The 144,179-nt window shown below is 34.2% G+C and overlaps 4 protein-coding genes, 1 long non-coding RNA gene and 1 pseudogene across 7 annotated transcripts; 2 read left to right on the forward strand and 4 right to left on the reverse strand.

The window, feature by feature from the left end:
- The first annotated feature begins 7,502 nt into the window (after positions 1-7,502).
- Positions 7,503-9,058, forward strand: LOC106664789 (facilitated trehalose transporter Tret1-like). Its single transcript, XM_014390782.1, has 2 exons — positions 7,503-7,603; positions 7,665-9,058. The coding sequence occupies exons 1-2, from the start codon at positions 7,552-7,554 to the stop codon at positions 9,056-9,058; spliced, it is 1,446 nt and encodes a 481-aa protein (XP_014246268.1). The 5' UTR covers positions 7,503-7,551.
- Positions 9,059-47,744: 38,686 nt separating this feature from the next.
- Positions 47,745-64,139, reverse strand: LOC106664810. Of its 2 annotated transcripts, none has more exons than XM_014390825.2 (5): positions 64,030-64,139; positions 63,801-63,939; positions 59,370-59,455; positions 53,917-54,073; positions 47,745-48,071 (listed from the first exon to the last, which is right to left on the reverse strand). In XM_014390825.2, the coding sequence occupies exons 1-5, from the start codon at positions 64,063-64,065 to the stop codon at positions 47,815-47,817; spliced, it is 675 nt and encodes a 224-aa protein (XP_014246311.1). In that variant the 5' UTR covers positions 64,066-64,139; the 3' UTR covers positions 47,745-47,814. The 2 variants fall into 2 exon arrangements, with proteins under 2 accessions (XP_014246311.1, XP_014246310.1); XM_014390824.2 differs by having other exon boundaries at positions 63,991-64,139.
- A 3,931-nt stretch (positions 64,140-68,070) lies between these two features.
- LOC106664947 (protoheme IX farnesyltransferase, mitochondrial) lies at positions 68,071-70,861 on the reverse strand. 2 transcript variants are annotated; one of them, XM_014391054.2, is made up of 8 exons: positions 70,661-70,861; positions 70,309-70,492; positions 70,060-70,255; positions 69,674-69,849; positions 69,064-69,243; positions 68,475-68,609; positions 68,287-68,404; positions 68,071-68,219 (listed from the first exon to the last, which is right to left on the reverse strand). In XM_014391054.2, exons 1-8 carry the CDS (start codon positions 70,739-70,741, stop codon positions 68,174-68,176), a joined length of 1,116 nt encoding a protein of 371 aa, XP_014246540.1. In that variant the 5' UTR covers positions 70,742-70,861; the 3' UTR covers positions 68,071-68,173. The 2 variants fall into 2 exon arrangements, with proteins under 2 accessions (XP_014246540.1, XP_014246541.1); XM_014391055.2 differs by lacking the exon at positions 70,661-70,861 and adding an exon at positions 70,553-70,642.
- A 117-nt stretch (positions 70,862-70,978) lies between these two features.
- On the reverse strand, positions 70,979-71,125 carry LOC112127541 (annotated as a pseudogene).
- Positions 71,126-72,827: 1,702 nt separating this feature from the next.
- Positions 72,828-75,940, reverse strand: LOC106664883. Its single transcript, XM_014390938.2, has 3 exons — positions 75,808-75,940; positions 73,800-74,014; positions 72,828-73,745 (listed from the first exon to the last, which is right to left on the reverse strand). The coding sequence occupies exons 2-3, from the start codon at positions 73,995-73,997 to the stop codon at positions 73,320-73,322; spliced, it is 624 nt and encodes a 207-aa protein (XP_014246424.1). The 5' UTR covers positions 73,998-74,014; positions 75,808-75,940; the 3' UTR covers positions 72,828-73,319.
- Positions 75,941-75,961: 21 nt separating this feature from the next.
- LOC112127540 lies at positions 75,962-77,849 on the forward strand. The gene is made up of 3 exons (XR_002910616.1): positions 75,962-76,050; positions 76,312-76,454; positions 77,378-77,849. It is a non-coding gene; the product is annotated as an uncharacterized LOC112127540 (long non-coding RNA).
- Positions 77,850-144,179: the final 66,330 nt, after the last annotated feature.

Genomic DNA, 144,179 nt, shown 5'->3' on the forward strand with positions numbered 1-144,179 from the left:
TTCATCTTTGAACACAGTAATTAAAAAAGCAATTACACCACTAAAACGGACATTAAACGAAGTTTTTTTTACGAGGGTTTGCAACAGCAGAGGTCATATAAACCCTCAGGGTGCCGGTGTTTTTGAAAAAAAGCCCATAATGCAGGGCCGCTGGATTCGAACCCTGGACCTTTACCTTACAGTGATGAGCGCCGTGTCAACGCCTAAACCGTTGCGGCCACCGACGCCCCCGATTGAAAGTTTACAAGTTTAGTATTAATCACATCTTATTGGAAATTTAACATAGTTTTCAATGGTATAACGGATTTTTTCGAAACCTTTTAGTTTTGTAGTTATCATTGTTTATTTGAAGCAAGGTCGTGAAATATTAAAAAATCAGAAAAAGTTGAATAGCTCCGAAACTGCTAAGATTCGGACAATAGTTAATTAGGACTTTTTGGTTCCATTTTGAATGTAAAATCTACTGGCAAACTTTGCAACACGAACACCCTGTATAAATGACCTTAAGAAATAGAACAGCACTAAGTGGAGCAACCTCTTCTATTCACAAACCGTAATAGAACAAACAATAAATATACACAGCACTAAATTAATAAAACCACAAGTAAAATAATCTGCCAGCCACTATGCCAAAACTAGAAACATTAATTAATCAAATCAATGGATTTAATAATGTAATTGACTACCTATACAAAAAAATAGTTGAAATTGAAAAGAACACGTCAACCATGATACAGCCTTCTTCTGAAAAGAGATCACAGTTCCAAATCTACAACAGAATGCAATTAAGCCAGGCAAAACTAAATGTGAATCAAATCAATGCTGAAAACACTAAGACTACTGCAAATATTTCTGGCAAACCCCGGGTGTTGGCAATCGTGGGTCAGAGCTCGGTCTAATCCTTGCAGCCACCGATACACCCAATGCATGCAGTTCCTAGATACAAACCTATTCACACCCTCAGTCTTAAATACATTTTCTACTATTACCATTCATTCAATGGTCATGGAGTACTCGATATTACTCCGTTACTTTCAACACCTATTGTATCACTAATCTGAGGGTCGATGGGTCCTCAATAATCCGCCATCTACCCTTGGACAATATACATTCACGCCAATAAATTCATTCAACCTCAGCATGCGCTAGGTACACAAAACTACCATTATGTTAAGAATAAAATATTAAGTACAGTATCATTGTTAGCACATATGTTCTTACAATAAAAAAATTTTGTTTGTAAAGCGTCGAAAGTGATCTAACCGATGACTATATGATAGAAAAAACAAATTGGTTAATTATAGAGCTCAAAATAAAATTATATTTCAAGCGTCCTCATTTTCTCTAATTAACTGTTATTATTCGTATCAAAGGGAACAAGAAAATATATCTTTAAAGGGAAATCAATTCCAGGTCAATACTCCAATTGCGTCGAAATTAATCAATTCTGTATTTAAAGAAAAAAAATCCACGTTAACAAGGAGGAAAGGAATAAAGTTTCTTATTAGGCCTGATGCGGAAGCTTTTGCTAAAGTAACTTGGCAACTGGGTTAATCCTGGCCTCTATACAGCTAATGAGGGTCCCCTCCATTCAAAGAGTACAACCGGACCTCTGACAGATGGGCCGTTTATACACCGAATAGTTCTGGTTTATCACAAGATTTTGGATATAGTTCTAGATCTATGTTACTAATTGAAGAATAGAAATTTCTTTTTTTTAACGTTTTATGAAATAAAAACTAACGTTTAAGATTAGAGCTTATTCTAAAAAAATGTGTTTTTTAGTTTAAGTAGTTTTTGAGCAAATCAGGGGGAAAACTGCTAAGTGGAAATCTCACCATGTTTGTAAGAAACGATTTTCAAAGGTTAAGTAGTTTTTGATAAAATGAGGGAGAGAACTAGTAAGTAGAAATTTGTTATATCTGAATGTCTGTATGAACCAATTTTCAAAAGGTTTTTGCAATTTTTCATAAAAATGTGATTGACTTGATGAATTTACAAATGGGTACAGATGTAGGTTATTTGAACAACCAAAATTTCATTTTTTCACTTTTTTCATTAAAGTAAAATGGAATTATTTTAATGTTTAAGATTAGAGCTTAGCACAAAAAATAACTTTTTTTCTAGGTTGAATAGTTTTTGGGCACATCAGGGGAAAACTAATAAGTAGAGATCTCTCATATCTAAACATATGTGTGAGCCCATTTTCAATCAGTTTTTGCAATTTTTCATAAGGATCAGATTGACTTCATGAATCTAAAAATACATACTTATATTTTTATGAAAGTAAAATGTAATTATTGTAATATTTAAGAGTGGGGTAAAAAAGTAATTATTGCAATATTTAAGATTAGAGCTTAGCATAAAAAAAATTTCTAAGTTAAGTAGAAATCATTTCTGTGTGAACCCATTTTCAAACAGTTTGTACAATTTTTCCTAAACATCTTATTGACTTGATGAATCTACAAATGGATACATATCTAGGTTACTATTTGAAGAAAGAAAATTTCATTTTTTAACTTTTTTATATAAATGAAAGGAAAAACCTAATTATTTTAATATTTAAGAGTAGGGTAAAAAAGTAATTTTTGGAATGTTTAAGATTAGAGCTTAGCATAAAAAAAAATTTCTACGTTAAGTAGTTTTTGAGCACATCAGGGGAAAAACTAGTAAGTAGAAATCTGTTGTATCTAAGCGTCTGTATGAACCGATTTTCAAATAGTTTTTGCAATTTTTGATAAAAATCTGTTTGCCTTGATGAATCTATAAATGGGTACATATCTACGTTACTATTTGAAGAAAGAAAATTTTATTTTTTAACTTTTAACTTTATATAAATGAAAGGAAAAACGTAATTATTGTAATATTTAAGAGTAGAGTAAAAAGTAATTATTGTAATGTTTAAGATTAAAGCATAGCATAAAAAAAATTTCCAGGTTACGTAGTTTTTGAGCACATCGGGGAAAAACTAATAAGTAGAAATTACGTCGGTGTGAACCCATTTTCAAACAGTTTGTACAATTTTTCATAAAAATCTTATTGACTTGATGAATCTTACTACTTTGAAGAAAGAAAATTACATTTTTTAACTTTTTTTCATAAATGAAAAGAAAAACGTAATTATTGTAATATTTAAGAGTAGGGTAAAAAAGTAATTATTGTAATTTTAAGATTAGAGCTTAGCATAAAACAAAAACTTTTTTTCTAGGTTAAGTAGGTTTGGAGCACATCAGAGGAAAAACTAGTAAGTAGAAATCTGTAATATCTAAGCGTCTGTATGAACCGATTTTCAAATAGTTTTTGTAATTTTTCATAAAGATCTGATTGACTTGATATATCTACAAAAGGATACATATCTAGGTTACTATTTATAGAAAGAAAATTTAATTATTTAACTTTTATATGAAAGTAAAATGTAATTATTTTGATGTTTAATATTAGAGTAAAAAAGCAATTATTGTAATGTTTAAGATTCGAGCTTAGCATAAAACCAAAACTTTTTTTCTAGGTTAAGTAGGTTTCGAGCACATCAGAGGAAAAACTAGTAAGTAGAGATCTGTTATATCTAAGCGTCTGTATGAACCGATTTTCAAATAGTTTTTGCAATTTTTGATAAAAATCTGTGTGCCTTGATGAATCTATAAATGGATACATATCTACGTTACTATTTGAAGAAAGAAAATTTCATTTTTTAACTTTTTTATATAAATGAAAGGAAAAACGTAATTATTGTAATATTTAAGAGTAGGGTAAAAAGTAATTATTGTAATGTTTAAGATTAAAGCATAGCATAAAAAAATTTCTAGGTTATGTAGTTTTTGAGCACATCCGGGGAAAAACTAATAAAAAGAAATTACGTCTGGGTGAACCCATTTTCAAACAGTTTTTGCAATTGTTCATAAAAATCTGATTGAGTTGATGAATCTACAAATGGATACACATCTAGGTTACTATTTGAAGAAAGAAAATTTCATTTTTTAACTTTTTTATATAATTGAAAGAAAAACCTAATTATTGTAATATTTAAGAACAGGGTAAAAAAGTAATTATAGTAATGTTTAAGATTAGAGCTTAGCATTAAAAAAAATTTCTAGGTTAAGTAGAAATCACTTCCGTGTGAACCCATTTTCAAACAGTTTGTACAATTTTTCATAAAAATCTTATTGACTTGATGAATCTACAAATCTACATATCTAGGTTACTGTTTGAAGAAAGAAAATTTAATTTTTTAACTTTTTTATACAAATGAAAGGAAAAACGTAATTATTTTAATATTTAAGAGTAGAGTTTATGATTTTAAAAAAGTTTAATTTTGTTCTAGTTGAGTAGTTTTAGACAAAGCCAAGAGAATATTGGTAAATTGACATCCTTTATATTTATATATGTGAAACTACATGTATCCAAATAAAATCTGGACATTATCGTATTTGAAACCTATGGAACATACAGTAATATGTTTTATAAACATGTACAAACACCAATTTTTAAAATCCGCGCATAATATTTACATTTTGTAGAATACAATCGAACTCCAATCTCTTAAAGTGATTTTCGTCAGTGTCATCTTAACTTTTACCATGTGAAGTTAAAAATTTACTGAGATCAAATTTGTCTTTGAGCCAAGGTAATTTAGGTGGAGCTAAATAGATTCCAAGGGGCGCATTAATTTATATGGGAATTGCCTATGATGTCAGTCTGGCCTTTGTTGTGGCCGGTCGGTAAGATGAGCCTGTCTCAAGTCACAAAGGGTCCCGTACCCGTTTCCGTTCGGACAGGAAATCCCAGCGTTGATTAATTCCGATGTAGTCAACCGATTATCAATTAGGACGGATCGAGTCTGTTCCAACGGGTTAAATATGCAAATACAGCCGAGAAACTTAGGTGGGGGTGGACGTTTTCACTTGTCTTTTGGCAATAATTTTAAAAAGTCGTCCTTTGGCCCAACGGCTCTTTGATATTCCTGGCATGGCGGTAATTTTCATATCTCGCCGGAAGCGAAAGATTCGGCAACGCTTCCAGGAGAGACTTTTACAGCAGGGCCACGAGGGAAGATGATTTATGCAAAAATGTTGGATCTCAACTTAAAAGCAAGAAAGGCCCTGACTTGAATCCGAAATCGGCACGGCGGGCTTTTCCAGAAATCGCTCACACATCTGGGAAAGTTTTAAAACGATCCGACGATTACCTCGACTCTCTGGCGTTTCTTTTGTGAAAAAATTTCCGCCCTTTATTGTCTGAATTACTCTACAAAATGTTGTGTATATTTGGGAAAAAATGACGAAAGATATTTTTCTCGACAGACTCTATATTTTGTTAAACTTAAATCTCACTCGCGTTGGATTTTTTTTTTAACATAACCTTATCAAGTTGATATAGTTCTTCTCTATTTATTTTCCTTACGGTATCATTGGTGACTGTCTAACTATCCGAAGCTTTTTAAGCACCTTCCTTGATGCCAATTCACTAATTTCCCTAGGCGTTAATTTCGCTTGTCCGAAATGCCGGTAATGTTTTAGGGCTAATGCTTTGCAGTCACACAATATTCATGGCAAAGTCTGCAGAATTCTGACTAAATTTTCCCCTTTTCATGGTGATAATAAACTGGACAGCCACACTAGAGACTTAATATTTTCTATTGTGTTGCGTGTCTGTGTCTTAGGTAAAATTTAAGTCGATTAGAAATGATATTTCCACATTTGCTGGTTTAATTGAAATGGATTATTATAATCTGGACTGTATTGTTGACATAAAAAGTCACTGAGGTCCAACCCCTAAACCAAATAATTTGTAACCCGTTTTAGAATTGTGTCTCAAGCCGTCCATTCTCGGCTCATTTCGATGAAAAGCTGAAAAATCAATGTTAAAAGACGTCCGACTCGATTTACCGCCGATGCAATCTTCGAACACTCGCCACCGCTGAAAGGGAAGTCAATTTATGCTGGCGTTGCTCAAACCATAAATAGCGTTAATACCATTGAATAGTGTGTCACCGGGTACGCCGACGGCAATCCCAATGTCAGATAAGGGCATTTCCCAGTTAATGTTCTCAGAGATGACACTGTAGCAAATAGCACAATAAATATTTCAATTCGATTCCTTGTCTGATTTGAAAATGCACTCAAATGCACACGTCCTAGCCGGAAGGGGATTCTGCCCAGTTTCAAATGGCAGATGAATATATTCGACTGAAATAACAATAACTTTTAAAGAAGGGAAGGCCTGGGAGTTATAAACATTGTATAAATTCATTTTTTTCACATCCCACATGTATTTGTAAAATTTAAACAATGTTTATAAATCTCATGCCCTGAAGATGATCTCAATTAAGATCGAAACGTTGGCACGATAAAGAAAATGTTTTTTTTAAACCTACGTCACACCAGACCGCATCTCACGATTTCTGAATAATTATTGTTTACTAATTAAAGTGTGTTTGTAAAAAGATTTCCGAATATTCACTACACAGTAATTTAAACTATGATTCATTGAAATTTTGTAAGAATGTACTGTGATAAAACTTTACCGAAAATCTTAGCTTTTTTTGGGATAAATATACAGAAAACAATTGCTAAAGGTAACATATAAAGCTACAGCGGATTCTTTCGTTTTCAATGGTGAGAATTTAGAGGTGGTGAATGAATACAAATATTTGGACGTTATATTTTCCCCCATCATTCATTCTGTAAGCAGGGCAAATATTCGTAGTTGGTTTGAAATATTTCGAAAAAAAGGTAAACAAAGATGCCGAACAACGATTTCCGAAATTCTTAGCGACCGTTACAATCTCTGAATCATTGCAATCACAATATTACAATGCCAAAGCATATATACGATTTTTTAAACCTTGAAATAAGATTTTTTTTAACAAGGTTTGGGAAAAGAATAATAATCATGACATTTCACGAGTAAAACTTTAAACAAGTACAGCTTTGTTAATTTTCAATCAACCTTTCTTTTAATTTTCTTAAAAACAAATCTTGTTTCATAAACATAAAATTGGATATCGCCAACAATGAGAAGAAATTCGCATCGGCTATCAATCAGAGAACTTTTTTGTTGAAATGCAGATAACACAAGGCCCTGAAGATGATCTCAATAAAGATCAAAACAATTAATTAAGGTTTTTAATTGAGATGAAAAAAAGTTAATGGCACGAGCGGGATTCGAACCCACGATCTTCGGCTAGATACGCCGCTGCTCTACCACTTGAGCTATCGTGACCTCGATCTTCTCGGACATCAACTTCCTATCTCAACCCCACCTTATGAATTTTTCCCCCTTTTTGCAATTTTTCAAATGTCGTGTAATCGGGTTGGATTCTCGACGACAAATGAAATGGCCACGGAGAGCTTTAGTGAAGTGTACTTGAATATAATTGTAAAATTATTACAAAATTAAAATTGGCTAATAGATGAATGATAGATTATATGTGTTTGTTTATAAAACTAAATTGAGTAGCGCAATTAAATGGCCATATGTGAATACAACTAAAAATATTTAAACTAAAGTGCTTTTTACAAACATCAGTTATTGGTTTCTTGTTGGCATATTATGGACAAAGTGCTGACGGGGCCAATCGGTTCCAAATTGGCCTTGATTATAGGTACGTTCTGATAATTTTATGAAATAAAAAGTTGTTATATTTGTTTATATCTTCTTTTCAGTGATTAACAACGGATTCATCTCTGGTATGGCTGTGTCTTGGACGGGGGCATCTTTCGCAAAAGTGAGGAGCGAAGCGGTGATGACGATGACGATGACTCAGGCTGCGATAGCTGTGGCCATTTTCTACTTCGGCCAGGCCGTTGCAACGATGCCGTACGGTTACGGCGAGAAGGCGTTTGGGAAAAGGAGAATGCTCCAGTTCGGCATTACTTTCATCGTTGCCGGGTGGCTCATAATTTACTTCTCTGAGAACAGGTACGGTTCATACGTAGGTCGATTTATGCTCGGGGTATGGCTAAGCACGAGCATAATGAGCACGACGCCGTACCTGGCGGAAGTGGCCGTCCCAGCGAGGCGAGGTTTGGTCGTCTCGTTCGTCACGATTCAATTCATGGCCGGTGCCATACTTGAATCCGTAATGGCAATTTACCTGAGCTACTTCCGGCTCGCTCTGTTGAACATGAGCGTTGGAACCTTCCACTTCATCTCTCTTCAGCTTGTCCCTGAATCGCCATATTTTTTGATAAGAAAGGGCAGGATCGATGATGCGCGAAGAAGATTTTACTGGTTCCGAGGAACGAATAGCGACGAGTTCCAAAAGACCGTGGTGACTGTGAAGGAACAGATGTCATTAAATTCTAGGTACATCGATATCTTTAAATACCCTTTGTCGCGCAGCGCTTTCTCCTTCGCGTTGACTCTCATTATGTTTCAGAGGGTCTCAGGAGTACTTCCGGTTTACGCCTACGCAGCTTACATCTTTCCCGACGCTATTACCAAATCGGAGTATATGCGCATTCTCTTCTACTGCATTTCGCTGATTTGCGTGTTGATCTCGGGTAACACTGTGGACCGAATCGGGAGGAGGAAACTCCTGATCATATCTGCGGCCGGGTCTTGCATTTTCTGCATGACCACGACCGTCTGGTTTGTCCTAAGCGAGCTGACTTCGGCCGATCTTGGCAAAGCCAACTGGGTCCCTTTGGTCAGCATAACAGGTGAAATAGCGTCCAACGCCCTCGGAACGCTTTACATACCTTCCATTCTCGTCAGTGAAATGTTTCCTGTCAACATAAAAGCCAAGGCGATGATACTACTCCAACTGAGCCAGCTTTTCCTGATAATCCTCAACATCAAATTATACATGGCATTCAAGGTAAATCACATATGCTTCGTGATTTACACCGTTTACACGTCCATGCTCACCTTTAGCTGTTTTTACTACATCAAGATGTACGATACCAAAGGGAAAACCCTTGAAGAAATACACGCCCACTTTGAAGCCAAAGGCCGAAGAAGAACGACGATCAGTATCGTTGAACCAATTAAAAACACTTTCGCATTTGTAAAGAAAAAAGAAAAACGTAAATCGACTATTGAAATTACAACATAAACATATGATTTATAAGATCAATGTGTTATTATTTTAGTTCGAAACATTAACGTTTTTTCCTTTTGTGGGAACCTAAATGATCTATTGTGGAATTGACTCTTCTTTACGTCCAAACATCGAAAAGTGCACTACTCTTAAGGCAGCTTAGCACATTCCGGGGTTTCTTTTCGCTTATTTCTTTAGGCGTACGGTTGTACCAAAGAGGTTGTACGGTTTCCTGGCCAAAGCTTCCAGTCACAAAGGGCCTGATCCAATGTTTCTGCCTTTTCGTGACAGAGTTGGCATGCTTCAGTCTCAGTTATCCCATTACTGATGTAATTAAATCGGCAATGAGGTTGAGTTGTTAAGGAATTTCTTTGATTGTTTTACACCTGGTGAATTTATCTAGTGTGTAATCATTTTTTTCTGTATAAATTAGTTCAGTTCCTCTTTTAGCATGCGTTGGGGTGTACCAATCTGCCAGGCACCTCCTTCTTTACTACTTAGTAATTCTGTTCCTTTAATCCCCTACTGAAAAAGAGTTAGGCTCGTATTTTCCAGGTAGAGATGTTGAGGAACTTTGTTTTGCACCTGGTCAATTCACCTAGTGAGTGATCATTTTTTTTGTATAAATTAGTTCATTCCTCTTTTAGCTTACTTTGAGGTGTACTGCCAGGCACCTAATTCTTTGCTACTTTGTTATCCTATTCTTTTCATCCCTTATTGAAAAAGAGTTAGGCTCGTATTTTCAAGGTGGAGATGTTGAGAACCTTTGTTTTCCACGTGGCGAATTTATCTAGTATGTCATCATTTTTTTGGATAACTTAGGTCAGTTCCTCTTTTAGCATGGGTTGGGGTGTACCAATCTGCCAGCCACCTCCATCTTTGCTACTCTGTAATTCTGTTCCTTTAATCCCCTATGGAAAAATTTTGTTTTGCACCTGATCAATTCATCCAGTATGTTTGCAATTTTCCTCAATCCATTTTTTTCTAGTTTTTCGGTTAGTTCGTTTCCTCCAATCCCCTACTGAGAAAGAAAGTAGTCTTTTGTTTTCCTGATGATATGTTGAGGAATTTATTTGATTTTTGTTTTAACATTAGATCTTTAAAAATGATAAAAAGTCAATACTTCGTATTATTTCTGTTTATTTCTGCAATTTCATGAATTACACAATTACAAAAGTAAATGTCCTGTTAATAACTTGATTACGGTTTAATCTGAATTTCCAGACACTCCTGATTTTATAATTTTAAAAAAGGCAAACACCACTGGGTTTCTCATTATTTCTTTAAAACGATCTCTAGCGAGAAGAAACGGACCAGAGATATACGTCAACTAAATTACTATATAAGTCAAATCAAATATTTTTATTATAGAAAGTGTACTAACGTTTGATCGAACTGTACGTTTTTATAGAATATATAATAAATTCTTATTAGAATTTATGAATTCAAGTTTTTACATGTTAATTATTTTAAACAATAAATTGCGTTTAAATAAAAGGTGATGTACGTTCAAGGAAGCTTTTATTAAAAGATTCTATCCCAGTATTCACCGGAGTCCTCGTTTTTCAAGGGGCGGGGCATCACCCTCTGGTTATATGTGCAGTCTTTGATCATCCGAATAAGAAAAGGTAGAATGACTATTCGGGCACAAATAACTTAGAAGGCCGAGGGGGTGGAAAATGTAGTAATATATTTCCGAACACAATATCCACCCTTATGTGAAACTGACAATAGCCCTATTTGTAAATCCTGCAATTTCCTCTGCCCATAAGGCACGGCGAAGGGGTGGAATGTTATCTTTTACTCTTGATAAAAATGTCGAGACCTCAATCTTAAAGTCGGTTTATTAAATTACTGCGGTTCTCCGTGCCGGCTCGTTTTTTTTCCCTTTGGAGATAAAACGTAAAAAATACAACATGATATGAAATTTCATTTAGGCTAACTTTTATTCCGGAAGGAGGAAAACACAACGTTTTGAGCGTTTTCACCGATACCTCTGGAAACAAATTGGATACACGTGTTTCGTAACATAACAGTAATACAATTTGATTACACGCCCACTCACGCCGAATTGAGAGTGACTTTTTTCAAAAGACACATTGCTACATTTTTCTACTCAATCTCTATGAAATTCTCAGAATGAAGGTTACATATCAGACTGCACAGTGCCATTTTTCATTATAAAAGACTATTGTAAAATACAATACTCATAACCAACTTAAAACGATTATGGGGCACGGTGATCGATTGGCGACCAAGACGTATGTGCCACGCTTGCGGTTAGGGGTTCAAATCCCGCCATAGCTCAAGACTTTTTAATGGATTATTATATATTCTTCATTTGTTTATCTACAACCAGATTGGATTTCAATTTATGATTGTTGCATTACGGGCGTTATACAGAAAGCTACCTATTGGCAGCCGTTCTTGATTAATAAAATGATATTAATCATTTAAGAGGTTTCTTATCCACATTCCGTTCAATCGTTTAAGTAGTCATTAGGGGGAATGGAGTATGTGGGTTATTGTTTACGCAAAAAGGGGCAGAAACAATTAGTCTTAAAATAGTGGATTGAAAACTTAGTAATCTTTCAATACTGGAATATTTGGCCGATACATAAGCTCGGCATCCGTATATCCAAATATGTTTTAGTAGATATATGTATGTCGAAAATTTCGATTTTAATGGTAATTTGATTGTCGGTTGAGTAGGTAATGAAACAACTTAAATCGTTGGTTCAGTGTCTGTTTTTGAATTGTCTGTGTGGATTCCAAGTAAGTCTTCTATCAAACGTAAGTCCTAAATAGTTAACTTTGTCGGATTGAACAACAGGTTCATTGTATAAGTATATACTAGGAGAAGTGGCAACGGCAGAGTGTAAAGGTGATATGTTGTGTCTGAGGGGTTTATTTCTAAAGATTGTTCCATTTTTTTCAATTGTTGATATATTGTTTTGTAACATAAGTGAAGCTTGTGTAGAAGGGGGATGACTTGTTAATACGGCGGTGTCATCTGCGTATAGCGGCGGTAAATGCAATCTCATTTGTGGGCATATCAGAAGTAAAAATTGTCTACAACAGCGGAGAGAGTATTGACCTTTACTATTCTACCCACAGGACACCTTTCTTCAGGGCCAAGGCAAAGTCCGACCATCAACCCTGGTGCCTGGGGTAACCAATGATGGAGGCAAAATTCCCTATTACCTTCCCTATCCTTCCTTACCCCTTTCCGTTTTCAACCCTTCCCCCTTGTGCTTTGGCAGAGGCTTCCTGGGTTACTACCCGCACCCCTCAGGCAACGGGTCAGTTGGGGGTTCGTATGAACTCCCGGGTGGGCGTTCAGTCCCATCTTAAAAATTATACTGAAACACGGGAGTAGAGGATCCAGGCGGCTCTAATAATTGAGCGTTGCACCACCTCGCTAGCCAAGGAATTTAAGTCCACGTATGTAAAATCTTTCTGCGTTCTTCTTGAGAGCACTGGGCGTCTGAAAACTCCCCTCGAGGATAAGTCCGGACGTTAAAGATCCTCATGGATCTCAACACCCATGAGTAAAGATGGTAACATCTGACCATTACTATTTTACTTTTTTTTTCTCCCAGGGGAGACATAGCCCAGTTAATATGGAACTAATGACAATGGGTGGTACTGTCTGGCCGGGGCAGGGGGTGCAGCATGAAAACGTGAGACTCGTGTCCTCGGTCACTTCCCTTTCTCAATCGAGGTCCTTCGGCATACTTCCTTGAGTTCCTTGAGACCTCTCCCAACCCTTGGGTGCAAGGGGGGGGGGTTATCCAGGCGCAAAAGAGGTTCAGCCTTGAGGGCTTGGCAGCCTCTCTAAAGCACAAGCTTAATTCGTGTCGGCCTCCCGGTCGGCAGTGGACGGCGGGTGCTTTATCAGAGGCACACGATGGTTAGGGTACCAAATCCTATCTGCATAGACGGGAAGAGTGCATAACCATCTGTACAACGAGATAGCAGAAAATGTTCCAAGTCCAACCTTGCTACATAAAAACGGACTCGTAGTGGCTTAGTGGCGATGATCCTGACGGGAACTTAGAGAAGAGGCTGTTCTTCTATCTGTGATCTCCGCCTAAGCACTTGCGTATGACCTTTCTTACAACTCCGGCCTCACGGGATACGAAGGATCGGACCATCGAAGCGAATAGCGGTGAAGACGCTCAGACTATGCTGACGGAGTCCCTCGAATGCGTAAGAAGTGGCGGATGGGAACGGATAGTGGTCGGTGGTGCCTACATGAAGGCAGTTCCTCTAGGGGGTGGTAAGCAATTCCACTTTAACGAAAGCCGCGGCCGGTGCGAATCTGAAGTTCTTACGCTGGACAGCCTCAATACTCTGGGAGCTAGAGTCGCCTTCTCTGTCTAGGGAGTGCGTGGGAGACCAGGCTGATGCATTTCAGTCACCTTGGGTATCCCTTTTCGCGCGGCACACGGTTGAGTGCACGATGTCACCCCCTCCGGAGGGGCAAGCGGCAGAAGAATCCACAGACTAATCAAATAGACATTCTGACATGTCTGTTTGATTAGTCTGTGGATTTGCGGGCTTCTACACCGAACCTCACGGAAGAAGAAAATTTTCCGTGCGCAGAGGTGAGTCGCTCCTAAATTGAGAATCTAAACGTATGATAAGGCCTATGTGCGAGGTGCGCACGCTAAATAATCTCAATGTTAAAAGACATTGCGACCCCAGGGGAAAACATACATGACCTTTACTATTATATTTATAAAAGTATTTTAAAATAGTGTGACCCCTCGTCGGCAACAATTAACTGATAGTTAAACGTTAAGCTACCCTTACAGGAATAACGTACTGAAATTGTTTTACTTTAAAGGGCTATCGTCTTTTTTCGGTCTAAAAAGCATCTTTTATATTGTTTTATATCATAAATTTCTGTAAAATTAATGACAAAATGGTACCGAAATATGGCAGATTTTTAGCAGCTTTTTTTAACAAATAAATTGCATCGAAAAATTACTGAAATACGACAAAATTTTAAAGTGAGGTACTTAATCAGAAAGTGCAGACTGTTCTAAAAAATGTCAAAAAGTACCAAAATTAAAACCCAGGTTGAATAAGTTAAGTTAAACGAACACAAAAATAGTATAAAAAAATCAGTGGTTCGAATCTTGACCTAGCCTATGGCTTTTTAATTGAGAATAATATTTAAAAAAGTATTGTAAAGTGGCTTCACCCTCGCCCGCAATAATTTACCGGTAGAATTGATTCTAGGCGTTAGCCTGCAAATTAGTGACCGGAATTTGTGCAATTAAAGAGGGTAGCAACCGTTTTCAGGCAAAAAGTGTATTTTTTAAATATAGTTTTATATTAAACTACAAACGTTTTTGCGCAGAAGAAACTATGAGATTCCGGGTTTTGAATGTGCTTCAAATGATTTTTTGATAGTTGCCTATCAACTTTGTTACTGTATCCTGCCTTGATGAACATACAAATCGACATCCTTTACGCTGATTGACGACTCTCGATTTTTATATAGCCTACCGTCCCAACTACATCATCGTCTAAGAACTTCCTTCTACAAGAGGAATCGGTTTTTACAGCGTAAATTAGGCGGCAACGGAAAAAAATCGTGCTCGATCATACAATCGCTTCGCCAGAAAAGTTGTGCTTTGTCACCTTTCAATACACTTTTGTCCGAACCCCTTCGTTATACCGTTCTTTTTTGCCATTTAGAGAATAGTAACAATCAATCAACTGTAGGGAGAAATTGTTTTAAAACATAAACGTTATTGTATATAAAAAAAGGGGTCAAATTTGGTCACAACTTTAGTCCGAAAATTATTGATTTACTATTAGTTTCCCGCCCAAGCTAAAAGTTCGTAAAATACTTAAAGAAATGTAGCAAGAAATAATGGTTGTCATAGATAAAATAGATTTTGAGAAAACAGAACATTTTATGCACCTTTTTGAACAAATAAATAACTTAACAATTTATATATTGCAATTAATTGAGGTTTATAGTTTGGAAAAAAGTCAATGACACGAGCGGGATTCGATTTTTGCCATTTTTCAAATGTCGTGTAATCGGATTGGATTCTCGACGTCAAATGAAATGGCCACGGAGAGCTTTAGTGAAGTATACTTCATTTTAAATCATTAAATTCACTAATTTCGTGGTCCGCTTGACCAATTAATATATTACAATTAATTAAGGTTTATAGTTGAGATAAAAAAGTCAATGGCACGAGCGAAAAGGAAAAATAGCAAAAAGGAGGGAAAATTCAAAAGGTGGGGTTGAGATGGGAAGTTGGTGTCCGAGTGGATCGAGGTCACGATAGCTCAAATGGTAGAGCAGCGGCGTATCTAGCCGAAGATCGTGGGTTCGAATCCCGCTCTTGCCATTGACTTTTTTTATCTCAACTATAAACCTTAATTAATTGTAATATATTAACGGGTCAAGCGGACTACTAGTGAATTTAAAATTTATTGAAAATCTGTAGAATTTTAAAATTAGATGCTTAATCAGAAATTACACTCTTCCGAAAAAGAAAGAAATGGCAAAAAAAAAAAAATTCATCTTGAACAAGTTCAGTAGTATAGGACAAAAAAGCTTTTTGACCTAAAATCGACGCTACTACTGTAACAAAGGTATAAGTTTAGGTTCGTACTTACCACGCTTGCGGTTCTGGGTTCGAATCCGACAAAGCGCCGTGGCTTTTTCTTTAAGAAAAATATACAAAACAGTGGTCGTCAAGTCTTCCTGAATGAGAGGAATTACATACTAATTAAAAATTCTCTTAAAAACTAATTTAATTTGTAATCAATGCAATTGTGCCATTGTTAAAATATTGATGAATTCATTCTATTTGCCTATAAATTCTATTTTTCTAGAATTTCATTCTATAAGCTAGAATAACCTATATAAATTTTAGGCAAACACTACGCAGGTGTCTTGCTATAGAGAATGGTTGCTCAGTGTGTCCACTTGGTCGAGAAATGTCAAGCCTTGGCCTCTACAGAGAGCGAGACAGCATTGAGCACCTGCGATTGAGACAGCCCTTGGGTTGTTTAACCCCCGATCCAATTTTTAAGGAAAAGTGATTTGTTTCCTTATCTACAAATATTGTAAATAATTTACAGGGTGTCCTTTCTAAATCATCGGATTTTAAATTGGTCAAAAAATGACAAATTTATAGAAAAAGTATGAAAACACCCATTTCGATTGTTGTTAATTCCAATAATTTGCTTCTTCACTAAGTAAACATTAATTGCCTTTATTGTTTGTCAAACTCGCATTATGACAGCAAATCTTAATTCCTAGGAGTGAATAAATTTTCAATAGTACCTATTCGTTACATCCAGTATTATATTCAAAATGAACCGAAGAGATTTTTCCGATCAACGGCGAGTTGATATGTACGACTGCTTTATTGAAGTGGTAGTATTGCCTGTCGTGCAGTCAAGTTGTACTCCCAAAAATTTCCTGTTCGACCCAGAGTAAACCACAAAACGTTTATTCGTGTTACTCGCAATATGAGGATGTACGGTACAGTTGCTGTTCCATCACTAAGAAACTGGCAGCGTAATTTTGACGAGGGGCTCAAGTCACGGGAACTTAATTGGTTAGAGCAGCGGCGTATTGAGCCGAAGGTCGTGGGTTTGAATCCCGCTTGTGAACTAACCATTTCATCTCAACCAAGATTTTACTGTATGTTCACGAAAATCCGAATTCCTCTCCGAAAGTTGGAAGGGTTTTAGGTTTTTCAAAAAACAAAATTAGAGATGTACTCCAGGCTTACAATTTTAAGCCGTATCGCTCACATCCGGTCCAGAAACTTGGGGACTTTGATTATAACAGGCTCCTTGCACAAATGTCGATTTGGGAAGCTGAAGAAAGCGTTGTTCCATATTGGACTACTGAATCCAAGGTCACCTATAATGGCATACTACACCGAACGGGGTTAGAGAAAAATCCGAGAATTTCATACTCTTCATCACGTAGTTTACAATATCAGTTTTGTGTGGACTTCTCGGTAATAAATTAATTGGGCCTTATTTTTACAAAAATAATTTAAATGGTGCTAAGTTCCTCAACTTTTTCGAGGGAGGTGAACTATTAGATGACGTTCTTCTGCAACAACGACAAGAAATGATTTTCCAGCTTGATGGATGCCCCGAACACAATTCTTTACAGGTGAGTGTCTACGCCAAGTATAACCCAAAAACCACAGATGAAGAACTGGGGCAAATGATAGAAAATCTTGTCAATCCATCTCCCCTGACTCTATCGCTCTGAGCATCGGTGAAGAGTGGTTAGAACGAGCAAACCTTAGCATAATTAAAGGGGCAATTTTTTGTCAAGTTATGAGTATAAGTCAAGAGTATCATTCTGCTTTTTTTATGACGGATACAAATCAATAATGAAAAGGAGGCAATCCTAATATTCAAGGCAAACGAACATAAAAATGATTAATAAACAACAAACCGAATGACTGTTTTTGTTTTTTCAAACTTTTTGCCATAACTTTGTCATTTTTCGACCAATTTAAAATCTATTTGCACCATTGTTTTCAGCGTAAAATTCCTTTTAAATGATGTGTCATGACATATTGGTAGTCTTTGAAATTTTGAACTTTTTTTCTACACAATAAACATGTTTTTTTAATCGTGTCATTGGTTAAAAAAAAATCAGCCGCCGGGCCATCTCAAAAAGACACCCTGTGTAGAATTATTGTGTTGTTATAGAGTGAGTATATATTTATATGTATATTTGTTTGTTTTTATATAAAGTTTTTATTTGTGTGAATGAGTACTTGAATGGAAATTTCATAGTAATAAAGAATAAGTTTATTTATCTTTGTCCTATTGAATACACATTCAAAAATATATGTTTTTTATCTAGTTGTATTATCAATTATTTTATTGGTACAAAGTGAATTAGTGCAGAATTTTCTCACTCGTAAAATTGAGTGATTTTTAATACAATTTGACTTATCCCATTTTATCCATCCAAAGGATTACTTGAATGCATAATTGGGGATACGATAATTATCAAGTACTTTAAATGTTGTTAAAAACTATTTAGGTTAAATACTAGAAATTCCAGTTACAATTAAATTAATTAAAATCCTATTTACTATTACAAGTGCATTGATCCTCGACTGTTAGAATAACATAACGTTCATTTTTCAAGAAAGAATTGACAATGTTAGGTGTTTACTCTTTATGGATTATGAAATTGACGGAAGAAAAATACTAAAATAACAATAAAAAAATAGATTCTCTGTGAAAGGATAACACGCTTACGATTCGACGATGACCATAAAATAAAAAGCTCATGAACGTTATGATGTCATATAAGTTTTATTATGGTTGGAATGGTTTCTTTTCATTATATTCTTTTACAACTTTAGCCTCGGTGTTTATAGCCGTTTTAGATATATTTGATGTTGAGAAAATCACCTGTCGTTTTGAACGTAAATAAAATTTACTCGTGTATGGGGTTTTTGAATTTAAATTTCATTTCGTCGAGTACCCTTAATGAACCGCTCTTGGCCCAAGTCCGGCACTCGGTCCTCGTACCGGCTTTATTGTTTACGGGTATTAGCGATATGCAGCCCAGACCAATGCGGCGGAATCAAACACAAAGGGCATAATTCATTTCCCAGGGATGATTCATGACACGGGCCGCATAACATTGCCGCAGCTCTCTGCCCCACTCGCGCTCAACTTGCTCCGCTTCGCATGAATTCGAGGGGAATATTTTGCGCTTCAGGTCTGCAACGGAAACAATCCGAAACCATGGGACTACATTTACTTTATTTTTTGTCAGAACTACGTTTAACTTGGTCGATGAAGAGAAACTGAACTGAATTTAAAAAATGCTCCTTATAGTTTCAGAGGAGATCCGAACACCGCGTTGTGTGCTCTGCGAGAATGCATGTGGATGTAAAGTAAAACTGATGATGAATGATTATTTTAGAAGTATTTGATGATGTGGAATGTAGTTAAATAGGTCTTTTTGTTTTCCTTTCTACGATACGAAAGGAAATTTTAAATGAAACTTACTTTTTAACCAACTAGTTTTGGATTTACTTGGATAGCACGATACGAAAGGAAATTTTAAATGAAACTTACTTTTTAACCATCTAGTTTTGGATTTACTTGGATAGCACGATACGAAAAGAAATTTTAAATGAAACTTACTTTTTTTACTAACTAGTTTTAAATTTACTTGGATAGCAAATTTCCATTTAACCCACATACTAGATTAAAAAGACAAATCTCAACAAAATATATAGACAACGCAGACTCCTACTTGGACCGAAATGTAATGTACTAAACATGCAAAAAACTAACGAACTCTTAGACGGATTAGAACTTACGGATAGGCCAAATTCTATAAAATCCAGTCTTTTTAATCTAAAGTCTACGGATAATAATAAACAAATAAATTTAAAAAATAAATATTTGAACATTATAAACTATCCAAGAAAGTTGAATTCTACGCCCACCACTCCTGGAATTGAAGATAAAAATTTGTTCAGCAATGCAATTTTTAAGCTTATTTTTTAATATTATAAAGCGAACCAAAAATATTAATAAAACGTCAAAGAAAGAAGTATTATAGAATCGTTAATTTTTACAAATGACTAATAACAGCAGTTGATAATGTAAATAAAATAATGAAACTTATAACTAATGTACCTACCGAAAAATATTTTGGTAAATGGTTTTACCAATAATATTATTACAGAGATATTTAGTCAGAGATAGGTTAGTAAGTTACATTATGATGCTTAAAAGAAGTTTTTTTTAAACGTTTAATTTTTTTCGTCTCAACAGGGGCTATCGACAGTTAGGTCATTTCAGCCCGAAACGCAGGTAAATTATAATATAGCCTAATACTTCTTAAATTGGATAAATCAGTCGCACAAATAAATGCATTCAGGCATTCACTCTTTCGGATTAGTCGGTGATTAGATCAGTTTCCTCCATCGACATACACACAGTATTAATAATCTTACCTAAATTAGGATTGATGAGGTACTTTTATAAATATTCCGCCATGGACCATAAGCATACACACACACACACACTGCCTGAAACGCGATGGTGACGCTATATTTCACCATCACCCCTCAATACTCACACTAATAAATACATGCATTCAAACAAAACACGTTATGATAAAACACCTAGAATATAACTAGAATATAATTATATACACTAAAATACCCCCACGCCCTCTAAAAAAAAACAGACGGCGAAAGCCGGTACGTGCCACCCTCCGGATCGGACCATCGCGATCAGGCCCCCTGGCGCTAAACACGCAGTTAAAATTATGATAAAAGAAAGATGGCAGCGTCAGTGGGCGGGGTCGTCGGAGAGGCTCTTGTGAGTCAAGAGCACGACCGGTAGATGGCCCTCAGAGAATCTGAGCAGGAGACGAGGGATTTTATATAGTTTTAGGGCTTTTTATATAGTATGTCTTATGTGTTGTGCGTCTATATGTTTTGTCTGAGTGCATGTATTTATTAGCGTGAATGGCGAGGGGTGAGGGTGAAATATAACGTCATCATCACCCCTCGAACGATGAGAGCGTAAGAGTGTGTGTTCGGGGTCGATGGCGGAATATTTATAAAAGTACTCCATCGACCCCAATCTAGATTAGTTTGAATATAGGGTCAGTGGAGGAATATCAAGTACTCCACCGACCAAACGGAATGTGTGTACTGTATGGATGTATTTATGTGTATGAATGTAGTGTTTGAAAGGGTAAATAGAATATAGACATAGTTGGGGGCTGAAATGACCTAGATGTCGGAAGCCCCAATAAAAAAAAAATACAAAATAAAAAACAGGGGACGCAGAAATCGAAAGCTGTGCTTGAGAACCATTTTTAAATCCGGCGGTGTGCCTACACGCTCACTGTATGGAGCCAAGGCATCTCACGTCTCTATTATGTGTGACACATCGAACAACCTTTCTACGCTTTCTGTGTTTATAGAATCCTTCATCGCAGAATGGATCCAAACAAAACAAAAAGAGAAATGGATAAACTCTAGCGGTGGTAGACATAGTAAACTTATGATGAAACAACCCTCACCAAGACTGGCAAAAGCATGCAATTGTGGAGGGCCAAACTCAGAGGAGTGGTAGGACTGCTAACCGGTCACTGGCATCTGAGAAAACATCTACACAACATGGGTATATACAACGATGAACCAACCCATTTACAGACTATTTAATGAGGAGTAGGAAACAGCCACTCATATCATCTTCGAATGCGGAGCAACAGCCCAATAGAGATTTAACCTAACGTACGGAAAAAACGTAGGGAATCAAATTGCAGCAGTGACAGTCAATGACCTTATAATTCTAAGGAAAAGGATTGAGACTATTGCACTGAACTAAAGAGCTAGGAAGGTACAATAAGCCAGAAGGCTGCAGTGCCTCGGGAACGCAAACCCCGCTTCCTAGTATCCTTTTGTACCATTCTGTGCATAAATGCGATGAACAATATAAAAATGTCTGTAACATAATTCAGTTTTAATTTTAAACAATATTACATTAGTATTGTTAGAATAATGAGTATTATAGTCATGAAAAAGCAATTTATACAAGACAAAAAACGAACAATCGTATTTTTTTGTTTATTTCTGAATATATGTATTTTATCGTTATATTAATTACAACACACCCATTTTAATGTGAACCAAATTATACGAGATAAGAAAAAATTTAATTTTAATTAAAAAAAAATTAATTATGCAGTTAGTTCATTTAGCATGTCAACATCTCGAAATGTCGTAGTCCGACAGTACAATAAGTATTTAACACAATACAACGGTTTCATGAATGATGTACTTATTTACTTTGTTAACTGTATTCCATTTCCTAATGACAAAAACTACCCAAAAAAATAACATAAGTACCAATAAAAGTATATTAACTGTGAATGTATTGCATTGTTTTAATGATAAGCACCTTTCGTCCTTCGAGTTAAGAAAAATTTACCTTGGAAAAATTATACGGCATTAAATCACTGGATACCGTAATGCAGGATTGGTATGCTACCACGCGTGGATTATCGGCCATAATCTGAGCTTCAAATGTCACCGGGGGTCGTCATCCTTGAAATCTCCGTGTTTACCATGAAGCCAATTTCAGTCCAGAGGCGGATGTCTAAGCAAATGTGATCCAAAAGCCAACGTAAGGCCGAACATTGAAAAGAAATAACAAGTGCTAACTATAACATTTACAAAATTTGATTGCAGTAGAACTAAAATGTTTTTGTTTTCATTCTGATCATAGACCAGATAGGTTTTATTTTCTTCACTTTGATAAAAATAATATCAATCGAAACAATGCTGGTAAAGACAAAAGACAAGTCGTTAGCGTTTCGTACAGGTTAATGGAGAAATAAGATGTTTTTCTTGCCTCACCCTACTTATATACAGTGACTTACAGATTTGTTCACATCGGTAAACAATTTTCTATTATCTCTAGTTTGCAAATGCCACATTTTTTAACCCCAGGCAACAGCAACAGGATTGAGTTCGTTGAACTGTTAGTAAATAAACATTCACCCTAATATTCTTTATTTATGTTTACATCTTTGAACTGAGCCAGTTTATTACGAGTCTTCGTGTGAACAGTTGTGTGACTCGTTCAAAAAATCGTTCAATAATTCGTCTCAAATTTGTTATCAGGTATCATCAATTTTGTTATGTTTCTTAAATATAGAAAATATTTCCTTTCCTTAATAGTTATGGTCTACACTCTACTCCATTTAATTATAGTATGAAGCTATTTTCAACATTTTTAAAAGATCAAATAATAAAATCTCTACAAGAAGGACTTCTTTATCATGAAATTTCAAAAAAATATAAATGCTCTATTGGGTGTAATAATAAAACTTAAAAGATATTCCGAAATTTCCGATAGTTGTTTTAAAAAGAACAGAAGTGGTTTTAAAAAAAATTTCCGAGGCCAAAAGGCGTTGTATCATACACTCCATTCGATCAGTAGAGGTTGACAACATTGTCCAAATCCAATGTAGGCTGCGTAATAATGATAATATGGATGTCAGTGCTGAAACAATGTTTACGTGAGGCCGGAAAGAGCGTCGAGAAAAGTGAAGAAATCATTGCTGATCAAACAGTGGCTTGCTGATAGTGGTTTTAATGTCATGGCCCCCACAGTCACCTGACCTTAATCCAATTGAGCACTTGTGGGGAACACTAAAAAGATCTTTAGCCAATTGTGCTGGGGACGCTTCAAACTTTGATCAACTTTGGGAAACACAAGTTGAATGGGATCTAATTGATCCAAAACAGTGCAGAAATTTCGTGAGAAGTATGCCCAGAAGAATTGATGCAGTTTTGAAAGTCAAAGAAGGACATAGAAAATATTAAAGGACTTTCAATGACACAAACATATTATCGCTTACACACGATAATTTCTTTTACATTATTTTAATAATCATGATAAAGGTTCAATTTAATTTTTTGGGTGTTTTTTTGTGTTAAGATAAATAAAATTATTTAAAAAACTACGTTTATTTGATTTCCTACAATTGTTTTGTAAAGTAAATAATGATATAACCGAATTTGGATTTAGCTCTGAACGAATCTGTGAGTCACTGTATCTAACGCCATTGAACTAAGGTCTTGCACTATATATAAGTCATAATACTATTTATCTTTGGCGTAAAATAAAAATTATGAATAGTAAAACGAGCATAACAAAATCATACTGTGAGAGTAAGACCAGGATATCTAAGTAATTTATGCAAATGATCAATTAACGATCAATAAAGAAAAATTCCTTCGTATTGAAGTTTGTGATTTCTTATAAATTTTAAGACGATTATATTTGTATGAATAGAAAGCAAGCAATGTTTCAGAATATATCGTAAATGGAGCGTCCAGGAAGTGGTGGAACGGTGTGAGGCTAGCGCTGTAATTGCAGCTTTGTAGTTACAAGTAATCAAGATAGGGCCGTCTAGTCCATAAACAGGCCTAAGTTGTACAGATAGGGCGCTCTCAGATTTAAGTGCAGCCCAGTAAATCACATAATGTGTTGGCCATAATTATCTCACCTTTCCTAGTATTGACCTGTTGGCCGGTTAAGCAGCGGAAGGGAGAGTTATAAATGCCTCGATAAATTTCGGCCCGCAATCCGCTCGAGGAGTCCGCCGGCGAGAAGAAAAAAAATTCCTAGGCCTTCCACTTTTCCCCAAAAGTCCGGCCAGAGGCTATTTATGTGGATTAATTTCCTGTTGGCTGTCGGATGAGAAAAAGGCTCGATCTCAGCCTGGCCCCTCCTGGTAATATAAACCAAAATGTACAATACCCTGCTCTCATTGTGATTATAGCAATAGATAACCTATTTTTTAAGGGGCAACAATTTCATTTTCTTGGAGGTTTAACAACCTTGAAAACAATAAAAATAACACATTTCAACTCATTCTCTTTCAACCCTTTAAGAAGCCACACATTAAACCGTATTTTAATAAAAATCAATCATAAAATAAATCTACACACCTAACGATACAGGTAAAAAACGAAATTTTTTGTTTCGCTTAAACATTTCAAACTTGCAAGTTTTGTTCTGTATTTTTATTTATTTTTAAGCTGGTGTGCCACAAGGAAATATCCTAGGCCCAATAAAACGTCATCTACACTGCTGGCACAAATCCAAACACACACTCACAACCTACTCTGATGACACCGCAATCTAATCAACACACCCCAATCCTATCCTAGCAAAAGAAGCACTCCAACAACACCTGAACTTCATTATTGTTATTATGCCGACTGGCGGATCAGGGTAAACGAACAAAAAAGCCGTTTATGCTCAAACGTTAAACTTATCCACCAGTGCACATTTACAACAACTACCACCATCGAACCAAATCCGCTACCTTGGGCTTTACTTAGATAGTAGACTTACATGGAACCCACATACAAGATTAAAACGGTAAGAACTTAACAAAAGATATGGACTACTCAGACACCTACTTGGACCAATGAACACTAAGCGTACATAACAAACTAACCTCTTACAAAACACTCATCAGACCTATTTGGACCTATAAAGCTGTGGGGCTCGGCCAAATCATCCAATATCCAACGAATTCAATCTTTTCAATCTAATGTTATCCTCAATCTTTCTTCTATGTCACCAACCAAACGATTCATTAAGATCTTAAAATCTCTTTCGTGAAAGATCTTATCCGAACAAGCATCTTCACTTTCCACTCTAAACTATCTCTCCACCCTAACCCACTAGCCCTAATTCTTTCCTCAAAGTTTCACCCTTACAATGCTGCGCGCTGTTTAAAACGACGATGGCCTCGCGACCTTCTATCTAACCCACCCAATTAAATAAAAGAGTTCCAGCACTAGTCGGTTCTCTCCCCATTGCCTCCTGGTCTGACAGGTCTGTCAGATTTGTTTATAACTAAACTATTTGCTCAATGTATATTATTATATTTAGTACAGATAGCAATAAATAAAATACTTAAAAATTTATTTTTAGTGAACAGTATCTTTGATTTGTAGATAGAAGTAATTCACGGGGCTAAGAGTAGATTAAAACCCGCTCCAACGCTAAGTCTTGCAGGCATTTTCCTGTTTTTGATTTGCTAGATATGGCACTACCTTCGATTAGGTAATAAGAAATATATATATTTATAATGCAGGGTGGGCGACCAAGACCTGAGGGGTTAAATGCCTGTGTAGACTCGTACCCCATCTCTAAAAGGTCCGGGACTTGGTCTGCTCACGTGTCTTGCATAAACCTCTTGGACCTGATCACAAACCCCAAGATTTCGGGCCATTTAATCTCGAGGAGTGATTTGGTGATGTCCTCTCCTTCAAAGATTTCAAATCTAGACCTTGCAAACCTATCACACTCCGCGAGGTAGTGCCTTGTCGTTTCTTCTTTTATTTCGCAAAAACGGCAAAAAGGAACTGGTAGGATACCCATTACGAAGAGGTGTCTTCTCAGTGGGCAGTGGTCCGTCAGAATACCTATCAGCCTCCTAATTCCCTTCCTTGAGATAGAGAATAGCCATTTCGATTCTGCTGGTTTGGTCGCCTAAACAAACTCTTTCGATTGCCTGTGTCCGGGGGATAAATTCCACTTCCAAAGGAATTGTTTCATGCCGCAGTTATTAATACTCTCTTTCGCTGAGCTCATAGAGTGAGGTAATACCGGTTGTAGTCCGACAAACGCAGTATTAGAACCTTCTTTGGCGAGGCCATCCGCCTTTTCCAGCTGCCCTCGCTAATTAATCTGTAGCAGCTGATTAGTGCTCTGACCTTAACCTCAATGTGAAGAGGTGTGGTATTGGTGTATATATATATATATATATATATATATCTTGTTGGGCTATCTTGTTACAAAAAGCACACCCCTCACACGATTTCCTTCGGGCGTAGCTCAGATATGGTCGATCCTATAAAAAAAATTTCTTTCAGTAAAAATGGCATAAAATAAATTCTAAATTATTCAGAAATCGTGAGATGCGGTCTGGTGTGATGTAGGTTTTCAGAAAAACACTTTCTTTATCGTGCCAACGTTTCGATCTTTATTGAGATCATCTTCAACAATCACTACCCTAAACACATAATCAACAAAATATTCAACAACTACAACTCAACACTAACACCATCCACTAGTACTAATAATACTACATCAAATCTATCAAATACAAACAAACCAACATACATTTCCATGCCATTCATTCACGGCCTATCACATAAATTAAACACATTTCTCTCGTCCGATGACTTCAAAATAGTTTTCAAAAATTATAAAACAATTCAAACACTTTTTTCCAAAATTAAAGATCCCACACCAATAACAAATAAATCTGACATAATCTACAAAATCAATTGTTTAAATTGTCCGGCAACTTACATCGGTCTTACATCCCAATATATGGATAAGAGAGTAAAGCAACATATCTATGATTGCAAAAACCCAAGCAAAATCCTACAGTACATGTTACCCACCGTTTTGAGCACAGACACAATTTCGACTTCAGCAATCCAAAAATATTACACACAGAACAAAACAAACAAAAACGTAACTTTTTAGAAATGTGTGGTGATTAGTGACCGTTGTCGATGATTATTCAGAAATCGTGAGATGCGGTCTGGTGTGATGTAGGCATTGTATAAATTCACTTTTTTCCACATCCTACATGTATTTGTTAAATTTAAACAATGTTTGTAAATCCCAGGCCCTGAAGATAATCTCATATATCATCACATCATACAAAACATATAATATAACATTCATCACATCCCACACATCCAACATTTTTACATAGTCTAATTTTTGAACAATTTAGCTTTCCTTTTCCTATTTATCCCCGTCTATATAATCCTGAAAGGATATTCTGGCCGAACCATTACCAACGTTTTTTTCTCATCGTCGGCTCTTTTCACCTCAAAGAAGCCGACTCCTTACAAAAATGTCTTTCTATACCGACATCCTTCCCCACCCCTTCAAAATCCAACGTATATAAACATAAAACAGCAATATCGCACTGACACTCTCAAACCGACACTCAAAAATGGCCCAATTACGCAGAAAACAAACACTTTAAGTGAGTAGAAATTCTTTGATTGAATATAAAAAAATATATATATTTATTTGCATTGTATAAATTCACTTTTTTCCACATCCTACATGTTTTTTTGTTAAATTTAAAAAAGTTTGTAAATCCCAGGCCCTGAATATGATCTCAATAAAGATCGAAACGTTGGCACGATAAAGAAAACGATTTCTGAATAATCACCGACAAACGGTCACTAATCATCAGACATAAGTTCTAAAATCGAATTGTACAATAAAAATATGGGATTCTTAATTAAAATAACAAAGTTAGTGTCATTTCCCAGCTAGTTGAGAAAGTTACGTTAAACCTGTTACCACCACGCGATTCCTAGCCAAAATTAACTTGGGGTTTGTATAAGATAATTTTTGCTAAGTTTAACCAGTTCCGAATTAAATGAGTGAACTATACAAGTTGATATACCGTATATTAACTCTTCGTGCTCGACGGAAGTCTTTTTAAAAACAATTTTATTTAACTAGAACTGAATTTCAATAGAGGGACGTGATATTAAGTATAAAAAGAATAAACAACTTGGACGTCTCGATGCAACTAATCTTTTATAATTTACTGGTGCTACAAGAGGGGGAGAAAATGCGACTTAAAAATGCTTACACATGTTTTAGGAATAAATGTTAACTGGCACGTGTACAGAGATAAATTTGATGTAACGCCTCCTTCCTCAAGTAATTACATTTGTCTATATTACATTTTCACAGCATCTGGATTACATTTTTTTTTATTGTTTACTATAAATGTTTGTATTGTTTTCAAGAAAAAAAATTTTTTGTACGAGGGTTCGCAACAGCATAGGTCATATAAACCCTCAGGGTGCCGGTGTTTTCGAAAAAAAGCCCATTTGTAAGTATGTTGGGTTCGAATGCAGGGCCGCTGGATTCGAACCCGGGACCTTTATCTTACAGTGATGAGCGCCGTGCCAGCGCCTAAACCGTTGCGGCCACCGACGCCCCCTTTATCAAGAAAATTATTATACACGTTATTGTTAATATTGGAATTAAAGCATACAAGAATAATGTCCACCAACTTGGGTTAGAATAAATTGTTGTGGTTGTGGGAATTATATTTCTTGTCTTTTAGATTGTTTTTTAAGTGTAATTCTGAATTTGCTTAGGATGAAGTGTGAGGTTGATGTTTTGTATCCGAACACTCTTCCCATGTGAAGTTGATTCGTAGATGAGTGGTTTACCTCTGAAGACATGGCTCCAAAGCAGGTTTGAAAAGGAATACTCGTCTTATAGTCCTCGCTTCCACGGAATCCTCATTCAAGAATTGTATCGTCTCTGATTTTACAAAAATGGCCAAAAATTGGTGTGAATTGCCAATTCAGTGTACGTGCATGTTGGGCTTGTTCTCGTTTTATTTTCATGATCCTCCTGATCTAATTGTATTAATGATAAAAATATAATTGTTATATTGGGAATTGTTAGTTGTAAAGAATCTGTGTTTGAAGAAAACTTCTTTTAGTTCCAGCACTGTTCAACAGCAAAGAGTGCTGGAATTAAAAGAAGTTTTCTTCAAACACAGATTTTCAATTATGAAGTTCCATAGCTTGGACTGTACTACTTTAGACAAAATATTGTTAGTTGTGTACTTTGCTCAGATAAATCTCCAAAACCAAAGAAAGGCACTTAATGACATTTCATTGTTCTGTGAGATGAATAACACGTGGTTATCTCTACCAGGAGTTGAGTTACTACTAACCGGTCACTGGCATCTGAGAAAATATCTACACAACATGGGTATATACAGCGATGATCCCATTTGCAGATTTTGTAATGAGGAGGAGGAAACAGCCACTCATATCATCTTCGAATGCGAAGCAACAGCTGAATGGAGGTTTAACCTAACGGAAAAAACCTAGGAAATCAAATTGCAGCAGCGACAGTCAATGACCTGATACTTCTAGGAAGAAGGATTGAGTCTATTAACTGAACCAAGGAAATAGGAAGGTACAATAAGCAAGAAGGCTGCAGTGCCTGGGGAGTGCAAACCCCGCTTCCTAGTATTCTTTTCTACCATGCCATACCATACCATCTACCAGGATTTGGTTGAGTTGTCCGGCCCCTACTATTAATCATAAAGTTTTTGAAAATAGGATTTCAAGTAAGTTAGTTAAATAATCATTATAAGTTTATATATGGAACTATATGGAAATAAAAAGTTGCTCTTAATTAAATAGAGCCTTGAGTGAGGAGTCAAATACAGCCGAAAGTTCAGACAAGTTGGGTTTTTACCTTCAGGACTTCATCCCTGATCTCCTAGCTTTATTATTTGTCTTTGAAGGCCGATACCATGCTCAAGGAAATTAATATATTTTAAAAATAAAATAGTCAAATGGCAAGGTGCGTGTGTTTTAGGTGAGAGCTTATGTAGTATGGAGTACTATCAGGAAAAGGTGATTGTGAAGGTGAAGCTAAAATTTGGCAAAGTATGGGTGATAGAAAAGATTGCATCTGAAATTGAGAGGATATAATACATAATTCCAGTATTTACATGAAAATTGTTGATAAAATTCTAATGTTTTGACGGTATTAAGTATACAGAGCGTAGGTGTTTGGATTTCATATGTATACTATACTTTCTAAGTGACAGTTTGTTTGATAATTTTTTATTAGTTAGTTTAAACAATTAACAAATCTAATTAGTCGAAGGTTTTTCACTTCCTGAAGGTCATTATGAAGTATGTAGTAAATTTTAACGTGAACGGTGCTAAACCTTTTTATTGACGTTCTGAGAGCGACAAGCGTTTTTAAAAACGTGGAAAAGGGAAAGGGCATTCAAACGACACTTAAATCGGATAACATCAAGGCCGTTAACGATAAAAAGTAAACAATTTCTCATTTTCCCTCCCCGGACCTTGAATTAAATCTACTTTTCCAAGTCGGGTTTTTTACTTGATATCTTAGCGTGACTCGGTAATCGATTTGCCTTCAGTCCCGGCTAATTTACATAGACAAGGCCGGCTCTATATAAAAAAACTACTGCTTAACGCCTCCGAGGATTGATTTACGCCCGCGAGGAAATGAGGGCCGCCGGTGTCTGGTTAGAAAGCTCCATCAACACCCGAAAGTGTTTAAGCGGGTTTGGTAATTTCGGCCCGCCTGCCTGGCCTGTCTATCCTGAAATAACGCTAATCTCTATATTACCGACATTATTTACTTTCAGCCCTGGATAACAATGAATTTTCAAAACTTCTTTAAACTGGACCTTTTTTTATCTGTTTTAGAACAAAACATATAAGTTTATAATAAATAATTCACAAATAATCGCAAATTGCACAATGTTTGTATCATTTGATCTCGTTATGAATGAGTGACATGCAAAAAAGCTACTCCCTCGGGACTAAACTAGGTAAATCAAAAACTTAACTTTTTCAACATTTTGATATTTAATGTGTGGTGATTAGTGACCGTTAATCGATAATTATTCAGAAATCGTGAGATGCGGTCTGGTGTAATGTAGGTTTAAGAAAAACATTTTCTTTATCGTGCCAAAGTTTCGATCTTTATTGAGATCATCCTGCAACTTACATCGGTCATACATCCCAATATCTGGACAAGAAAGTAAAGCAACATATCTATGATTGCAAAAAACCCAAACAAAATCCTACAGCACTCACTACCCACCATCTTGAACACCAAAACAATTTCGACTTCAAAAATCCAAAAATATTACGCACAGAACAAAACAACCATAAACGTAATTTCTTAGAAATGGTTTATATCAACAGAGATAAACACAGCATCAATTACAGAACAGATACATGTAAACTAAGTCGCAGCTACGCCAATATCATTAATCAAATTCAATATAGATAGCATACATATATCATTACATTACATTCCACACATCAAATATTTTTCATAATCTAATTGTCCAAAAATTTAGCTTTCCTTTTCCTATTTATCCCTTTCTATATAATCCTGAAAGGATAATCTGGCCGAACCATTACCAACACATTTTTTCCTTTCGTCGGCTCTTTTCACCTTAAAGAAGCCGACGCCTTATACAAAAATGTCTTTTTTCTATACCGACTTCCTTCCCACCCCTTCAAATTCCAACGTATATAAATATAAAACAGCAAAATCTCACTGGCACTCTCAACACGACACGCAAAAATGGCACAATTGCACAGAAGACAAACACTTTGAGTGAGTAGAAATACTTTGATTGAATATATAAAAAATATATTTTGCATTATATAAATTCACTTTTCCAAATTCTAAATGTATTTGTTAAATGTACACAATATTTGTAAATCCCAGGCCCTGAAGATGATCTCAATAAAGATCGAAACGTTGGCAAGATAAAGAAAATGTTTTTCTGAAACATACATCACCCCAGACCGCATCTCACGATTTCTGAATAATTTTGATATTTAATTTTACACGTTCGGTGCAAATTCAATTTTTGATTAACGACTATTTAGAGATCGTGAGATGCAGTCTGGTTTGTTGTAGGTTTAGAAAAACATTTTCTTTATCGTGCTCACGTTTCTATCTTTATTGAGATTATCTTCAGGGCCTGGGATTTATAAACATTATTTCAATTATGAAAATGCATTTATGTGAAAATGAATTCATGCTATGATGTACACAATACAGAAATTTTAGGTTTATTCGAAGTATTTATACTCACTAAAAGTGTGCATTTTCAGTGTAGATGTGTCACGGTTGTGTGTCGTTTTAAAAGCGTTAGTGAGACATTAATTTTTCTTTTGTCTATATATGATTGATTTTGAAGGATTGAGGAAGGAAGTAGGGATAGAAATTCATTTTTCTATGAGGAGACGGCATTTTTGAGGTGAAAGGGACCGACAATGAAAAAAGGACTAGTTAGTCTTTCAGAATTATTATAGACAGGATTATTAGGAAAAGGAATGATAAATTATTCGAGATTTGGACTATGTAGAAATTGTTTGATGTGTGGAGTAAATGATTGTTTTATATGCTGTATTATATATTTTGTGTGTTATTGATATCGAATTTGATTTGTGATATTCCCGTAGCTGCGGCTGAGTCTACCTGCCTGTTCAATAATTGATGCTGTGTTTATCTCTGTTAATGTAAACCATTTATAAAAAGTTACGTTTATGTTTGTTTTGTTCTGGATTTAACATTTTTGGATTGTTGAAATCGAAATTGTGTTGGTGTTCAAAATGGTGGGTAGCCAGTGCTGGGGGATTTTTTTTTCTTTTCAATCGAAGATATATTGTTTTACCCTCTTATCCAGATATCGGGATGTAATTCCGATGCATGTTGCCAGACAATTACGCAATTGATTTTGTAAATTACATCAGACTTATTTGTTACAGTTATCTTTAATTTTGGAAGAAAGAGTGTGAATAGTTTTATAGTTTTTGAAGGCAATTTTACCTACATCACACCAGATGGCACCTCACGATCTCTAAATAGTCATTAATTAATTGTCACTAAATACTACACACTTTTGCATTCACTTTTGTTGTTTGCTCGCATATTATAAAACTCAATGTAGTTGCCCTATGCCCTACGTCAAACGTTTTCACCTTCCGTCCATGCCTGGAACTTTTAAATTTTATGCAGTTATAAACTAGATTTGGATTAAAAAAAATGATTTATTTTTAGTTTATACATATAAAAATAAATATTAAAAATTGGTGCGTATATGGTGTTTTCTCCCGGACACAACACTGACTCCATGGCCAGCACAGCACTCGGAAGACAGCCAATATGAGGGTTCCCAGAATGGGATAGTATAAATGAGGCTTCAACAATATGACAATTTGGAAAATAAAAATTATAAAGGACATAATAGTTTTAATTATGATAAAAGACGCACAAATAAAACAATATATTTTCGTGAAATGAGCAAAAATAATTCATACCCCGATTACAGGGCCGAGGTACACACAACAAAGATAAGCCCCCAAGAAGATTTAATATGTTGATGGACTATGGTGATACGGAATAAAACAGACTATTAAGGATTACGAATCCAAAATACTACCTGAGAAGACTCAACTCAACCATATTATTTTAATAAAATAAAATATCGTCCTTTTAAATTTCATAATTCGCCAAAAAACGAGCAAGCTTCATTCCTTCATCATCGGAGAAAAGAAAAGATGAAAACTTGAAGAATTTAAAACAATTGGTAAAAATTATTGATAAAATTAGTTTAAAATACAAAAAATTTAAAAATATAAAGCATCGTGAAAATAAAGATATTGCACTGTCAAAAGGATTTATTAATCCTAACAAAGAGGTTGGTTTAATTCCAATTTTAATAAATAACAAAATTAAAGTAAATGCGTTAATAGATTCCGGGGCAACAAAATCATCAATTTCAGAAAGTTTTTATAATAAACTCAAGAAAGCAGGCATAATTAATTTAAAAAATGAATTTAATACAAATTTGAGATTAATTGCAGTGAACGGCGAGAATGTAGAACCAAAGAAGGGAATAACTTTAAAAATAAAAATTAATGAACTCTGCTGGAAATTTCAATTTTTAATAATAAAAAAATCTCGGTATTCAAGTCATATTAAGCTATGATTTCCAAAAACACAGTGATTTGATTCTATATCCAAGGCACAATAAATATTTCTTTGGTTTTAAAAAGAATTGCTTTTCTCTTTATGTACCACTTTAAATATTGATTGTTTAAATATTTCAGAGCAAAATTTAAAAGAACATTTAAAATCAAAATTTCCCGATGTATTAACTGAACAAATTGGAAAAGCAAATGCATTACAGGTTAAACTAGAATTAATATATTCAAGTCCCGTACGTTGCCGTTCATATTACTTGAACCCGGCTCAACAGAATAGTGCCCAAGAAATAATCAAAGATCTAATGGAACAAAAAATCATTTTTGAGAAGGTTTCAAACTATTGTAGCCCATGTTTTTTAGTAAAAAAGAAAGAAGAGGGAAAAATACTGCCTGGTTATAGACTACAGTTAATTAGATAAAAGGCTAAAATATTTTGAATATCCCATACCTTTGATTAAATAGATTATGGATAGATTAGCCGGTCGTAAATATTATGCAGCCTTGGACTTAACCAAATCATTTCATCAGTTGCAACTATCACCTGAACCAGAAATCTCACTGCATTTACTGATGGTAAAAAATATACCAATTTAATTGAATACCCTTCGGGTTAAAAATAGGTTCACAGGCAATTAGCTTGTTGTTGTTGTTTTTTTTTTTTTTTTTTTTTTTTTTTTTTTTTTTTTTTTTTTTTTTCCGGGGGCTTCCAACAATAAAGTCATTTCAGCCCCCTCTCACTGCACTGTTGTGGCCGATGGGGTATTCAATATTCCGCCATCGGCCCTACAGTCTAAAAGATCACCCACTTACAACAAACAAATAAATAAATTACTTACAAATAAATACACGACACAATAGAACACAACACAGATACACTTATTTACACAGATATTCACGTTTTATACACTATTTACAAGTGAGGAAACACCCCCGTTTCTCTTAAAAAGCGGAATAGAGGATCCAACATTTGACTTTCTCGCCCGAGTACCGTTTTTATGTCAGCATTCATGCCTACTCGCTCCCTGTAGGGGGCCAAGGCACAGCACTCCTCGACAAGATGAGACACACTGAGCAACCTTTCTCTACAAGCGGGACACCTGCGCGGGTTTTAACCCAGAAGCAGATGTCCGTGTGTCAGACGGGTATGGCCAATCCTCAACCGAGTTAACACGATCCTTTCATTTCGTTTCAGATTCTCATGAGGCCATCGTTCAGTCGTGCCCTTAACTCGCAGGAGCTTATCGGACGACCCGGCCCACTGACGCTGCCAACGCTTTCCTACAGCGTTCTTTACTGCTCGCACAGCGTCACCGGGCCGGATCGCGGTAGCTTGGTCTGGAGGGCTAGACGTCCCAGCTTTCGCTTCCTCGTCTGCACGTTCGTTGCCCTTCAGCCCGACGTGTCCGGGTACCCAGACAACTACTACCATATTTCCCAGGCGCTCAGCATATCTTTCTACCAGGAGCACGACAAGAGGGTCCGTGGCGAATCTGTCCTGGATTGCCGATACTGCACTCACGGAGTCCATACAGACAAGGAAGGCAGAACCCTCATCGTCTCGAATCACCCCGCGTGCTTGCCAGATCGCATAGAGTTCCGCCGTGTACACGGTGCAGTGCCGCGGGAGTGCCCATTTAGTGGACGAACCCCCGTTATACCGGCGCACGCCACACCTTCGCCGGTCTTGGATCCGTCCGTAAAGACTAGGCGAAAACTAGCTCAATTAGCTTGTTAATGATAGAATTATTCCACAACCGTGTGGTTTTACATCGACGACTTGTTAATCTTTTCAAAAGACTGGAAAAGTCATATCGAACACCTGGAAATGGTACTTACTAGAATGAGACAGAGTGGTCTCACGGTAAACCCAGAAAAATTACAAGTCACAGCAACTAAACTTCATGGGACATATCATTTCATTAAATAGAATTCGTATAAATCCGGAAAGCGTGGAAGCTCTTTGTATTCTGAAAAGACCAAAGAATCTTAAACAATTAGCCTCATTTCTAAGCGCGGTTGGGCAATATGGTTGGGATGGATCGAGAGTTGTTTCGGTACGTTTGGAATCGGGATTGGATATGTTCAACAAAAGAAATATTGAGGTCGTTGTAGAAAGGCAGGTTAGTGCCGTAATAATGAGATTTTTGATAAAGAATTATTTGATAGAGGATTTTTGATGCGAAGGATTTGATGACTTCATGGAATCCTACAGTTCTAATTCAAACGTCCAAAGATTTTTTAGATTGTAAGTTGAGTTTTGACGGGCAAAACGGATGTCGGTTCGAAATTAGTCCAAGACGTTATTAAGATATGGTTAACGTTTGTGCAGGGAATTCACGTCTGTCTGCTGTCTATTTACAACCCTAAGTGTACGACTTGCGCGGATGTTTATGTCTATAGTTAATAAACAGTAGGACTGTTTCCCCAATGTAAATGCAGACTGGGGACATATTTCCTCTTCATTCTTGTCCTTCACATTTTGAAACGGACTTCAATAACCTCAAGGTGTTCTTGGATGATATCATCCCCTTATCTGGTAATGATTGGGATGTATAGTAAATTCAGCAGTATTCCAAGAATGGTCCCGTGTGGGACGCCGTCTTGTATTGGGCTGATATAAGAATATTCGATGGTGTACCACACTCTGAAGCAGTGGTCAGTAAAATAGGATTTTAGAATAAGGTTTTAAAAAAAGGCCTGGGGATGTAGCAAAGGGGATTAAAATATTTTACCCCATGTCAATAATATATGCAAGAGAACTCTTACATATCTCTTATTCTCTCTCTCTCTCTCTCTCTCTCTCTCTCCCTCTCTTTCTCTCTCTCTCTCTCGTTTCTCTCTTTCTCTCACTCTTTCTCTCTCACTCTCTCTCTCTCTCTCTCGTTCTCCCGCTAGAAAAACAAATTGTGTCATAATTACCAGCTGTTTAATTATTTGCATTGAAAACTGGAGTGCTACGTGCATTTCTAACCGATCATCCAGCCGATAATTAGAAATTCGAGTAGAGTCCCGATTTGGAATAAAAAGGGCTTGTTTTGGAAGGAAACCCCCTTACCGTTTTACAAAGAAATGCTTTTACAAATCAGAGAAAACCTTCTCGCCTGGTTCGAGAATTTTCTCACAACATAGTAGGGATCTTTCTATGGAATACTCGCTCAAGATTTATGAAAATTTAAAATTTCAAATAGTTAATATATATTATTGGGGGTCCTTTTAAGGAATGATTATATTCCGTATTTTAAGGTAAGATTAACCCCCTTGAGGCCGGTGATATGCCTCAAAATCAAAGGAATCTTATTTGGAAATAAATTAGAAACAAAATTGCAGAGGGACACCTCTATATTGTTTCTTTAAAAATAAAAAATGTATTTCCTTAAGAATTAAGATACGTTATATATAAAAAAATAAAACAAACAAAGCATGAACTTTTGCTTACAAGCTAACAATATAAGAATAATTAGATATTATGGGAATAATAATATTGGCTTGAAGGGCAAAATTAAAACAATCAACCTTGATAACCAAAATGAAAAAATACCAAAAAACAAAACCATAAATAAAAATTGGCCACGCAACAGAAATAATTTATATTAATAAAAATCAAAGTGGTTACAAATCTGATTTGACTGGCTTTCAGTTGGATTTTTTCTTTGGATTTTTTTTTTTTTCCAACGCCTACGCTAGACTAAGAACTATAGACTAACTACTAGAACTATCCGTCCTCGCTTTCCTGCCTCTACCATGGAGGAGAGAGCCAGGATATAGTTTGTTGTTATTATACATATTTAACGGTTATTTTAGAAGAAAAAAATAGCTAGATTTACTAAAACAAGTAAAACAAGAAACGTACATGAGTTGGCTTAACGTTCAATTGCCATTTGGGTTCGCAGATGAGGGGTCAAACCACTTTACAATACTTTTTCATATTATTCGAAATTAAAAAAAAGCCGAGGGCAATGCTAGGATTCGAACCCAAAACAGTTCGCATGGAAAATACTAGTCAGACGCCAAAACTACCACCTCGGTCCCGTAGATTTAATATTAATGTTATTTTGTTTTTTTGATAAATATAATTTTGACGTAATGACCAAATGACGTAGCAAAGTCGTTTAAAATATTTTTGTACCAACTTTTCATCAATTGATATATTTATGTTGGTTTTTTTTTCAATAATTAATAAGAAAATAATGGCTTTTGCCTGCCAAATTTATTTTAAAAAAATGCCGTTTTATGTTTTTGTTTTTCTAAAAGTATAGTCAATAGTACTGTGGTATAACTAAGCTAGATTTTTAGTAGAAACAATCCGAAATTTTAAAAATTGTAAAAGTTTGATTGTTGTTTGTTTGAGGCTTGCGTTTTGTTTTGAAAGGTCGTTCTAATCTAAAGGAAATGTACTTTGCACGTTACAGCATGGCCACAATTTGAATTACGAAGAATAATAAAACGAGTTCGCTCCTAAAGAGCTAAAGTTCAAAACTTTATCTTATCCATTCCTTAAATTATTTCTTATTGAATTAGTGAGGAATAATTCTCCGAGGGAACTAACGTTTTAAACAATTTTAAAAATTCAAGGAGCGAAAGCATTGTTCATTGAATTTATGTTATGTTTACTATTATTTTCTCCCGGCCAGTATCGTTCAGACAATTTCAACCTTGCGTTTATTATTGAATTCTAAACTGCTTCTTTGTTTGTATAGTTTGTAAATAAGAAAGTGAATACAGTAGCAGTATTGATAAATATATTAAAATCTTTAATCGTATTATCTTTGTTGCAAGAATCATTTAGAAAATAATCTTTTGATAAACAATTTCACTTCTTTCCGTTGCTGAGCCTTTCTCATTATATAATAGGGTCTACTGGTATTTTATTGAAATTGAAATTTTTTCAGCTGTAGGTTATACGTTTATATACAAGTTTTGTGCTGATGAGCACACTTGGTACAGTGTCGAAACGAAAAAAAAATAAACCAGCTGAAAAGAGTAATAAAATGGTAATATACGTTACTAATCAATATCATTTTATATTTAATATATTAACGTTGTTATGTGAATTTTTTGTAAAGCTCTACTTTATCTGTAGTGGAAAAGCTAGAAGTGTTGTAGGAAAATTTAACTTCCTATATTTTTTAACTTTGTACGAATTAACACTGTAATTTGGTCATTAAGCCTAAAGGAATCGGAAAGAAATTAACGTTATTTCGAATCGTTGAAATTGTACAATTTGCTGTTATGGTGAAGAGGGGGTTGAGAATCCTCGAGAAACTTTTATGAATCGCAATCAAGTGGTGTATTCAGTAAATGTGCAGTGCGGATTTCTCGGGAAACTTTTTATTGGCTCCCGTTCTTTGTCGAATGTATGAATAGGAGGAAAGTGCCCTCAAATTATCATGGTCGATGCTTGCATAAATGGTAGAAAGCATTCTGGCAAGTCTGCTCCGCCCCGTGTTGCCCTGAACAGTTGAGTAATGAAACGCGTCAATCCAAATTTAAAAGATCCCTGAATGAATTAAAGAATAAATTTCGTTTCAAATGATCCGACTCGGAGTAAAGTTTGTCAGAGAACTTAGAGAATTGAAAATAAGAATCACAAGTGCGTGAGATTCAATCGACCCAGAATTCATCGGTTCGGTTATTACAACTGCTTTTTGCTGAAAGGGCGACCTACCACATAATTATTCAATAGAAACTTATTTAGAGACTTCTTTGATTAGCTTTTTATCTACACAGGTTAGTTTTAACATTTATACTTGTTTAACTAAAAAACCTAAAATATATTCAATTAATTCTGTTAACGTTGTTGTCACTAAAAAAACTTTAATTTGAACTTTTAATTTATAAACTACTCTTGTAGCAAAATTCCGAAGTATTTCTTTTCCCTCAAGATCACAAACCTCCAATTTTCTACTACAGACACATCAGCCTTCTTTCTGTCATATCCAAAATCGATCCATTCCTTCCCACTAATTGGCTTCCTCCACCTTTTCATTGTTCAGCATGGTGTAAGAGTTGTTAAACCGTTTAGATACATAACTTTAGATTAAAAAAAGGGAAAAGCTTGGGTGCACTCCTGAATTTGGCCAAGGCTTTGGGTAGGGTCTAGCAGTTTAGGCATCATTTATAAACGCTTCCTACCTACTTTTTATCACTATATACTGAAATCCTATTAAACAGACCGCTGCTTCAGAGTGAATGCTCTGATAACAGACCAACACAATCCGGTGTCCAACAAAGGAGCATTCCTAGAAATGATGAACGATGGAGTGAGTGCGGTGTTCAATCCTTTTTTAAAAACGATAGTTCCTACTCACAGTAAGTTGTTTTCCAACCATCCGGATTTCGAGCCTTTAGCTCATCATCAGGTTGAAGGACTTATACAACCACGTCTCTCGACATGAATTGCAGAAGTGAACCCGCCGATACCCCCGCCAACGCGACGTTCCGATGAGAAGCTGGTTTTTTAATGGCGCTGAATTTGAACGTGCGAAAAGCGGGAATTATAACAAGTAAATATTATAATGGTAAATATCGTAAGAAATTAATTATAAATTAGTGATTAAAGATAACAGATTTAAAAAAATATTAGAATAATACCTTAATATTATTAAATTATTATAAAAATAATAACAATTGAAATAATTAATTTAATTACTTGGACGTTTAATATTATTTATATACATATTTAAAATGGGAGGTAGATCAAAATCTGTTATATGATTAATGCATTTATCACCATGTTCAATTTTGCATTTTTTAATTTCAAATTTCTCAAACCAATCTAGTTCTTTCCATTTGTTGAAACTATGTAACACTATTGTATTTAAATTTGAATTGAAATTATGTTTTGTTGCTTTTAGGTCTTTAAATTCCGAAAATTTTCTCAATTTAGGCAAGTGTTCTTTTACTCTCGTTTTTATTTCTCTACCGCTTTGACCTATATATTTAATATTACAATCATTACAATTAAGTTGGTAAACCCCGCTTTTTGTCAAGTTGTCTACCTTGTCTCTCGGTTTTGAGAGGATGTTTTTAAGTGACTCCGTACTTCTATAAGCTATTCTAAAACCTTCCTGTTTAAAAATTTTACTAACTTTTTGCGATAATTCGCCAATGTATGGCAAACAACGGAAACCTAATGATTCAATTATGGTGGGGTGGCTGAGTCCTATTGTTGATTCTTTTAAAGTTAATTTTTTATTATTTTAAGTAGCAACCTATCAATAAATATTTCACGATACCCGTTGTTTTTTGCTAAGGTTTTAATAGTTTCTAATTCTTTTTTATAGTTATCAGGTGTTAATGGAAATTTTAACATACGGTCTATGAGCCAAATGAAACCAGCAGCCTTTTGGGACCATGGGTGGGACGAATCCGCTGGTATCATAGTGTCTGTAGTTGTGGGTTTTCTATATACATTTCTATTAGGTTGTTTATTATGAACACTTTTAAGTCTAAAAAGTTCAAACAACCGTCTTTGTTAATTTCCAATGTAAAATTTATATTACGGGGTAGAGAATTAATTAATTGGAAGAATTCTTTCAGATCCTCTAATGTTCCCGACCATATGCATAAAATATCGTCTACATAGCGTTTCCAAAAATGAACAGATTTAATTAATTTGTTCTATGATTTGAAACGAAGGAGCATTCCTGGTATACTGATTATTTTCCTACACATTCAATCATTACGATATACGCGTATGATACCATCCAAGAAGGCCTCTTTACTATTTATAGTACAATTAATTAAGGTTTTTGGTTGAGAGAAAAAAGTCAATGGCACGAGCGGGATTCGAACCAACGATCTTCGGCTAGATACGCCGCTGCTCTACCACTTGAGCTATCGTGACCTCGATCCACTCGGACACTACCTCCCATCACAACCCCACCTTTTGAATTTTCCCTCCTTGAGATGAGAAGTTAGTGTCCGAGTGGATCGAGGTCACGATAGCTCAAGTGTTAGAGCAGCGGCGTATCTAGCCGACGGTCGTTGGTTCGAATCCCGCTCGTGCCATTGACTTTTTTCTCTCAACTAAAAACCTTAATTAATTGTAATATATTAATTGGCCAAGCGGACCACGAAATTAATGAATTTAACTATTTATAGTTTTGTTTTATTTACATATATGTTCACTTTCTTAAAAGTAATTGTTGTTTTTAATATTCTTTTTGATTATTGTGAATGTTTTTATATTATTTCAATTATTTGTTGTTTTTATGTAAGTTCTTAGTTGAGATGAAAAAGTTAGTGTCACGAGCTGGTTACACTAACTTTTTCATGTCAACTATGACCTTAGATAATGAGAATGATTAATAGGTCAATTATTACCGCTTAACATGCATGAGTTGATGATATTGCTATGTATACAGGATGGTCGATCAAAAACCCAAAAAAATGAGGTTACAGTACATCCTAAGTAGAGTAAAATGCAACCAATCGAACATTTCTAGCTCAATCTGGTCGGAAGTTATGTATTTTTACGTGTTTGTTCGGAATCGTACTGTTCACTCCTCTTCTGTACGCGTTAAATTTACACATTTATTCCACGTTTTTTTAACATTCCAGGTTGATTTTACAGTGGCAGGGTGTCGTTTTGGGAACTTCGAGTACACCATAACAAAGCTTATTAAATAAAGAAGTTTCTATGCTGTTTCTCACCCGTACACATATGTTTGTTGAAAAACGTTACGTTGGAAATTTATCAGAAGTTTCTCCTTTTTTAAAACTCTTAATTTTGAGTTGAATTAATAAACATACATTGGCGTTGGATAAGATTAAAAATAACTCCTTCTTGTAGGAAATTTAATACAGAATTCAAAAATGTGGTTAAAAATTGAAATGGTTGCTCTAGATCTTGAAAAAAAGAAAAATTTATGGTAATGTCAGGATGTTTGAAAAAACCTCGTAAAAATTATAACGACCGAGATAGAACAGTTCGGTTGGTTGCATTTCATTCTAATTAAAACTGCTGTAAAGTTACTTAAAGTAATGTAACCCAATTTTTTGAGGCTTATGCTGGACCAGCCTGTATCAACGTAAATTTTTTCCTACCCTAATAATTTTACATTACTGTTTTCTTTTTTTAGTATTTTTACATTCACAAAATTTATGCCATTTCCTGTATTTTTGATATTACTTAAACCTATCGTTTAATGTTTTACGTCTTGTTTGTGTTGATTTAACCTTTTATATAAAATTTGTATTGTTTTTCCTCAGATGGTTTTTCACAGATGAATTTTTTTTTATTTCATTTATTTGTATCTACGACTGTACATGTACTATATACAACCAGCAGATTGGGTAATTGGTGTTTGTGGCATTACGGGCGTTATAGAGAAAGCTACCCATTGGCAGCCGCTCTGGATTAATGAAATGATATTAATCATTTAAGAGGCCTCTTATCCACATTCTTTTCAGACGTTTACGTGGTAATTTTGGGGAATGGAGTAATCGTATTCGTGTTTTGGTGTGATTTTGTAATTTACTATGAAAACGTCTGTAATATGTGTAGAGATTAGTGACCGTTAATCGATAGTAATTCAGATATCGTGAGATGCGGTCGGGTGTGATTTGGCCCTGAAGATGATCTTAATAAAAGATCGAAACGTTGGCACGATAAAGAAAATGTTTTTCTGAAACCTACATCACACACGACCGCATCTCACGATATCTGAATTACGTCTGTATTATGTTTTGATGGATGAAAAAACTGTTGGGATTTGAACATCTCTGTGAAGTGTGTTATTGTTTACGTGAAAAGAGGCAGAAACAATTAATCTTACAATTTTGGATTGAAAATTTTGTAATCTTTGAATATTGGAATACTTGGCCGATCCATATCCATATAATTGGCACCCGTACATCCAAATAGGTTTGAGTAGGTATGTGTATGTCGAAAGTTTTGATTTTAATGGTAATTTTGATTGTCGGTTGAGAAGGTAATAAAGAATTTTAAATCGTTTGTTCAGTGTCTGTTTTTTTAATCGTTTGTGTGGATTCCAAGTTAGTCTTCTATCAAATGTAAACCTTAAATAGTTAACTTTGTCAGATTGAGGAACAGGTTCATTGTAAGTATATGCTAGAACAAGTCTCACGATGGAGAGTAAAAGTGATATGTTGTGACTTTGAGGGATTAAACTTTATTTTCCAATGATCCTCCATTTTTCAATTGTTGATATGTGGTTTGTAACATGAGTGAAGCTTGTGTAGAAGAGAGATGGCAATGTCATCTGCGTATGTGGCGCGGTAAGTGATTTCTCATTTGTGGGCATATTAGAAGTAAAAATTGTGTACAACAGCGGAGCGAGTATTGACCCTTGTGGCATACCTGCAAGCACTTCTTCCATCCCAGAAGTCTCCGTACCCTGGTTTACTGCGAAAAATCTCTCTTTAAGGTATGACTGTATAATCAAATAATAGGCCTGGGGTAAAAATAATTCTAATTTGTGTAATAATTCCTCATGCCATACTTTGTCGGAGGCCTGAGAAACATCTAGAAACACTCAAGTCGCGGACAGTTTCTGCTCGAGACACGAAGTAATGAAATCTGTCACTCTGTGAAGTTGAGTGGTGGAATGATGGTTTCGAAAGCCAAATTGATAGTCTGGTAAGATGTTGTTCGAAGTAGCAATAGAGATAATTCTTTTGTAAATTAATTTTTTGAATAATTTAGAAGGAACGGGTAATAAACTAATAGGACGATAAGATGATGGGTAGCTTAAATTTTTATGGGGCTTTGTGATCATTTTAATATAAAAAAGTGTCCATTGTATGCGTTAAATAAAGATGAATTTTAAATTATAAAAATAATTTGCTGGTTTTTATTTTTCTTATAGGATCTTTTATGAAAGGTATTAGGAGGTAAATATTTATTATAAGATTTGATCTGTATATATTTATTTTATGCAAATATATTCCTTTTAATATTAGAAAAACATGTTGTTAGAATCAGACCTGTTTATTTAACCAACCTATTAGAAAGGTAAAAAAAAAGCATTTTTATAAGTATATATAGACATGTCGCATGTCATGAACATATGAACCTATCTCGTCTACGATCGTCCTTGCACCAGATAAAAATACCGAGACTGTCGCGTTTCTTAAACAGCGCTTGCACGACTGCACTTGAGCAAGCGTCTAATCATTCCATCCGAATAATTTCTTCCAATACCACTTTTCTCCTTTTCTTAGTCGCAATTTCTTCTTCAATTTGGAATATTGCACTAGAGGTACATTTTCCTCCTAGAGATTTTAGTTTTGCTTCGTTGCAATTAAAACATGATTTAAGAGTGTTGTGTGAAGCCGACAATGTTTTATTTTATTTACTTTAAATAAAATATACATTTTACGAAAAACATTAATTAATTTTTTGCCTAATTCATTGTCTTTACAAAACTTTTCAAATATCATTTACCATTTAAATTTTCGGCAAAGTAAAATAATTTAGCGAAACTCGTTTGAAATGAAATATTAAACAATCATGATCTCACTGTTCTGAATATGAATAAATAAAAGCCTCGAATTGTTTAAATTAACTGTTTTAATTAAGAGTTTTGTAAGGAATGAGAAGTTTAAAATGATGATAAATATTATTGTGGAATAATTTCAGAAGGCGCTCATACCGCAAGAGCTGGCGGTGTTGCGGGTTTTTAATCTATCCACAGCGCCGTTAATTTGTTCCTTCTAGGTACAGTGTAGATTCCAATTTCCACATTTCTTCCTAGTGAACTTTGTACAAACTATTTTATAAGTTTAATCAAAGTTGTCACCTGTCATCTAGGTACGGAATAGTTAAGTTAAATTATGTAGTATTTTCTTGTGATTTAACGTAAACCAATGAACTAAAATGGAAAATTAAATGAGTAAATCTTGTTTTATTTCTCTCAAGTTTATAAATGAAAAATATTAATTTGCAAAACTCAATTTCAAATAATGTAAGTTTATTATTTACATCTATTAGGTTTCTTGGTCCGATTGACCAAATAAATTATTTTCAATTAATTAATTTTTAATTAAGCTTTAGGTTTAGATAAAAAAGTCAGTGTCATGAGCGGGATTCGAACCTACGACCTTGACGTGCTCAACCACTTGAACTATCGTGACTTCAATCCACTCAGAACCATTTATTTTAACCATAAATTAATTGAAAAGAATTTATTTGATCATTTCATAGCATTTCATTTGTCGCCGAGAAACAAATAGATGACACGACATTTGAAAAATGGCAGAAAGGAGGGAAAATTCAAAAGGTGGCGTTGACATGGGAAGTTAGTGTCCGAGTGGATCGAGGTCACGATAGCTCATGTGCTATAGCAGCGGCGTATTTATCTGAAGGTCGTGGGTTCGAATCCCGCTCGTGACACTGACTTTTTATCTCAACCAAAACCTTAATTAAAAATTTATTATGTACCTGATTCCGATCTCTTCTGTAGGATTGTATTGAATTATAACGTCTCTATATTATCACTAACACCTTTAAACCGACACATATTTCATTTTATAATGTACTTTTTTATTACATATTTTTTTATTTTTTATTTATTAGTAGTTCAATTTTTTTAATTTATTTATTTATTTTTAACTGGAATGACTTGTAGGGCTCTAATAAAAAACAGTATTTTACAAAAAAGTGTAATTATTTTAATTATTTTACAAATAATCAAAACTAAAAAGTAAAACACTTCTTGTGTTTAGATAAATAAAAAAAATTTCTTCTTACTTAAAAAAATATAAATAAGTTCGTATACTCTTAGTAATGTAAATACAAGATAATATTGAATACATATTTAAATTCTTTTTTAAACAAATTATAATCTGTCGTAAAAAAATAAATATGGTTTGTTAGCTCACCGCGAAAAAAATTGAAGAAAACACAGGACTTTTTTCTTTCAGAAACTGCAAATCGCTGTCCTCGTCAAAGAATTCCACAATCTGGACCAAAATTGCCTTTCTGTAGAAAAAAATCGAATCTCCGATATCTACTCTTCAAGCTCCAGCGTGCAAATCCCCCTTTTTTCGTTTGAGACGGCGCATTGTTTATATTATTGTTCCTTAGCATTTTTATTCACACAATTTCTCCTATTTTAGACCATTTATTTTTCATTTATTCTTCAATAGTTTCGAACTAGCTAGTTAAGCTTTAATTTTCAACCTGTTTGTTAATATGTCTGTTTTAAGTCATCATGGTCTTAGAAAACTTTAAAAGTTAACATGATTAAGCAAATATTACTGTAATAACTTTTCTCACTTTTCAAACTTTATTATTATAGAAAAGAATGGAATTAAGATGAATAACGAATGAAAGTAATCTAACATAAAATAATTAACATAAAACATGATTTCAGGTACAATTCAATAAATGCCCTATGGACGATATATATACATTTTCAATTATGTTATATCTTTAACATACATTTCATAGCTTGTCATTTGTAAAAGAAAATCAGTAAAAAGAAGAAAAATAATAAAATTATCAAATGATTTTCAAAGTATATAAATAAATAAAAATGCAAATAAAATGTATACAATATATCAAAGGAAAATGGCGCAAACATTACAACATAAACAATAATTTTATTTTATTTTTGGATTTTAATTGGAAATTCAGTAAATCGGTGCGATTAGCTGACCGTAACCGGCCGGCTGAGGGTAACTAGGCGCTCTGTAACCAGGGTACCTCGTGTACCTTCGAAACTCGTTGAGGTACGGTACCAGGTCTCTACTAATTCCGCTGTTCTCGTTAGGCTTCTTTTCCTGCCCTTGAATAACAGGTTTCTTCTTTCCGGGAAGCCCGTCCAACCCGAGCTCTTTTAGGCTCTGGAAAAGAGCAATCACGCAGGCCAAACAGTAAAAGAGGAAAACTGAAAATAACAATTTTTTATATAAATCAATACAATAATTGTTTATATTACGTTTAAATTTACAATAGTATTTTTTCATCTAGACTTTTTTTGTTAAATTGTTAGAATGCTTGTTGAATTTCAATATTTTGAATCTTTTCCTTAAATACCTGGAGACCATCAATCTACAGACTTTTATTTTTTCAAATCAATAAATAAAATAAGACAATGCCCTGTATAAATATTTTCACGTGGGGTTATTTTCGCTTAACACGTCCGTTGATAAAGCTCTGCCAAAAGGGCGTTAATCGATTTTTTCCGTTTTCCGCACGTTAAACTAACAACTCGACCGCAATACTGAAACAACAGCTGGATCTTAAATGGAAAAGGAGAGCCTTTCGTGGAAACCCTCCCAATTTGACCTCCCACTGTAGAAAATAAAAATAGTAAAAAAAAGTGAATTACAAACCCTTCCGTTTCTTTTGGTGGTAGGATATAATAAACAGAGTAATCTCTCAAATTGCAGATTTTGCTATGAAAGAAAAAATAGAAAATGTGGCAAGACTAAGGATGTTTCTGATGATTTTTTTCCGGCGAAAAAGTGTCTAGTTAAACATGGCCAATCTAAAAGATTCTTAACTGCGTTATATCTGTGAAAAATGCATATTGTTTAACACTTCCAACCCCTTGATTTACTTTTTCTCCTTTCAAAGAGATCAATAGTTTATTACGGCAAACAAAAACCTTACAATTATTTAAACATATTACTTTAACGAAAACAAAATACTCATTGAATCTGAAAACTCATCCAACCTATATTTTTTTTATGAAAGACAAAAACAAATACTTTTCATCATATTGTTTCAGAGAAAACAAAATTATAATTTAACATGGTAAATCGAAAACCATTTTATATTATTTGTATATTTTTCTGCGTACGGACTGTTATAAAAAGAAATAAAAGACTTCCTAAATCCCAAAACTTTTTAACCGTTCTTCTAGTTGAAAGAAAAAATAATAAAATTAGGAACATTTCTGAGAAAAATAAAGTTCGACACGACAATTACAGAACATTATCATTTATTTTACTGCGACTAAAAATAGACATTTCAAATTCAATAACTTTTCAATTCTTGTCTGTGAAAGAGAAAAGAGAAACTCACTGCAATTCCAACAATTCAATATTTTCTTCGACAAAAAAATAAAAACCATGATGAATCAAAAGCTTCCCAATCATTTGCTTTTGTAAGGGAGAAAAATAAAAATTACGAAAAACAGAATTTCTACTTAATTGGATATTTTTGTGAAAAACCTACAGTTCAGTTCACACCGGTTTTAATTTAAAAAATTACTCTCACGCCGCGGTCGTGGGTTCGATTCCCACCGTTGCCCCTGGCCCTTTTTTCCCAATAACCCCCCGAATTTGAACACACATATACGAAATTGTCACATGGCTAATATGCATAGTTCATAACGCCAAAAAAAAAAAAAAANAAAAAAAAAAAAAAAAAAAAAAAAAAAAAAAAAAAAAAAAAAAAAAAAAAAAAAATTTAAAAAATTTTGGTGATACTAGATCAAAATTGTTTTTCAACAAAATAATTTGGATAAGTTTTAGGCTAAAATTTTAAAACCCTTAGATACGAATTTTTGTAAAAAGCAAAAATAATTTAACTGGATTCGCGTTCAATATTTTTCTTGGGTGTGTCTGGTGTTCAATTCAAAATTGCATAACTCAACTGACATTATTTGTTGAGACGGCATCTAGTCACTTTTTGTCTCCATTATCTCTCACAGATTGGCTGGATTACTCAAATGCGTTTTGACATTACGCCATCTTCAGTGAGGAACTGACCGAGTAGGACCGTGTAGAAAGTTTGTTGACATAAGCTGAAACTCACTAGTTTTCGTGGTCCGCTTGACCAATTAATATCTTTCAATTAATTAAAGTTTTTAGTTGAGATAAAAAGTTGAAAAATGGCAAAAAGGAAGGAAAATTCAAAAGGTGCGATTGAAATGGGAAGTTAGTGTCCTAGTGGATCGAGGTCACGATAGCTCAAGTGGTAGAGTATCTAGCCGAGTTGAAAGATAAGCTGAAACTTTTCAACGGTTGAAATGCCGTGGGCATTGAATAAAATCCAGAGGAGTTATGAATTTTTAAGTGAAACATCGGACATCGGAGAAAAACTTGCCCCCAACTAATTCAATACACAAATGACTATTTTTTGTATCTGTAAATTTTGTATTAGGTAGTGTAGAACGAATTTGAGTTATATTGAAACAAATATTTGAGCCAACTTTACTAAAAGTGTCTTTGGGTTTTTGCAACTTTTTATATATCTAATCTCATTTAATACAATCCTGCATATTATGTTCTAACTGTAATGTTCATAAAAGATAAGCATAGTTCAATTATGCTAAAAGACGAGAAATTACACTTTTTAATGGTTGAAAAATGCTGGATTTAGATCAAATTCAGAGGAGTTGAGTTTTTAAAGGGAAAACCGGGCATTGAAGAACAAAAAGTGCCCTGGGCTGATCCAGACCAAAAATGTTTTAGTGTAATAAAAATTCGTTTTTAAATACGTTAAAGGGTGATTAAAATTAATCCGTAATGCGAAAAAGTGACATACTTTGCTAAAAGCATCTTTTCGTATTTAATTCGTTTATATATCTAATCTCATTTAATACAATCTTGCACATTATTTGCATATCCTACGTGAAAGCGACTGATATATAATAACGACGAAATTCAAGCATTACAAAGGCAGAAAACTACATTTGAAAAAATTATATTTTTCCAGTTCTTGGCTTCCAGACAATTGGCAAGAATGCTCCGATATGCGTTTTAATATTTTTCGACATGGTATCACCAAAAAAAAAGTTTCATTAAAACCGGTGATCCGACGTCCATAACCTCCTCTTCTCAGTTATTTCAATTTTGCGTGAAATGAAATAACACATTTGGAAAATTCAAGTTCCCAGGTTTTATCAGAGAAGAGAGTATAAATCATAGCAATGCAAAAATCGGTTAATCCTTCCTAGTAGAAGATGGTAAATAAATTCAACATTCACGTATTTTTTGTTATGTAACATGGCAAAAATAATTCTTAATTATAACATTCCAAGGAAAAACTTATAGTACAATATGATTATTACAAAACCACCAAGTTGTTCAATTTTTCTTATGACAAAAAGAAATAGCAGGTATGTAAAATTCAATAAGGTTTCATTTTTCCGTCATATCTAAATTGTTGTAAAACAAAACACCCTCAACTATTTAAATTATTCTTATTTCATACAGAAAAAAACATAGCGAATCTAATAGCATTTCTTCTTTTTTTTAGTTTAATTTTAGTTTAGTTTAAACGACATGTCCAAAAAGCTTGGACCAACCATCATGAATTAGTTGAAGAAATCAGGAAAAAACTAAAAATATTGCGACATGATTTCCGTTGGTACGCCACAATTTGTCAAGGCACATCTGATGAAGTGGGAAATGAGATGGCACATCTCACAGCAAAAAGGCAGCAAAGGATGAGGAAAACCTATATGTTTCGCGTAAGTTCCTTTACCTAAGTCAAAAAGCGTACTGAGGAGAAGAACATAAAAAAAGTGGGAAAAAGGATGAATACCACTGGAGCAAAAATAACAAAACGCTATTTTCCGACTAAATTTTTTGCCTTCAACTAGATATAAAGCATTCCTTCACATCCACAATGGCCATGACGAACCATGGTAAAAATAGTTCATATCTTGGAAGATTTATGATAATAAGTAATCCAGCATGCCCAGGTGGATAGAGGAAGGAAAACTAATTTCGGTATGCGAGAAGCAGTTCTTGAAATTATGAACTCAATAAATGTAGAAAAACTATAAAGAAATAAATAATTCTATATATTTGGACAAATCTATTGTTGCTTATATTAAATCGATAAGCAATAGTTAATCTATATATACTGTATAATATATGTCTAAATTGTTATCTGCACAAATTGTTATTTGTTTATATTATTAATAGTACACGACGTTTCCCAACCTATACGCCCAGCGGACTTAAAACTACAAATTTCAAACTGAGTAAAAAAAGAATGGGAAACCCGCTGGGCTCGAAGAAATAGAATTAACCCTGCCAAACTGTGGCAGGTTAAGAAAGAAGTCGGTCCCTGGTCTATGGAGAACGGTTCGAAAAGGGAAAAGGCCATACTGACAAGACTACGCATAGGTCATACGAGAATAACGCACGGGCACCTTCTGGCCGGAAAGCGACCGCGGAGGTGCCCGTTATGTAAGGATAGAATAACGGTCGAGCACCTCTTCAAGTGCAGAAGGCTTGATGTATATAGACAATATTTTGGCACATCATCGGACCTGTGCGTAGTCTTGAGGGACGGCAGCGGGCACATATCGCTGTTCCGGTACCTCAGGGCTATAGGGATTTTTAAATGTATATAGTTTTATGTGTTTGTGTTGTGTCTGTGTTTGACTTTATGTTAATTTATTGGAATGAATGTAATTTATTAGCATGAAAGGAAGGGGTAATTTAACCCCGCCCCGAGGAATATCGAGTACTCTGGGGAAATGAATGTGACCAGACATCTATGTTTGTGGTGATGTATATATATATACATATATATATTGTATGTTTTGTTTTTATTCTGTATTTGACAACCTGAGGTACAAACGAGAGACTAGCATTCTAGAATATCAACGTAGTATATATCTATAGTTATTCAGATATCGTGAGATGCGGTCGGGTGTGATGTGGGTTTCAGAAAAACATTTTCTTTATCGTGCCAACGTTTCGATCTTTTATTGAGATCATCTTCAGGGCTCAAAGTGTTTGTCTTCTGTGTAATTGTGCCATCCTTGCGTGACGTGTTACCACTAATCTCTACACACGTAGTATATATCTGAAATCAGAGAGTCAGTAACCAGATCGAGACGCTCAAATGGCTGCAGTTTAAAAGAAAATATGCGCGAAAGAAACGAAAAAGATGAAAAACACGCAGAGGGCCGGCCCATAAACTTTCCACTTATAATAATAATATTAATAGTGTGTTATTCGTTTAATTTATTAACTCATATTGATAAGTAAAATGAAGCATGTACAATCAAACTGAATTCTGTTACGTTAAGAACTTATGTAATTCTAAAGATAAAGGGAACAGGCGGAAATAAATTTATTTTTTAAAAAAGTCCAACAGCTCATTATATTTTTTGCGTAAAAATTATAGTAAGTCAATAATGATTGTTACAAGATAGTGTTGCTAACTAGGCAAGTTAGTGCATTAAGAAAACATAATTTCGCATTGAAGCAATTATCAAAAAGAATATTTTTAGATGGCACAATTGTATTTAGACGTCACGAACCGTTGGTGAAATAGTACATAATTGCAAGCCACGGACTCCCAGGTCGTTTTTACAAGTTTCGGAACCATTCATTATGCAATTAGTTGGATCTGCTTTATTATTCAATTAGGCTGTGAATTGATAACCCCCCCCCAGAGAATCCTACCTAGTTGTAAACCTGATAAACATGTCGTAAAACGGCTGTTTTATAGCTTTCGATTACACAATGAGCCGTCGTTAAGTTGTCGAAAATTACATGTTTTATTACATTTCTCTTGAATGACACGAAACCGATTCGAAACAAAATTCAATCGAGTTGCCAATCCAATCAACAGATAGCACAGCACAGCCTACTCTAATCTAAGAAACAATAAATTTGAAATTTTTACAGATTATGAAAATTTAAAAAAATGAATTAAAATTATATAGTTATATTTAATAATATTAGTTTGATTTCTTTTCCTGTACTGGCATGCATCAGGAAAAGAAATTATATTTTTTTCTTAAGTTAACATACTAGTGGTAAAAGAGCCAGCCAGGGTAGTGCTGATCAGCAGGCCCAGGTCTTGAGAATTTTCCTTAATCAGCATCATCATCGTGATGAAGAGGAAAGTAATAAACAGTTGGTGTATGGCCTCCAAGACTACAAACGGTAATAGCCAATACTTATGGCACTGAAAAAAAAAACAGTAATAAAACAATTAATTTATATTTTTCTTTGTTTATTTTATTTTATTTAGTTTTTACACATATTTCATTAAATTAGCTTTGTTAAGTATGTAGTTTCTGGGTTTTTGTAAACTAATTGTGCTAGTTTTTTTCCAGTAATTTATTTCTTTGTTTTGGCCTTTTAGAAAATTAATGGATCGAAGGTTTTTGTATTCATCAGTCGTTTAAGTTACAAGGAGAGGCTTCGGACATGGGATCTATGATGTTAATGCAACTTTTTTTGGTGCTAGGTCCTAAGCGTTCTTGCTTCACTGCGATCCGTGAAAAATTAAGTTTTTTTTTTAAATATGGGTTTCAGTCTTTGTTGTGCATGTATTTTAAGGTTTATAAAAGTGGATTTAGTTTGATAACGTACGACATTCTACGTATAAAATTGCACAACTCACTAAATTCCACAAATCCCTTTTACTACACCCAAGCTTTAAGCTTAAACCTTTTCCCCAGTAATCCTCCCAGGAGGTTAAAGCGGCTGCGGCCTCGCGGCCTGTTGGGCAGTGGAGTCACTTCTGAAAGGGTCACTCTGGGTCGGGTGAATCTTTGCACCCTAGTGCCAGTTCACTTGATACCACAAAATAACTGACTTTTTTACGGGGTTGGCCACAACCCTTGAGTTCCGGGGTTTTGGAAAAAACCTGGATAAAAAGTAAGTACGTTTAGTCAAATTCATGGCTGCTGAGGTTTGAACCCAGGACCCTTGCTGTGATGAGATAAACCTTTCTGTACTTCATTTAAAAGGAGGCTATGGATGTGGGATCATTGATTTTAATTAATTTTTTTTTAATGAAAATAGGTTGAACAATATTAAACCTGCCTGTTCGTTCTTGCCAATGAAACCAGGAAATTTTTAAGAAATTAAAATATATTTTTTTATTGAGTTTATTTTATTTATTTTTTTTACATTGGCAGATTTTTGTATTGTTGTTCATATCAATAATTTTACTTGTAGTATAAAAATAAAACTAATGTAAAAATATTAAAAAATTATAAGAAAATAAAATAATATGTAAGATTGTATTCAATTGATATTTATATAAAATGTTAAAAAACTAAAAAACTATTTCGTATAGTAAGTCAAAAAAATTGTTATTGAATAAAACAATTCCGATTCATTTTAGCCACCATTTAAAACGCCCAAATTTTGCTAACAATAAAACTGTGCAAAAGCACGAAAGAATCAATCTGAGGTTGGGCAAATTCGCGTTAAAATAAATAAATATTTTATGTCTAAGCGACGTAACAGAGCAGGTTATTTTTTTTGTTTTTTAGCAAAAAAGTTAATAGTAGTTTTTTTCATCCACAAAACCCCTGAATCCAATGTTTTAGGAAAATAAATTTTCTCAGATTTTTCGCCTTTCAAATGTCTCCATTTTTTTTAAAACTTATAAAAACGATAATCATTCTACGAGTACTCTACAGACCTACTAGGAAACTTTAATTTGGTTAGTTTACACACTTTAAACTTAATGACGTAAATTTTGCCTCCTTAATTGAATTAGAACTGGAGGTATAAAATAAATTTTTTAAAGAGTTGCCTCATTCAAATTTTTCTCACTTATAATGACTTTTATAATATAAACAGAAAGTAGAAAAGTTCGACTTTCTATCGGTTATAATACTGTTGAATTTGGATCAACTTCAGAGAAGTTACATTTTTAAATGCACATCGGAGAAAAATGAGAAAAGCTCAGACGAACCAAGCCAAAAATGACTAATTTTGGATTGTTATGAAAATTAGTAGTTAAAGGTTTTAAAGGATGCTCAAAAACAAATCCGATTTTTTCAAAAAGTATTTTTTAACCTACTTTACTGGAAGTGTCTTTTGTTTTTTAAAATCTTCACATATCTTATTTCATTTAATACAATGTGGCTTATTATTGTCTTATTAGGTTTTCTTAGATTAAAAAATTCGACTGATAGATAACCTTGAAATACTTGCAGACAAAAAAAAATCCATTAGAAAAATATATTTTTTAATTCCTTAAATATTTCCTTGCTCCATTGGCAAGAAAACGATCAGGCATATCCAATATTTTTCAACTTATTTTTATTTTAAAATTTTTAGTTAAAATCAATGATCCAAGCCAGTATTCTCCTCTTGTTAATGAATTACAGAATGAATTATCTCATCACAGCAAGGGTCCTGAGTTCAAACCTCAGCAGCCATGAATTTGACCAAACGAACTTAATTTTATTAGCATTTTTCCAAATCCCGGAACTCAGGGCTAGTGGCAAACCCCGTTTAAAAAAATACCATTATTTTGACATATCAAGTGAACCCCTATTCATTTGATTTATTTAATATTTAATTATTTATACAGTTTGTTTGTTCATTGCTTTACTTTTGTTATACAATAACTCACACAAAGTCAAAAGTGACTATACATTTATAGAATAATTGAGATATTTAACTAAATGAGGAACCGACCCGTAGACCCCGCGGTTGTCGGTTCAATTCCCATCCTCGCCCTAGCCCTTTTTTCACGCTACCCTTCCTTCAACTATACAGGGTGTTCGGCTCGTGTTACAAACTTTGCCAGTAGATACTTCATTCAAAATGGAACATTTTAAACATTGGTGTAATAAGCGTGTTAGTGGCCAGAACTTTGAAGAATAATTTTTTTTTTTCCAATGTTGAAAAACCTACTATGAAGATTCTAAACTAATTTCCAAACCTAGAGACCAGCGAATTTCAGAAAACGTACTCCATTTAATATCCTTTTTAGTGGTGTAATTGCTTTTTTCAAAGATGAAGAAATTGATGAAGAGAAGGAAAAAACCGTGGTTGACAGATTGATAAGGTGGAAAGTTTAAAAAAAATTAAGGAAATTTTAAATGAATTTATTAACTTTTTTAATTTATGTTCGAAACCGAAATAGTGCAAGTGTTTACTTATTTACCAACATGACTGCAACTTTGATTAAAGGATTATTGTATTATTATTCCCCGGAATAAAGTTTTAAGAATCAAAACGATTTTAGTTCATTCATTTAAAACCTCATCAATTTCTTCATCTTTGAAAAAAAGTAATTAAAAAAGATATTACACCACTAAAACCGATATTAAATCGAGTACGTTTTCTGACACTTGCTGGTCTCTAGGTGTGGAAATAGTAGTTTAGAATCACCATAGAGTAGAAATGATGAATGATGGAGTGAGTGCGGTGTTCAATCCTTTTAAAAAGACAGTTATTACTCACAGTAAGTTGTTTTCCAATGGTCCTGATTTCGAGCTTTTAGCTCATCATCAGGTTAAAGGAGTTTACAACCACGTCTCTCGACATGAATTGCAAAAGTACTTTAAAAACATTTATTTCAACGTTCTGGCCACTAAAACGCTTATTATACCAATGTTTACAAGTTAAGTATTGATGACATCTTACTAGAAATTTAACAAAGTTTTTAATGGCATCAACGGAGTTATCATTTTTATTTGAAGCAAGGTCGTGAAATCTTAAAAGAAAAAAGAAAGAGGGGAATAATTCCGAACTGTTGAGTTTCGGTTCATAGTTAATTAGGACTTTTTTGTTCCATTTTGAATGTAGAATCTACTGGCAAAGTTTGTAACACGAGTAGCCGAACACCCAGTATATAATGACACAATCAACGGAATCTTACTCTGGCTAATACGCAAGTTAATTTAAGATAAATTTAAAAATGTGTGGTGATTAGTGACCGTTAATCGATATTTATTTAGAAATCGTGAGATGCAGTCTGGTGTGATGTAGATTTCAGAAAAACATTTTCTTTATCGTGCCAACGTTTCGATCTTTATTGAGATCATCTTCAGGGCCTGGGATTTACAAACATTGTTTACATATAACAATTACATTTTGGATGTGGAAAAGTGAATTTATACAATGTAAAATATATTTTTTATATATTCAATCAAAGTATTTCTTACATTCTAGTGAGTAGAAATACTTTCATTCAATATATAAAAAATATATTTTACATTGTATAAATTCACTTTTCCACATCCAAAATGTAATTGTTATATGTAAACAATGTTTGTAAATCCCTGGCCCTGAAGATGATCTCAATAAAAGATCGAAACGTTGGCACGATAAAGAAAATATTTTTCTGAAACCTACTTCAAACCCGACCGCATCTCACGATTTCTAAATAAATATCGATTAACGGTCACTAATCACCACACATTTTTATGATTTTTCATATTCTAAACGATATCGTCTATAAAAAGTGAGAGAATACAAAATTGGACTCCACATTATTATTGAATTGGTACTTGGTTTATTTGATACATAAAATCCTAGTTTTGTATATTTTTTCTTCGGCACTTCAAATTTTGCTTCCAAACTACTGCCATGTATTCATGCGGAAAGTCAAAAGATTTCCTCCAAAATGAAAATTTCCACTTCCAAAAAAATAAATTAAAAAAAACAAGGGGAAAGTAATGTAGTGAATTATTTTGTTTTTTAATATTTACATTTATTGGTCCATTGCTTTATTCCTGTATTTTTTGTCTGTTTATTTATACACTTAGAAATGGAACGGATTTCGAGTGCTGCCAGCCAGATCGATCTTGATTCCTATCACAAATCAATTCCAATGTCAGTCAGGAATGGACGATATTGTTTGCGCATTAAAACAGTTGTGATTTGTATAGTGTAAGACCCATGAACATAAAATAATAATAATAATAATTTACTGTTTTTATTATCATGATAAACGACTTGACTTTATGATTATTCTAAAGTAGAGAACAATTGTACACCGTTGTGTATTTATTAAAAGGTTTTACCTGTTAGAATTAGCATTTAAACGAAAATTGTAAATGTTTGTCATTTTGAGAACAAAAAAATATCACCCTTGCTCCATATCATGACAAATCCGTGATTTACTGACAATGGATGCCGTTCGGCTTTAAACACCGTTGAAAAGCTGGCTCGCCGATTGAATATTAATCGGAGAAAGTGAAACCGTCAGGTATGAATGGAAATTGGTTTTGAACCGGGTTCCGTTTAGGAATAATTAATCAAAGGCGGAGTGCACGTATATCGAGGCATAATGGGGCCACGTGTATAATGCAAGGGAATGTGCAGCCGGCAGAGTACAGCCAATTGAATTATATAAACAAGACAATCCTATAAAAATAAACCATTTGAGGAAAATTGCATATTAATACTCTTTGAAACTGGATAAGGACGAGCAAGTGATTATTTTGAATACACAAATTTCATTTAAAACATAAAAAACATAAACTTATCAATTCTATCCTTACATAATAAGCTCCATGCAGCTCTCCGAAGGTGCTGAGCAACTGCAAAACTAATATAAATAGTGTGATGTAGCTGTATAGCCTGGGATCTGAAAATCAATAAATAAATTACAATATATATTTTTGGTTAAATGTTAACAATTGGCAACACAGTATTTATATACATATATAATGAGAGACTTCAGAATATGATGAATTTTTCCAACTCAATTCCTGGAAAATAAATTCTGTCTCCATAAAAAAACAATTTTAACAAAAATAGGTATTGTTTTACAATTTAATTTACTCTGATTGGAAGACAAATGACAAAAAAACATACCCACCTACATACAATTATGAAATCAATCTTCCAAAATCCCACATTTGTCTGTACTTTTTTGATGTTTATTTGTTAGATGTATTGATTTTTTTATTGTATTTTTTCTTATTGAAAAACCAAGTCAAACCCCTTCGAAAATGGGCGAATTGATCTTTGCCTCCTCACACTTACCTCTTTCTATTTTTGAACCTATATCGCTCCTTCTGAGAAATTCTATAGTTTTCAATTACTCAACATCCCAATCTCAGGTTCGAACCTACATTTTATTTTCTCTCTACGAAACAATTTTTGAGATTTCCTCCCATGGTCGGCGAGGTGACATACCTATAGTTTGACCTATCATCTTGGTCTACTTACCCTCGCTGGGTTGGTATGTTAAACGCGTTTAGTTCTGGGTCTAAAGATCTCTGAAGATGGCGAATTGCCGAAACTCGTCTGGCAGAACAACCCAACTGTTAGAAATAAACGATTGACATTAATGATAATTAATATTTTGCGTCTATTTATTAGTAGTCGATACAATACTGTTGGAAACAAAGGATATTTTTTGCCACTGAGACATTCGACAGAGTTTGGCACCCCGTTCTTCCATATACCTACATGGACCTACCTACCATATACCTACCCTAACCATCCCTAAGCAACCCAAGGACACCTAGACCTCAAACCTGTCCCCCAGTGCATATAAACATCCCCTATCCAACGAAATCTACTTACAGCAGACTTACTTGAAGTCATACCACTAATCTAGAAAGACAAGAAAGTAACGATGATACGGACAACTACTTGGCCTAAATCTGCAGTAACAAACTACTAATATACAAAACACTAACAAACAAACTGTCGGGTCTTACCCCAAAAGTTTCGAAATCCAAAGAATCCAATCCTTTCAATGCAAAGTCTCCCTTGCCAAAACCCTCTAAGACTCCCCGAAAAATCTTCCACGCCGCCTAAGAAGACTTCTTGACCTCCTAACATAACCTTAATCCAACCATCCAAAATAATGAAAGTTTCAGCAATGGACAACTCCCTTCCTCCATCACCATGGTCAGACAGGTTCCTGTCAGATTTTCATTTATATTTTTTATCACACTGCCAATTTGTACAGAAACAATCATGCAGTAATAATAACAATAGTCTCTTGGAGACGGCGCAAAATAGCTGCAAGGCCCAGTCATGTTGCGGGTTTTAAATCTACATACTCTCAGCGCCGTGAATCTTACAGTCTAGGTCAGTGGTCGAGAAACCGCGGCTCTTTCACTAAATGTTTAGTGAAGACACGGAGTGAAAAGTATGACAGGTGAAAGAAATGGGATTGTTGCTATTTTTAAAGAAAAAATTAATCACGAGATACTTACTTAACATTGTATTATTCATCAGGAATATGTGAGCAGACATTTCCTGAAGAAATTTGCTCAGCAGGTTCAAAGACATTAGAAACAAAAAAGTGACGCTAGCCTTTGTTTAAAAAAAACCTCTGAATGCCACGGTAACAGAAATTAATTTTTTGCCCTTTAAAATTGATATTCGCAGCTTTGAAATGCAGTTGCTGAATTTTAAAAATAAAAAATTTTGGAGCTCAAAATTCGAGCGTCTTTAAACCGATTTACAGCTATTGGAGAAAAATAAATGTGAATTAAGTTTACAGCACAAACGGTTTGCTTTGAAAGATCTGGCGAGAGATTTTTAACACCTGGATGATGATGATGATCAACTGAATCAAGTAGCGTTTGCTTTTTTCCTTATTTGGGTTTACATATTTATGCGAACAATCATTTCCAAGCATGAACTTTATCAAGAGTACATTAAGAAATCGGCTTATCGATGAGAACTTGGAATCGTGCCTAAAATTAAAAACAACATACAAACCTGTCTTTCCCCTACTTTCCAGGGAAATGGGAGGCTATTGTTCACATTAGTGGAGTATTTGTAGTTTTTTTAAGGATACCTTTTATATTATTTAACTTGTTATATTTTTAAATAAATATTATCTTTATATAAGAATGATACCAAGTTTTATTTAATGTACCGTTAGTTAAACTAAGACATATTCTGCAAAGGCAAGCTCGAGAGTGTACTTTTAATTCTAATTATTTCCATAAAAATGTCTGCTAAAACAAAGGTTAAGTTTCAAAAATGGCTCTTTGAATAAACTTCAATTTTGTATTTTTGATTATATTTGGCTCTTTTGGATGACGAGTTTGCCGAACACTGGTCTAGGTGAAATAAGGATTTTTTTTTAAATCTTTACTTTTATTCCCTATTAATTAAAATTTTATGTATTATTAATTGCCATCCATAACCATTAATTTTTACACTATAAAAACAAAAAATTTATTTTCCAATGATATTTGAGAATTTTTTTATTAAACTAAATTTTAGAAACGTATTTCCGACTTGACTTTCAATTAAACAATGTACCAATGTTAATGTTATACTTACATATTTTATCAGTTTTTCCTAGTCATCATTTTTGATCAATTTTAACAGTGATAAAACCTTTGATGATGTTCATAGTAAAACCAAAATTCAGAAATTAAAATAACATAACTTTCGATCTTTAGATATTCACACTTAATTTGAAATCTTAAACTGAAAAAAATAGATACAACATGGTTAAGGGCTAGGACTCATGGAGGACTTAAGAGAATGGATTGCTGGATAAATTGGTAAAACAGTCCTGTTTCTAGGGGGAAAATTTGTTGATATTTATGTTACGTTATAGAAAAATATTCAAAATACATAAGAATAAGCATGTAAACGAGTGGCAAAAGAGATATCAAGAATCAAAGAAAGAACAATTTTACAAACAACTGAAAACTAATTATCTCCAAAATAACTGTACTTCTTGTACTACTTGTAATTTAAAAGAACGATTGCCAATGTAATGAAAAATTAATGAAAAATCCTCTAAACCAAAAAAATACTCTAAATTATTCAAAATTGATTGATTGGGGCTCGGCAGCAGGCACAGATCGTTGAGCTAATATCTCATGGACACAAATATTTTTAACTGTATATTATACACCTTTATACCTTTACGTACGTGATACATGCCATTTGTTGGAACGAATGTATTTATTAGCGTGAATGTGGTAACATCTCCAATTAAAACTCGTAAAAATATCGAGTACTCTATGGTTTGAATGAATTATGGTGTGTGAATGTAATTTATTTGCGTGAATAGAAAGGTTCACCCCCACCGGGAATATGGAGACAATTGCGTTTTATCTCATTTCTGTTTTTACGTGAATTTATGTTTGTTATTTCATCCACACGTGCGGTTACTGTCCTAATTAGGCTGATCATTAATTAACTGGCTGGACAAACAAACAAAAACAAGTAGGATTAAAAAGAGAAAGACAGGAAAAAAGCAAAGAAAGTGATGGCTGGAAATGATCGATGTAATTTGCCGGCCCTAAAACTAAAAAAAATTGGGAAAAACGATCTGTAGTCTAAGATCCAACCATGCAATATATAATGAATACTTGAACATTAACAATGTTGATTTAAGTACTTGTGACAAATGTTCTGCTCCTCAATGGAACATGTATATGCTGTCCAATTTATGGTCAGAAAAGGTGTCTATTTCATTCTTTGATGGAGTGTCTTTCAATTACATAACAATGTTAAGGGAACAAACAACCTTCTATCTATTATTATTAACTTTTTTGAAACCCACAAAGCTCGAAATTAAGAGTTAACTAATAAGTTAACCAGCTAAGTTAAACCAGAGCCCAGGTTCGTGAATATAGTTAGCTCCAAATACAAATCTTTTTTCCATATTTTGATCAAATTAACAAATGGTGTATGACGGCAATGAATAGCACTCGTTCTGACGATAGCTTGTGATTATCTTAACAAAAAAAACCTGATTGTGACTACAAAGCTAACCAAAAAAATCAAATTTTAATATATTTCAAAATTCTACACTAACTTTAAATTGTGCAGTGGCTAATGAAAATCACAAACTATTTTGTTGAAATGGCTTAGTTTATTCCACTGTTTAACCTACCCAAAAAGGGCCTGGCTGACTGACTTCCATCCAACTCAAAACTTACAAAAAGAATTTAGAGGTGCAATAAGAAAAGAAATAAAACCGTTATTTTTACTACCTTCATTTAGTAATTTTGCTTGGTCCGATATGAAAAGCAGGTTTTGATCTTCCATGTAAGGTTTAAGAAACTTCCTCGTCTCTTGGATAGGCATGTTGGCCCAAATTACGGCCAGAATGACAAAAACGATGTATTTGAACTGTAAAACATCATTGTAAGCACACATCAAATAATTTTACGGAAAACTGACCATTGAAAAAAGCCCGACGATGAGCGATCCGAGCCGTACCGAAAGGCAGAAACAGAAGGTGTACATAATGGCCATTGTCGATTGTGCGTCACATAACAATGTCAATGTCGGAGTGTTTGGCGTTCCTCATAAATCGAAACCGACCGGTCACGAACGCCAAAAGCTAATGCGACGATTCGTAATGCCCCTATTACAAGGCTTTGCAATCTATCGGTTTATCTCCTCTGGCCGAGGTCGCGATTCGTTCTGAGCCCTTTCCAACTGTTGTTTTACCCTTTGTAAAACGCAAGAGGTAAGTTTTCAGTTCTGCAGTTGATTACTACTAAACTACTCCTTAGACTTACCAAGTTGCAGGGTTGTCAAACGAAATCGAGAAAGGATTTTTTTTATTGCTTCCAAATTGCCAAATTTTTATTGCCTTCCACACCAAATAGTGAAATAAAGAATGCAAAAAGGGCTGTGGGGTTCCAAAAAGCACAAATCCAAAATAAAATATTACATAAAAGTTTTGAAAAAATAGAGATTTTAATGCATACATGTATACTGATGGACAAAATTAATGCACCACCCTTACATTTTAATGCATTTAGGTTTACTCATATTTTCCAAACCAAAAATAGGTTTCGTTGTAAAAATAAAATATTTAAAAAGAAAATTTTTATTATCTAATTATTAAAAAACAATTATTAAGTTAAGAACAAAAAATATAATATTCAAAAATAAATAAATATGTAAAAAAAACTTTTTGTCCCCTCCAATACCGAGTAAAATCCTGAGGAATTCTTTCCAATTCATCAAGAACTGTTTCCAACTCTTCTTGGTGTTAGGACTTGGGTTTTGCCATCGTAGTCGCTTAAATTGGGACACCAAAAGTCTCTGATTGGGTTTAAGACGGGACATCGAGCTAGCCAGATCAAACATTCAGTTCCAACCTCATTCAGGTCATCCGCAATACATGCATTATCCTGCATTAGCAAGAATCTCTCACCGATGTGGGGGGCAAATGACACTATGTCTTCTTCGATCATGCCTTGTAAGCACCTCAGTGAAGTTGAAATCTTCGTCGCACAACAATTCGGTGTGGCTGCTAATGCACCCCGAGAACATCAATGACCTACCATTAAATGGCACCTGAGGAACCATACAGCATGAGGCGTATCTTTCTCCTGACGTCTCCATATGAAATTACACCATCTGAAGATTTGAAGCCAACTCTCACCTCATCTGTAAAGAGAACTCGTCCCCAATCTTCCGATAACCAATTGACATGTTCCTGTGCCTTGCAATTTTCTGAGATGTGTTAAAAAGAGCTCCATGAGCCGGATGCCGGGCTCCGTGGTTATTTTCATTGAGCCTTCTTCTTACAGTCCCGGAGAAAATCGAAACACTTCGGACTTGCCTTATCAGATTTCTAACCTCATTTCCCGTAACCGTACGCTGCGGTTTCTTAGAGCCTGATGACAGATGAATCTATAGTCTCTTTCGTAGATCTAGGTCGACTCTGTCATGGCCTTCTAGCGTGAAACCCTGTTTCTCTTAAGCGCCGAAGAACTCTTCCTATTGTACATTGATTTACTCTCAGCCTCCTGGCGACTTCGCACTGGCTGTATCCTTCCTCTAACAATGTTATGACTCTTACACTGTCATACTTACTCAAATGCCTGACTGGAGCCATTGAAAAAAGGTTTAAGAATAAGAATAATACCAAATGAAAGGAAGGAAGGAAAATGATTAACTGAATGCGATCTGTAGGCGTAGCAGAATGGAAGAGCACAATGCTACTTTTTATATAAATAGGATTAAACAGTACAAAAGTAAACAAAGCATTATTTCCTATTTATTTTGACGTCAATAGCTCCTTATTACCTGTAACTAATGTGCAAAAATAATTTCATTTGAAACTAAATAAAATGAGTGGTGCGTTAAATTTGCCCATCAGTGTATTCTTATCAACAAATTTGAAGACAAAAATATGCTTGCCGGCGAAAACCAAAAAAGTCTTAATTTTCGGAACAATCAACTGTAACCCCGACTTCCTTCCCGTGCAGGAAGTCTCATTTGAGGCCCAAGTTATTTTTCGGACGCACCGTTTTCTATTGGCTATTATTTTTCCTTTTCCCCCATCATTATCTTTCTCCACTTTGAAGCACTGTTATTAAGGTTTTTATTATCAGATCTTCAGTATAAAGGTAAACCCAGTTTCAAACGTGATCTTTCTCTAGTATAGCTTCATTGACACTGATCAAAATGGATGTGAAATTTTTGCTCTTTAAAGGTAAGATTTGATTATTTTAGCATTAAATATTATTACTGAATTGATGTATAGACTGACTATTAAATGCTAAAATATTTTGTGTTTTTAAGGGTTTTGTAGAGAAAAAAACTCCGAAAGTTGATCAATTTGGTATTCTCTTTATTTAATTTATGAGTAATTATATTTATTAAATGTATTAGATTATTATTACGACAAATAATGGTAAATGTAAAAATTTATTTATATTTTTCAGGTTTTTCTAAGTTTTTTAATTTCTTTTGTTATTTAGAGCATTGTGCATTTTTCTAGACCTAGTAGAAATCGACAGATTGTTAAACAATGTTCAAGTTGTTGAGGAAATTTCAAGAAAAAACGTCAGCAGAAGCTCGATTTTGATGAGGGAGCATAATTTTCGTACTGTTTTTGTTTCAATTTTATTTTATTATATATATACATTTTTTTTATTACCGTTTTTCTCTTCCAAAAAAGAGTTTTTTAAATGAGGAGTATTCCAAAAGACGCGTATACACAAAAGCTTAGTTTATTTCACATTTTCTTTTTTCCTTTACACTTCTGGCAATTTTTTTTTCTTCTTTTACGCCCATCATTAAGAAAGTAAAATAATATCGTTTATACAGGTTACTCTATTTAATATGGTCAATCATGGATACTAAGCAAATATGAATTAATATATAGTTTCCATTTTTATCTGTTATTTTATGACTAAAACATCAATGATAATTACCTGTCAATCTCCCCTCCCCTACTATCTCATTGCGTTTTTTTTCTTCTTTTTTTTTAAAGAAGCTTATTTACATGGAAAAAACACAATGCGAGTGTCTCCTGAAATACTCCTAATTTTAAAAAACTCTTTTTAGGAAGAGAAAAAAGATTTTTTAAAAATATTTGTTTTAAACTTTTGTTAATATTACAACAGAAATACAAAGTAAAATAAATCCTGTCATATGGGAGGGCCTGACTTCAGATTTCCTATTGGGTGTTGAAAACAAGTGGTCATACCACTTGACAATACGTTTTTTTATAATTATGTATTACCAATTAAGATTTCATGGATATGCCTGGGGAATTCGAACCCAGAATTGCAAGTGTGGCAAATACGAGTCGAATGCCCAAACCATTCAGCCACTGTAGTCCAGCCAATGTAAATTATAAATGGAAAAAAGAAGGAGGGAAAATTCAAAAGGTGGGGTTGAGATGGGAAGTTAGAGTCTGAGTGGATCGAGGTTACGATAGCTCAAGTGGTAGAGCAGCGGCGTATCTAGCCGAAGATTGTGGGTTCGAATCCCGCTCGTGACACTGACTTTTTTATATCAACTAAAAACCTTAATTAATTGAAAATTATAAATAGAGAATATTCTCAACAAAAGGATTATTATAAATAAAAATAAACATACTCTAAATAATTTATTTAGAACTACCAATGCCTTTCAAACAAGGCAGAAATCATAGATAACATTTTTTGCTTTTTCTTTTAACAATTAATTTACAACAGTGTGTCAATTGTAACAACGATTTTACAGTTTGAACAAATCAGTGGTTAAAATAAGCCTGCCCAACTGCCTTCAAGAAAATACAATTAAAATTAACATAAATTAAAACCAGTTAGTTTATTTTTCATGCCCAAGGAAAATCATCCAAAAGGAAATTAAGCATCACAGCTAGTTTTCTCTCATTTTTACATATTTACAATCCGTTTATGTACAGTATGATTAAGTTTTATTATATACATAATTTCGAGCTAATGCATCTTTTTAATATTCTGTTTGGCCAAATGTGTGACTGTCTGCTATATTTATATATATATATATTTTTTTTAAATTGACTAGACAAATAAGTACAGAGCAGTAAAGCCACACAAATCCTGCTTTTTCCTATTTTTCAACTATCATACAATTAAATTTAAAAGGATCATAAACTGGGAGGGTTTTCTATGCCAGGTGGATCCTCAGTCTTCCTGAAATAAATAAGAAAAGATTAAAAAACTCAACAGGATTTTCTTTTAATTTAAATTTGAATTTTACCTGTTAGTCGACTTTTTATTTATAAGCATTAGAAGCATCAATGCTGGCAGGTGGATAAGGGAAAACCTGAACAATTTGCGAGAATTGGAACTGTCCGACTCTTTGTAGAACTTCCAAGCTAAAAAATTATTTATTTCAAGTTTGGGGAGGGAAAACTAGCAAGATTTTCTTTTCTTTGATAAAATCACCTAGATATAAGAAGTATGAGTTGAGAGGCAATGACTCGAGGACAAACCAGTCATTTGTCAAGCCGACTGATGGAGCGAGGCATGACAGTCCTAAAATCACACCTGTGTACCGCAGAGTTGTCCTCCGGCATAGACCTGATCAAATTAATTAATTGAAATATTAAAGAAATAATTATGAATAAATAAAATCTTTGTTTTAAATTGGGAAATTGCAAAGGAAGTGTAAACCCAGCAAAGTTAATTTTTTTTATTTGCAACGGGGTTCACAACAGTAGAGGTTATATCAATCCCAAGGAACTGGTATTTTTGGAGTAAAACCCCCTCCTCATCATTACCCTGGAAAACGGATGGTTCAAATTCAGGAGGTTTGAATCCTGAACTCTATGACTGTTGTGATCACCGATGCCCTACATGCCTCAAAAATTATCTTTTTAAATTTATTTTGATATAATATAATATTAAATCTTGACACGATAATTTTTTCTATGTGTACAATTTTAAATTTTTATAATAAAAGTACCAAAGAAAGAAAAGTTACAAAAAAATAAAAACAATTTATCCCTAACTTATTTAAAAACCATATCTTTACCTGGATTTGTTACGGCCATCATTCTATACCCAGCTCTGGAGTAATCTGGTCTTAAATTCCATGAAAGCGCGTTAAAATGGGGAAACTGCCAGGCGTAGAGGATACCTGCAAGGATCCAAGCACCTCCTTCCAGACTGCCAGTGCATGCCGACCAGCCCATCAATGGTGGTAGCGCACCAACTACATTTATAAGTTAGAATAAGACAAAATTAATACTAGGTTGCAAAATAAGTCCGTAATGTTTTTCAATAATTAAATTATATCCCTCTTGAACTTTCCAGCTATTTTTATATATTCACTATAGTCTACACACTCTAAAAATGGATTAATTAAAGTGATTTTATTAATCAGTTTCGTTCAAGGTACATTGATTCTTCAAGATAATTTAAAATTGAGGAAAAAATATGGTATTTTGTGTGGGAGGATGGATTTACAAAATTACATGGAAAACGCAACAAATATTAGAACAAAATGGTTCGCATATTGTTGATTAAATTACTGTACTGTTGATTAAATTAAGTACTGACATTTTCATTGGATTTGCCATCAAAAATACTACAGGCTTATTTTACAACTAGATAATTTATAAAATATATGTATAAATAATTACCAACTGAGCCGACCCATGTGTTCAAAATGCTCACCCTCTTGAGTGGTGTGTATATACCTGAGTATAGAACAACATTAGCAAATCCTAAGGCAGCTGTTAGAGGGCTGGCACCAAAATATAAAAGAAGACCCCCAGTTGTGGTACAAACAGATGCAAAAACAGCAGCATGTAAAGGTCTAAAAATAATTTATTTTTAAATTTCTTTTAGCATATTAAAAAACACTATTTCACTCAAAACAAACATAACACCACAACAATATCACACTTCATGCCCTGAAATGTCTCAAATAAAGATCAAAACATTGTAAAAAATAAAAAGGTTTCTAAAATACTTCATTTCTGACCGCTCCTCACTACTTCAACATATTAATAAATAATTTACTTACGTTATGACACCTTTGACTAAGAGGCGATTTCTCGTGCGTGCCATCTGCGCATCAAAGGGCACTTCATGAAACTGATTTAAAGCATTGGCTGCACAGGAGAGCAGCCCGGTCCCAAAAGAGCATACGACAATGGTCAATGGGTCAAACACCCCTGGTGCCATCGCATAACCACCCATGCTAGTCATGATGACCAAAGCTGAAATGACAGTAAATCAACCCTGGTCGATACCATCTTGGATATTAACTCACAAGTCAGTCGTATCTTCGACAGCATCAAATACTGCTGTGGCAACGAGGTCACAGAAGCATTGACCGTTTCCATTTTTGGAGAGGAAACAAAACTCGTCGGACTGCATATCGCTGGTACAGCCTCGCTTGACAGATTGGGCTTGCTGCGAGCTGCCTTGAGACAAGGCACTGTCAAACATACACTCTATACAAAATAAAAGTTTTTTTAGAGATAAAACCATTTAAAAATTGATTGCAGGGTGACCTTGAACTATTCTTCAACATCTATATAAACTTCACAGATTGAAAGCTTTCGTGATTTATTATTATTTGGACAACATAAAACCGTTACAACTGAATAATATTTTTTTACCCTTTTTAGGATTTCTGCAGGTGAAAAAAAACTCGTACATCTTAAAGTTAGCTTAAAGCGATGTGGCGCAAGCATTATCATTCTTATTTTTCGGCTGTTTTCTTATATTTTTCCTTCTAATAATCACATTTTCACTGTGGTCACCGCATTTTATTTTACTGGCCGACTACGACTAGGACAACCTTGTGGTCTTACCCTTCTCATGGTTACAATTTTCACAGGTTGGCCAACTGTACTTTTCTAACTGAATTTGAATTTTAAAATTGAGTCTAGAATTTTATTAAAGCTTTAACGCTTTTTTAATTTATTTTTTTTTCAACCGGGATATCGCGTAAGCAGCCCCGACTACCAAAAATTACGCGCCCGAGATATCCGCAGAGGTCAGCCAAGCCGAAGTGCAATAGGAAAGCCTTGCCTTGGGGGAACCGCCATAATGACACGGTAACCGCAACGCCAGGTAAGTAACACGTTAATTTATTACTGCAATATTAATTAAAAATAATAAAATTCTTAATAATAAGATATTTGGTATTTTTCATGGTAAATTTTTTGAATAAGGTACGCAATTTTGTATTCCTATTTTCCTTCTTTTTTTTCTTTATCTATTTATCCAAAAGAAAGCCTCAAGGGTCCCACAGGGTTCTCACCTTGCTCCATCCTTGTTCATATTGTTCATACATTAATGATTTAAAAATTATCCATGACAATTGGAAATATTTTGTTAGTTGCAGATAATGTGAAATTATGTAAGTAAATATGTAATGAACATGACACTAATACACTTAAGAATGTCATCAATCACTGATTTACTGTTTTATGTCAGCTCAAATCTGCACATGCACGTTCACACACGCAGTACAGAGTTGAGCCTATCGCTTCTCCCATTCCACCGATTTGTTATATAATATAAGAAATAAAATACCGGCGGCCTCACCTACCTTGGGTATTGGCTGTTCGGGGTCAGACCTCGGTTTCATCCGGCCACTGAGGTTGGGCTAATCAGTTTCCCTTTGACCCTCTCATTCAACATTAAATACATTCTTACTTATTTACATACTATTCACTCAGGACTCACTGTTGTACTTGATATTCTTCCATCACCCCTTACACTTAACTAACCTAATTGTGGGGTCAATACAGTTCTCAATATTCCGCCATTGACCCTCTCACATTCTCACCAATAAATGCATATACTCGCAAAACTTACTAGGGCACACAAAACTACTGCAACTACAATAGAACAACCCTTTTTCTTCCAAGAATCGGAACAAGCGACCATATACTCACTGCCCTACAGCACAATCTCATATCGAATGGCATTCCTACATGCTATTTGGAGCCAAGGAATGCCATCCTTTGATTAGGTGAGACACATCGAGCAACCTTTATTTATTTGCTGGACACATGTACTGGCTTTAACCCAAAATAAATGTCCGTGTACCAACCTCACAGGGCCTATTCTTAATCATTTGAGGATGATTCCACTTCGAGTCAGATCCTCTGAGGTTATTAATCAATTGGTTACATGGTCAAATAGTATTTTCCATTATATTAAAATGTCCTACAATTCAAGATAACTATACTTTAAACAACTTTTTTTAAATGTACATCAGAGATCATGCTATTCTATTACAAGAGTTGTGGTTTTATATTCAGAAATTCAACCAATTTTACAAATCCTATTTGCATCCAATAGCTAGGTCCCAAGAGATATAGTAGTAGAGGAGATCAGAGAAGTTAATGCCCTTGGAAAGAAAGGTACTGCTTCACCACTGTTGTGATAGGTCCACCCCTTTGTGGTATAGAAGTCCACACTATCAATGAACATATTAGGATGTTTGTGTGCTTTACAGAAATCATTTTTGGAGCCCTGCTTTGTTTTTACATTAGTTCATCTTATTTACCACAGTCCTAAGTTTTATTATAGTTTGTGTCCTATATATTGTATTTTTTCTTATTCAGGGTTGTAAAAATTATGTAAATTTATGACTGTTGAGCAGTATTGCTCTCCTTTCAGGGTTATATCAGCAATGGTGCGTAATTTCCTTTCGGATTGTTTTCCTTGAGCAAGAAAAAAGTAATCAACTTGCTGGTTTGAATTTATTTTCATTTTAATAATATTTTCTTAAACATTGTTGATAACGGTTTACAAAAATAAAATTTTTTTTTTAAATTTACAAAAAAAGTTGATCCATTTCACTTAATTACCTGTATAAATTAATTGTTAAAATGAAAAAACAATTGTTCCACATAAAAAAGAAAATTAATTTTGTTGTGCCTTATTTGAATGGCATTGGTAAATGTTCCTAAATAAATTATTTAAAATATCTTTATTTTAGAAGAATTTACAGAATTTTATTATTACTTTTTATTGAGAACAATCGGTTTTTATTATTTACATTTCAATATTAATGTAACATCGATTCATAATATATACATACCAATATTAAACCTTTCCTCTTCTCTTAAAAAATTAAAAGAAAATATAGAAATAGTATTATAATGTCAACAAATTTTAAGAAAAAATTTGTTAGTAATTAATTTTTTATAAAATCACTCGAATGAACACCAGAATCATTATTGTAACCTTAATTTTTTAAAGAGAAGAGCAAGATTTTAGCAGTCATTAAAATGGTTTTAAATTATTTAAACTTAATATTTACTTTTCTTCAGACACATTATTTTCAGCTACTTCAGTCCGCACGGTTATAAATTCAGCCAGGACCGGGTAGTTGTCAGAATGGTCCACGTTTTCATTAGAATGGACAGGATCATCAAAATCTCCCATTTCGAGCTTGAATATTACATTGTCTATGTGGTTTTTGGCTATGGCAACAGCACGATGGGATTTGTCCGCTCTTCGCATCCTGCTCGCAATGTTCTTCCCATAGATAGAGTAGTCGTCTTTGCCCTTAATGAACTTCCGGCCATTTGAAATCCACAACTTGTTCATTTCCTGCTTTTGTTCAAAGTCTGGTTTCTTAAGGAAAGCATTCAGGTTCTTGCCTTCTTGGCACGACATATGCACACCTGATGTTTTCAAAGGAGAAATATTGCCACTGTCGCTCATTTCGTCTACCTTTTCCTAGGCAGAAAAATACATCGTAATCAACACACAGATTATTACAGTACGACCTACCTGTACAATTTCTTCTACGGCCACCTGCACTTCCTCTTTTATGTGTTGCAAATCAATGAGCGGGTGCTTCGCCTTGAGGTGCCTTTTCAGGTTGCTCATCGAGCCAGAGGTCATGGAGAGTAGAGCATTGCAATAATTGCACTTGCCCTTTTCGCCTACTTTTGTGAAATGGTTCCAGATGCTGCTTCTTATTTTCATAATTCAATGTCTGCAAACTAAGAGATTGATCTGGTTAAAATGTACATGATTTTTTTTTAAATTTGCAATACCTTAACCACAAAAGACTTGAACAATACCTTTTAGATTCTGTGGTGATTTTTTTTTCTATTAACTTATAATTTAATTCTAAATATAATAATATTTAATGCAGTGGGATTTGGACCCCATATACATTTGAATTGTTTAATTATTCTGGCAAAACTTATGATGTTTAACATCAAGATGCACCCTAAATCAAATGCTTTTATTAGGAGTGCCTCATGGGTCTGTTTTGGGGCCATTTTTCTCTGTAAAACAGTAACTTCCCAACAAATGGAGGAAATAACGCTGACAACATGGCCCACCTTAGCCACGCTACAACTTGTATGGCCAGTAAGTGGCATATAACTGACAGACATATAGGCTGAATGAAAGGGGAGGAAAAACATAAAAGATATATATGTATATGGAAAATATAAGAGGACCTAAAATTAACCCCCTAATTATAGACCTCCATAATTATTAAAAACCAATTTCAGATCTTATGGAGTTGAAATTGACTTATGAATGACTACTCTGGTGTGAAACAAAAAATGTAAGGCTGAAAATTTTGGCAAAGCTTGGTTATTAAGACTGGCAGATTGATGCAAATGCATTTGAAAAACCAAGATGTACTAAAACAGTACATTTTTGGCATGATGTCTTCTGTTGCACTCAGCAATGCTGTCAAACAACTATGTCAACAACTATTTGCTTTTTCCTTCAAGATCAAACCTTGAGCCAGAGGTTTGTTGTGAGTGAAAACGTGGTCGACACTTGTAACATTGAAAAGAGAGAACTTTGGTATATTGATAGGACAGACTAGATACTCCACCTGGACTATAAACTAGAAATAAAACAGTTATTGCTTTTCTGGAACCACTTTTAAGAAATTGAGATACTTTGGATAATCATGCAGTACATTACGAAGAAACCAGTAGCTAAAAACGGAATTGTGACTAGTCCTTTCTTGTAACCTCTGTTAACTGCTTGACCAATTTAAACCAGAAGTAATTTTTAATTTTGTCTTTGCCTATCATTTTCAACATTTTTAACTGTTCGTTACAGTCCTAAGCAATGTTTGGATTGAGTTGGTTTTCAAGTAAATTTGAGATCAACTTAAAAAACTTAAATATGTCAATTTGTAGACATATTTGAGATAGTTTTGCCCTGATGACTTAAAAATAGGTCGAAAACTTGGCAGTGACAACTGAATGTGCTTTCTTCTTTATATACCTTGATTCAGAATGTTCGTACCCAATATATATTGTCAGGTTGTTTTTATAAGTTTAACTATTTAATAAAATTAAAATCAGAGTTAGTTAGTTTGGGTCTTTAGGGTAGTGGATGTTTCGAGTCATTGTTGAGACTGTTGGATAACCCAGGCCTATATTATTTCAATATGCTTTCATTTGATTAATTGAATTATTATTTTGTTTTAAATAAAGTTGTTCTATCTATCTATGACATATAGTATACAATCCCTTCCAGTATATATTATCACATGCATAGAATAGAAACCAAGAAAATCTCCAAAATAAGCATATTTTAATTTATGTAATTCGTATAAATAATTATAGTTATAGTCAAAAATGCAAATAAATATTTAGGGTTGTTTTCATGATAAGGTTTAGCAAGAGTAGGCGACATCACAGTCAGACCAATGTGAGTGGTGCACGAATAACGAAAGGTCGAGGATTGGAGAGCGTTCATGACCGAACGAGCGAGTTTCATCACTGAACGATGCGCAACAGCGTATCAACGGACTCACCTGCGAAAAGATGGAAGTCCCGAAGAGATGCCGGCCAGTTGTTAAAAAAGAAAGGACCAAAAGGGAATCGGATCCGATCCGTTTTTCACATCGGATAAACAAAGGGCAAAAGTGCTGCACTGAGACTGAACTGAATCAACTGAACTGGCGTCCTCGGTGACCGGTTAGAACTGAGACGAACGGAAACAGCGAGAACTGACGGACCAGTGATCCGCCATGAACGTGGAGCATTTAATACAACCGGTAATACAAAACTTTCTAACCTAAAACACCAATTTAAAAAACTTCTTACAGGCATATAAACATTATAAATACAAATAAATATATCCTCCAGCCTAAAACTTAGTAACGTAAACGTAAACTTATGTATCAAAAGCAATTTTATTCAAAAATATGTAAAAAAAAAAGCATGAATTTTACATCCCAAATAAGTCTGCAAGTAATTTTTTTAAAAATATTACTTAGAAATAATACAAAAATATATATAAAAATCTTAAATTACAGATGCAAGATGATCATATTTATGATGATGGGTAGGAAATAAATTGTCTTTTCCACAATATGCCTATTCCATCATATTATTATGGAGTACCACAAAATTAGGATGGACGTTATCAAAAAATTAAAATGGCCATAGTTTTTAAAATGTAAGACAGGTAATATTAAATTCTAAATTTAAAACAATGTGCGATGTTTAGTGATTATCGTGTTGAGAGTGTTGGTAGGATAATGTTTTTTGTCAACACGAGACACAACTATGACACATCTACATAGAAAACTCACAGTTTGAGTGAGAACAAATACTTTGATTAAACCTAAAATTTCTACTTTTTGAAAATCATTTTATAAATTCATTTTCACATTTCACAAGTATTTGTGTAATGTAATCAATGTTTTTAATCCCAGACCCTGAAGATAATCTAAATGAAGGTAGAAACGTTGAAACGATAAAGGAAATGTTTTTCTAAACCCACATCACAACAGACCGCATATCACGATCTATAAATAATCATTTAAAACAATATAAGCCTTTTTATAAAAATATAGATGCTGATGATGGGTTTAAATTCCCGAAATATAAATAATTAATGTATTTCCCTTAAAATAATAACATGTTGTTGTTTTCTAACATAAAACTATCTCAAATAAGTTAATTTTGGATCTGGAAATTCTTGGGAAAAGAGAGTCTTATAAACTGCTCAAAAATGAATAATTTATTTTTGTTACCAACTAACAAATGTTTTTATTGAAAATATGACCTGTACAATGTTCTTGGTTTGCTGCTCTCCTTGGGTTTGATATCTCGTTTTTCAACTTTGAACACTTGTAAAATAAGACAACTTTGGTGAAAAACCCTAAAATTTTGAAGGAAAAGTCATTGCACGAGCAGCAATTGAGGATTAAAAAAAAAAAAAAAAACGAGTTTTGTAATATATATCTGTATATCGTTAATTATATTGGTGATGCAGAAGAAATGGTAAAGAATTTATAGTTTATATGCCTAATAAGCCCCAATATAACGACAGAAACTGTTGATATTTGAATTGTAGCGGTGGATGGTGCTGTTTAGGTTGGTGCTGCAGCCAAACGTTTCGAGCCTGAAGAAGGCCACTTGGCGCATCCCCCACCAGTAGAAGGAAATGGAGTCAGTCAACCTGTAACCGAAAACGTCAGTCTCACTCCAGCCTCTGCCGTGTAGCCTCCGTGCCGTTTTCCGTTGCGTGTCGCCCTTTCACCTCCCCTGTGCAGGAACAGTGTTATGGTACCGATGACTCTAAGCTGACCTGTGTTTGTGCGTTTTTTTTTCGTTTTTGTTTTTATTGTATTTTATGGCTGTGAAATGGCAGTAGTGGAATCGAGCCGAGGGGGACGGGGGAGCATGCCTCTGATGCTGGGGGCGGACCAGACCATCATCGCAGCAGGTGGAGCGACCTCCCTCTACCATCCGCCTGCAGCTTCGCAGGATCTTCAGCCGGACAGGCCCATTGGATACGGTGCCTTCGGCGTCGTCTGGTGAGTCACATTTTTCAAATTATATTCAAATTCCCTGCTTATCAAATACGACAACAACAACAACAACAAAAACGCTTCCCCGCGTTGTCATAGAAACAACCCTCAAAGCTCACCCCCTCCCCTTTATCGCCACCCTATTTCAACCGACATCGGAAATTAATTCGCGACGTTCTGATAACACGAGTCAACGGCGTGTGCCTCATTCCCAGGGATGTCAATACTGACATCACACTATTACTACGATAGCAAAATAACGTCTTCATCACTATAAAACTGTAATTTCACATTCAAAATCATTTCACAAAATTCATATTTAGGCTTTTTCTTTCACCTCTAATAATACACTTCTACAGAACTTCCTTGTGCATCACAAAAACAGTTCCAATTTTATGTACGATGACTTATTTATTTTGAACAATCTTCGGAGCAAGTTTAATCCAGGCTATATTTAAATATAATAAACAAATAGTGTAAACAATATCTAAAGGTAGTTCTCATTTATACTAATCTTCATCGTCTTCCTGCTTATAGCTGCATTATGAACGTTCTAACGACGGTTTATGAAAAAAAAGTTGGGTCTTCAATTTTCAATTTGACTCGGAATAGTTCATTAGTTAGTAAACGCTAATTTGTTGAGGCTTACTATTGCTTACTTACGCCTTTACATTGATTATTGACCTTGCTTTTAATTAGTAATTAATGTCTATTTGTAATATGAACAATTATGTAAAAATACAATGCAAGGAACAGTACTAATCAAGTAAAAAAAAAATAAAAAATTACTAGCATAATTTTAGTATTATTATCTATTTAAATTTCCTTTATTCGACATCCTATTTTTATATTAATTCATTGCGATCATAACTTTACATAAAAGGATAAATTAATTGAAAGAAATAATTTGGTCAATGGACCACTAAATACTAAAATGGATTTTATATTAATTATCAATATTTAATTTCAAACAGTTTTCTAACTAGTATTAACATTTTTGTACTGTTTTAAGGTTAAAATATGTTTATTATCTATCTCATCATCATCATTGATTATTGACCTTGCTTAATTATCTTTTGTTGATATGTTTAATTAAAATTTAAACTGTAATTTTGCAAAACGACGGTAAATGGGACAATTTAATCAAGTAAAAAGAGCGTCAATTTTTTTTTCTTTCTAAAGAATAATATCAAACTGATTTATATTTAACAAACTTTTTATTCATCATTCAAATTAGTAATATTCAAGCATAAATCTATAATTATCGGTTAAAATAGGCTTAATTGCGTCATCATCATTGATTAATTACTTTGATTTTTGTTAGAGATTAATCATCAATTATAACTAGAACAATAATCATATAATTATCTAAAATGAGCATTTTAATGAAATAAAAATGAGAAAAAATGTTTTTTTTTCTGTCTACTAGAAAGAATAATTGCAAGTTGACTTTTATTTATTTCTGTTCACTATTCAAGCTAGTTCAAACATAATTATACAAATGTTTTTGCCTTTTACGAACTATTAAAGGCAATATTGCTTAATTACGTCAACATCGTTGATTATTGGTTTTTCTCTTAGTAGGGTATTAACGATCAATTATAAATTGAACAATGTCATACTATTACGTAAAACGACAATAAAAGAAACAATATTTGTACTTGTAAGCGAAAGGAACATAACATTTAATTTTTGTTCTCTCTCACTCACTCTCACTCACTCTCTCTCTTTCTCTCTCTCTCTCTCTCTCACTCTCACTCTCACTCTCACTCTCTCTCTCTCTCTCTCTCACACACACACACACACACACACACACACACACATACACACACACACACACACACACACCCTCCCCCACCCCTAGGTCTAATTAGTTGCGAGTCTGATATACCCTAGTTAAATTTGATAGGATATTTGATTTTATGGCAAGTACTTAGTTAAATTTAATAGGATGCTGATTTTATGGAAAGTACTTAGTTAAATTTGATAGGATATTTTATTTTATGGAAAGTCATTACTCAACATTTGTCAGTATTTAAAAAAATATTAGTTGATCTCCATTGAATAGGTTTTACTAATGCATGTTGAAATTGTATGCAGGCGGAAACAGAATTAATTTTTAAGAATATTTTAACATCATCTGCGGTAATTAGGGTCAAAACGAATGGAAGAGAACCAAAAATATCGTTTATAAAAATTTTAATAAGAAAAGGCTTCAAGTGCGTTCTTTGAGCAATTACAGAAGTTCCTACAAAACTATGTGAAAGTACCGATTTTAATTTTACTTTAAGCATTCGACCTTCTAAATAGGATGCAAACCAACGTAATAAGTTATAATGTGTCCCTAATTGTTTTAATTTCTGTAGTAGTAATACAGTTGTGAGCTGTATTAATTCAAGTAATCTGACAATTAAAACAGGCATAAAATGACAATTAGGTCAAGTTTCTTACAATTACATAATATTGAACCACTTTTCTTTTTTTTTAATTTTCACACTTAGATATATCGGTACTTTTCTTTACGATAATTTACCATTAAAACAAAAGTAAAAGTATGACATGGATAACATCTGACCACCGGAAGTGGAAAAGAAAAAATAGAGACAAAAATAAATGAAATAAAAATTAACGGAATACCCATAAAAAATCAAAGAGCAATTAAAAATGAAGAAATAATATACAAATCATGAAATAGTCAAATTTTGAAATTCTCTATTAAGAAGGTTAGGGGCGACAGTGGCCGCAACTGTTAAGACTTTCATCACTGTACGGTAAAGGTCTCAGGTTCGAATCCATCGGTCCTGCATTCGAACCCGATATACAAATTAGCTCCCCCCCCCCAAAAAAAAACCACCCTGAGGTTGATCTGACTTCTGCTGTGGGATCGTTTAGCAAGACTAGGGTGTTTAAAAAAGTGAGGTAAATTCTTTCAAATGCATTAAAAAATAAAATGAGGAGTGAAAAAAATTGGAAGACTGAAAAGAGTCTAAATACCAATCGAATGAGAAATTCTAGACATTGCTGAATAAATTAATTGGGTTGTTGGCACTTTCAAATAATTAATTAAAGAATATTTTCATAAATAAAAATAGCCCAAATAGAATTGATGGATTTCGCACAAGACTGAAAACTTGAACACTCCTTTAAATAAACAATAGAAATTAATGGAAATACATAAAAATAATTTAGGCACTTAAACAATATTCTATATAATGGTAATGTCTCATAATATAGCGTAATATGGCGATATTATTTTTAGCAATATAATATGTTATGCAATAACATTGATTGATTATTATTTTAGCGCAGTATACCAACAGTATAGCTCATTTATGTCTGTATCATTGACCTTGAATACGGTACAAATCAATTTTAACTTCCATAGTTAGAATTTTATTATTATTAATTATTTTTATTATTATTAATTAGTTACAATTAGCACGAGCAGGCCGAATTAAGACGCCAAGTATAAATTTAGCCGAAATGAATGTAACCCTATTATTTTGTTAATCTATAAAAAGACAAGAATCGTTGGGTTATGTCCAATTGCTTTTTTGCCAGTTTGAATGGTTGTGCGGCGATTATTATTCGACATTTACGGCTTGAAGTTATACTAGGCTGTTATTGTTTATTATTATTGCTATATCAACATTAAAAACTACAGAATTTTTCAATTACATCTTCATAATTGGTCACCTTGTAATTGTGATTAACGATCAATTAAAACTAAAACAGTATATTTTAAACAATGGTGTTAAAAAAAATAAAAATTATATTTCTAGTCTAATTTATGGTATAATTTGTGACGGGGAAACAATTTTTTTATTACTTAATTATGAGCAACTCCATCATTGGTCTAGCTAAAAAATAATTACGTGATAGTAGACTGTAACTGGAGTGGAATGCCGCAAAAGGGTTTCTGACTTACTCTATCGAGAAGATACGATTTTTTAAAAATATTTTCGGAAAAAAACGGACTTATATAAAAACGGATTTTCTCTATTATCTATGTATTTTTCATCGAAATTGAGGTCGTTTGTAAAATCTACGTCAAATTGTCGGAAGTGTTATCTACTGCACTCTTTCAGCCGTTTCACTGGCCCAAACCTCCAAAATTTAAAATATCGGAAGAATCTTTGAAAAATTTCAAGAATTCATAGGCTGTGATAATTGTCGAATTTTTAGCTTTCGAGTGGTCTACTTAGGGAGTAAATCCGATCTTCGATATGTATGGTAGATCAACACCCCCCTCCCCCCAAAAAAAGCATCTTGGAAAAACCAAAGTTTAAGCTAAGGGAAAGACTTAATTCATTTAATTCATACTGGTGACAGAAATATTTGTTACGAGAAAAACTGAATACTAAAAATTACTTATGAAAACAGCTCATGTGATAGTATAATGCTTATATTATAAAATATGTATCATCGATATTTTTAGTAGAACATTTTCATAATTCAAGGAATTATATCTATGGTTGGAGAAATTTTCGCTTATCCCAACTGAAATGACATAAATGCAATTACGTTTATCATTGTGATGATCACTCGCTTTATGTAAAAGGTAAATCTTGATCAGTAATTGCAATTAGTGATCTTCTTTTGTATCCCATATTTATTTTAATTGCAATTTTAATCGTATACTGTGGCATAATAAAAACAGTATGGATTCTGGCTGTTTTTTAAAAAATAAATAGGTATTGCTATCGATTTTTCTGACTTATTCAGTTTCAGCTATTTTATATTGTGATTTGCTCTTCATTTTAACAATAAAGATGGGTCAAAATCGGTCGACGTAGTTTGTCAAAATGAAATTTTTAATATTCACTTTAAGAAGAAATTTATAATCATTTAAATCCTTTTTCTTGCTCAGTTTTCCGAAGACTTTAACACAGAAATTGAAAACCAACAAACATTTAAACCGCTGAATTGAATGATTTTTCTATTTAAATTTACAATAAATTTGTTCTTTTTGCTAAACCAGCAAGTTTGATAAGTTCAGCCCATGTAAATAATAAAAAATGGTCTGGATTGGACAATTTCAATCGAATCTGGCCTATTTTTTTTACATTCTAAATCCTCATCCACCAATGACGAATCGTTACAATATTGGCCATGTCTTTCAAGTTTCCGTTCTGTTTTATAAATAATATTTTTAACGTTTTACCAAATTTATCAGTGATAGACAAGATTAGCACTGACAAACTGTACAAAATGCCTTAGGCTTTGTTTTTGTTTTTTTAAATTTTTTTCTTCTCGCTTTTAAATTGGGAAAAATTCCATTTTTTCAACTTGTTTTACGTGATCAAGGACGGTCTCACAAATAAGGATGTGAGATTTATATACAAAACAAGATATCATTCCTCGATAGTTCTGTTCAAGAAATTGTATTATGTTAAATCTATGGGATACGATTAAATTCTGAATTGTGATGATTGATTTTTGTAGTAATTTTCTGATTTCTCATTTGTGGTGGGTCGATTTTAATATTTTTTAAATTTTAAATTCAACACTTCTTTGGATAAAGAAAAAGTGAGAACTGATCAAAGCGCCTTCGAAAGATAAAATATCCCCCTTGTGAAATATATCAGTACAGATATAAATCATGCTGATTTGTTCGAATCAAGTTTCTGCGTCATTTTTGTTTTGTCAGACGTGACTCAATAGGTTTGTCGTATCAGATTTCTCAGTCATATCTATTTCTTTTATGTGAAACAAAACTTCGCCAGATATGACTTAACAGAATTTTTCACTCCAGATTTGATAAAAAGAACTTCTGTCTGATATTTCTCCCCTTTGATATTTCAAGACAGATGATATCATACTAATCTGTGAAACAAGTTAACATTTATTTTATTTTTATTTTCCTAGATATATTAATTTGCTAAAATTTATTTCGAATTGAAAAGAATTGACATAATAAGCCGTCGTAAATGATATATGTAGTATAGTCGTCTGGACAATATATTACATTTGGTTTAAATTTTGGCATTTTGGTCATATTTTGGTCATTTTATTTTATTATAGGATTAACGATGACATCCACGTTGTTTGAAATTCAAACTATACAGCTGGAAATCTTGTCCTTTGGCCATCCTTATTTTTCTGGAATTTAACGTACACATTTAAATTTAAAATTCAACGATAACCATTAAAGTCAGTAATTTTTAGACAAAGTGATCTATTACACATGTGTAAAACACCCAACAACAAGTAAATATTTTTTATGGTCAAATTCACCTATATTTTAAATATGCAGTAGATTTCAGGCCAAAGCGTTGTTTCTGTCACTGAAACAACTTTTTGGGTGTTTTGTTTGCACAATTCATATTTTGCCTCTTCTTTTTTGTCTTTTTTGTGTTAGGTTAGGTTTTAGGTTGGGGTCATTTAGATTTTTTTATGCAAGGATTTAATTGAAAACTAGTGAGTTTTTAGACAAGTATTTTGTTCTGTCCACACGATTCAGTGTCACTAGTGGGTTATTGGTGCTTTGCTTTCACAATTCACCCCCATTTGTCCTTCCTGTTTTTTTTCCGATGAACATTGTAGGTGGTGTTTTCAAAACGAGTTGGTCATACATTTTTCTCGTTTTTTATGCCATGATTTAATTAAAAATCTATTAAATCGGTATCACACAGGCGAAACCTTTGTTATTCCACTTGGCCCAAGGGCCATTACATCTTTTTGGTTGGTTTCTGTCGGAATTTTTTCATTTAATAAATATTTTGTATTTGTGGTGATACATTTTTTTATTTACTTTGATGCTAGAACCAAAACAGATGTAAAAACCAACGAGGACAGTTTCTGGCAAAACCTTTTTTTATGCATGATCCATGGTCACTGTAACATATTTTCCGGTGCTTTTTTGGAAAGGAATATTTCGGGTATTTATTATTTGTTTCCTTTTTATGCTAGCATATAATTAAAAACCAATAAAAACATTAATACTCAAGCGAAACCTTTGTTATTCCATATGGCTCAAGATCATTAGAACTTCTTTTTGTACATTTTGTTTCCACAATGCCTCATTTTTTGTACTTTCGTTTTTCCTATAGAATATGTGAGCTGGTTTGTTGTTTACTTGCTTTTTATGCTGGAATATGATTAAAAACTAAGAAAGATTTCTTACATCAATCCCTAAACTTCCCCTTGGTAATTAGAACATATTGTGGTGATTTTTTTAATAGTATACTACTACTATACTATACAATATGTTAGGTGAAGTTAATTGTTTTCTTGCTTTTGATGATAGAATGTCATTAAAGGCCAACAAAGTAATTTTCAGGCAAAACCTTTGTTTTCATACAAGACCCTCGGCCAGTAGAGCATATTTTTGGGTGATTATTTTACACTTAAACAAAAATTATGCTAGAATATAATTAAAAACCATCAAAGACAGTAATTGTCAGGCTTCACCTTAATTCTTCATACAAGACCCATGATCACTACAACAACTTGTTAAATGATTTTCGCAATTTTTTAAAACATTTTAGGTGGAATTTATTTTGATTCTTTCGCTCTCTCTTTCTCCCTCCTCTCTCTTTCTCGAACACACTCTCTCTCTATATATCTTTCTTTCACACTCACTCCTCTCATGTTATTTATTTTATTTATCATACAAACCTAGCCTCAAGTCTCCTTTGGAATTCGCCTATGCAGGTTTGTCTTTTTTTTTCGATCAACAAGGCGTTTGTTATCACCTGATTTTTTCCTTCTCAGCACGTTGTACTTTGTTTAGACAAAGCTATGACCATAAAGTCTTGTTTATTTCAACCGCTATAAACCGCTGAGGCCTGACAAAACTTATTTCGCCCCGTGGCCGTTCTTCATGAGAAACAAATACTAGAACTCTATGGAAAACAATTTTAATTCAGTATTTCTAGTAATCAGGTGAATTTGTGACCACGTGGATTCATTTCACCATCCTGTTCTTGCTGTAGGCCGTATTGAAAAATCTTTCGAAAATTCCTTGTCGTTATATCAAATAAGAGAAAAGAAATTTTTCGGGGTATTTCTCTAGACGAGCGAACCACTTGATTGGTCAAAGATTATAATGATTATAGAAGATTACTGTAATCCTTTCATTCAATCCCTTGAAGCAAATTTTACAACATCGAAGAATCTCCATAGTCCAATTTAATCGTCCACTCTTGAATATCTTAGTGAACAATCAGCATAGATATTAAATCAGACTTTTATTTATCGATGAAAAATATGTGTTTATTTAGGAATGGAAAAAGCATTGTTGCCACAAAAATAAAGAACGAAAGCGAGTTAGAATAAATTGTTCTGTATTTGGTAAAAAATTATTGGAGAATCAAAAGTAATTAAGTATGTTAGATAAGAAAATAAGCGAACAAAAAACAGGTATTTGAAGTAGTAGGATAAATATTAAAAAAATTAATAGAAACAGGTAATTACAAGAAGGTAAAGACCAAGAAAACAACTTGGTACAAAGCTAAAAAATTAAACAATGCAATGTAATTAAAGTTGTATGATAAAAATAAAAGTTAAATCAAGGTGTAAATGCAAATAACTTGTGGTGTTAAGGAGAAAAAATGTAAAGAGATAAAAAATAGAAATATTTAAAGAGATGCAAAATAGAAATATTTGAAGAGATACAAAATAGAAACATATCTTATACCCGTTACAAAAACAAGCAAATTACGATCCTGAAGAAAAGTATGGTTATAAAAATAGAAAATTAAATTTGCTAGGAAAAACAATTTAAATTAAAAACAGCTCGTACAGGTTTGAAAGTTTGGATGTAATATACTTGCCCTAACCTTAAGGGAATTTTTTGAGGGAAATTCCTCTCTCCCTGTGTGCAAATAATGAGCTGGGAATATGGAATAAAAAGACAAATTTTTATCGTAAGATCCTGTTGTTCAAATTTTGCCTGAAGGTTATTAGGGTGGTTGTTTCATTTTTCGGCTGTTGTGTTTAATGGCAGAATTTCCTTTTGATGGCGGCCGTTTTCGTGTTGGCCCAGCTGCGGGATCCGACATTTCACATCTCCACACCCTCTATGACTGTAGGGCATTAACGGCAGCCTATTCGGGACTATATCGGAGGAAATTATCCCGGTTAATCGACGCTTGGAAATACCTCTAGGCATTCTAATTCTACTTTAAGCCCCATCTTTTCCGCTTTTCCATTTAGAAAAGGAAAAAGAGATCAATCGAGGCAAAATTGGTTCTATTCGACTCGAAAGCCGTCCCACTTTACATTGGTCCTCCAGGAACGGAACTGTTTTGTGTCGGACCTTAACTTGACAATCCCCTGTCTGCGAAAGGACATCCTGTCAAGTTGTGTAGAAAAGGTTCTTCATTCTTCACGGTAATGATTTCTAAACAAACTTATGGTTAAAAACACTTACGGGACGTCGGTGGCCACATCGGTTTAGGCTTTTACACGGCTCTCATCACTATAAGGTAAAGGTCCCGGGTTCGAATCCAGCGGCCCTGCATTCGAACCCGACATACTTACAAATGGGCTTTTTTTCAAAAACACCGGCACCCCGAGGGTTGATATAACCTCTGCAGTTGCGAACCCTCGGGTCGGGGGAAAACAAAAAAAACAACAACAAAAAAACGCACACGTAACAAATGTGAAAGCCCCAAAACATTGATCTTGTCGATTTGAAATAGAAAAGCAGATAAATCGGAGCCAAATTGCTCTCGATTCTATATTCTATCATCCCTTCTGTTGAGAATAATATTACTAAAATTTCTAAAATTTATTCCTCCTTTTTTATAATTTTTTTTTACAAAAATGTAAATTGTTTTAAATGTAAATTATTGTTTATTCTTTGATATTATAATAAAGGATCGAGGTTCCCTTTTTTATAAAATAATAATATTTGGGATAGTTCCCAGCGTTTTCTATTTTAAACTCTGTACACGATCCTGCTTTCCTTTCTCACTTTCATTTGCATTGCCATCTATTCCACAACTTCTCAAGATCACCTAGTGTATAAATATTTTAGAAAACTAAACCGTTATTAGTACTACTTATTAATACTAGATTACATATTGGCAAGAACGAACGGACCTGTTTTGTATCGGACGAATTACCATAACTTGACGGAGTATGGCCAGTCTACCGAAGGACATCCTGTGTTTTGTTGAAGAAAAAGTTCTTCTTACTCCCTCAAGGTGTGAATGGTTTGCAACGGAAACGTCTTGTTTAGTTAAAGCAGATAAAAAATATGATAGTAGACCAAAATATATTGATCTAGTCAATATTGTTTATCTATTTACTAATGCTGCACTTTTCGTAATATTCTAATCTGCCAGGAGCTCTTTTAATCCCATATTACATAATCCACACTTTTCTAAACCTTTCATGTGGTTAAATTCCGGTGGACGATCCCGGACGGCGGTTTCCATATTCGTTAAGCATTTATGGGTTCATCACGAAACCATGCGTTAGGCCAAAGTACGCTAATGGAACGTTATCCTTGAAGACTGGATACAATGTGGACGATACATTCTTGAATAATTAATTACTAACGTACCAAGGATTACAGAAAAAGTAACAAAAAATACTGTTTGAATTTGAACGAAACGAATACAAACACATATTAACTGTGATTTAATCCTGAAATATTTCTGCAAGGGAACAATATTATTGATATGCAGAGTGTATCAGCTTTTATAGTCCATTCATTTAATTCAGAAACTCTGAATCCGCATGGTGGTAAGAATGACATAACTTTTTCGTCTAGCTGATTAATGACACTAACTTTGTTATTTTAAATGTTATCCCATATTTTTATTGTACATTTCGATTCTAGAGCTTATTTTATGCGACTTTTACTGAATTGAAAATTTTGATAGGATCGACCATTTCTGTGTTAGTCTCTTAAAAATTATCCAGTTAGCTTTTTTAAATCCAGGTCGTATTTGTATGTTTTGTATACAATTGTATGCATCTTAAACCAAAAATATTACTGAACTATTATTTTGCATAAAATAAAATGGTAAAATGCATGAAAAATGGCAAAAAGGAGGGAAAATTCAAAAGGTTGGGTGCAGATGGGAAGTTACTGTCCGAGTGGATCGAGGTCACGATAGCTCAAGTGGTAGAGCAGCGGCGTATCTAGCCGAAGATCGTGGGTTCGAATCGTGCCATTGACTTTTTTATCTCAACCAAAAACCTTAGTTAATTGTAATATATTAATTGGTCAAGCGGACCACGAAATTAGTGAATTTTGCATAAAGTTTAAATACGTTTCTACAAAATTGCATGCATACGAAATTAAATTAAATTTTAGAGGGCTGATAGAAATGCACATTAAATGTATAATTATCGAAACATTTAATTTTCAAATATATTAAAAATTGTCCAGTTCAGCTTAAAATCCAGGTCAATATTAAACATTTTGAATATAATTTTCTGCCCCTGAAACGAGAATATTGCTCAACCAATATTATTTACAAAATGTAAATATGTTTCAACAAAATTTTTACGGGGGGTTCTTTTACATTCTGTACCATCAATTTCAGTGCAAATTTTTTTTAAAACAATGGCTCAAAAGATATACGTTGTCATATAAAATTACAAATTTGTATCCTGACAACAAATTTTAAAAAAAATTTAAAACTAGAATAAAAAATATTAAATATTTATTTTTTTAAGTTTTTTTCGATAGTTTTATCTGTTCAAGAAAAGTTCACCCGGGCCATCTAAATAGGACATCCAGTAGTTACAAAAATAAATTTAGTTTATTTTCTTTAGGAAGCTTTCATAAATACGGGTACAAACTATAATTTATACGTCGAAACATTTTATTTTTAAATCTGTTAAAAATTGTCCATTTCATTATGAAATCCAAGTCAGTAAAATATATTTTGCATACCATTTTCTTCCCTTTAACCAGAAATATTGCTGGACAAATATTATTGGAATATTACTTTGTAAATAAAGTCTAAATACGTTTATCCAAAATTTGATATAGTATGCAGAAATTAATTTAATTTAAAGGACGAAGAGTGATCACATTTAGTACCCCAATATTTCAGATACCCGAAGATTTGTTTTTCTTTTAAAAATCAAAAAAGATTATTACAAATTATGTGAAATATGTATCACCTATATTTTAAATTCTTCCACTTCTTAATTTAAAAAAAATACTTATTTGATGCACACAAAAATTGTATTTGCTGATGGATGTTTAATTAATTATTAAAGAAAGAGTTGACAGAAAGAGAATTGTCAAATGAACCTGCGTGTAATTTCAGTATCCATACTTAATTATTTTAATTAATTGTTCAGTTAACGTGTAATTTATTTCTCATTAAAATGTCGGAATTGCTTACGTTTGTAAGTTCGCTTTGTCCACTTGTTCTGGTATATTGTTCATCCCTATCTCGTATTTTTCTGTACATCCTGAGAATTGGAATGGTATCAAAAGAAGGGAAAAATGACTTAATAAATACCATTCATCCTTTTTAATGCTGCCATTGAAACATTCTGTATAAATCATGTTATTTATAATGGTTATGCTATCATATCCAGAAAACAATTTATTATTATTTTCCCTTCGTAATTTTCAATCTAATCGATCGGATGACCTCAAAACGGAAACTTCATTCCGCTGATTAAGTCAATATTTTAAAATTTTCTTTGATAATCAGTTTATGTGACGAATAAGATATTGGAAATAATGGGAAACAAGGATGGTTTTAATGTTTCTTATAAACAACTTAGTAATTGTATGTAAGTAGAAGTAATTGAATTGGAGGACCTCAAAACATAGAACTCGCTGACTAAGTCTGTATTTGGAATTTGTTCTCAACGTCTACGTTTTTAACAATGTTCCTGAGCATTTTAAGTGCAACACGCATGCACAGAAACGCGCGCGCACACACACGTTTCTGTTGTGTAGTTAAAATGCACAGCAAGTTGAAGAGAGATTGCCTGTCCTCTTGGGCCGAGGGCATAATTTAATTTCCATGTCCTTTCCCCTGTGGCATGTGGGTGCCAGGACCTCACCGGATATCCCGTAGGGTCCCAGGTCTACCAACTTGAACACGGTTTACTCGCCGGTAACAAGTAATGTCCTTACCTCCATATCGTTCAACCTGAAGATAATCCGTTATCAAGGCTTTAAAATTTACAAAAAACGTTCAAATTATTGACACTGGTGTTCACAAATATAATTAATTAAAAAGTGATTAAATTACTAATTTTTTTAAGACAGGAGTTTGCTTGAAGACCGGTCTTTTTATTTCAGGCGTAAGCTGTGTTAAGTATTTATATTTGTTTAATCTTTTAATCTAGTTTTTTAATGTCAATGATCCATTTAAAAAAACGAGCAATTACATGTTTTATTGCAGTTTACTTTATAGCCTGTTTCATCAAATCATTAATGTTAGATCGAGGTTACCGATGTTAAATGTACCGAGTTTCAACCAATTTTTATTGTTAGTTGTCAGTTAAAGGAGATTTTTATGAGGTGCTCTCAGATATCGCCTGTCCTATTTGACATTTTTTTAATAAAAAAACATAGGTTTGTAAAATTCTGCGTCAAAACTATCATATTTGTTACATTGGTTTAGAAGGTGCTGCGACATTTACAAATATGGGGGAATAGAGAACATCAAAAACGAATTATGTCCATAGTTTTTTTGTCCTTTTTTTTAAGTTGAAATGTCACAGGTCCAGCTGTTTTATAAAAGAAAAGCTACATATTTTCACAGATCAGCCATTTTCCTTTTAGGACTAGAAGTATTAAGAAGAGCAGTTTGAAACCCCAGTCGATCTTAGAACTGATATCATAATTAGCTAGGGATAGGAGATTTATATTCGAAATACTTTAAGCTGTAGCTGTTACTTCAGCTCTTCTACGTTTAAACAAAATCGGAGCTTTGTTTGGTTTATTCGTTAATTAATACAAATTGTTGAAATTTACTATTTTTGACTTGACAGTCATTAATTTTATCCTTCTCTGGTTAAGGCTTGTACTGATGTCTTGCGGGATAGTTTAGTATATTTTATATTCATATATGTATAAAGTTATGCTCATTTTTTTTAATGAACTAGTGCCCGAGTTATTTAATGTTGCCGTAATGTCCCCCTTCGTTCCAGTACAGATTGCCAGGTTTGTAATTCAAAAACGTAAAATTCGCGTTTTACCTGTTCCCAGGACGTTCGGTCAGGTACATTCCCTATCCCCATCTGTAGGAGAGTGGGGAAAAAAACAAGACCAAAGGGATTTGAGTCTTCCGAGGCAGATGTCTGGCACCTGTACCCTCTTTTGAGCCCAGGTCACATATCCACAGCATCCGCGCCTGAATTATCTTCAACCCCCGCTTCTTTTTCTGTAATGCTAATGAACGGCCGACTGGTCTGACCAGTTCGGGGGAAGGGCGACCCTTGCAAATGGTCTGACCTTGTTTTCCTCCGAGTTTCTTTCCATATGGTGGGCGTTTATTATTTTCCTTTTGCTGACCGTAGAGAGAGCGGAAACGGCGGCCGATTTGCGTTCTTTGTGACTTAAAACGCAACCCCTCCCTTTTGTGAAATGTTTGTTGTGAATAAGAAAGTAAAATTTCCATCGTTTAATATCCGCCCTTAACCCATTGTAGTTTGATCGATTGCCGATAAACCCCTTGAACGTAATAAGCTGTTGTTGAAGTTAAAAACGCATTTGCATGCTTAGAATTGAAAGTTTGTTCTATTATCAATGATAGAGGGTGTTATTGAAAAGAACGAAGGAAGGTTAAAATGGGACTTATCTGTTGTTTTTCTATGAAATTTACCATATTATCTTCTTTCTATGACGTTAGTGAGACATGGTGATTGCACTTATAACATACGAGGAACGTACTTTTTTACCAATTTACTGGATAAACCACAAGAATAAAAAGCTGTATATTAACTACACTCAAGATTGCTGAATAAATAACCCCCATAATTAACAATGATGACACAATACTTGAAACCGTCTAATTTTTATTGTTTGATGCACAAATAATAATGTAAATATCTTTTTAATGCTTGTTTATAACGAAATTTTCAATTGTTTATTTGTATTAAAAATTAAATTAAGAATCCTTTTCCTTATATTTCGAATGCGCCTAAATAATTGACATTCACAACAAAAGCGAAAGGATGTGCACGATTTGACACGGTTATGCATAATTTATCAGGTTTTAGATTAAATTCCGATTTATTTACATACATACATCGTATTGGCATTCAGATCGGAAGGTTGTCAGTCTCGAGAAAAGACCTTGAAGAAGGTCGATTACCACGACGGTAATGATCATGTACATGGGGGTCATTTTGTAAGTATGCTCACCTTCTTTCCACTGATTCGATTCTAAGTAGACTTTCCCCCTCATACTTGCCACAGTGGAACCGCCAGGGTTGAATATTTTCCAGGTTGCAGTGAGCTTTCCTTTTTTGTTTGGTTGAGAGTGAATGTTTCTTTGATAAATAGATAGAAGTTGGGGAGGGAAAAAAATTCACGCTGTAGAAACTTTTCCTTATTGTATTCGGGGAGTTGCTTTAAAGTGTAATTTCAAATGGAACATCGAAACTGCAATTCGTTTTTCATATCATTTTATTGATCTTTTAAATCGTTTTATTAATTGGTAAAACAAAAAACAGAGAGTGTGTGTGTGTGTGTGTGTGTGAGAGAGAGAGGAGAGAGAGAGAGAGAGAGAGAGAGAGAGAGAGAGAGAGAGAGAGAGAGAGAGAGAGAGAGAGGCATTATTTTTTGCCAAAAAAGGTAATGTTAGGCGAGTAGATAAAATAACAGTCCTTCCTAGCTATTTTTCCAGATAAGTTAATAGTTATTTAATCAAAATTTAATATTAAACTTTGACATATTCCAGGAAACTTTTCACTGTTTTCCAGTTGGACGATGATTATTTTATTGAATAAAAACTGTGTAGCGGCACAGATAAAAATTCAATCAAGTCCTCGCTCTTTTTTAATGATTTATGATCACGTGTATCTCTTCTACGAAGCTAGACAACTAACGTAAATGTAGACTAGACAGCTTGATAAATTTGTATTTCCTGATAAAAATCGTAAAATTTTCCATTTTCTCTGTGTTATAATTATTATTCATGACGACAACAACCTTTTTAAAAGAGTAAATTTTAGGCTTAACCATTTATTATGATGTTTATTTATAATAATTATTCAGGGTGGCTTTTTAAAAGTGGAAATTTAAACTGAAAACGTCGTTGAAATATAATTTGACAATATAAACGTCCCACATATTCTTGAAAATTTATCTCTGAGTTTTCATATACCGTGATTATGTCTTCGAAACAATTGATATAAATACACGGATAAACATACTTAAGTGTGCAAAATTATGTTCTTGTTGTTTTTATACAACGATTAATAGTAATTTTATTAAATTTGAACTACATGATATAAACCATCCGCGTATTCATGTTTTTGGTGTTGTTGTTAATGACGGTTAATGATATCTTTTCCTTAACTATAATATTCAGATAGATTAATCTTTTTTATGTTAGTTAAAATTTAAGGAAATGTCGAATTGTATGGGTATGATAAAATCAAATATTTATTATTATTTATAATAATGATCAGGATGTTCTCATAATTTTCTTCAGAAGTTTGTTTTCTGTTTAATTTTATTGATCAATTATTTTATTGATTAAATTAAAATTCAGCTCATATCTCGCTAGATCAGATAAATATTACCACGGTAAAAACCAACCCTGGTTCTTTATTTCTAAATACCTTCTGAGTTGTTTTTCGTTTAAGTTGATTGAAATTTTAGTCAATTTAGGTTAGACAAATTGACGGATTTTTATATCTTGGGATGACTATGCGTCTAGTCCGTTTTATAGACAGTAAAAATAATCCGTTTATGTTGAGTAGTCTAATGACCATATTAATTATTTCAATTAATTATTCTTTTTATGTAAGGTCTGGGTTGATATGAAAAATTTAGTGTCACGAGCGGGATTAGAGATAATATTGATTTCTTATTTTACTCCATCGAACTGAATTTGAATTTGAATTGAACCTTTAGTAAAGTTTTAACATGTTTTAAAAAATTAACGTGGGTAATCTTAATTCAGAACATTACCCAGATGTGTTCGGTGTAAAAGTCGCTGAGCATAACAGGAAAAAGTCCAAATGTTCGAATCTTCGAAATTACACTTCTCATATCGTTAAAACTCGGGTATAAATTAAGGGCCCATTAAAAAGGGAAAAGGCAATAAAATGGAGTTGGCTTTACATGTAGATAAGACTATGTGCCCTGTGGGGTGGGAGCGGAGGAGGGTTGTATCGAGCGAACACCCCTGTGACGTCACGACCCTCCATTCATGCCACCCCTGCTGGCATCAAAGAGGCGAAAGAACTTTTTTTTCGCACGGTTTTCATCCCGGCCCCTGGCGGTTTCTCTTAATGCTCAGAACAAGAAAAAGCACTGGCTTTGTGCTTTTTCCCCTGTCCTTATTTACGAGTTCGAGAGATGGTTACGTGAGATACGGCGAGCGATTCGGTACGCTGGCTTAAATGAAAAACCGGTTATTATATCTCAAATTCAAATTTCAATTTTTATTTCTCTCAAACTCAAAATACCCACTAAACTCTTTGGCGATCTTTCTTTCCAACGAAAAACAATATAATTAACTAACGAGAGCATTCAGTGCTTACATCACATTTGGCCAATATTTAAGTCAATAAATTATGTAAAATATAAATAAATAAACAAAAATATGGCTCGATTGAAACAGATGAATGTTTAAGACCATAAGCCATAAAGTTAACATATGATGTCATTCGAAAAAAGAATTAAAGGATCCTCTGAATAGCAATATAAATTATTCATGAGGTCATAAATTTCTTAAAAAAATATTTTATCGCAATATGTTAGTTATTATGTTATCATATAAACGTTCTTCAATGAATATGAATCAATAAAATATTAAATTTAGTAGGGCTTACTTGAACAAGTTTATTAAGCGATCGTAATGTGTAAAACCATTACTATATAAATAATTAACTAATAAATAAATTAAGATATTTAATCATTTTTCCATTTCTCAATTAAGTCAGTTTAGATTAGTCATACACGTCCTTCTTCTCACGGAAGCTTCCATGAAAATTGCAGAACACTTTTTTGATAAAAAAAATTAATTACGAGGTCAATTCGACATTCAAAATGATATAATTAACTTGATTATTGAAAAAGAATCTCAGTTATTCTGTTTAATCATATGGATTAAGTTTAATTCCATCGAAATTGAAGAAATATAATTAATAGAAGACTTAAATTAGTATTCAAGTTACAGTTGAACTGCTAAAAACTATATAATTTATTAACAATATCGATACTGACCAATTTAAAAAGTAAGGGATTGTTATTATAGATAAAATTAATATATGATAATTAATTGACGAGATAATTAAAATGTCTTGTAATTTTTCCCTTATTTTGAGTTAGGTTATCATATAAACCTCCTTCTATTATAATTACACTTAAATTAGCAATTAAGTCGGAATTGAACTGCGAAAATTATTTTATTAATTAACGTTATCGATACTGACCAATTTAAAACAATTAGGGATTGTTATTATAACTAAAATGAATTTATGATAATTGATTGACGTGATAATTAAAATGTCTTGTAATTTTTCCCTTATTTTGAGTTAGGTTATCATATAAAACTTCTTCCATTGTTAGACGGGACAGTTTACAAAGTCAAATGGAAATTATCTCCCACAGATGGGATTAATGGAAACATTTACAAGAGTTGATAAACAAAATTTTTGGAATTAAGTAAAACGGTCAACAGTTGAATAATGCAATCGGTCCTAGCCCGGCGGGATTATGTTCCTCGCCGATTGGAAACTTTTAATTCGTACAATTTTCTTAAATGGGACGAATTTGAAAATGGACAAGTTTGTTGGATTGAAATTCGGATTCTCCTAGTGAAAGTGCGCCCGTGGAAAATATCTCCTGATTTGATAGTCCATTATAAAAACTTTACCTGAGAAGGCACGAAAGATGAGGGTTTTCTATCTATTTGAGATTGAATAATGATATACTTGGATTATCAGAATATACATAATCTAACTATAACAGAGCCAAAGTATAAGTATAAAATAACATTACAACGTTAAGAATATTTGGCTCTTGAAAACATTTCGAACGAAAGTTAAAGGTTCAGGAAATAACAGACAACATATTTTATCTCACTTTCCAAACCTACTTCAACGCCGACGACATATGATAACATCTTTTCAGACAAGGAAAAGAAGGATTTCTTGCTTCGAGGACTTTTTCCAGGCTCCTTTTGCTTCTGGAACCGACTCAGATGGCTTGGAAGATAATAAAAAAGCATACACCACAAAATTTAAGCAATAAAATAAGCGTTTTATTTTCCCCTCGCTAGACATCCGGTAATACGTTTATTTGAACTTTACGATTCGAGTAATTCAAGGAGGTCTCCATTGGAAACAGAATGCTATATCAATAGGCTACGGTTCCTCACAAGTGTTGTCGGATTGACATAAAATGTCCAATTTGCATTTTATCGATCGGTCTGTCCAAGCTACCACAACTTATTTTTACGCGTTTACCCTCCTGCTAAGGCGACTTGGAAAATATCTTTGGTGAAATTTTGTCCAACAAGTTATTGGCCAGGATATTCCCTGATGCGTTTCAGTTGTCTGCAAGCTATCTCTCGCGATTGCCTATGAAATTGAGACGGATGAGAGTTTTCGTTTAAGTTGTTTTTAGTAATTTACAGTTTGGTGGCTATCTTTTTTCTTTGATAGATGTTTTAGTAAATAGCATTTTGCCCTTCGTTCCACTGAACTGAACAAAAGAACTAAGAAAAGAACAATAAGCCAGAAGACTACAGGGCTTCGGAATGCAACCCCCCCGCTCCGTTCCATCATCGTTTTTCTTGTTTTCACGTATGGGCCTTTTCAGTAACATGATATAAGCTGCGTTTTTCTCCTCGTCTAAGTTGAAATTGCATAAGCGATCTATTGCCACACCCAAACGGATTTAGCAACATGAAATCTGAAGCTTTTCCGTCTTTGCTGAAGCAGATCTGTGTTAAATTTACATGACTCTTTCTTAAGACTTTTACCTTCCTCTTCTCTTCTGTCGTTCCACAAGGAGTCTCTACGTCGAAACGTTCATTTGCTTCTTTATTGTGGCAATTTTTAAAAATTTACAGAACGGCTCTTTTAATGATGTTGAGCAATTCCTGGCTCGTTTCGTTACTTTTATGCACAAGAGTTTTTTTCTAAGTACAATACATTCATGCAGTTCCATACTGTCTATGATCTTACAACAGATGAGCATAGTTTGACGATCAGAGGAGATGGTTACTTTGTGCCTTCTATTCTCTGCGATTTATCTCTTTTGCTCAGAGCTCAATTATCTTGGATTCTGCACAAGTACAATTTTCCAAGAAGAATTGTCATTTTAACTCTTAATTTTCTTCTATAAATACGTTCTCCGGTGCTCTGTAAGGTTATAAGCCGCCGTAGGTTTGGATAGTTAAGCTTATGTAAATTTTTTAAAAATTACCAAATAATGCTCCCATAAAATTTATATCCCGTGAATACTTTCATAAAAAAGATACTTTCATAAGTAAGACCTTTCTCAGAAAAAAATTTACCATCAAAGCGGGGAGAGGGATTATTACTGGATAAACAAAAACAAAATCACCCCGCAAATTCACTTATAGCTCCGGGTAGAGATGGAATGTTTCCCGGTCTGCTTCTGCGAAATACCTCCTGCTTTATTTATTTATTTATTTTTTTTTTAAAAAGGACTTCCACTGATAAACGCAAAAGTCTTGCGTGTTTCCGTCCTGGCCGCGATTAAATTGGGTTTAAAATTGCACCTCCTCTCGCTAAAACGGGAGCCTAATTTAATTACAGCTGTAGTCATTATCAACGGGAAAACGTGAAAGGAAGAGCTGAAATATTTATTAACTTTCTCATTAAAACGAGTTGGTGGAAAAACGGCAGAAAAAATTAATAATTAATTTTCATTTTTGAATTTATTTTTTTTTCTTTTAATTGAGGATATGGATATTTTTATTAATTTCATTTACTCACTTATATAAGAATTAAATCCGACATTGCAAATATTTTCATCCCATGATATGAACGATGAGATAGGGCGTTTCATGTTTAAAAACTAGGTCAAAGTTCTTTTAAATTAAAAAAAGATGAAATTTTCATTATTAAAATAAATATACCTATCTCTGATATTGCGACACCAGTTTTTGTAAAAGAAAGTGTGGTCTGCAAACACGTTAAGTAAAAAAAAGTGGTAACCCCCATAATTTTCCCAAGTTTGGGTTATCATCTTTACCATCACAGTTTTCTGATTTTTTATGTCGCAACAATAGTCGATAGAGTGTTGTATTAATTTTACATAAGACCTTAGTTATATTTTAAAAATGTGATAGTTATAAAGTTTAAAAAAATTAAATAAAAATGACACCGTGATCAATATTGATAATGACAATTTGATTGAATACTTAAAAATATTCAAATTATTATTACCTAAATTTTACGTAGTGGATAAGGTGGAATGAAAGCAAATAGTTCTTTTTTTATAAAAACAAATTTTTTTACGTTTTCTATTTTTTGATTTCAGGTAAGCTATTTCGACTTCTTTATACTTGATGGTGGTTTTGGTGAGATAGTTTTTGCTAAATTTAAAAATAAGAAACTTTTATTTTGTAAGTAAAGAAATGCTTTTTTTGGCTTCCCCACTTACAAAATATTTATGCATTTAAATATTCAGTTATTGTTTTAAAGATAGGATCAAAATCTGACTTTGAAAAGTACCTGTGTGGGGCTTATATCATCACTGTCCAAGAAATCTTGAAAACTTTATATCTAAAATGATCTATTATTAATTGAATTAAAATGTTTATTCTATCTTGATTGATATTTTAAACTTCAAAACAATCATAATAAAAGATTTTTTTTAATATCAGGGGAACACAATATATTATGAAATCGTTATATTTATAATGTTAGGTCCACATTGAGATAGAAAATGCTTTTCTAATGGTAAATATTACGTTGGAACAAATTAGGTGGTAGTTGAATTTATTTCGTTAGTGATGGATGTTTCGAGACATAAAGCTTATCTTTAACATTCCTAACAAAATACAATCATATTAAGTTAAAATTACAAAAGGACTAGTTAAATAGTTAAAATTATATTTATTAATAAATCTCATCAACCGTAGAATTTCGAGATTTAACAACTAGCAATCAATACGGTACTTGTAAAGTTATAAATAAAACTGTAAAAATGTTTAGAGAGTTAATCTAGGGTTTAGTTTCGGGGCAAATTTAACAACGGAATGCCAAAACAAAATACCAATGGGTCGATGCAACAACTAAAAACAGAAAATCTCATATATAAGGAAAAGTCCTTCCTTATTATAGTTGATTTGGGCCAAGTTGTCCCGGGGAAGAAAGGAAAAGTCGAAAAAACATAAGTGACCGCATAGCTGAAAGAAAGCTTAAAAAGCAGTGCAATGAAAAAAATTCCGCTATGCCTAGAAAAAAGGGGTATCAACCAGTGGTGTACAGCACAAAACGGGAGTTACATTGACCCAAAAACGTCATACACCAATGAAAATCCCAAAATGACTCATACGGTGACAAAATATGAGAAAGAAAATAAAATCTCAAAACGTGTGTGTGGTGATTAGTGACCGTTAATCGATAATTATTCAGAAATCGTGAGATGCGGTCTGGTGTGATGTAGGTTTCAGAAAAACATTTTCTTTATCGTGCCAACGTTTCGATCTTTATTGAGATCATCTTCAGGGCCTGGGATTTACAAACATTGTTTACATTTAACAAATACATGTAGGATGTGGAAAAAAGTGAATTTATACAATGCAAAATATATTTTTTATATTCAATCAAAGTATTTCTACTCACTCACAGCGTTTGTCTTCTGTGTAATTGTGCCATTCTTGCGTGTCGTGTTGAGAGTGCCAGTTAGATATTGCTGTTTTATGTTTATATATGTTGGATTTTGAAGGGGTGGGGAAGGAAGTCGGTATAGAAAAGACATTTTTGTATAAGGCGTCGGCTTCTTTCCTTCCATTTGAAAAAAGAGGAACGTAGCTTTTTAACAAAGCATGTAAAATATATAAAATATTCCTATAAGAAAATACGTAAAATAGCAAAATTATTTGTCAGAAATTAACCTTTTTTTTAAACGGAAATAATAATCTGATTTTAATGTTTGAAATAGTTCTAAAATGCACTTGACGATTTCTTTCAAACGAATTATCTACGATGAAAACCGGTCCACTAGCTTTTGAGAAAATTATTTTAGAGCTTGCCTGTCAGTCAGGCAGAAAAGTCATCGAAATTATCAGTCAAAAAATTAATTTACACCGAATTTCGGCGGAAGTCTGTATCTAAGGGTTTTATAACGCTAGAATCACGAATCTCCATGTCTCATATCCTTGGCCTTGCTTGGGGTAAAAATTGAAAAAAATTCTCCGCCGGGGCGGAATGAAGAGAGAGAAAGAGGGGAGAACAATCTCGTATAAATAATAGGGTTGTGGCCGCACGGCTATCTCTCATGCCAGGGTCGTCTGCAAATCCGCTGAATACACGTATTAAAATATTTCTCCCGCCGATCTAAGTATACAAACTTCGTATGAAATGTACTCCTATGGGATTTTATGGTTTGGTGAACAGGGTCGATAACCGATAAGGTTTTTTTTGCCAAAAAAAGATTTAAAGAAGGTGGAATTAAAGTACAATGAAGCATTCATGTAACATTGTGTTTTTCTCCTGTTGTTATTATTTGTACTGTATTGTTCCGCGTATTTTACGTTTACTTCTTCAATATACAAGTTCTCTTCTAAAGGTAGTTATCTCTTTTTCCAAATTCCAAGTGAAAAAATGTTTCAATAATGCCTTCCTCTCTTAAGTTCGGGTTGTCGGCACCTCGTAAGAAATACGAGCCTAGGAGCGGAATACGACACCGGAGGAAACGTGTTTCGGCCGAATGAAGGATGATGAGAAACTCAGGGCAGGGATGGGAAAGTGAGGAATGGTAGTTGAACCGGTCCTGCCTCCCAGGATTCGTGGCTGAACCTTGAACCCGGACTAGAATTCCTTCCGAGAGTCACCAACCACCATATAAAAACGGAGCGGTAATTTTCATTTTCCGTTCCGATTCCAAAAGAAAACCCCCCCCTTGACAAATACAACCCGTTGGAATTTTAATGGGTAATATGCATAATAGCATAATTTGACGGTCCTCGTCGATTTATCACTTGTCTTTAAACGCCTCTTGTTTCCATTTATAACGTAAGCTAAGTAAATTGTACAAGGGACCCACGACTGGTAAAAAGTCACGTTAATAAAAAATGCGCACTTATATTCGTTAAATAATCAATATTATAGACAGTTCGCTAATATTTAAGTTTCTTTGTTCACTTGTGCAGTGACACAATAAATTATTTAACCAATTTTATACTGTACATTTGATATTAATTAGTAAGTATCGATCCATATGAAATAGCGATTTCGCAAGAGTAGAAACAGAAATCGCAAATCCCATGAGTAGAAACCGAAATCGCAAAGAAATGAGCTGCCATTGACTTTGTACGGATGAGCGACCTGTTTACTCTGAGAGCTATGCTTTGAGATAAGCTGGCTGTATGTGCACATAATTTTTGCTTTTTTGATATATCTTTTCGGTATAAAAATGACGTTGAAATTCTCTCTATACTTCGATTATGAAGAGATAAATGTGTGATATTAAAAATAAAATTAGTTTTGTACTTGTACTGTATATTACAGTACAACTTACCTACTTGTTGGCATAATCTCAAGTAAGTTTAGGCGACTTTATTCGCTCAGTCCTTTGTCTGTCTTTGTCTAGGATATGGTTCCACCAAGTATTAGTCCTTAACTTAAATAATAATAAGTAAAAGGTATTGTAAAATGGTTTTAGTTAAAAATTAATGTTAAAAAGGTTTTGTATTATGTGACCCCCAAGTCTGCAACACCCAGGTAAACCTTTTTGTGCGGCATGAACTTTGCTTTATTAATTTTTAACTTGATCCATTCGGCAATGGGTTCATTTTTTTGACAGTGTAAACGCTGTGTTTCATTTTTCTAAAGTCCAAATCCAGAGTAAGTTACTTTTACGTTATCACAATTTTTCCTGCTTATAACACATAATTTGGGAGTAAAAAGGTTCTTTGTTATACCAGCCAGTCGGGTACTGCCTGAGGACCGTGTTATAAGAAGTTAGCCAGCGCTGTTACTCAAACAGCAAAGGGTGGCAATCAAATCAACTTTGCACATATCTAAGAACACACCGAGCAGTACTATCAGGTCTCTAAAACAGAGGAAGTAGTGTCAACTCTGAACCATGCTGGATCATGAATGACAAGCACCGAAACAGAATTGATGAAAAAGAATGGTCTTGTGTAACCTTAAGATGGGGTATTAGGTGTTTTAAAAGGAGTCTTTCAAGGATTTTATACATTACTGGGAGAATGTGGATAAGTCTATCGGATAGTGCCTGTTATGTTACGTTAAACACAATTTTCACAAATTTAATGATTAAAAAAGAATAACGTTAATATGGAAAACCTATTTTCACATGTTTTTGGCCGTTTAAGGTTTTTATACATTAAATTTATTTTATAATCCGTTATATTATTAATTGTGTAATGTTTTGTATGGTATTAACCAACTTATAGTTTTTCTAACAATGTAACATTTCTTATGTAATCCCAGGCCGTACTATTTATAATTTGATCCTTATCGATCATTTTGGCCTGCCTATCCTCGTTGGGTTGGTCTGTCAGAGGGTTACAACCTTTCGCCATCTTCAGTGTGTGTTAAGTCAGGCCTTTTATATCATAGTAGGGGGGGGGTAGATTAACCTGTCTTTAATAGATTCCAGAACCCCAAAATCACAAAACCTGACCACCCTCACACCACAAAAATGTTCGCTTTATTCACACCGCAGACCATACCCACCCCTCCTCGATTTTAGGGTTATATAATTATTTTTATCGAAATCAATATCATTCAGCCCATTTAATTTAGAAGTCCCCTTATATTTTCTAGTCTGAAGGCTCATCTCATATAATGCAACGACCCCCCCCCCCCCGTTTTAGTTATGTTATTCTTCTTCATAATTGTAAACCCATTTGATAATGAGAAACAAGTGGATCATTTTTGTTATAATTAATAAACTTATAATTTTTATTTTGAAAAATAATGGTTTCCGTCCTTATGCCCTCCAGGCCGTAACATTGTTGATTAGTAAGATGGATCAACAAGCCCCTCCTGAATTGTAGGGTTATATAATTGTTTTTGCGAGTAATCAATAAAATTCAGCCCATTTTTTACCAACCTTATTATTTTACCAAATACACCCTCACCCTCGAGGCCTCGTCACATTTATCTCCTTTATAGATGTAAATCCATTTGATAATGAGACGTATTATTCATACTGCAATGTATTATACTATAAACAAAACGTTATGTATATATTTAAAAAAAATGAAAACTATCAATATTATTCAGCTCATTTTATAAAATGTTCCTATTAATAATTTTTATTTTTCTTGCCTTAAACTCAAAATTCAACGAACGACGTTATTTTATCATATTGTTTTGATTTATACTAATTTATTTTGAAGTATGATGCATATTCTTTGTAGGTAATGACGATGAGCTTACATATAGTTTTTAAATAAACAAATCGTTATTTTCTACGCAATAATTCTTAACCTTTCATAAATTAGCCTAATAACCTTTTACCTACTAATTTGTAATGGTGTATTTAAAATATAAATTATCATTGTAAAATCATAGAAATTATTATTGCTTAAACTAGAAAATATTATGCGGGTCTATATTCGTTTATCTGTCAAAAGCTTCTTATTAACTTAAAAAAAAGTGATTCATTGATAATTCTCCCATGTAGCAGCAATTGTTGAATTGAGATAGATAATTACAAAGGATCAGTCAGTTAAGCTTTTGAGGTAGAATGGAATTTTTTGTGGTTAAATACAATGGAAAAGCTTATCCAGGTATTTAAAAGTTTCCCTTTTTAAAAATTAAACAATGAAAGTTACTCGATGCGGGTTCTCGTAGCTTAATTCGTCCAACTTCTGGATTACCCTGCATAAAGAGTAAGCGGGCGGAGTTTCTTATAGCATAAAGCAGGATTTTTATGGTTGGCTGTATCGAAAACAAGGGAATGAGCCTTGGAAATTTATTTATGGAGAAAGGACTTGTATCACAATGAAGTTCGGTTAAGGGGATGGGGAGCACAAGTTTCCTCGGCTCTCCTATCGGCAAACCCTCCCGCCTGACCCTCAAGAGATAAGTGAGCCCCTTTTTTAGCCCATATCAACCATCGGTATGCTGGTGTTTTATATTATTTAGATTCGAACCCGGGACTTTACTTACTTTACAGTGATGAGCGCCGTGTCGCGGCCACTGACTTCCCGTCAGCCCCTTGTCCCAAGGAGGTGAATTTGTGAAAAGTCTGAAATTTTCAAACTGTTCTGATGAGTATACTAAGAAAAAAAGTCTTATCTTTGTCGCCAAAGAGTTATCAATTAAAAAAAAGGTTCAGTGATGCTGATTTTTTTACGATAAGGCCATTTATCGCAATGTTACGAGAACAGTGCCAGAATATCGAAAAACTATTAGGCGATAGAAAAGATGGCCTGGCATATTTGCACCACATTCTTTTCAATTCTTTTCTCTACTACTACAGTTTTCATGCTTGAATAAAAGATAATACATTGTCAGTAAATTACCATTACAATATATTAAGTTAATCGTTACGAAACGGAAGGAAACCGCGGCCTCAAACGACCCAAAGAGTTTAAAATTATTGTACAACTGACAAAAATTTTCCCCCATGCTTCTGCCGAGTGGTTGAAGCCACTTGGTCCGTAAGTCCTACAAGCAGATTTGGCCGGTCGGTTGAATCTACTGAAAAGCATCGGGGCTTCCTGCAGGACCGATTTAAATCGCTTTAAGGGAGTTCTGTTAAAGGCCCCCTTGAAGATGCTTTCCTGCCTTTTAACAAGTCTTTTTCCCATTCAAAATACTGCTTGTATTGGCAAAACGCGATCGCTTACAGTTTTTCATATATTTGTCGATTTCATAAAATTGTTACGTAGTATAGTGTATTTACAGGGTGGAAAAATATTGAACAAAAAATTTAAAATAAAGTAAATCTTGTCGTCATAATTAGAACAGGGCATTACCTCCCCCAACCCGTCAATTTCAACACAACTAAACCTGTGAATCACTGGGTTGTCACAACGAGCCTAATTTACTCGAATATATTTATTCTAAAACAAATTACGTCATATGAATCCAAAAACCCTTACTTGTTTGAAATTATATTTTAGCTTCTCTTATATGTAACTTATTTTATTGTTTTAATATTTCATAATAACCAAAATATTCCGGAAACACATCTATTGTCTGAAAATTAAGTTTTGTTCGCATTATTTTGTATTAAAAGTACACAGGGAATGTGATAAACTAATAACATTTCATAACAATCTGTCTATTCCTTTATAGTAATTTCTACGATTACTTCAGTTTTGCATTAAAAAAGACGGGATATTATAATATATTATTCCATATTTGCGTAGTGGTCATAATTTACCATATCAATTATTCCAATTAAATATTCTTTTTAATCTAAGGTTTTTGGTTGAGATGAAAAATTAGTGTCTTTGAGCGGGATTCGAACCCACGACCTTCGTCTTAATACGGCGCTGCTCTAACCACTTCACGAGTCACGATAGCTCAAGTATGTTCGAATCCCGCTCGTGACACTAATTTTGCATCTCAACCAAAATTCTTAGATAAAACAAGAATAATTAATTGGAACTATATATTATATTAAAAATATATCATTATGATTTTTTCATCAAATGCATAAACATTTTTTCTACCCTGGCTGCCTATTTTATTGTAAAACCTAAATATGGTTCCAAATTTAATTGTTCAAGTAGAACCTGCTGGTGCTATTAGAATGTTAATAAGTTGGCGTTTTAAGCCGTCGTGACGAACTTTTTTCAAATGTAAGGCCCTATTATTTTTTCGCACTTTTTCGATGACCTTTTCATACTAAAATAAAATGAAGAGAAACTTAAATGTTCATCTACTCCTACTTGAAAAATTGACACTCGTTAAAAGTTAATAATCTCTGATTGTTGTTGTTTAAAGTTAGGTTTATAGAAACCAAAACAAATTCAATTTTCATATTTTATTCCATTAAATTTTACATTTTCTCCTCCAGTTACACGGTAAATTGAAATGACTTCTGAAGAAAATATTCAATATCTTCAGAGCAAACCTATGAATTTTTGAGTTTCCGGTGTCAGTTTTTTTAGATTGGAAAAGACTAGAATTGATCATCAGGTAGGCGTAATGCGCCAACTTATTAAATTCTAATAGCACTAGCAGATTCTACTTGAAAAATTGCTTTGGACCTGTACTTAAGTATATTATAAAATAGGCAGCAAATAATAAACTTGGACCCTGATGATGGGAAAATAATCCCGAAAGCTTGGCAAGAAGAAACGGACTTAGGCTTTATTTGATGACCTCATCTGGATCTCCACCTTTTCTTTCATCCTTCAATATTTGCTTCATAGGTATTATGACGAGACCAAATAAAAAACAATCAAAATAAAACGGTACACTCTTTATTGATAAAAAATAAAAATTTTAATTGAATGAAAAATAAACTCTTTGATGTATCTGTCCAGAATAGAACAATAAAAATTAAAATTTACTTACAAAAAATATAAATCTTTTGAGAGGAATAAGAGGAAGGAAGATTCGTTTGAACACGCTCAGCCAATATCCGAACAACATCTTTCCTGTCCTTCCTCAACGTTAGGGTCTCCCCACTCGAACGAATTATTGTCACAAAATATTATACTCATCTCTAGAGCAAAAAGAATTTTGTTAAAGCTTTAGATAGTTATTAAACTTTCACTTGTATTATAAATAACCACTTGGAATATTTTGGTTTCGTTGAAAGGAAATCACAAAGAATAAAGTTTCTGGCATTCCAGTTATTTTGTTTTAAACTGCAAGTTTGTTTAAATGACCAAGTAGTACGGCCACTTCTGCTATGTCTAATATAGCTTTGATTATTTTCGATTAAAACAATAACTTGGTCGTCCTCTGTTTTACTGGATGCTCTTCGTCTCCTAGATAATAATCTCTTAAACTTGGCTAACCGGCTTTGGCACACCTGTACCGAGTGTAGTACATGGGGAAAATGTTTTACATAGCAAGATGTATAAATATTAAAGATTAGCTACAGTACAAATCCTGGGATGAAATTTTCCTTCGGCCGGATGCTGGGAACACGACTCGCAACTTATCTACATTCCTGATGGGCCACGATCCGTGTTCTAGCACCCGACCAGGGCCGTGTCCTTTCCCCGAAGCGAGTTGCAGGTAGGTTAGGATCTTTCCAAAGTAGTTTTATACCTGGGATCATCCACCCCTTGAACAACTAACTGGCAGGTACACCTTGAAATGTTCCTTTCCGAAAACAACCTGGCAGTGGAGAAAACGTACGGTTTCGGACATCCTCAAACGGAGTTGCTGCTATTACTTACTCTGCAATATACATATTTGTAATCAATCACTTCAATTGATCATTAATTAATCATAAATCCATCTTCCATCTTTATTGTATTTGTGTGGTGATTAGTGACCGTTAATCGATATTTATTTAGAAATCGTGAGATGCAGTCTGGTGTGATGTAGGTTTCAGAAAAACATTTTCTTTATCGTGCCAACGTTTCGATCTTTATTGAGCCCTGAAGATGATCTCAATAAAGATCGAAACGTTGGCACGATAAAGAAAATGTTTTTCTGAAACCTACATCACACCAGACCGCATCTCACGATTTCTAAATAAATATTTATTGTATTTATTTTAATTAATTATACGTTTTATCTATGGTCTTGGTTGAGATGAAAAAACTAGTGTCACGAGCATTTTATCTCAACGAAGATCTTAGATAAAAAGTATAATTAATTAAATTAATTAATTGGTCAATTATGACTACTAAATACATATATATATGCATTATATTGATTTATTAAATTTAAAATATAGTCGAGTCTGAAATAATACGTGTAGGTCAAGTACAGGGCTGATAATATACATAGAAAATTCTTCCATTAAAAAAAAAAATTATATAACGAACCATTTTACTATTCAACATTATGTATTAATATTTATTTTACTTTATCTACATACAAAAAGTATTTGGTGGACTTTTTTTATGAATTCTATCTATTTGGACCGCAAAGTCCCTCAATCTTTGATTGACAATTGAAAGACTGTCTTTCTCTAAAAATAAATATTTTCCCTTATTCCAATTACTAGCTGTTTTTCATACAGCTTCGCTGGATCTCGTATATTTTTTACGCTCGAAAAGTTCTTAAACGGCCGAATTGCTAATATGGGACTTATTTCCCTGTGGGGGGGGGGTTTGGCCGGGCTGAAGTTTGTTATGTTAAGCCGGCATTCGATTGTGATATAACAAGCGTTGGAAAATTCTGAACTGATGGTAATTCGTAGAACATTTCCTGAACATTTCGTCTTTTCCCGCTGTCTTCCGTGTATGTATTGGAAATTTCTGTCAAAGTTTGGCGCTTTAAGCCAGAAATACACTTACCCGATGCTACGCCATGCGACGCTACCCGACGCAAATCCAAACTCCGATTTTCCATAAGGTTGCATTACCCCCGTGCACATCTACCCGATGCTACCCGACGCAAATCCAAACTCCGATTTTCCATAAGGTTGCATTACCCACGTGCACATCTACCCCATGCTATGCCACGCTAACCTACTCGACGCTCTGCGATCCCCACTGTCCAGATTTTCGTCGGGTCACATCAAGTACAGTCGAAGACAAAAGAACCGGACACTCATATTTTTATTGAAACTACATGTATTATTGTTATTATTTTAATTACAATATACTTATTTTAATAGAAACCAGACTGTGATTAAAAATTAATTAGTTTTTGTTTAAAAAAATTAATTTTAATGGTTTGGTAGAAAATTAATCAAAACACCGGAATACCATTTTTTGATACAATGAATTTAACTAACAATTTATTGTACTCGCTTCAGCGGTACAATACTAAAATTGGAACAATTTATTACACGGTTTTGCTCATAAAATTTTACATCATTTTCTAATGTCGAGTAGCATCACAACAGGACACTCATATTTTTTGTAGTTTATTTCAAACTAAGTACATGTAATTTTGTCGTTATATTAATTACAACATGTTATTTTAATGTAAACCAAATTAAACGAGATCAGAAATGCATAAGTTTTTATAAACATTGTTTAATTAGATGGTTAGGAGTAACTTTATTTAAAACAATTAAGTTTAACAAACAATTTATTAGATGGTTGTGCTCATAAAATTTAACTAACAATTTATTACAAGGTTTTGCTCAAAATAGCGCATTAAGAACAAAAGATGCATTGCGATTGTGATAGTGATTATTGTGATAAACGCTGTGGACTGTACGTGGTAGCCGAGTGGTTAGCATGAGAGACTCTCACGCCGCGGTCGTGGGTTCGATTCCCACCGTCGCCTCTGGCCCTTTTTTCCCGATAACCCCCAATTTGAACACACAAGAATTCGTACCATGGATAATATGCAAGATCATAAGGCCAATAAAAAAAAAAATAAAAACTAACGAATTTTTCATCTCGGTTAATTTGGTTATATTAAAATAAGTTTGTTGTAATTAATATAACGATAATAATACATGTAGTTTCAATAAAAATATGAGTGTCCGACGAAAATCTGGACAGTGGGGATCGCAAAGCGTAGAGTAGGGTAGCGTTTCATAGCGTCGGGCAGATGTGCACGGGGTAATACAACCTTATGGAAAATTGGACTTTGGATTTGCGTCGGGTAGCGTTGCATCGGGTAAGTGCATTCCCGGCATAACCATCAAGTTTCGATCAACCTTATCTGCCTAACCTCTCTGTTTTGGTCTCTCCAATAGGAAATGTAATAATTTATCTATTTTATAAGTTTAAGTGGTGTCATGTGCATTTTTGTTGAAGTCTCAAGTGGGATCGTATTTCTAAAGCGGTTTACCCATCCAAAACTATCAGAAACGAAACGAAAGAGATGAAATCAATGAACTTTTCCGAGTTCTGACTTCAGACCGAATAAAAAATACACAAGCCTGCTCCGATTCCCAGGCGGTCGTTGAATTAAGCCCGGGTTTGTCCGTTATTGTTTCGACTCGGAAGCACGTTGCAGAAAAAAATATGCGTGTGCTTAAGTTTGTGTTTTTTTTAACTGGGCGAATCCAATTTTCTTGGGATTATTGGCTTAATTTGCCTGTCGGTTGATTTTTTATTTTTGAGTCGTTCACGCTTCTGTTATACCCAATCGTTTTGGAATGAGGATTTAGGCCGAGTTTATATTCAACGAGGTATAAATTATGCAGCAATTGATTTTAAAATATTCTGAATGTTTTTTAAAGAAGCCAACTGATGTTGAGGACTAAAATGTACACTTTTTCTCCAATTTTATATTTATTTGTTTTTATCTTGAACAAATAATAGAAAATCGCATGGTTCAAGGTGATCCCACATGCACCAATATGGTGAATGCTCAACATAACATTGTGCCACTACGAAACAGGACTTGACAGATTATATCGCAAAAATGGCTTCGTCCATCCCGCAGTTCTTGTTTAAAACGTGTGCAGGACAAAAATATGAATTGCCGGAGCGGTCTACAAATGCATTGACCATAAAGTATGAATGAACGTGGGACACACAGTAGAACAGAACAATATTAGTTTTAAAAAAATAGCAACCAATTATTTTTGTGAGATTTCTCCATGTCGTGTGCGGGGTGATGAACCTTCATTTGGACCTTATAGATCAATTTGGTTTGTCTATCTTCACTGGTTTGGACTCTTGGTTTCAAAATTTCGCGAAATTTCTTCAACGTTAGGACTGGTTTATGCACCATCAAGGATTGTTCAAAATGATAGGCAAATACCAAATTACAAATTACTTTTGGTTTAAATTGATCAAACATTAACAGAGTGTACATGAAAGGACTAGTCACAATTCTGTTTTTTTGCTACTAGTTTCTTCGTAAGTTTCGTAATGTGCCGCATGTTTATCCAAAGTGTCATAATCTTTTAAAGGTGGTTCCAAAAAAGCAATAAAATAGCGAAACGCAACGCCATTATGCGTCATATATAGACCATTTCGTAGCCTGGCTTGGGGGGCGTCGGTGGCCGCAACGGTTTAGGCGTTGACACGGCGCTCATCACTGTAAGTTAAAGGTCCCGGGTTCGAATCCAGCGGCCCTGCTTTCGAACCCGATATACTTACAAATGGGCTTCTTTCAAAAACACCGGCACCCCGATGGTTGATATAACCTCCGCTGTTGTGAACCCTCGTTTAAAAAATAAATAAATAAAATAACCTGGCTTGCCGCAACAAAGCCAAGTATACCACAACCTTGATTTAGTTTTTTACTAGGTTTATAGTCCAGGAGGATGTAGGCCTTACTGTCGATATATATTGAAGTTCTCTCTTTTTAAGGTTAGAAGTATCGACCACTTTTTCACTCACTAACACTCTGGATCAAGGTAGGTCTTGAAGAAAAAAGCAAATTCAGTTTCTTCATTGTCTACAGATTGACATATGTAAGATTTTTACAGGCGATCTCAAATTTCCTTGAAGACCGACTCAGTACTAACTTTGCCAAGGACTCTAACAGTATTACACTGTTAGACATACTGTTACAGTTCTTGGCAATATTAGGACTGAGTCGGTCGTCAAGAAAATTTGAGATAGCCTGTAAAAAATAAAAATATTTCAATCTTTAGACATATTTAAGATAGTCCTCATGTTGAACTTCAAATAGGTCGAAAGCTTGCTTGGCAGTAAAAACTGAATTTGTTGTTTTCTTTAAAAGTTCTCTCTGCATAGTGTTGCGTATATTTATTACACATCGATGTACTGCTGCACTTACGATGCGTCTGTCAGGAAAAATTCGTTTTGTGATGTTGGGTCATAATGTTGAGGCACGCTGTTGTTGCATTGTCTGACCTTAGCTCATCAACAATCCAGCGAGGCCCGACGGGCCCGACCGTGGTTCAGCCTTGGCTCGCACCCAGCCAAATCGGCTTTAAATAATAATCCCCCGGTTCATCCCCGGTTAATATTCGGCGCCGAAACATCGTTGGGAGTGTACGCGGGTTCATTAGATTCCATGGGAGGACGAGAGTGGCCGAGAAGAGCTCTACTAAATTGATTCCAACTTCGCTAATTGGCGGTGGTAGAGGGCAGGGACGGCCTATAATTTTGGGTTGATTACTCTGTCAAGAACATCGCCGGGGGCCTGATCATATCTATTGATTTACAACACGGCCTGTGATATAAGGTATCAGCATGACAATAAGTGTGACAATTTTTTTTTTTTTTTTGAAAGGGGTTTCGATAGATTTTGTACTGTATGATATTTCTGTCACAGTCAGACATTTAATCCATTTCAAAGTGTCACTGATTATCTGTATTCTTCTTTAATTATTAAGAAAATCGCTGACGATTTCTAAATGCTTGTGTATTTGTCTGTTTATTTCAGTCATACAGTCCAAAATCTATGTTAGCTTTCAAATTATTTCTGTAAAATACATTGTTTCTAGGTTTCGTGAGAAGTTTGCAACAATTATGAGAATAGTATTGGACAACCCCCTCCATCTATCTACCTCTATCTTTTTTTTTCTCTCTCTCTTTCTTTCTTTCTTTCCCTAATCTATTGTAAATCTAAATGGGACGTGTTTTACGCGTCAATATAAGTCGAGCACGCTTTAAAATAACAGCTTTTTCTTGACCAAGCCATTATTTGAGTCTTGTTTTTGACAGTTTAAAACGAATGGCCATTGATGTTCCAAAGTGATCGAAAGTTTGTACAAGGTTAGGACCATCTGACAGTATAACAAAAATTTTCATCGGATTGGATTGTACTAAGAAGGAAAATATCAAGATATAAATGCTTATTAGCCTATTACAAATTAAAAATTTTTGTCCAATCTTAAATGCTCTTTGCCCATTTGAATTTGAATTTTTTTCCTAAACTATGCAGCTTTTGCGAAACTGTGACGCCCTGCAAAAATAATGCATGAAAAAACCCAACCTTAATCCCCCATAACCCTTCCATAACCTTTTCAAGTAATACATCATTATACATGTACATGAAACTTTTAAAACAATTCCAAATATTTCCTCTATTTGAAAATATCATTCGGGCTTGGGTGTTTTGCAGGGAGGCGTTCTTAGCCTACTTCTAGCCTCTAATTAATTTAAGAACATTTACTGTCCATTTATATTCTACAGTATATAATGATATCGGTCTACTTTCATAAAGATATCGTTTTTTCCATCTATATTCATTGTCCACACTCTACTCCTATCATCCTCTCCATTGCCCCATTTCTCTCCCTCTCTCTCTCTATCTGTCCGTCTGTCTCTGTCTGTCTGTCTGTCTGTCTGTTTGTCTGTCTGTCTGTCTCTCTCTCTCTCTGTCTCTCTCTCTCTCTCTCTCTCTCTCTCTCTTTCTTTCTCTCTCTCTCTCTCTCTTTCTTTCTTTCTTTCTTTCATTCTTCATTCCTTTCTTTTAAAATGAATTATAATTATGCGGTGATCTTAATAGCACAATAATAATAACACACAAAACTGTGGTTGCTATCATGAGTATGTCTGATCTGTACAAGTTCCATTTATTAGACTTTAAAATAGGTCTAATTCGAAATGAGGGGGTTAATAGAATTCGGCCAGGATTGTTTAGCCTGGTGCAGTCCAGTTCAGCAAACGGGGTCCATAATGTGCTAATTGGTCTGGACCGATGGGCAAATTGGCTCGGCCTTCGTCCGAACGGATCGGATTTACATTGCAGGTACGCAAGTGAGGGTTTTTTCCGTCCATCCGGCTTAACAACTGCAAATGTCCATTTTAAGCCTTTCAATATTTATAACCCCTTGGAAGGGATAGTTCCAATTCTAAAGTATTCCTGTCTCGAATCCTCCGAGGGCGTTTTCTCTTTCGTAACTTCGTTCCATCCGTCTGCCCATAAATTATTACTGCCGTAGAAATGGAAGTCCTCCGGCTTGGCATTTTCACGACCCCTTTGAACTTTCCTGCCATCAAGATCCACAAAACCTTTTTAAAGTTGTGTCGCTTTGTAGTCACTGCTTTCAGCGGCGGTAAAAAAGTTTCAGTATGGAACCTGAGGAAACGGGGTTCCAAAAGGGTTGTTACTCTATTAAGCTCTGCCAAAACTTGACTGATTAAACAACCGCCTTTTAAAACCATTCATAGAAATCTCTTGGGGATAAAATTTTCTAATTACTGTTTGGGAAACCTATCTTTTACGAAATTTCTTACTTATTATACTTCCTTCGTCATTTTAAAAAAATAAACTATGTCCAGGATTAACCTCAGAAAAAATTAAAATACATAAAGAATGCATAAAATTTGAAAAAACAACGAATTTTTATTAAATAAATAAAAACTACATGGACAAGAATGATCAAAATCAAACTGTTAGTAATCTTTAGGAAAGACTTCTGATCGATTTTCTTTCAGTACAATCCTATAGCATGAAATAAAAGGAAAGAAGACATGGAACAAATTGTAAAAACAGCTAATTGTCTGACACCTCACTGAAAAAGACCCATGTTGAGCCTAATCACGACAGGGACAGCGAGAGTAGGCGGACCTCAGATAAATGACGTCCACGCGTCCGTGTTCGAAATCAGAATATCGACCATTATTCTTTACATATATTTTTTTTAAGTGTCTTTGTATAAAAATTATATGAGCAATTAATGATTGCTCTAATAAACTGTATTTCTTTTTATATAATAATAATTTGGATACCTTCTTGTTGTTCTAAATCAGGGTATCGATACTTGTTCCTTAAATGTTTTTTCAAGCCGTCACTTAAACATATATATACATATTTATGATGTAGAACGGACAGGTTTTTGAACTGGTTCCTTATAAATTTACTTATTAATTCCATTAAGCTTGAAACCATATGTCCTCAATATTGTAAATAGATGTTCATGTAAAGTTTCCAAGTCCAGATGAAGGGGATGCGTTTCTCAAAAACGAAGGGACAGTGTTTTTTCCTCCCTGATTTTTAATATAAAATTAGAGCTGTTATTCTTTGGCCAAAGGGTCTGGTCATAAAATCGTGTCCTCTGGTGGAAATAGGCGTTCGAAAGTGCCAAAGACCCGGACAGGGGAAATTTTTCAATTTCACATTCCATTCGGCTTTCATCGTTGACAACATCGTCTTAGGTGAAAATAAGAACGAATTACGACCGGTTCCGATATCGTGAATTCGTCTGGCACCTCTCTCGTCGTCTTGCGCACGATTTCTCATATCATTGTCATGCTCAGAAAAACGGCTGACAAGAACTTTTTTTGTCATTTACGAACTTGTTTCGTAGTCTTCTAAAAATTGTAGTTATAGCATATGCTGTTATCTCTTGTACGGGTCTTTTTCAGAAAAGCTCATTTTTCTCCTGCTTGTCTTGTTGGTCATGTTAGTCATTACTGTCTATCTCTGAGTCCGCCCATTATCGCTTTTTTGTCCTCGGTCAGGCGGGTTTCGTGTGTTCCCTATCTCACTTGTTGGGTGTCTGTTCATAGCGCGAGTAGGCGGACCCCGGGAAATGATTCTGTGATAAAACCGACATCAACAGAACGTTGGAAGCGTTTATCATTGGAGAATCTTTTTGCGAGGCTGTTAAAGTGGATGGAATGAAGGCGAACTGAAATAGTTTGAAAAAAAAAATTAAATCTTCAGTGCAATTATTTGTAAAACGAAGATCGAGCCCGGAGGACCAAATTTTGCTTATAGAGGGTGCAATCAACTAAATATTGCATTAAAAAATTATTGATACAGATTATATTCTAGATAACTAATCTTAAATAAATTAACAGTATTCATTCTTGAGATAATGGCGATTGACACCGCACATTTGGAGAATCGGTTGTTATGCACGGGGAAAAACAGACAGACAGTTTGGGCAAAACATAGAGTAAAAATGTTTAAAAATCATATACCAGCCAGATTCAAAAGGAATTCATTGTATAAATAGATGGTTGAAAACAATTTGATCTCGGGTGAAAGTTCAAGGAGAGATTTAATTCAAACAATTAAATCACAAAGCGTTCTCGGATATTTGCCACTGACGTTATATCCTAGTGTTACAACGCTTGACAAACCAATAAATTAATCGACCTTGTTTATCCATGGAAGTTTGACCATGGGCGAATAAATGAAAAATATCCTTCTATGCACAATTGAGACAGAAAAAGAGATTTTAAACATGTTTTGCAGTTCGTGTAGGCTTTCGTTCGATTAACTTAACTTTAATTAAATTTACAATTATTTCATATCCAAACAACAATTTAAATCGATAATAACTTAGACGACAACCGTTATAAAATATATTACAGCATAAATTCTCATTAGATTAATATCCATTTCTTCAATCTTTCGGTTTATCACACCAATTAGTTGTACTTTTACAGTTTCTTCTGAACATAAGCATTGTGAATCATGGCCAGTTTATCTCATTGGCGAAGGCTAATTTAAACCGAATTCAATGAAAATACTTTACTTGGCAATGTACATGCGTTTCTACTTAAAAGAAAGCAATTAACTTCACCTACTGACCTATTGTCTTATTTCCTTTCCAGGGAATCTCTATATAAGGAATAGTGTACTATAAAAAAGTGAAAAAGTTAATGCTTTATTTGCTAACAAAGTGTTCATAATGGTTTTTATTTAATTTTTATTTTTTTAAGTCGGACGAAAATTAATAAAATTAGTGCAACAGTTATTGATGGGTGTAATTTATAAAAAGAAACAACGCATATATCAAAACGTAAATCCGGCCCGGAGGACCAAATGTTCTGGACAAAGGGCATAACAGCAATACTGTCTCGCACCTCCCCCCCCCCTAAGAGCGGAACCATTAAACCATAAGTTTATTAACTTAGATTGTTGATTATTAAATGAGTTTGATTTCTTCTGTCCAGCGAAAGCTTTTATGTAACAGTGTTGGCAGGAGTTGCATTTATTAACGTTTATTCTGAAGAAAGTTATTAACCTTACTTGGTCATATTTAGTTTGCTTATTATTTTTTAAATGAAAAATGTTTATATTGTTTAATTTAAAGTTTGATGTGATTAGTTATTTTTATGTTCATACATTTTCTAAATAATTATTTCTAATAGGTCAATTTATTGTTTTCAATAAAAGGAAATAACTTCAACAAACGTTAGGAAGAAGGTTATTCACCCCTTAAAATCTCCATTATTTTGGGGGGAAGAAACCACCGAAACTAACGGGATTTTTCATACCTTTTGAGGACTTTCCCTGAAATTTGGCTACATCGCACCAGACCGCATCTCACGATTTCTGAATAATTATCGATTAACGGTCACTAATCACCACAATTCAATAACATTGTTATTAATAGGACAGGTAGTGTAAATTTTGTGTTTATTTATTTCTTTTTCTTTTTCATTTCGTATATTTTTATTGTGACGTTAATTTAAGGAACCAAAATATTATTTTACCTTAATAGAAAAGCATATTCGATTTTAATTGTAAGTCGTCGGCCCCGGGATGTGTTAAATCCGTAAGAACATATCAAGCGTATCGGAGATATAATACCTCTCGTCGGCCGGCTTATCTCTATTACAGATTTAGTTAAAGAATCCGATGGAACTTCTCCGACTTAATTTCTACTCGTATTAAGCCCTCCAAACATAGTGAAAAGGCATCTTACCCTAACCTTAGTTTGGCGGGTTTCAGTGTACTCGATATTTCGTTGAAGGTCCGCCCTCATTCACGCTTATAACTACAGTCATACAGGTTATAACCTTTCATACCATATGTACAGCTACAAATTGGGGAGCCATTTGGGTATTGATATTACGACTCCCCTCTTTTACTCTAAAAACACCTAACCTAAAGCTGGCCTACTTTAGTGGATCTGTGGGGTACGTTCTTATTTTTTTACGTTTTTCGCTCTTATTTTTTTAACTGTGTTAATTTGATTCCGCTTTACAATATCCTGATTTTGACCATACCACAAATAACCCCCAAGCTATGGTACAACTTGCCGCTGCCAACATACTTAAGTATACGGAATGTTTTCCAAATTGCACAGTGCAATATTCCGCGTACGGTAAAAAATTAAGACTAGATTTAATAAAATAAAGTCCCAACCCTAACCCTAGACAACCCACGGTCGATCGTGTGTTATTTATGGAAAAAAGGTATGACTTAAACTTAAGCTTGCCGGAATGGTTTGAGGACGGACATTTTTAGACGCGTAGCGTTAAGCCAAACTAGCCCGATTTTCAACGCAGAATTAATTAATAACATGAATAGTAATGTAACGTTTCAAACGGTAAAAAAAATATTTGGGAAACTAGCTTATTGACGTACGTAAAAAAAAAACCAGTTAAAAATACATTGATAGTGAACTCGTTATAGATAATCATAATAACGTGAAAAACAATAAATAATAATAACGATAAATAGAATAATGCTTATCAATACAAGTTTATGTTTTTCTACATTTCTGTTATTTTTGATTTCAGGTAAGTTGCCACATCTTTCAAAATAATTACAGGATTTCGGTGAGCTGTTCATAGTTTTTTATTTATTAAAGAATTTACTACACTACTTTTAACTAGTCTTCTTTGTATATTTGAACAATGATATTAATTAACAATGATAAAAAACAATGATAGTTTTATGGTGTATGGCTTCTTAAAGAATTGAAACAGTAGTTATATTTTAGTAGGATTACTAATTAGAAGTAATTGGACCAAGAGAATTTCGTTCAATTGCTTTTAGTTTAAATAAATTAATTCAAAATATAAAAACACAACATTAGACAAAACGTATCGATTTCATTTAATACTACAATGAAAATTATGTTTTCACGCAAAAGTAACGAATAATATAATGTTCTTCAAGAATTCCAAATTATTTACTTTTTCTCTTGTAAATTCTTACTTTAAATCGTGGCTAATTCAAACGTTAAAAATGGCTGCATGTCCTGTTGTAGTTTAGAAATAAAATTCGGTTTTCATACCAAATCCACGAATGCTTGCTTTTGGTAAAATCACATTTTCATAATTCTTTGTTTTTTCCCTGGTATGCTTGCCTATGACAAAATCCTTATATTTTTCTTGAAAAAACCTCGTTTGTTTTCATTTTTATTCAGCTCAAACGCAATTTAAATTAAATAACAGGTAAAACGGATAAATGAAAGCATTTTTTTTTTCAGTTTTCACACCATTATACTTGCTGCTTTCATACTTTTTTTAATCTGTTACCAACTGGTTCTTGCCCTCTCTACTTACCTCTTTCTTTCTCCGCTCTCTTTTTTACTTAGTATGCGACCGGGTCTCGTGATAAAGCGTATGGAGAATAGAAGTAGGCTTAGAACGTATCATTGCCGGAAAGTCGCGTTTTTGGGCGTTTTCCTAACCAACTAAATAAGTTTCATGATATTACCGAAATCGTAACTAATATAATTATTTATAAAAATAAAATTTAATTTTATGTTATTATTATTTTATACAATTAATTTTATTTATAAAAATAAAATCTGCGCTATTTTAGTGTTTTCGTGAGTATATTTATTTTTCTTTCTTTCATGTTTATTTGTAATTATTATACATTCTAGGTAAATGAAGAAAAACTGAACGTAGTTGTAAGCAATTCAGTAGGGGTTTTCGATTATCGATATATTCGCACACTTCCATCTGTTTTAAATTTCCGATAGCTCTTTTTTGTCGTATCGAATTTATCCTTTTCAAGTCGGGGGTATGGGTTAAACTGTTTTGTACCGGCGAAATTCGGTACCCCTGAGGGAGCCGGTTGAAAAGCCGCGGCGGCCTCAATTTGCATCTAATTTGTCCCTCCTTCGTATAAAGGTGGCGTGAGCCGTCTCGCTGGGAATTCAATGTATTGTTCTTAGCCCTGGGCTATTACAATATTTAGTCGGACGGGTTTACTTTCAAAACAACTCGGAGATACCGGCCGAGGAGTGGCATATCCACCCTGCATCGAAAAGACGCTTTGTTCAATAACACAGGCGGAACCATTGTATTTCCGCTCGCCCCTTTGTAATTCAAGCTTTATTTTCATATACGTTAAACCGCTAAACTGTCACCACGATCTTCATAATTTAATTTATAATGATTTTCTGGCAAAGGACGCACACGTCATCATCTGAAAAAATACACGTTTCCTCATACAAATATTATTTCATTGTTCACACAATGGTATTTGTCTAAGAAAGGTAGGAAATATTGACTAAAGTTCTTTTTATTCCTCCCATTGAAATTATTTAAAAATCGTCTATGTTGGGTATTGTATTCAACGATTCATGCACGCAGCACTCATCTCTTAAGTAATAGCTACATAAACCTATGGCTAAGACTCGATATTTTTTTATAGAAAATTTGAGAGACCTGTTTATAATGTAAATTATGCTAATGTTAGCCAACATTACTTTCATTTACGCTTTTTAGCTATTCCCTCTAGTCATTTTAACCAGCATTTGCCATTCAACTCTTATCCTTTCGTCCAACTTTGCAACTTAATTTGTCAAAGAAGACCAGAGGAAATAAATTATCTTTAATATAATTCAAGTGCTGGATGTACGGAAGGAAACGGGCTTTTAAAAATCTAGTTTTATACATCGAATTACTGAATACATTTACGATAGTAATCGCTATATATGATTTACATAAAACAAAGGTAAAACTAATTATGAGAACATAATAGAAGCACAGAACGATCACGCGCGGCTTGCTTTTAGATCAGCACAACAGCTAAAGCACACAAGCATACTATGCGTTTCATTTCTCAAATTTTTTTTTAAATTTGAAAGTTGATGATATTTGCACTTTGGTATGTCGCGAATAACTAGATCTAGGACGTTTCCTTGAAATACAAATAAAAAAATACAACCTTAGCTGTATTATAATTAATTAATAAGTGGGAAGTTTATGGGCCAACAAACAGCTGAGGTCATCGCCGGCCCTCTACGTATTTTCCATCTTTTTCTTTTCTTTCGCGCATATTTTGTTTTAAACTGGCAGCCATTTGAGCATCTCGATCTGGTTACTGACTCTCTGATTTCAGATATATACTACGTTGATATTCTAGAATGCTAGTCTCTCGTTTGTACCTCAGGTTGTCAAATACAGAATAAAAACAAAACATACAATACATATATATACATCACCACAAACATAGATGTCTGGTCACACTCATTCCCCCAGAGTACTCGATATTCCTCAGGGTGGGGTTATTAGCAACCCCTTCCTTTCACGCTAATAAATTACTTTTACTCTCCAGACGTCATACACTCATCCCAGAGTACTCGATATTCCTCGGGGCGGGGTTATTAGCAACCCCTTCCTTTCACGTGTCATCAAAGTGTAGCTGTATTATAAACTTAAATTTTTGATGGTATTTGGTAGTAAACCTGTATTCTTCGATCAGGACACCAGATTAACTTTTATATCGGATAATTTAATATATCAATATAATATAATGTATTGATTTAATCCGGTGTTATTTTTTGAGTCTGGCCAGGGGTGTTTAGTAAACGCGTAAAATCCTGTTTAACTGTGCAGTTTTTCTGTACTATTTTAGTACCTTCCTCAAGTATATTATATAAGTTAGCTACAATAATTGTAATTCTAATAATATTGTTACATTTTAATTTTTTAAGTATTTAAAACTTACGTCAAAGTAAAGTGGGTTATTTTGTTGGAAAACATTACAATTTTAAATTGTGACTCTGTTGCACTCAGTGGGGTGTTTCTAACAATCTTAATGTAAAATGTAAAAACATAAAATTTAAGTTCCCTAAAATGTAAAAATGTACAAATCTGCTATTTCAAATAAAGCAAAAGAGGGGGCCGCGGTAGCTGATTGGTTAGCGTGAGAGACTCTCGGCTCGTAGACCCCGCGGTCGTGGGTTCAATTCCCGCCGTCTCCTCTGGCCTTTTTTTCACGATACCCTTTCCCCCCCAAAACGATACGCATAACCTCAATTCTGTTGTAAATGGCTAATATGCATGGAACATAAAGCCATTAGAAAAAAAAGGTATTTCAATTTACATTTCATCATTTCAAAAAACAACAACTAAGCATGTTTGAATAAATTTTTGTTTAATTATTTTTTGAACAGACATGTATTATGATCTGGCAAACCATAGTCAAGACGAATATTTTCACTTACAAAACTCCTATTTAAAAAAAGTTAAAAGATTTATATTTAATCCGGCGTCATCGTGGCAAAAAAATCACTTTTTCGGTTATCATAATTTTTGCCTATGGTGAATTTATTCCGGCCCCTCATCTGATCCGAGCGGGTGATAAATTCACCATCAAATTAGCTCCAATGAATGATTTACTCAAGGTTCCGGCCTCTTGTCGGGTGTTTAATATGTAACGATGAATTTTGGTCCGCCTATTATCGCTGTTTGCGGAAATCACCGCTGTTAAAATTGTCCAAATAAATTCATCGTTCTTCTATATTTAAGGCGTTCGTTTGTCTTTGATTGATACCATGGGACATGAAAAGATAACATAGATCTTCGTGATTTTGAAACCGGAAAACTCATAAATTCCTATTTTTAGAATAGTTTAATTATTATTATTTTGATTAATATAAATGTTTAAATAATTCTAATCCGTCCTATTTTAATACATGAGGGTATTAGAGAATTTAAATACATGAGGGTTTTTATTTAATTAAAATGCATTAATATTACTTTTTGTTATTACACCCGACAGCTCTTTTTCTCGTTTTGAAATAAACTCTCGTAGTGAACTTTTTTTATGAAGGGAGTTAATTTTATGTAGATGGTTGTACACTGCGTGAAAGTAAGAGGGATTGTTATTCTAAAAAGCTCATTAGCGAAGATAACTCTGAATTTGTGCGATCTTTTTTATATACAATGAGGCTTCGTGAAACGTGTTAATCTTTTCAGAAGAGATGGTTAATTTGGAAAACTGTATAAACACAGGATTTTAGGAGGATCATTGTTTAGCCGTGACTGTCGAGACAACTATTAGACGGATACGTTTTTTTTTAGGCTGAGTATTTTCCCCTTTCCATTTCTAAGTTAAGGATGCGTTGGACGTTGACCTAGTCGAAGGGCAGAGGAAGTAAGTACTAAAAGGAAGGAGTAATTATATCGAGGGTCAAGACCGCCCTCGGTCTATCTCTCAGGTGTAGATCGAAAATAAGGCATACCGGACAAGCAGACCGGAACGTCTGCTTTTACACATTAGCCAACCCGCATATAAAATGTTTCGCAGTTGCGTTTGTTCACTGGGCAGCTTTTTCAGTAATAAATCGATGGTTACAAACGCTGAAAAAACAGCGTGAATGGCCCATGGGTGGTTATGAATGTAATTTAAGATAATTATGTCTAGTTTGTTTAGAACTCATGATTCGGTACAGCACGCTTCATGTTTTGGAATAGAGCCTGATCTATGATAACCAACAATAGAATAATGAAATGTTAAAAAACGATTACACTAAGGGAAAACCAATATTCTGCTTAGTAAAATCAATGATCAACGGTATGGATCATAGTTTATAGATCATATACGTAGGTACACCACCACGTCACATCATAAAATGTCAAGTAAGGGCGATTAACTTCCAAGTACACGTTGGATGTCATAGACGAAGGGGGTCAGAACCCACCTTTCGCATATTATTATTAATTAAAATTCCATGGGCTATATATTTTCTTGCTGTTTCCTGATTATCAATAATAAGGTGTGGTTGAGATGGGAAGTTGGTGCCCGAGTGGATCGAGGTCACGATAGCTCAAGTGGTAGAGCAGCGGCGTATCAAGCCGAAGATCGTGGGTTCGAATCCCGCTCGTGCCATTGACTTTTTTATCTCAACTGAAAACCTTAATTAATTGTAATACATTAATTGGTCAAGCGGACCACGAAACTAGTGAATTGAATAAATTATCAATAATGCCATAATTTGGAAAAAAAACAGCAAGAATACGTGGACCAAGTTTTTTCTACATCGACCAATTGTTTTTATATCCTCTTAGGTACAATTAATTGATAGATTAAATCTTTGTTTAGAGGCAATAAGATTTTCTTATAGAATCCACAAAATAATTTTTAGTTTCTTTGGTCGTTTTCTGATTAGCCTTAAACTGAAAAACGTTTCTTCTTTAAAAGCAGCAAGATTAGGCGGACCAGGATTCCAGACCGACAAGTATTTGGCAGCATTAGGCTAAAGGGCAACCTGTGCAATTGGAGATTACAGTTATTTCGTGTAATATGTAAGCGAATTTGCACATCTATAAACAGTCTGTCTGTTGATAGCCATTTTGCCAAATAGGCCAATCACTTCTGGAAGATATCCAACACAATATAAAATTTTCCGAAGTACACTGATATTTTTCAATCAGACGTTAAAAATTAAGTGTCTCATTTTCATGTAATGGATGTTTAATGTTTTTGCTGTTTTTAATTTCAACGACATAAGGATAATGTTCAATTAAGATTTAAATATATTTGGCTAACAACTTCGATATAGTTGATAATTAATAGATTCACTAGTTTTCGTGGTCCGCTTGACCAATTAATATCTTTCAATTAATTAAGGTTTTTAGTTGATTTCAAGAAAAATGACAAAAAGGAGGGAAAATTCAAAAGGTGGGATGGGAAGTTGGTGTCTCAGTTGATCGAAATCACGATAGCTCAAGTGGTAGAGTAGCGGCGTATCTAGCCGAAGGTAGTGGGTTCGAATCCCGCTCGTGACTCTAACTTTTTATCTCAACTAAAAACCTTAATTAATTGAAAGATAATTAATCGAGTTATCTTAAGACTTATCTCTATAAAAAATACATTTTATTTAAATAAAAAATATATTTTGAACTGGCACCCACTTGGGATTATTAAGGGTCACGTGAATGGTATAAATTACTTCCAGGTGGCATTGTAAATCGCCATAGAAATGTAAATTCTACCAGTTGTCACGGGTAGGTAACATAATAAGGCCTTAGGGACAGGACAACAAAGATAAAAAATAACGATAACCGTTTCCAAGTTTCATGTCGTTACGAGTTTTACAATCGTTTGAATTATTTGTTTGCCGACCCGATTACCATCGCGTTGTGCTACCGCGAATATCGACGTGATAAAGATAAAGCCGCATTATCGTTCATTATCGGGATTAACAGAAAAAATTACTCTCTACGTTATTAATAACACAAAACGAAATGCTTATAAGTACTGTATGCAATACTTGCTGTCGTGCTCGAATTCCTGCACGCTCTCTATATGGAGCCGAGGAATAACACCCATCAATTAAGTGGGCCACAGCGAGCAACCTTTTTCTACATGCAGGTCACATATCCGGGCTTTGGACCAGAAGTAACAGTCCATTCAGCCTCGCATGGCCTATTCTTATTCGGGTGAGAACGATCTCTCTTCTACGATTCAGATCCTCCAAGGGCCCCCATCGACCGTGCTCATCCAGCTTCTCTGGCTTTCCAACCCGACTTTCTTTTGGTATTATTTTTATGGCATTTTTGGTGTCTAGGTAAAATTTCGTACAGAACCATATTATTATTTATTTTGTATTGTAAATTCAACAAGCTTAATTATCTTTTGTCACAATTTATTGACAGATAATTAATTCATTTTAATCGCTCTGGCGTACCTTACTTGTTGGCAGGGACTCAGGTTATTCCAAAAAGATATTTATGCCTGAATTAATTTGAAAGGAAATCTCAGAGATGACAGTTTCCTTGGGACGGGCCGAATATGATTTATTCCATTCATTTCCGTACCTCGGTGAAACTTTTAATTTATTATAAAGTCGCGGATAAAATAAAATGAAAGATATATATTTTTTATTTTGTTGTTATAAAAAACCTTTATTATTAAGAAATTACATTATCTACATTTCTTAAGGATGTATAAGATAAAAAGCAGTTTTTGAAAGATTTGTCGTTTTTTTACGAAAAATTAAATTGAATGTTCTAGAAGGGTGCGTTCTTAAAGGAAGTTTAACGATCTTTTCAATGGGTGTTTTTGATTTCCCCAAACATGAATAATTAAAGAGCTACGAGTAGATTTTTGACGAAAACCGTATATATGTAGTTGGAAAAAATCCTAAACTGTTGAATATCTGCGAAAGGGATGAAAATCGGACCTTGGTTCGTAGGAACTTTTTTATTTCCTTTTTTGAGGTGTAGAAAAACCTGACAAACCTAGTCGGACGAGTAGTGAATCACCTTGCATATAAATTTCATTTTTTGTTCATTAAATCAGTAAAAATGTGTGTATTCACGAATGTTACTCCATAAAAAAAAATCATATTGCGAAAAGAGTTTATGAAAATACATTTTTAGGAAGATAAATGAAAGGTTTTGGAAAAATGTATTGAACGAGAAGCAACCATCGTATTCTATTAATTTAAAATATATCTATCAAAAATACATCTTACTACAAAAAACTTATTACAATTTTTAAAAAATCATTTCTTTACTAAAACTTTTTACCTTTTGAACTAAATCCCAGGGGAAATTGCGCCGGAATGGACATGATTTATTTACGCCTTTTATCCATCATTTTTTAATACTGAGCATACGGCTGGAGATATAGCATTATAAATTTATAATTAAATTTGTCAGTATTGATTTCCACCGTCAAACAAATTCATACTGCGTTTATTTAACGGTCACATCAAAGAGAAACGAATTGAAAATTAATTTCTTTCTTAGGAAAAAATACTAACAAGATTTTTTAAAATAATTATGAGTATTCTCAACAACCTTTACAACCTTAGTGAAAAAAATATTATTAAATTTTTAATGAACCCTTTTTCAATTTAACATTAATAGATTTAAGCTTATTGCGTAATAAAGAAGCTATAGTTGGTTGGACAAGCATAATAAAAAGCGAAGACAAGCATAAAATTTAACAAATTAGGCATGTTTTGAAACCTTTTTATAACCCATTTCAGAAAATGGAATAAGACAATAGGTTAGTAGGTGATGTCGATCACTTTCTTTAAAGTAGAAACTCTCGTTAAGTTAGCTTAAGTAATCCTCATTAATTACGTCAAAAGTCTTTCAAAATTTTTGAGAGTTTTATTAATATGATCCTTGTAAAACAGAATAAATGGCAAAGAAGTAGCACGGTTGAGAAAAATGTTAAAATAATATAAATGTACAAAATAGTGGGTATTCTCCCATATTGGTTTTATGTAATTTATGACAGTTTCGTTAGGTACATTTAAATTTTATTTGCTCCTAACAAAAACGAAAAAGGTTGTGTACATACATGATTTATTAATTGAATTGCTACAGCTACGTAATTTGTTCGGTTAAAGGTGGATTCTTTTTATCACCTGCTGGAATGAAAATTTTATTTAATATTAATCATTAGATTAATTCCTAATTGTGACTCATTATTGTTAACGTATATTTCAGACGATATCTATTTTACTACCCCTTTTGTCGCGTGCGTTTGGTCTTTTGGAATACGGATTTTACGTGAACGTTTTTAATTTTTTCTTTTAAATTAACATTAATTCCCTATTTTCCGTGGTCCGCTTGACCAATTAATATCATTCAATTAATTAAGGTTTTTAGTTGAGACAAAAAAGCCAGTGTCACGTGCGGGATTCGAACCCACGACCTTCGGCTTGATACGCCGCTGCTCTACCACTTGAGCTATCGTGACTTCGATCCACTCGGATACTAACTTCCCATCTCAACCCCACCTTTTTGCGAAATATTGTTAATATTAATTTTATATGTTAATATATATAGAGATCATTTGACATTTTTAAAGGATGGAATAAAGTTGCTCGGTAGCAATGTATAGATTATTGATTTGTCATAACTTACAAGTTAGTTTTTTCTCGACAAATTGTTCATATTATGTTGTGTTGAGTTTTCTTTCCTCAGGAAAACCGGTCGCTAGTTATCTCAAGCTTTCCAAGAAACTTAATAAAATCGGAAATAAAATACTTCGCGTTCTCCAAAACGGCGAGTAAGTAAACTTTGCCAAGTAGGCTGTCCGACCGTTCTGCGGGGTTGATTGAACTGTTTTGTTTAACTTTTCCTCTCGAGTTTTCGATTGAGTCGAATTCGGACGGGGATCCCAGCCGAATTTCAACCCGAACGGGGCCAGACAAAAGGGGAGCACATTGATCACACCATTATTGTTTTCCCCTGTGGTAAGAAACGAAGAGACAACGTAACCCGGCATTGTCCGTTTCCGGAAGGGCGCACAATGAGGATCCCTTGAGCAAAGGATCTCTTTTATTATCTTAATGGGCGTTTTCTGAGAATGGAGAACGAGTGAATACCGTGTTGCGATTTGTTAACTTTAAGTAAAATTAAGTTCGCTCTGGCCGTTAAGCACCAGCTGGACATTCGTCAGATTTTCTCAGTTTCTCGTTAGGTTTGTGTGGATTATTGTCTCATAAGTGCTATGTTCTTTGCTGGGTCAAAGTTTTGTTCGTTCGTACTGATTATATTTGTGTTTTAGTTCTTTTATTACGAATTGATAATAAACCCCATTTCATACCTTTCAATCGTCCAAAACTATCCGTAATAACCGTCTCCGGGCGGAGCGGGTAAAAAGGGCAGATGTACGAGCAATCAAAGGGTCATTAGCTGATGCCTTCCAAGAGGTCACCTGTCCGTTCCGCTTTGGTTTCACGTAGCCGATGGATTACAGCCCATTACTGACACAAGAGCTGTTCACCTGGAAAACGAAGAGAGATAATTGGGGCTTTAATTCTCATCATTACTCAACGAGTTTTGATACTTATTTCATATGCTAATTATATTATAACGACACACTTAAGTTTAAGAGCTATCGTATCTCCTGTGCTGTACCTATAGTTCATAGGTGAGTCATACTTCATCAAGGAACGTGAATAAATAATAATGTAATAATAATATAAATTACAATTATCTTCCAAGGTTGAGTTGTACGTCCCAAAGCACTTTCTATTTCTTAGAATTGGAGCAGCTCACTCTGTTAGGAGGTATGTCGGATCACATCTGCCTTCTTGCTAAATCTGTCATCAAATGCCCATGTAATCTGCAATGCTCCGTTAGGATTTAAAATCTTCTTGAGCATTCTATAGTTTCTTCTTTTTCAAATCCATTATCTATTTTCGGTGAGTGTTTCCAATTGCTTTCTTACTATTTTTCTAGTTAAACAGATACAGGCAGGCGTACCGCAAGGGAGTATCCTTGGTCTTATCCTTTACATCATTTATACTGCTGACCTACCATCCTGACATTTTCACCACCTACCCGGACGACACCGTAATCCTATCCTTCAATTCGCATCCTGTCCAAGCTACCTCCAACATCCAGGAACACCTTGAGCTTATCGAAGACTGGTGTAAAAAAATGGAGGACAAGACTGAACGAAGCAAAATGCACTCAGTGTACTTTTACGCTGAAAAAGCAGTCTTGCTCTCCATTCTACATCAACAACAAAGAGATACCACTCAAGTCAAATACTTCGGGCTATATCTCGACAGCAGACTGATGTTGAATCCCCACACAAGACATAAAAAACAATAACTTAAGACACTTAAGACTTATATACTACGAAGACTTCTTAGACCGAAATCGACTTTGACAACTAAGACAAAGCTTACACTACAAGATTTTACCAAGACCAATATGAACATAACAATAAGGAACTATGGGGTATAGTCAAGCCATCCAATATCTAGCGCATCCAGTCCTTCAATCGAAAGTCCTTAGATAAATTGTCAATGAACCTAATTATGTAACTAACCTCACTATCAAGACCTCAACATTCTTTGTCAACGAACTGATCCGGTTCAGATTCCAAACCAACCTTTGAAACCATCCTAACCATACTGCTCGAGCCCTCTCCACTCATTCGTATCCTGACAACCCGCCACGTCGCCTCAACCGACGGTAGCATCGGGCCCTCCTTGACACCTAATCATACACATTGAGTGCCAAAAATGGCCGGCCCCTCAAAGCATGTGTTCTGCCGGTGCAGTGTTGGTGCAATAGTGCTACTGTTGTGCTGTGTGATACATTAATCATGTCTACCTATTTTCATTGTATTCGATCATGTATAGGCAACAAATAAATGTTAATAAAAATAAAACTATATTTCTACGTTTTTTATAAATGTATTTTACCACTTTTTACTTATGTGTAATATATTGTACTTTAGAAGATTAAAGGATAAAATATATATAAAGTAGGAGGTTTATGGGTCGACAAACAGCAGCTGAGGTCACCGCCGGCCCTCTGCGTGCTTTCTTTCTTTATTCTTCTGGGTTTTCATGCCTATTACGGTTTAAACAGCAGCCAGTTGATCTCGTTACTGACGCTCTACTTTTATCTGTATACTACGTCGATATCTTTGAAGTGTATATCCTCTTGTTTGTACCTCAGGTTATCAACTACCGAATAGATACAAAACATACAACACACACACACACACACACACACACACACACACACACACACACACACACATTCACTCCCCCAGATTACTCGATATTCCTCGGGGCGGAAGGGCAAACATTTTTTAAAACTTTATTTACACCCGGTTGAATTCAAGCTGTCTTCAATTCTCACTTTTTACGTTTTACATTCACTATTATACATAATTCTGTAGAATTTTTATTTTTATGGTTTTATTATTGATAAGTCGTTCAAAGACGCGTGAAGAGCCAGTAGGTCGATGTGATTTATGACTGAAGGCTATTTCCCCGCGGAAGGGTGACGACCCCTAAACTCTTATTAGCATTTGAATATGGGGAGGTACGAACGACTGGAGCCCTAAACATTCGGGGGTGGAAGGGTGGCCATGGAATATAATTGCATCCCTTTTGTACCCCGAAGTACGTTTCAGGGGATAAGAGGGGTGCGTCACAGCTTGTTTATTTATTTGTTCCAAGTAGAACGAGTACTGATTACAACCCCCGTACGTCCAACGAACATATTTGAGCTGTTGACTTTTACGGTATCTGCATTAATTAGCTAGTGAGCATCGATATTTCCACTTTTAACCAAGAGGGTGTGCCAAGATATATAACAAAAAAAAGGATAAAACCAAGTCTTATTTAAATTGCACTTTGAAATCGTGTAATTTGTTTTCTTTTTACAATTAATTATCTTTTCTGTGTGATTCCAATTTCACCCTTACCTCTCGCCGTTTTTGTTTTCTTTCATTAAAGAGAGAAATTGGAAAGAAGAAAATTAATTTCTTTGCGATACGACAAGATCCTTGGAACACCTTGTTAACTCTTTTCCAGAGCGTACCTCAATTATTTCAAACCGATTTTTATCCCCTGAGCGAAACAAATGGCTTTGAACCTCTTTTCAAAAACGACTCTTTGGAGTGTTTTAAGGAGATTCCTTACGATGGAGTGTTGTGTTCTTTTCATTTTATCTCGGGGAAATTACGCCTTTTGAGAAAAAGCTTACCCAGTAGCTTTTTTTACTGTGAATCACTCGGCGTATCACACGCTTATATAAGCAAACTTCTTATGTTACCAGAGTTCCTTAGGTCATCAGAGTCGGTGATGCGCCTATTCATCTTGAGTTTTCCTGACATACATGTTTCGTATGTCAGGCGCTATTTCAGCTTCTCGACAGCTTCAGTGTTGGATCTGAGACATAAACAGCATGAAGCAAGACAAAATTCAGTCCCTAGTGCTGAATATGACGAGAAGCTGAACGCGTTTGACAAAACATCTGTATCGTCAGTCCAAACTGATCGAAATCGACCAAACTACAAATTTAGATAGTATTGCAAATCGCTAAAAAGATAAACAAAATCAATCATTTGTTTATTTATTTTTAATGTTCTTTAGAAAGAGCTTTCGTATCAACGTTGAGGAAATTTCCCCTTTGTAAAACCTGTTGATATTTTTTGTTGTTAAAATGTGAATAAATTGCGAACTATATTTGTAATAATGTTAATTAGTAGTTTCACTAAATACACACAAGAAAAGCTTAAACATCAGTTTATTTCTAAGGATTAATAACCTTTAATTAGTTTTCAAAGTAGAGAAGAAATCTCCACTTTATCGATCTTGAATAGAAGAACGGATGGTTTACCGGCAGAGCCTTCATATCCGCAGAGACGCACGTAGCTTAGGTCGTAAACGTCGTTTATCGCTGGATGCCGGGGATCCTTGGTCCATGACTCTTTTTCTCCCGCCGGGTCGGCGACCTTACTATTATCCTCAAGACAGAAACCACTTTCCAGACGTTCCAGAAGTTTCCGCAGATAGTTGCATATTTGACTACGACATTTTTCCTAATTTCTACAGTCTGCTATTGAATATAATATTTATCCGCCCTCAAGTCAATAACCAATTTATAGGATTGGTTCAATGACGAATTAGTTGTTGATTGCTCTTTGCTAGATAATAGGTAACATTTAGATATATTTGTACGTCATAAAGATCACCTGTGCAGATTAAAAAGTCTAATGTGATGCTGAGTCAACCGAGAAATGGGTTTTATAGAGGTTGTGGAATAGACGTTGTTAAAGCATACAAATATTTGTGAGTCACTTTGGTCCCTCGATTATCCTTCAATCATCACCTCAACGAATAAAGTTTCTAGGGTTAAACAGGGTCTGAACTGAATCTGCTCAGTGTTTTTGTCACAAAACGAAATGACGTTGGAAACAAAATATCAAATTTATTGTGTATAGCCATCCATAATTTGTTATGCAGCTCAAATTTGGGGCTATAATCACTAGAAAAGGTCTCAAATGTATTTCATAAAAAAATTATTTTCCCTACCTACAAACACCCCTACTTATAGTTATTGAATCCTCAGTTGAACCAATTTTCCTATATACATTACGCCTGCATTTTAAATTTTCTTTTAGGGTTTTTTTACTTCCAGGTCATCGATTGGTAATGCTATAGCCAGGGAAGTGGTAAGGCGTAGGGCTCTCTGGTTTGATTCCAGGGGTATCTTGGCTGGCAATTACACTTGTTAGTTTTATCTTTCCGTAGACAATATGCGTCAGTGGACGACTCAGCTTTGCTTACTTTTACAGATGATAGGAATAGTTCGGGAGGAGTCTGTGAGGTTCGCAATGCAGTCTGAGCTCTTTCTTCTGTATAGAACCATTTTGGAGTAAGATATGGAATTAGACTCTGGATTGATTATTTGATTAAAACCTTGAATGGAGATTCATGCTGAAAGTGGAATTACGATTTCTCAATTATTTGCCCTGGTTAGGGAAGGATCCTCTCAGGGAAAGATATGCAATTTGAATGCCAGGGAGGATCTTCATCATTTCCTTTGTGAATGTCCTGTGCTAGCCGAATTTCGCCAGCTCTACATGAGAAGTAGCTGTCTCGCTGGTCCAGCAATTGTCAGAGATATGACAAGCCCTCGGCTCTGTAAACCTTTAATTGCTTTTACGAGAAAAGCCTGGGAAAACAGGTACAACAACCTAATAAGGGAGTTTAATTACTAATTCTGTTGCTCGTTGTTAAATTAGTGTATATTATTAGATTTCGTTTTATATATTATGTCCTATTCTAAGATTAACTTTGCATTACTGGGTGGAAAAAATAGATTTTTAGTTTAAATGATTATTTTGACTTAGGTATTTTTTAAGTCAATTAAAATCATCTTTAATATAACCTCTTTAAAATAAATTAAATTGTGGTATAATCAAAATGGTTCCAAACTACGACAGACGGCTTTTTGCCATGCTTAAAATTTATTGTAAATATATTTTGAACTGTTATTTAAGTTTAATAATAAATGTATTCTTCTTCATCTTGACTTGTGCAAGTTTCTAGTAAGTTGGACTGATCAACACTGATTAATTTGCCTGTCTATTTTCGATGAATAAAAAGTACCCTTGGATTTTGTCATATAACTGTAAAATCCTTTGTCTACTTGAGGTGTTTGCTAGTTTTTAAATTTTTTTAAATTAGTTTTTCTTCCGTGGTTGTGTGATCTAGCGTGTTGAGTGCTAAGATCATTGTCTCGAATCTATAAACTGTCTCTACGTCTAATATAGCTTGTGTTATGTTAAGTTCTGTTTTTTTTTACGAGGGTTCGCAACAGCAGAGGTCATATAAACCCTCAGGGTGCCGGTGTTTTTGAAAAAAAGCCCATTTGTAAGTGTGTCGAGTTCGAATGCAGGGCCGCTGGATTCGAACCCGGGACCTTTACCTAACAGTGATGAACGCCGTGTCAAAGGCTAAACCTTCCGGCCACCGACGCCCCTTAAGTTCTGTGTTGGTTGATTTATGTTGTGTTTTAGTTCTTCCTGTACTAACCTTGTTTCGTTTTTTATGTTTTTTATTACATTTATAAGTTTTTCACTTGTGTTTTTGTGTTTGTTTTTTGAGAGATTTTTTAGTTATCCTGGGTGGTTTTAAAGAAGTCATCGGTTATTTATTGAACTTTCACCCCGAAGGGTTGTCACTCCCTGATGACTGACCTAGGATCTACACATCAGGGAGTTCACCACTCCGTCATATTCCTTGGTGGCTAGTATCGCCCTTAAGCCAGATGCCTAGGACATGCTTCACAACGAACAGGGTTGGGTTTCGATGGGGGCTGTGGCCAGCTAAGTCATTTCAGCCCCAAATGCATGCAAACTTTTATCCAGCCTAATACTAGTTAAATTCGATAAGTCGATCGCACAAATAAATACATTTCTGCATTCTGATTGTTCGGTGGAATTCGGTTTCCTCCGTCGGCCTACACACAGTATTAATAATTTAATTTAATTTAGGTTATGGGTACTTTTATAAATATTCTGCCATCACCCCTTACCACTCACACTAATGCACTCAAACAAAACACCTAGGACTTATGTACAATTAAAAAAACGGAACAGAGAACCCAGAAACTTCCATGGCCGAGAACCATTCTTAAATCGAGCGGTATGCCTACACGCTCTCTGAAATGAACCTAGCCATGACAAGCTTCTATTATGTGAGCCACATGGAGCAACCTGTCTCTGCAGAAGGGGGGACAGTGTGCTAACCGCGTATGACATATTCTCAATCGGGTAAAGACGATTCCTTGTTACGGCTCAGGCTCTCGGTGTGTTTAACAAAGCTTTGGGATATGGTAAAAAAACAGGCTTAACAAGAGCTTTTGAACGTACTGGAGAAGGCAAAATAGACTAATATTGGTCTCAGTACGCAAGGTCGTAAACAGGCCGACTCCTTTTAAATTTAAATCTTAAGTTTATTACTTTTGTACGTTATTTTTTACCATTGTGAGATTTCTCCGTTTTGTCTGCGAGATGATGAACCTGAAATTTGGTCGCTACCGATTTTGATCTTTTTTTTTGCCGCTGGATTCGAACCTTGGCCCTTAACCTTACAGTGATGAGCGGCCTGTCAACTAACTCCTTAACCGTTCCGGTCACCGGCTCCCCCCATGCTTCTAATTAATTCTCTTTTAATCAGCCTTCTATGATGGCATTATTTCTGTCAATCAAATTTTCAAACGAAGTGTCTGTATTGTCTGTTTTAAAACTATTATAATTGAATTAATTGAATTAAAAACAATATTGAAATAATCCTTTCCTTTGTATTGAAGGAATTTGCTAGGAACTGAAAAGTATGAGAATTTTTATGCATTTCTTGAATGATTTAAAAACGCGATCAAGCAAAAAATAATAAAATCACCCGATAAAGAGAAAAAAGAGATAACCGGAAGAAAACATTCCAAATTGAGGGTTCAAAAAATTTAATCAATAAAAAAGTAAAAAAAAATCTCCATAACAAATCGGCAACGTTTCATGCGGTGATGGGGTTTTAGAACCCAACAAGGAAAGTTTAGTGCATCAGATTTTTTCCAAGTCTTTCAATTGGAAGTAAGACCTGATTTGAATTTTTCGTGACTTGGAATAAATTAAGTCACATCCTCCGGTGCGCTGAACCTCCTTTTTTTTAATCGTAAAGACCCGTGGTCGCTTTCCATATAGTCCAACATTCACAAAAGAACGATTGTCTTATCATCATGACCGGTCTTTTCTGTATCATTGTGTTGGTTTGTTTCTAATATCTACACTGAATAGATTGGGTTTGATGTTACAAATCGTTTGTAGAGAGGAGATTAATTTTCATGGCCACCTCACAATCACGCCTACACATATTAATTTTGTATGTTGTTATAATTTACTTTAGCTTATTTTGCTGCTAGTATTTTTATTTAAATCCTCCCATTTTTCTTCTTTTTGTTAACTTAAAATTTTCAATTGTAACAGTAAGAAAGAATATGTATAATAATTAAATTTATTGTATCATTCTATAGAATCTGCTTGCTTATGTATTTTCGTGTAATGTGGTTTGTACATATAAAATTATATTTAATTATTTTAATGACAACTAAATGTAGTAAAGTGTAGAGAAATGATAAAATCCGTATTTGTTCATTGAGAAACAAGTATTGTTCGTTATGTCAAGGATTTTTTGTATTTTTGTTTTGGCAGTGTGAACAATCTCGTCGGTGGAACAATGCGAAATTCGATTACGCGTTCCAAACCGCATATCAAATCAGCAATTTCAGCACGCCCTTGACCCTAAACGAAAGGTGCTTTGAACCTGTTCCGAAACCAGAAATTGAGTTTTATTTTTTTGAATTCTTGAACTGTGGCCGAGTTCAATCACCGTGTCGGATTTGCAAATTTTGTTCTCTTTTTTTCATAGTTATTCGAAACGGAAGCTCAAGGTTTCGAAGGAATTGTTTGTAATTTAAATTTGATCAGGTGAAACGAAAGAGGGCGGTAATAAATCAGTTGAAGAGGCAATTTTTTGGTCTGGACAGTTTTTTGTTTTTTTCTGATCTATTCAGCAATTTCTGACTTAAAATACTTCACCTCGCGGGCGTGGAGTCAAACCACAATACTTTCTAAACCTTGAATGAAATGTAATTAATTTAAACGAATGGATTCGAACCTAGGACCTCCTCGTTATAAATATTTACTGTCTCATAACTCCTTACTAGAGGATTTACATCCGAACCCACCAAGTTGCTTGGATGTGGAGGTCCATTTATTGCTGAACTTCTGGTTTGCCATTAATATTTACAAAACAAACTCTTTTCGGTTCAACACGCAAGTATACTCAAAGGAAAAACTTATAAAATAGAAAATGGTTATGATGTCATTATTAATTCAATAGTTCAAAAGGTAGGTTCTTGGATGCAAAACCAGTCTGTGAATAGAACCTCCCTTTTCGATAATAGAGCCTCGGATAAAAGCCACTCAAAATATATTTGATTGAAAATTTTACAATTATTTCTTGAACATTTTACATCATTTATAGAAAAATGATTATGTTCTAAATAAACCGGGCGTAAGTTTTATAAGTATGCTAATTTGATTGGAAATTTCCCGAGCATAAAAAATTAAACAGCTGTGACAAATTTATTTCGGTTACGGTTAGTGTGGATCATAACTGACATGACGGTCAAATTGTTTATCAAATAAACAATTTCATTATTCTTGAACAAACGAGATCTTTATTCAGAAATCGTGAGATGCGGTCTGGTGTGATGTAGGTTTAAGAAAAACATTTTCTTTATCGTGCCAACGTTTCGATCTTTATTGAGATCATCTTCAGGGCCTGGGATTTACAAACATTGTTTACATTTAACAAATACATGTNAAGATCGAAACGTTGGCACGATAAAGAAAATGTTTTTCTGAAACCTACATCACACCAGACCGCATCTCACGATTTCTGAATAATTATCGATTAACGGTTATAATAAAATAAACCGATCACCACACATTTCTAAACGAGATCTTATTAAATTTTTCATCAGGCAGATTATTTAATCTCGGTTTTCAGATTTCAGTCAAAGCAACAAATGTGTAACTCCCTCCCTTGTTAATATGTTATAGAATGTGTTATAACATACACAAACGTATTGTTATTATTAATATAAAATTGAGCAAACAAGTCGAACAGTTTGTTGGAATAAAATATCAAATATATCGCGAAGAAAGCCGATCAGGATGTTAGTAATGGCAGGACGATTTTCCTCTTGGATGTCATTTGGGCCAATTGGGCCTCATAACTTTTCCTCACAGGATTGCCGGGTTTATTTTACAAATATAAACTGATGGTTGGTGATGATCACTGGTCCGCAATTCAACTCGGGTTTTGACATGTTGATCTTATTTTATTGTAAACACGACTTTCACAATGCTATTATTATACGCGATATTTCAATTATTCCAACCACCTATGTTGGATATTTACTTACTTTTCACGCACAGCTTTATGTTTAAATGATAAGTTTAAATTTAAAAAACCCTACTGCACGATTTAAAACATTGTAATACCTCTAGAATAATTTTAATAAAGACGCAACTTAAATCTCTTCTCATTTGAATTCAAAACACGTCCTGTGTAAATCTGATTGTACTTTTTTGCAGTAAAATAAAAAAGAAAAGAAATATATACAACACACCAACATTTCAATTTTACAACTAAAAATATTTAAACAGAACGTTTGCTCAGATTCAAAATTTTTAACTCCTATTACACGAGTAAGATTTTTGGTCGAATTTTGATTTTAACTATTGTTGATATTAAGCCACAGTGAAACAAACAATTAGAATGGAGTAGCTACCCACTGGTAGAACTATAAATTAAAGTTCATTATCAGGCGGGAGATTTTTGGGTCATTGGCTCTTAGCCTACGTGGAGGATTTAAGCAATTCCGTAGGATGAGACTTGTTGGATAAGTGGGGTTAATGTTGGCTTAGTTTGTCTTCTGGAACTGAGATGTGTGGATAGAAACATGTCGCGTACGACCAGTTCATTGAGGTCCAGGATTTTCCTCTGGATTTAGGATTTGAATGTTTGGATTCGTTGTATATTGGAGCGTTTGGCAGAACACAAAGTTCCAGTCCATAAGACGAGATCGTTTTTAGGATAGTATAGTAAATTTTTAAAACAAGTCGTTTGATTGTGATGTATTGGATCTTTTGTCAAGTGGTCTTGAAAAAAGGGTATTGCAAAGTCTCATCAGATCTCTTAAATCTAATTACATCTCCTGGTATCGCACATGATTTGCGGTTGGGAGAAGGATATTTGATGATGCAGGTTACGGGAAGAATTGACAGGATCGGTTTGACATGAAAAAATTGCGTTGTTATCAATGTAAGGATAGAAGTGTCAGAGTGCGTAGAGATTTCTGATAAAGGACCAGGTTTTATATATTACCTAGAAGGACAACTGCTTCGACAGGATGTTATAAGGAATAGACGATTCCCTCGCTAACTTGTAATCAGGTGCCTTTGAGTAACAAAAGCAAGTCAAGGAAACCTCATCCCTCAATTAGGGTATTTAGGTAACAATAATTAACAAGAAATACACAAAGATCTCAATGTATACTCGAGGGGTTAGGAAAAACAATCGAGACTTGAACACAGAAATGAGCGTGTATTTTGTACTATTTAAAAGACCGATGTGTCCTCCGGGTTGTTACGGGGGGTAAGCTTAGGTCATAGTATTTAATTCACTAATTTCGTGGTCCGCTTGACCAATTAATATACTACAATTAATTAAGGTTTTTAGTTGAGACAAAAAAGTCAATTGCACGAGCGAGATTCGAACCCACGATCTTCGGCTTGATACGCCGCTGCTCTACCACCTGAGCTATCGTGCCTCGATCCACTCGGACACCAACTTCCCATCTCAACACCACCTTTTGAATTTTCCCTCCTATTTGCTATTTTTCAAATGTCTTGTAATTTATTTGATTCTCGGGACAAATGAAATGGACACGGAGAACTTTAGTGAAGTATACTTCATTTTTAATCATTTAATTCACTAATTTCGTGGTCCGCTTGACCAATTAATATACTACAATTAATTAAGGTTTTTAGTTGAGATTAAAAAAATGAAATTGAAAAATGAGAGAAAATTCAAAAGGCAGTGTTGAGATGGGAAGTTGGTGACCGAGTGGACCGAGGTCACGATACCTCAGGTTGTATAGCAGCGGCGTATCAAGCCGAAGATCGTGGGTTCGAATCCCGCTCGTGCCATTGACTTTTTTATCTCAACTAAAAACCTTCATTAATTAGGTCATAGAGTTGCAGGTTTGTACCTATAAGGGTATTGCTACCTACTTGTATACGTGTCTTTGCCGTACCGAACAATTGGTTCAAACGGATTCATTGGGATATGATAAACGTTGCATAGCCTTGCCCGGTAATCGCAATTTGGCCTTTCGTGGTAGAAGATCTTAATCAAACGATGGTTTTATGAAGAGAGATTTATGTGTACTTGATTAGTATATTTGTTCTACACAACTCGCTTTTGATCAAATATTTTCAATATGATATTTTTTGATCTAAAACCTCTTATCTAAGCTCATTTATATGATTTTTAATCGAAATAGATTACTCTTTTTTATCTTCCTACTCAATTCTGCATTCTTCAAAATCTTTTTGTTTTGCCCCCTTCTCCACACAATTTTTTGCTGTACTCGACCGTTTCTCCGCAAATAGTCCTTCATGGTTGGTTTGAAGGTTTTGGGGCCCCGTAATCGATGCACCTTTTTCCCGCTTTCCCGTGCGTCAATGGTATTTTGTCAATTTCCCTACTAATCCCGGCCCCAAATTCGCTAGCCGGCCTCATAAAATCTGCATAAACCGGCGGAAAATCCGTTACGGGTTTCAATTTTAACAATCTCGCCCCGTTTCGTCGTATTGCATTATACATCCAGGCAGATCCTAATTAACCTAATGCTGACATTAATTAAAAGCCATTCATATATTTAAACAATTGTTTTATATGAATAGTTTTCTAATTGCTTTTTTTCTTTTCTAGGTAAGTTCATCCTGATTTGTTCTGGCTTTTACAGGCGTTTATAGTACGTACCAATTTTAATCCCACCCATTTTTTCTCATTATCATCATTCATGAAAAATTGAAAAACAATACATTTTTAATACGAATCTTCTAGCGGTTTCCCCTCCCCTAGCACATACGTCACATCCGCAATTAATAATTTCAAAAATAAAAATAAATAACGAACGAAAGTAATGTTTTGTCTTAATTTAGTCCAAATGAAACAATGTATAAATTCTGTAATTAATGAATGTCTTGTGCCTTTCACTATAAGCATGTATAAATATGTATTTGCACATAAGTTTATTGCGTGATCACTTTGAAGTCAGGTATAAAAATCCTTATTTCCGTTCGTTTAAAAATAAAGCATTGAATACATAAATTGAAATAATGGTTTTCAACAGAAACCACAGTTAAAATTCATAAATAAGGTAAAATAATAAAGACTGTCCGTAAGTCATTTGGTATTTGCCATAAGGTTTTTTTTTTCTATCACTTTAATTAATACAGATTGGTGGGTTTTGTAAGGGTTTGGCCGGGATGAAGTGTCAAGTTGAGGTCGATAGCCTCCTGTAATGGAAAAGGTTGATACCAGATACTAGGCCGGGTAGAGTGAATCCTCCTGCAATCAACAAACTTTAATTGGAACCATGTTATCCACTGGAACTCACATAAATGTAGAAACGTTTCTTTTTTTATTGTTATTTAGCGTGCTGGCAAAGTGCACCCGTTCAATTGTATTTGCTTATTCGTATTCTTCGTGTAGACCTTTCGATATGGAGATTTCGAATGATACGGCCTTCTGGGAAATATTCAAAAATATTCAATGATGGAGAGATTGGTATAGCCAGCCGTTTCGGACGGGCGGGACAAATGGACCCATTAGGTCCTCCGGCTCGGGTGGGATTCGGTGTTGGCCGATTGCCGCACCATGGAAGGAAATAGTCATCGTTTATTGATGATCTAGATGTACAAGTCGGCCGCACAAGGGTTCTCTGCCGACATGTTTCACCACAGCACTAGGGCCGACTGACAGCCGGGAATCGATAAATAACATGAGAAAGCAGACGGTCTATTTTTTACCCTTCTTTACCCCCAAGATGGAAGGGATGCCTTTTTTTGTAAGGCTTCCATCAGCTATAGCATGAAATATCAAATTTTTGGTAAAATCGCTGTTGATGTGCCCTGTTTTTAATTTTTATCCAAACAGCATCGGAAATATGTCAACTTTCCTTCCTTAACCCAAGATATGATTACCAAATTTGACAATATAGTATGTAAGTAATCGATCATATCACATATTGGTGCTTGTTTGTTTAATATTATCGTAAATATATCCAAATATTTTTTTCTGAGCCCTAAGATGTCTTTTCAGCTCTGCATGTTTCACAATACAGTGTGAAGCACTAACGAGACCATACCATGATGAAGATGATGATGGAATGCTAGAAAGCTGGATTTTTGTATTGCCTAAAATGCACCCTTTTAGCTTATTGTACTTTTCCAAGGTTCTTTGTTCAGGTCAATTGGCTTCATCATTCTCGTAAGAAGTAAGGCCATTCCTGAAATTCTATTCCCCGGGTTTTCGTGATGTCCTGGATTATGTCTCCATTGATCGGTTGGTTCACATTCGACGATTATGGGTGGCAGTTTCTTCCTTCTCATTGCTTAACCTATTAGGGCATCATTGAACCATGTTGTGTAGGTGTTTTCTCAGATGCTAATGACCGGGAGCGCTAACACCCCTGAATATTACCCCCTAGTAAATGTAGCAATGTGTTTACCAGTTTTAGAGATGATTCTTGAATCACGAGTTTACTATGTCTGGCACTTCTGGAGTTCGTCCACTTTTCTCCAATAACTGAGATGTTTTTATATACCCTTGTGATCCCAACTATAAGTTCTGAGGCTATAATATATGATCTTGCAGATCCTCCACTTGCCCGTTTGTCTGCTTTTTCATTACCCAGAACTCATTAGTTCCCATGAATCCAAGATATTGTTAGGTTCATGTTTTCCCAGGTTTGGAGATTTTGGATGAATTCACTGACTTGTATGTGATCGTTTTACTTTCTAATGCTTTTATGTCGTCATGTCTGTTTGTTTAACAGTATGAGGATTTTTTTGTCAGTGTAACTTCTTTACAGATTTTCTATGGCACAGGCATTGTAAAATTTCAGCTTGAGATGTTGTGGAGATCGTTGTGTTGATCGTATTTTTGGGCTTGCACAAAATCATGTATTGTGAATCGTAATTGTATTTAATTTTCTCTTAATTTTTTC

The sequence above is a fragment of the Cimex lectularius genome, unplaced genomic scaffold (genome assembly GCF_000648675.2).
Source record: "Cimex lectularius strain Harlan isolate CLEC.00 unplaced genomic scaffold, Clec_2.1 scaffold191, whole genome shotgun sequence".
Lineage (NCBI taxonomy): Eukaryota > Metazoa > Arthropoda > Insecta > Hemiptera > Cimicidae > Cimex > Cimex lectularius.

Coding starts and splice junctions, on each gene's coding strand:
- LOC106664789 (XM_014390782.1), top strand. CDS start 7,552: ATGGACAAAGTGCTGACGGGGCCAATCGGTTCCAAATTGGCCTTGATT. Junction 7,604..7,664: donor CAAATTGGCCTTGATTATAG/GTACGTTCTGAT, acceptor TCTTCTTTTCAG/TGATTAACAACGGATTCATC.
- LOC106664810 (XM_014390824.2), bottom strand. CDS start 64,065: ATGGCCATTATGTACACCTTCTGTTTCTGCCTTTCGGTACGGCTCGGA. Junction 63,940..63,990: donor TCGTCGGGCTTTTTTCAATG/GTCAGTTTTCCG, acceptor GATGTTTTACAG/TTCAAATACATCGTTTTTGT. Junction 48,072..53,916: donor GGCTGGCTCTTTTACCACTA/GTATGTTAACTT, acceptor TGTTATTTTCAG/TTTTCCTCTTTTACTGTTTG.
- LOC106664883 (XM_014390938.2), bottom strand. CDS start 73,997: ATGAAAATAAGAAGCAGCATCTGGAACCATTTCACAAAAGTAGGCGAA. Junction 73,746..73,799: donor CCGTAGAAGAAATTGTACAG/GTAGGTCGTACT, acceptor TTTTCTGCCTAG/GAAAAGGTAGACGAAATGAG.
- LOC106664947 (XM_014391054.2), bottom strand. CDS start 70,741: ATGATAATGCTTGCGCCACATCGCTTTAAGCTAACTTTAAGATGTACG. Junction 70,493..70,660: donor CTGCAGAAATCCTAAAAAGG/GTAAAAAAATAT, acceptor TATTTTGTATAG/AGTGTATGTTTGACAGTGCC. Junction 69,244..69,673: donor CACATGGGTCGGCTCAGTTG/GTAATTATTTAT, acceptor TTATAAATGTAG/TTGGTGCGCTACCACCATTG.